The sequence below is a fragment of the Vulpes lagopus genome, chromosome 6, assembly GCF_018345385.1.
Source record: "Vulpes lagopus strain Blue_001 chromosome 6, ASM1834538v1, whole genome shotgun sequence".
In the NCBI taxonomy this organism is placed as follows: Eukaryota; Metazoa; Chordata; class Mammalia; order Carnivora; family Canidae; genus Vulpes; species Vulpes lagopus.
Genome location: NC_054829.1, coordinates 82,828,760 through 82,972,938, shown reverse-complemented (window position 1 = coordinate 82,972,938; position 144,179 = coordinate 82,828,760). Strand labels below are relative to the sequence as shown.

Here is a 144,179-nt window from a genome sequence, read left to right as displayed (position 1 = left end):
CAGTTTGCCTACTTTATAAAAGTAAAGTGTTAGGGGTACCTGGGTGGCTTAGTTGGTTGGGCATCTGCCTTTGGCTGGGGGCATGATCTTGGGGTCCTGGGATCAAGCCCTGCTCTGTTGGGTTCCCTGCCCAGTAGGGAGTCTGCTTCTCTCCTCCATCCGTTCCCCCACCAGCTCATGCTCACTCTCTCTTGTTCTCTCTCAAATAAAATCTTTAAAGTAAAATTTAAAAAAATAAAGCGTATACTTAAGTTTGCGCTTTGTTTATATATGTCTTAAATCTTGCTAAATTTAAGAAAGCCATTTTTAAGGCTGTCAACTTTATTGCTTAATTATGATAGTAAGACACAATAATTGTAATCATTAAGGTATACACCTGATATTTTTCTGTATTTTCTCTCAGGCTGTGGTTGGTTGGTACAAATTCCGACGTCATTCAGACCAGATCATGACATTTAGAGAGAGACTGCTTCACAAAAACTTACAGAAGCATCTTTCAAGCCAGGAACTTGTTTTTCTACTGCTAACACCAAGCATAATAACAGAAAGCTGCTCTACTCATCGGCTGGAGCATGCCCTATATAAACCTCAAAAGGGGTAAGTGTTGGCCAGTCACTGGCTATTTTCAGTTAATAAAAAAATATACCCAATGTTTTTTTTTTTTTAAAGATTTTATTTATTTATTCATAGAGATGCAGAGAGAGAGAGAGAGAGAGAGAGAGAGAGAGGCAAAGACACAGGCAGAGGGAGAAGCAGGCTCCATGCAGAGAGCCTGACGTGGGACTTGATCCAGGGTCTCCAGGATCACGCCCTGGGCTGCAGCAACCGCTGCGCCACCGGGGCTGCCCTACCCAATGTTTTCATTTACTTTTTGCCTCTTATCAAATATTTTCAAATATTATTGCATTACATTGTAACAATAGCCCTCTGAAGTTGGACTACCATATTTCTTTATAGATGGAAAAATGGTTAGATAAAGAAATTAGAAGCCCAGTATGGAATGGGTTTCTTTGTTTTAGGCACTGAGGATTTGTTATTATTTACCATAAGATGGAAAAAATAGGTGTACGTTAGATACTGGTTGCTAAAAGACATAGTATGGAACTAAGCCTTGGTATTTGAGCAGGTTTTCTCTAACCTCTGCAAGGAAGCGAGGTCGTTCTTAAATGAGTTAGCCACTCTCCCCGCCCCCCCAGGTTATATAAATAACATTCTCATGGAATATGAGGATTAAGTAAAAGAGTACCAACTAAAATTAATTTTATTATTCATGGAAGACAGAATAAATCTCAACAATACTGCCTATTTTTACATGTTAAAATAGCCATTAAAGTACTATTTTCACACAACTATCTTAAGGCTGTGCACATTTCACCACTTTTAAAAGGCATTTGCCTCAAGTCAGTAAATTTTATCTTGAGTAAGTAGTATAGCATGGTTTTTTGTTGTTGTTTTATGATCTTGTAGGGGATCTGTACATAATATATATAAGTATATATGCGTTTTTATATGTATTTATATGTATTATCTGTACATAATATATATAAGTATATATGCGTTTATAATAGGTGGATAGTAATATTTCACTTTATTCTAAGTTTATACTTCTAAATTTTATTTCTTCAGCCTTTTTCATAGGATACCTTTAGTGGTGGCCAATCTGGGCATGTCCGAACAACTGGGTTATAAGACTATATCAGGTTCCTGTGAGTCTACTGGTTTTAGCCGAGCAGTAAAAACACATAGGTGAGATTCTTCAACTGCTTCCCCTAACTTTACTCCTATTTGTTTTTTAACATTAATTTTTTATTACATAGAATAAAAATGAAAGGAAAACTAATGACTATCTTCCTCAAGTAAACCAGACTTTTTTCCTTTCTCCACATTTCCTTCCAACACTTGTACATTTATAATATACAAAAAAAGGGAAGGGGGGTTGTTGTGTAGCCTGTGTGTGTCAGCATGTGTGTTCTAAGAATAGTAGCTAGTCTCAAAATAATTTTCTAAGGCAGCAATTTAGATTATAAAGGCATGAAATTAGACTGAATATTAAGTAAGGACAGAATATGAGGCTTTATTCATAGGCTGTTAAGCTATAACTTTGTGTTTATTAAGGGAATAGTTAATATCAGAAATAACACTGGTAGTATAGAGTGCTTACTAGAGTGGAAATTGAGAATAAAGGACTAGATTTTTATTTATTTTTGTGTTCCATAAAGATTAACAGTTTTATAGAAATTGAATACCACATTTCATTGATTCTGAAGTGCAGTTTTACATTTATCTCAATTGGGATATTTTACAAACTATGCCTTCACCTTTTTTTTCTTTTTGGTATATAAAATAATGTTCCCACTTTGAATCAGTGATGACTTAAATTCATTTAAATATTTTAAAAATTGACTGGTCCCCATTGCCAAGAAAGAACCCCCCTCCCTTCTACTTCAGTATTTATTTTTAGTTAACCTCTTTTGAGTCCTGGCAATAGTACTTAAGAGGCTTCAAAGTCTGCTAATGTAAAGATATACGAACTAAGTTTTCTAATTGGCTTTGCTTCGAACAAGGAGGTTGACAAAATATGATCCCTACAAAACCAGTATAAAAAGAATCTTCTTTTGCTCAACTACAAATAAGTTTTTCATTGTTGCATTAAAATTAGTTCTATATATTTGCCTGACAAAATGGTAATTTTTACAGCTCTGAATTTTTTACAGAAGATGGATCTTTAAAGGAGGTACATAAAATAAATGAAATGTATGCTTCTTTACAAGAGGAATTAAAGGTAAGTTAACATTCAGACACTTAAAGACTACTTCTAGAGTTCATATCAAATTGATAACTGAAATCTTTTAGAGACAACTTGACATTTATTTGGATTTATATTTTTGTAACAGTTTAGGTTCAGTAACAAAGACCTCAATCTCAGTGGCCTACAAAAACAAAAGTTGTTTCACTAACAATATACCTTGGCTGTAGTTTTGCTCCTGGTATAAGTGCCATCTTCATTCTAGGTTCCAGACTGAGGGAGCAGCCCTCATATGGGATGTGGTCTTCTCATGACAATAGAAACAAACAAAAAAGCTGGTAGAAATTCACAACAGCTTTCAAAACTTCTGCTCAGAACTGGCATGTCATTTCCACTCACATTTCATTGGCCAGATTATATATCCCTATTTCATGGTAGTAGTCAAGGATATATAATCCTTTTACAGGATATAAAGGGAAGTAGTATTTGAGAACAAAACAATCTACCACAGTACTAAATTCTATCTCATTGTATCAGTTGAGAAGTAGACCTCAAGATGGGATTAGACATGTAAGAGATTTATTACGCCTGAGAAGGATAAAGAGGGAGGAGCAAGAGCAGGCAGGGAGATTTGTAATGCTGAGTCTGACACCTGAGAAAGGAGACAGTAAGGGAGGACAGGTGGTTAGAGAGAACTTTAGACTGCAGGGCCAGAGAGGTCTCAGCCAGTCTGATGGGAGTCTCAGCAAAGTTGTCCTACAGGGATGGATTTGTACCTAATACTCCTATTGGTTAAGAGCAGCCTAGGAGAAGTGTGGCTTCAGTAGTGGCCCCAAAAGTATGGTCACTGGGACTGTTACTCAACTACTCAGATTTCCATTTAGAGATAGTATATTCCATGGCCACCATACCCATGGATATAGTACATGAAGAGAAGTTAATACATTTTACACTACTAATATTGCACACTATTTTTTAATGTGAATAATACAGGAATCTTAGAGAAACATCCAGAATCCCATTGTTGTAACATAACTATTTTCACTTTGCCACATTTTCTAGTTTTTTCCAAATACATACATGCTTTTACATAGTTGACAGTGATGAGGACTTACAAACTTGTGTCATGATTTTTATTTTATGTCATTAAGCATTTTTCATTTTAAAAGCATTAAGCATTTTTGCTACATATTCTCCAGGATCACGCCCTGGGCCGAAGGCAGGCGCTAAACTGCTGAGCCCACCCAGGGATCCCCATATTCTGTAGTTATTTTTAATGGCAGTATATTTCATATAGCAATATATTAGAACTCCTATCTCAAAAGTACCAACTTGGGCTAAAATAGGGAATGTAAAGGTATGTTACAGAAACTGTAGGCAGAAAGCAGCTGAGCTTCAGGAAAGAATTGGAACCAGAAGCCTGAATGCCATCAGAACTTACTTTTTCCCTTTTTGTCTATACATCGGTTTCCTTCATAGTATAAACAGATCTGTTTGTTCATTCACTAGCCAGCCAGAGAACTGCATTTAGATCTATTCAGAAGGCATTAGGATTTGCCAGCTGGCTATGAGGTAGCTCTGCTTGGGTCAGTTAGGGTGAAAGCTGGTCAAGGAGTTACTGGTGAACTTTTATGGCATGGTAGACAAAACGGTGAGAAGTAGGCTGGGCAGATATCCTAAAATGTATCCATTTTAAAGCTAAGTGTGGAGTAAAAAACTAACATTTTAAAACTAGATGTAACAACCTATTACCCAGTGATTAGAAATTAGTTTCTTTTGATTTGGTATACTTAGAAACATTATCTTATATAAATTTATGTTATTTACTTTAAAATATATTCCCAAATGAAATCAAAGAGTATTTAATTAGTGTTTAAAATTGATGACATGTAAGGCCAGCCTGCTTTTCAAAAGTAGTTTCTTTTATACTAATTAAAAGTCTGTAATAGTTTTCTTTCATAACAAAACATACTTTTCTTTATTGTCAGTTTCTTAAATGTTTGCAGTAAATACGCATCTCTCAAAATACTGTTATTTTTTTTCTTTCAAAATAACAAGGTTTTTTTTTTTGGTTTTTATTTGTGTATTAAGCAGATAATTTGTACAATAAAGCTGTGTATAAATGGGAAGTTAATACATCTGGAAAGCATTTTATAAATAGAAAGCACCATATAAGTGCTTGTTGAGTTCTTTCAGAAAATAGCAAAACAAAATAAAATATTTATAAGGGGCCAGTAAGGGGCACCTGGGTGGCTCAGTTGGTTGAGAATCTGACTGTTGGTTTCAGCTCAGGTCATAATCTCATGGTTGTGGGATTGAGCCCCAAATCAGGCTCCATGCTCAGTGTGGAGTCTGCTTCAGATGATCTCTCCCTCCCACTCTGCCCTTACTTGTGTGCTCTCTTTAAAAAGGAAAAAAAAAAAAATCTAAAAAAAAATATATATATATATAAAGGCTAACAATACTTGAGACTGTGTACCACAAAGGATTTTCTATAATTTGTGAACCAAGTTGATTCCTACACAACTTGGAATTTTATCTATGCCCTTAATTTCATTTTGCAGAGTATATGCAAGAAAGTAGAATACAGTGAGCAAGCAGTAGAGAAACTACTAAAGGATGTAACCAGATTGAAACGGGAAATTAAAAAAAGAAAACAGGCACAAACCCAAGCAGCACGTAAGTAAAAAGTTTACACATCACTACCTTTTGTGCTTTAAAAGAAATTTTCACTGATGTGAATTATGGATGAGCTGGCTACAGTAACTGATGAACTTATCAACCTTAGGGTTAAAAATAGTAGTTTTATTAATACTTTTAAATCTTGTTAACAAAGAACTTGGTATTACTATAGCTTTACTATATTGTTGATATTAAAAAATACAACTTAAATTTTCTTTTAGAATATAGTGGCATGGAAATTAGAATTTGGGATTATGCATACCACTTTTCTCAATTTAGAGGATTTGATATAACTGTTCAGTTGAAGTCTTTGACATTACCAACAAATAATACAAAAGCTTTGTAGAACAAATATTATTTTGAATTGTTTTGTTTAGGAGAGAACATCGAAAAAGACCCTCAGGAGAACATTTTTCTTTGTCAAGCTTTACGGACCTTTTTTCCAGATCAAGAATTTCTTCATTCATGTGTTATCTCCTTGAAAAACAGGCATATCTCTAAAAGTAGCTGCACTGCCAACCACCAGCTCAATGTGATAGACAACCTGACCTTAATGGTAGAATACACTGACGTTCCTGAAGCTAGCCCAGCTAGCGGCACACCACAGATGCTTAAACGTAAAGCTTTAGATACCGATGATGGATGGCAATTGAAGAAGTCACGGCTATTAGAGATACAAAACAAACCATCTAAAACAGATCCTGATAGTAGTAATCAAGAAAAAGCATCCACAATGAGCAGCCCGGAAACAGATGAAGACATTGAAAAAATGAAGGGTTCTGGTGAATATCCACAGTCTCCTACATTTTGATCCTTTTAGACCAAAAGGAGATTTTTAATTAGCTGAAGGGTAAAGCCATTTATATTGTTTTTACCAAATCCAGGTATTTGCAGAAATACATACATTCTAGTGCATTTATTTCTTAAAGTACTTTATTTTAAAACCATAACCTTTTTTGCCCCCCCCCCCTTTTAAAGATTTTAAGTAATTCCTCCACCTGACATGGGGCTTAAACCCACAACCCCAAGAGCAAGTCACACATTCCACCAACTGAACCAGCCAGGTGCCCCCTGCCCCCTTTTATGAAACTCTTGAGGGAAAAGCTTAAGTGATATTCTTTTAAACTTCTATAGCATTCTTTTTTTTTTAAGATTTTTTTTTATTTTTTATTTTATTTTTTTTACTTATTTATGATAGCCACACAGAGAGAGAGATAGAGAGGCAGAGACATAGGCAGAAGGAGAAGCAGGCTTCCTGCAAGGAGCCCAATGTGAGACTCAATCCCAGATCCCAGGATCATGCCCTGAGCCAAAGACAGACGCTCAACCACTGGGCCACCCAGGCGTCCCACTTCTATAGCATTCTTTAGAATTGGAAAAGACTAGCCTTATTTTCATGATAGGAAAAGAAAAAAAAGATGTCTAAGGTAATATGAAGTGTATTTCATTTTTAAGTCATAATTCCTGCTCTTTAGGTTATAAATGGCTGGGGTTGCCAGATAAAATACTGGAAAACATGCAATATTAGGCATTAAAAACTTATTCATTGTTTAAGTGAATAACTGAATTTGAATTCAAATTTAATTGCATGTCATATATTTGTTTGATAAATCTGGCAGTTCTAATTATGGCAAAACTATAATGCAGCAGCACAAATACCTCTCCCTAGTCTAGAGTCCTCTAGACAAGTGAATCCAGAATTTGAATACAGAACAAGCCTGGTAATGCACTGTGTCTGAGATCAGCAGCTGGTCAAGTAGCTGAAAAGGCCAGTTCAAGTAGGGCTCAAAAATGGAACATATATGTATATATGTATACATATGTCTATCACAGATTTCACTATAACATAAGGCAGAATTGTACCTTCATTTGCCAACCTTTTGTTGTAGAACTAGGAACTTTTTTGGGAGTATATTGTTGTTCCTATGTAAATCATATTCCTTACTTAACCTTTACAATTCCCAGTTTTAGTTTCTTTAAAGTGAATTAATTTAAAGAAACCTGGAAGCAAAGCAACCTAAGTACAAAACACTACTTTTTTCATTTCACAGCACCCTCCTACTTCCAGCCTTCAGTTGTCCTAACCACACCTAACTTGACAACTGTTTTCTTAAAGCTATTTTTTTTACAAGCCTTTCAAAAGCATTTACTTCATTTTCATTGCAACAATAACTTTGATGCTTATACTTCATTAATACAATGACAAGTGACACAGGTCTGGGAACAAAATAGCTGACTCTTGGCAATGTAAAACTCAATAGGTTTGAAGAGTCATGGGCTTCAATAATTCAGTAAGTTGGTTAAGTGGAGGTTGGCTAACAGCTTTTATTGTGCTTTTGTATTTGTCTTTTCCATAATTGTGAGAATTTTCCATCAAGCCTATACATCATATGAAGCCTTCATGTTTTACTCAGTGGATGAAATACTGGACATAGACTTTGACCATTGCTTTTCTATCTGCTACTTCCTAAGTGACAACAAATTCATAGCTACTATCAAAACTGTCTTTTATCTGTGTTAACATGCATTAGTTACCATGGGGTGCTAATGAAGCCCACGTAACAGTAGGGATGGCCTGTACAAATAATGAGTTTCTGTTGGGATTGCTTAACTGGTTGCCTAAGCAGCACTGTAGTGTAACATCACCAGGCAGAGGGGTAATATGTTGGCAGTCTGAAGCCTAATTTAAAAATAACCACAAACATCACTAGAGCATATAGAACACCATATAGAATGCAGATTAGGACTAAATGCAATAAACAACTAAACTACTAGAGGTCACCAGAACACAGTACTGCTGGTTGACCTGTGAGCTGGATTGAAGCAAAGATTCTCACCCCCTCCTGTCTTTGGAATGTACATTTTGCTTACTGTTGACACACTGGGAGCTGTTCCAAGGACATAGACTTAAAAAAAAAGTAAGGTGTTGACACCATTTGGGTTGTGTGTGTGACTGAACCCAGTTAAGGTCTCCGTATAAACTTTTAAGAGTGGCAGGCAGGTGCAGAGATCTACTTGTCTTGTGGCTACCCAAGACAAACTTCCTAAGTAAGTTACCTTGCTTATTAAGCCTGCCTCCTACACACCTGGAGCTGTCTGCCTCTTCAGTCCTTCCCTGCCCTCCATGTACCAGTTTATAAACCAACAGATAAAACAGGCTAGACAAATGCAGAAGCAGTAAGTAACCAACATAAGCAAATGTCTTCTGAAGACCATAGCTTAAGATTTTTCGAAGACTGCTTACAAAGACTCTTCAGAGTTCACTTTGTTAAAACACTGTATAGAATGTTACTTGAGTCATACTTGTACACAACAATCCATCTTTGAAGAAAGATGCTAAACTTTAAATCAGAGAATCTTGCTGAGGTCAGTCAATACTGGCTAAACTTCCATAATTTAAGTTTCATGACCCACATTTCAGGGTATTAAATGAAAAGAAGGAAAGGGGTCCTTATCTCCCCCACCAATTATCATCTTTTGGCGATTAGTTTGTATCACTGGACTAAGATACAACGACGTAGTCCTAGACCATCTACCTATGGATCATTTTAAAAATGCTATGTTTTAGGACAGACTAGCCCAGGATTAAATGTTAGATCCTGTGACTGTGCTACTACCCATCCCCATGTAAAAGCTCTACAAAGGGAAGATCCAATGTCTTAGCCAGGCAAACTTCTGTTAGTTAGAAAATCTGAGCAATTTCAAATCCACACCCTGTCACGTGGAATTTGTACATTGATACAAGCATTCCACCTTCATGCACCCATATCCCTTAAATCCTATTTATAAGACAGAATCTGGGCCTGATGGAAAATTACAATACAAATCATTCCTTCCATATTTAAAATCCCAATGAGTTGTTTAAGCTAACTGGGACCATTGTACAGTACCAATCTTTAAAATTTGTATGTATGTATGTAAAATGTAATAAGTATTAACGTTTTAAGTAATTTGTTTTCTTTAAAACAGTGAAGAGGAAGCTTTACTCAAATACATTTTCCTTATGAGATTTCAGTTATTAATTAAAAACAATACTTGGGGATGCCTGGATGGCTCAGCGGTTGAGCATATGCCTTCCACCCAGGGCATGATCCTGGAGACTTGGGATCAAGTCCCACACCGGCTCCCTGAATGGAGCCTGCTTCTCCCTCTGCCTAGGTCTCTGCTTCTCTATCTCTGTCTCTCATGAATAAATAAAACTTAAACAAAAGCAATACTTTGATAAGATTTAGCCTATTTTCTACCCAAAGTTTATTAAATCTTATCATTTGGATCAGTATTAGAATCATACAACCATTTATTGTAAAATATGTTTATTGATAAAACTCATGTAATTTACTCCCGATACTTGATGTTACAAACTTTAGGGTCTTTGAGAAATGCAGGATCCTTGTATGTAACTGGCATAAACCCTGTAAAAAAGATAATGAAAGTGCTTCACAAAAGATAATGAGCAAAGTTTTAATTAGCTCAATTCAGTTTTTCAGGTGCTTACCCATTATTTGAGCTCTCTTAATTGCTTTTGTGATTTCTTTCTGTTTCTTCCCACAAAGGCCTATAAAAAAATGCTTTCATATTCATAAAAAATATCAACACTCAAAAAATGCATAACAACTAGGGACACCTAAATGGCTCAGTGATTGAGCATCTGCATTTGGCTCCGGGTGTAATCCTGGGATGCAGGATCTGGAATCCAGGATCCTGCATCAGGCTTCTTGCAGGAAGCCTGGTTCTCCCTCTGCCTATGTCTCTGCCTCTCTCTTCTCTGTGCCTCATGAATAAATTAAATAAATAAATACATAATCTTTTTTAAAAAAAATGCCTAACTACTTATCTTAAGGCAAGGTCGGAAAACCTGTAAATAGCCAGGCAATAAATATATTAGGCTTTGCGGGCCATACAGTCACTGTCATTTTTACTTTGATGTAGCTCACAAAGCAGCCATAGACACAATGTAAACTAAGCTACTTACAAAAACATGGCAGAGCAGACTTGGCCTGTAGGCAGTAGGCCCCTGGCTTGAATAAGTAATCCAGGAATTATTACAGTATACTGTAAAACATCAATGCAATTTTCTTAAGTCCTAATTTTTTTACATGTCCACCTACAGTTAACTCTGAGCATAAGACGACATGTAAAATAGTAAGCCTTTTGGCCTACAAAGAGGCCTTCTCAAAGTACCTGTAGTATTTGGTCTACTATTGATTTATAGCACAACTTGAAAATTTGACAAAATTTTTCTTAAATAACAGAGGTAGATATGTATAATCTTTTATAAGTTGCTATAATAGAAAACAAAATACCTGTTATGTGCCTTCCATAAATGCATCCAGTAAATGGAGAAATAAACTGGGACAAGAGCTGTTTTGAGTTTTTTTTGGAGGAGAAAAAAAATTTACATCAATACATTTGTTTAATCTTGGTTATGTAAATTAAAGAATTATATATTACTTTCAAGTTATGTAAAGGTTTATTAATTTCAGACAAACTTCATGAAATAAAAATACTAAACTGTGCTCATTCTATTAATAGATCATCTTTTTAAATGAAAAAAAAAATGAAAAAAAAAAAAAAAAAAAGAAAAAAAAAAAAAAAAAAAAGAAAAAAAAAAATGACTACTAAAGTTAACATCTCTTATCCAGTGTGTCAAGATAGATTGATGTGCACATTTTTTCAGTACTAAAGCTGTTTTCCTGACTTTTCCACAGATACTTTCCTAAAATACTATTGTTTCTAACAAGGCACTAAGCATTTCATCTGTCATGATAGGCTACTACATTGTGTCAGACTACATACAGTGAGGTCTTCAAGAGATACAGGTACATCAGGCCACTTGCCATAATTTATGTTTTACTAATTTAAACTCTAGTACTTTTCAGGAACTGGGCACTGTTCCTGGCACTACACATAATGCTCCTGATACAATGCACCTTTAAAGTTCTTGGCTTTGCTCCTAAGGCAGCTACTAACACTTTATGCTGTCAGTATACTAATTCCAGCACCATTCTCTCCCCAGATTTGCCACTTTTAATTTGCTGAGCCCTGGACAATAGATAAAATTACATTTGAAGCAGTTATATCAGTAGTGTTATCAGTACAGAGATCAAATTTACCAGAGGAGCTTTTTCCAAACTGTTCAACTCTACCAACTAAGAGTCACTGTATAGTAAGCTATTGGTGACTCTCAGGGCAGACAAGGGAAAGAAACACTGACCTGAAGTAACAGTAGATGAGGGAGAGCCAAAGGGCTCTCATTTGAATAAAGATGCCTTATACATAGAAAACCATATTTGAAATTATGAAGTTACTAAAACAGGTGCCTCTACACAAAGCCTGTTATAAAACTGACTTGATTCTCCTTAGTTATGACTAACAAAGCAAATCCTAAAATCAAATGTCATAGTGAAGTAAAACCATATCTCACCTGTACATTCTTATAATCCACACGTTTTCCACACAAGATACATTTTTTAAGAGGCTCCTTATAAGGATTTTCCATTGGAATGGGCTAAGATAAAGGAAAGAAAAAAAAAATCGGATAATACAGCTTAATGTGTTAAATTTTTAAAAATCTTAAAGATACCAATTTTAATCTATCCAAAGGATTAGTTGTACCTTTCTTAATATGAAAAGTAAATGCAACAGCTTGGGTTACAGAAGAAAAATTGGTGTTTCTGAAAAGGAATCACCATTTTAAAGATTTCAGTGTGTTCATATTTTGTACAAGTATTCTGGTTTGGCTAAAGAGGAATTAAATCATCAAGGAGGATTCTGGGATAAAATACAATCTTTGGAGAAAACAAAGGTTTATCAGAGAATAACTTTTATGGCCCCAGATTGCTTTATACATTTATGTCATCCTTTTTGGTTTTTCTGTCTTCACTACTGCCTCTAATTCTCTGTCACCTTTCTATAATCGGTATAGGCATGTCTCCAATCAAGAGATTCTTAATCAAGAAATGGCTTTAAAGCCCTTAGCCCCCTGTAGTTGTATGCAAAATTTCAACTGAATGAGACTGAGCATTTTTTCTGAGAGCCTGTATTTCGTCAGAACCTTAGGGGGAATTTATAATCTATAAAAGAGCTCTAGTAATTTCCTTCACTCTCCTGAATTGTGGTGTGCATTAGATGGCCAAGAAGGATGCTCAAGGAACTAGAGGAGTTATGTGTTTTCCAACTCCTCAAACTTTCTTAATCTAATTTATATGCAGGTCACACGTAATGACTATGTCCCTTCTTTACAGGGTGCTAATTGCTTTGCATGGTTTGACTAGTGTCAAATCATCTTTGCAGGTGGCAAGAAAACCTACACTGGCCAAGTCCAATGCTTGGACTTGAAACCCATAAAAATATACTTACAGGCTAAAAGAAATTGTATTTAATGTCCTAGTATAGAACTGTAATTTTGATCCTTCACTTACTCAAATACCCACTCCCCACTCCCAGTACTAAATGGGACAGAGAACTGAATCTACAATAGGGAAGAGAGCTAAGGCATAGGTATACATTGCAATCCCTCTGTTGGATATTCTGCAATTATTGCACCCACCAAAACTACCTTTTTTAATTTCCAAAGCACATATTGTTAAATTTAAGATCTAGGAAGAAAAATATGGTGTTAGACAAGTGATGCTTATTAGGAATCTAGGTTCTCTTCAAATCTCGTGACAATTCACCAGTGAATTATAATTTTTAATCTCAGATTATCCTCTTAATTGTTTTGTCCTCCAGGTGAACTCTATTCAAATAGTTAAAATATAAGAATTTGGTCATATTTGCAAATACCTTTAAAAAGGAAGGTAAGAGGGACACCTGGGTGGCTCAGTGGTTGAGCGTCTGCCTTCGATTCCAGGCAAGATCCTGAAGTTCTAGGATCAAGTCCCACATCGGGCTCCCCACATGCAGCCTGTGTCTCCTTTGTCTGCCTATGTCTCTGCCTCTCTCTCTCTCTCATGAATAAATAAAATCTTAAAAAAAAAAAAAAAAAAAAAAAAGGAAGGAAAATAGTCTTACCAGGTCCTCATTGCTGGCTACCTGTTCATATTGTGAACAACTTCTCCAAAGCACTGCAATTAAACAGCAACAAACCAGTTATTTTTGTTAGCTCAGCAACTTCAGAAAGATGTTTAAGATGAACGTGCTTTCCAAGGCTTTGGGGGAAAGGCACGTATTTCTCCACCCCTACCACCTCTCACCAGCTCTCTTCGTGAAATTTATTTTCCCTTCACTCCATGGACTTTAAGGCATATACTTACGGGGAAAGCAACAGAAAGGCACTGTTATACCAAAGGAAAAATGTAACAGACCCCCTAAAGAGCAGGTATTGACAAGATAAGATGCAGAAATGAGAGCCCATTGAGAGCCCACGTCACAGTGTCACCCTGATCGGGGACTTTAGACCACTCCCGTGCTACTGGGTGACTGGGGATGTCTCTTCCTTGCCAATTCTACCTGGAGCTCTCAGGCAAGTCTCTGCCTCTTTTTGAGAGTCACGCGGTCAGTCTTTTCTGGACATTCACGCCTCCTTCTGCTTTAAAATACTAGCCATGGGTCATTAAAGATTCCCCCCTATCGGGATCCCTGGGTGGCGCAGCGGTTTGGCGCCTGCCTTTGGCCCAGGGCGCGATCCTGGAGACCCGGGATCGAATCCCACATCGGGCTCCCGGTGCATGGAGCCTGCTTCTCCCTCTGCCTGTGTCTCTGCCTCTCTCTCTCTCTCTCTGTGACTATCATAAATAAAAAAAAAAAGATTCCCCCCTATCTTGGAGAAGCTCTTAATCGCCTAGGAACCGGCGTCGTTTAGCTGATAGGAACAAGTCCCCCAACCTAATCAGCGCTACGCCAGCAGCTGCAATGGCGCACAAGAGCGGTGGATATGGAGGCTGTACCCGCAGGAGTCCCAGGATCTGTGAGGCAGAGAGCAGCCTTTAGGAAGTGCGCCGACCTCTTCCTCCCCAGAGCACCGCACACCGCAGCCAGAGCCGCCATGGCTCCTCGCTCCTCCTCTTCCTTTCCTCTTTCCAAAGCGTCCTGACAAGTCCCCTCCGGTGTTCTTCCCCTGTTGGCCCGGGACTCGGTTCAAAGGTTCCGCCCGCCAACGAGAGAAGACGTGGGAAGGTTTTCTTTTCTTTTCTTTTTAAAGGTTTTATTTATTTATGCATGAGAGGCACAGAGAGAGAGGCAGAGACACAGGCAGAAGGAGAAGCAGGCTTCACGCAGGGAGCCCGACGTGGGGCTCGATCCCGAGTCTCCAGGATCACGCCCTGGGCTGAAGGTGGCGCTAAACTGCTGAGCCACCAGGGACCCCTCGGGAAGGTTTTCAATGCGCCTGCGCAGCACCGTTGCTCTCTAACCCTCCCCGCCACTAGGCAGAGACACTTCTGATTGGACAAGGAAAAGGCGGGGCCTACACTTGTGCCTCCACTTCCGGTCTGGGAGCCTGGCGATGGACTTGTGGTCGTAGCCTCAGGTGGATGGAGAGGCGAGTGCGCTTTCCCCTAGTTACTGCCCGCGCCCTGCCCCCCACGCTCTCTTCCACGCGGGCTCGGCGGCCGGGTCACGCGGGACGAGGTTCGGGCGGGGTCCTTGGCGCCTGCCATGGATGAAGGTGGTGCCCGCATCCGCCGGCGGGTGCGTGTTCGCAAAAGGAGCCGCCCTAGCCTAGGGAGCGTTTGTGCCGCCCCCACCGCCGCCGAGCTCGAGCCGGGCGACGAGGAGGAGGAAGGGGAGAAGGAGACCGTGGTTGGGAGCCGGCGGGAGAAAACCGTGGAGGTGGAGCCGGCGCAGGTACAGTCTCCTCGGCTCCCAAATTCCTTGAGTTCCTTGTCTAATGGCCCACTTTGGGGGAGATGACACAAACGCAGGTCTCCTACCGCGCGTGCCCACTGAAGGAACGCGGAGACCAGCTGTAGAAGCCAGGGAACGGGAGACCCCAAAATCTTGGCTGTTCCCTTCCTCCGTGCAGACAATGGATCAGCTGTCTACTAGCCTTCATTTGCTTCCCTCGACTTATTATCGCTGTTAATCCTCACTTGGGAGGTATTGCTTTGCTATCCTCATTTTCAAAAAATATTTATTTATTTATTTATTTATTTATTTATTTATTTATTTATTTATGATAGACATAGATAGACATAGAAAGAGAGAGAGGCAGAGACACAGGAGGAGGGAGAAGCAGGCTCCATGCCAGGAGCCTGACGTGGGACTCGATCCGGGGAGTCCAGGACTCCAGGACTGCGCCCTGGGCCAAAGGCAGGCGCTAAACCGCCGAGCCACCCAGGGATCCCCTGCTATCCTCATTTTTACAGAGATATGAAAAGTAGACCCCAAGATATAACACTTCATGCAGCAAATAAATGGCATGGTTGAGACGTACATCTAGATTTCCAAGTTACTGCTGCCCCTACTGTAAATGTGCCTACCATTTATTGCACACCCATTGTGTGCTGGGTACTTTTTAAGCAACATTATCTAGATTTGACAACAGAAGTCAGGCCCTAAGAAGTTAAACTACACTTCTGACTCCAAATCCTGTTTTCTCAATTCCAAATTCCTAGTAACAAAGTCTCCTTGGAGTGTCCAGTCATACAAGCATGGTTTTGTTACAAGCCAGTCACTGTAGATTGGAGTCTGGGCAGGGGAAAGGTGCTGCAGTTACCAGAAACTTCTCATGAGATGACATCCCAGTAGATGGCTAATGGTCTTGCTACCTTTTAAGGATTTAGGCCTCGTTTAAGAACTAGGATCCCAGTATCACCATACCCTAGGAGTGCAGCTTAGGCAAATCACTTAAACACTCTGAGCTTCCATTTCTTCATCTGTAAAGTGGAAACGATATTATCCATTTCATAGGATGATTTACATTTAGGTCTATGATCCATGTAATTATATACTTGGTGTAGCTCTATGTTGTAATTTTTATTCTTAATGAAGCTAGAATTGACTTTAAAGCTTTTCGTTTTCTTTCCAGAATAATGACAGTGAAGAGGACCTGTTTGGTGACTATGATAGCTTTGCTGGAAATTCTTTTTTAGCTCAAGTTGATGACCTGGAACAACAGTATATGCAAGTTCCTCAACTTAGGAAACATGCCTCAGACCTTACCATTGAAGATCTTTGTTCAGGAAGCATCAAACACAACAAACTCAGCATTACTACTGTAGGCAACTTTACTGAATCAAAAGTGGATGAGCACACAAAGAACCAAAGTAGGCACAAAGATGTCTTTATTGAACCCGAACCTGATCTTTTGTATGATGTACCCTCTTCACAAGTTTTATACTTTGAAAATTTGCAGAAGTCTTCAAATGATTTGGGCGATCAATCTACTAAAGAGAAGGATTGGAACTCATCCTCTCACAAGACTGGGAATGAGGAATTACCCCAGAATAGCACAGAACACCACCAGCAAATTGATGATCCCTGTTCTAAAGTCGGAACTAGTTCAGAGGAGAATAGGAGAAAAAGTCTTAAAGAACATCTAAAAAGTGCCATGACTGGAAATGCCAAGGCCCAAACACCAGTATTTTCTAGAACTAAACAGCTCAAAGAGACTCTCTTATCTGAAGAAATTAATGTTGCTAAGAAAGCAATTGAGTCATCATCAGATGACCTTGGTCCTTTTTATTCATTACCCAGCAAAGTGAGAGACCTTTATGTTCAGTTCAAGGGAATTGAAAAATTATATGGTAATGCTTTTTGCTGAAATGAAAAAAATTTACCATTATTACCATAATACTAGTGCAAATCAATAGAAGACATGCTTCTGTGGTCCTATATCTCATCTTAAAACAAGACAGAATATCAATCCTTTCAACCTTCCATCCCTATCCTCCTGCTACTGAACCTCTTTCCTTCCCTTCATGGTCACATTCTCAAAAATTTTTTTTTTTTTTTAAGATTGTATTTATTCATGAGAGACACAGAGAGAAGGCAAAGACATAAGCAGAGTCTGGAGAAGCAGGCTCCATGCAGACAGCCCAATGTTGGACTCCATCCCAGAAACCTCGGGTCACACCCTGAGCCAAAGGCAGACACTCAACCGCTGAGCCACCCAGGTGTCCCACACTTCTCAAATCAATTACCCTTGCTGCCTCCCTTTCCTCACCTTAAATAATTCCCAGCCCACTCCAGCTCCGGGTTCTGTGCTCTCACTCAAGATACAATGATGAGGGTATTTAAATCCATTGATATTTTTAGTTCTTACTTGCCTGACTTCTCAGTAACTTACGTGACACAATTGACCAAACCCTTGAAACACTTGTTTCTGGGCTTCTTGACATTCCACTCCTGGTTTTTTCTCTGATTGTCTAGCTGCTTCTCTGTTTTCTTGGCTGGTGTTTCTTTAGCTCTGTCTTCTGTACCAAAACTTGAAGTTCCTTTGACTACTCATGTCCTAAGTGAGTGTCAATATTAGTAATACCATTGATTAAACTAAACATCTTTAGAGAGAGCTGAAGAGTTACATGCAAGGAGATAGTATTAATAACAATATATGTTGTGATGTTTTTCAAAAATCTTAAGGCCTTGCGTATATTTCAGATATGTGTCATTTTAGACCAGGGACAGTTGCTGCCATCCTCAAAGATGAGCCTACCGACCAGTCACTTCATGAGTATTTCTCAAGCTCCTATGTTAGTGCCTTATGAACCATATGAAAACATGGTTCTCACCTCAGGGAGAAGACAATGAGGTGGAAAAGTAGAACTACAGGAAATAAAGTCTAATATAAGACTACAAGAGTCTAATAAATTCTAAATTGTGAGGTTTGCAGTTAAAGAGCTAAAGGTGTGTATTGCCCTTGAAGTAAGTGTTAACTTTCTTCCCTCTGCTTTTCTCCTTGCACTTTGTTCTTTGTTTAATCTGCATCTCCTTCAGTGAGTACCCTGAGGACAGGACTCTCTGACTCCTCTTTTCTTACAAAATTAGCACTGTGGCTGGTATGCTCTGGTAGGTTCTCAACTGCTGGGGTTCATCAGCCTAGTTATGAAGTCTGGTCCTGTCACTTAAACACAAGTTTTGCATTCTGAGCCTTAGCTCCCAATATATTAAAAAGGAATAATCATAACAATAATAGTTGTTTTGTAAGTTATGTTCTGTGTCAAGGATGTGCCAAATTAGACTGTGGTAATGCCTGTTAGTAACTATATTGGTAGCTTCTAAGTAAGAACTTCAGCAACAAATAAGTTTTTAAATCTCTTTTTACTTATAAATCTGGCTTGATGACATGACCGATTTAAAGCATAAATAGTGTGCCAGTTTTCATTGCACTAAAGCAATGGTTCTCAAAGTGTAGTTCCTGGACCCCAGCATAGCATCACCTGGAAACTTGTAATAGACATTCTCAGGCACCACCCCAGACCTACTGAATCCACCTCTAGGGGTGTGACCTGACAATTACCTTTAACAAGTCCTCCAGGGGATTCTAATATGCCAGATGTTTGAGAACCACTGAGCTTGAGAACCTCAACCTTATACTGTTATTTTTGCTTTTTTCTCATAGAATTGCATGCTTAATGTGTTTTATATAAATGTTGAGAACCAAGTTAATATCATCTTTTTTAATGTGTGAAGATAAGTGATATCACTATTTATTAATTTGGTCATTTTATACTTTAAAAATCTGAGTTGGATAAGATGCAGAAACAGTCAAGTTATATTTTTGCACAGATGTTTGCAGTTTCATATGTAATGGGTAATACCAGTCTGAAATATTTTTAATATGTATTAAATATTAAGCTTAAGTATTTTTAAAGGGGAAAAAAGTCATTTGCAAGTATTTGGGAATCCCCAGACTACAAGAAATTAAAGTCACTTGGCTGTCATTCAGATGTAACTATTTTTAACACCTTTGTAATATATTCTATAAGTCATTTTTTAAATTTAATTTTTTTGAAAAATGTAATACACCCAAGTCCAACTTTTTATGTATATATTCTTTTCTAGTATCTGTACCACAATTGGGTTTATATGATCCAATACACATTTATGATCTTTTACCTAACTGTATATTGAACATGTCTAAAAATCAGTCTACCGCCTATTTTCAAGCTGCAAAGAATATCATAAAATTGTGCAATAATTCATTTAACCTTTACCCCTTGATGGCTCTTTGTTATATATAAACACTGCTATGATGAACATCTTACACATAATCTTTCTGTCCTTGCTTTTATTTCTATAAGTGTAGAGAGCTAGAACTGACAATGTGCAGTTTTATTTTCAAAACTGTTAGTTTGCTTTCCAAAAAGATGATGGTATTTTATGCTCTCAGCAACCACACACAAGAATGTCTATTTGACCTCAGTTGAGTCAGCTCTGGATTGTCCATATGTGGGGCTTTTTTGTGTGTGTGTGTGTGTGGTAGTAGTAACTTGTGTTTTATTTGTGTATTTATTTTGCCAACCCAGTAAATAACAGTTGAACATTTTTGCAGGTATTTCTCCCTGCTGTGAAATGTCTCATTATATATTTTGCCCATTTTTCTAGTGATAGAATATTGATTCGTGTTTTAAAGACTTGATGATGCACATTATTAGATTAGCCTACAGAGTACTTGACTAATTTTCACACTATGTTTTGGATCTGATGTGATCCTTTTCATCAATTCCACCTTGCTAAATTGTGGAACTCCTAGATGTGCTAGTTAATAATCTTAGTCCTTTATATTATTTTTTAAAGATTTTAAGTAATGTCTACATCCAACATGTAGAGATCTTACAACCCTGAGATGAATAGTCACATGCTGTACTGCCAGGCACCCCAATCCTAGCCTATTGTGGTTTAAATATTCTTATAGTTCAAAATGGTCTTCAGACCAGAGTTCAGCTCCCCATGACAGCCAGTTGAATAGTCTTTCTTAGTGTGTATGAAACCTCATAGATTTTTGTTTTCCTCCTTTCCCTATTTCTATCTATGATATTGTTTGTGTAGATGAGGAAAGGAAGCTTAAATAATCTTGCAGAACAAAGAGGAAAGAGAAGAAAGCCTTAGAATCCACACAGATCCTCATACTATGCTGTAGTTCCTCTGATGTCTCAGATGATGTCCCAGGCCACTTGGAATCTTAGACCTAAGTGTGCACCTGACAAATAAGTGGCCTAGTTGCCCACTTCACTGCCCAGGCCTGAATTAGAATTAAACTCTCACTGGCTGTGTCCACTGTGCCCTGGGGATGTTTGACATTCAACATTAATGTATAATTACACTCACCATTATTAGAAGATTGATATACAGAGTGGGATTTGATTTTTCCTTAGAAAACTTTATTGAGACTGAATTGTAGAAGGGAAAAGTAAAGCTTTTTTTTTTTTTTAATTCCACAGAATGGCAACACACTTGCTTGACATTGAATTCTGTGCAAGAAAGAAAAAACTTAATATATTCCTTGCCAACGAGTGGTGGAAAAACTCTTGTGGCTGAGATTTTAATGCTACAAGAACTGCTTTGCCGGCGGAGAGATGTTCTGATGATCCTACCATATGTGGCAATTGTCCAAGAAAAGGTGTGATTCTTTTTTTTAACAAGCAGTATTTGCTAACATTTTCACATTCAAATATAAAAGCTAGCATAAATATAACAACTTTTTATTGACTGAGAAGAGATAGAGAATATTTTAGGATGTGCAAAAGCAGATGTAAGACCTACCCAAAATCTCTTCTAATACTAATTACCTGTTGCAAAAAGAATTCTATTTTTTTTCTAAACTGGTGGATTAAATTCCACTTTAATATTGTTATTTAATATATTGATAGTTAGCCTTCCTTTTCAAGCATAAAGTAACCAATTATTATCAAAATAAGTTATTTTGATATCTTATCAAAATAAGATAACTTATCAAAATAAGTTATTCTGGTTTTTTTTTACATCAGAGGAGATAGTTTTAATTTACTTATGTAGTTAATTTACATAACTACATAATTTAATTATGTAGTTTAAAAGTTCCATTCATTTTGCAAAGAGCCACACACATTAATTATGACCTTTCTTAGATATGTATGTCTTATCTATGACCTTGTTCTTATTCATCGGTATTATATTCTATTTTAGATTTTTAGAAAATCAACATTGAGCACTTGATAATTGAGTTATTTATCGGACTTTTTTTGTTTGTTTATTTTAACTAATATTCTAGATTTCAGCTTTGTCAAGTTTTGGTATAGAACTGGGTTTCTTTGTTGAAGAATATGCTGGAAGCAAAGGAAAATTTCCTCCAATTAAAAGAAGGGAAAAAAAGTCTCTATATATTGCCACTATTGAAAAAGGAAATAGTCTGGTGAACTCCTTGATTGAAACTGGAAGGATTAGTAGTCTGGGTCTGGTTGTTGTAGATGAGGTTGGTAACTACTTTTATAATTTGTCAACATTTTTTATTATACTAACATTTATTATGTGTATCTGCTTCGTACCTCTGTGAAAATAAGTAGTTTATTTTATTAATACTGAATAATACATTTCATACTTGGTAATCTTTTTTTTTTAATTTTTTTTTCATACTTGGTAATCTTAAATTCAGTTTTGTGTCAAGTATTTTTTGAAGAGTGAATATATGTGTATATATGTTGAATTTCATATTGGTACTTATGAATTCTAGATATGTTAGGATGTTGTGCCCAAACCTCATTAACCAAAATACCAGTGATATAACGCATATGTATTCTAGCTGCTGTATCCAAAATGCGTAAGAGTTATAAAGCAAAGATTACTTCATTTCATATAAACACATGCAGGTTCTATATAGGTATTACATGCAAATTTACTTTTCTCCCTCCCTCCTTTTTTTAAATCTCAAAGTTGCACATGATTGGTGAAGGGAGCCGTGGTGCTATACTGGAAATGACCCTAGCAAAAGTCCTGTACACTAGCAGTAAGTATTTTTTTCTATTATGGTCACTAACTGATTTATACTCAGGAGGCCTATGAAAGACTTAATTCTATCGCTATCTGGACTATGTAACCTAGAGTAAGACACTTAAGCTTCCTGCTTCGGTTTTTTATATCTAAAGTAAAGATAAATTTTTGTTGGAAGAATAGGTATATGAACAGAGTTGTGAACATGAAGGAGATTAACATTTGAGGACATCCCGTATTATCCTCAATTTACCAGCTATAAGTGTGTAGGCATATGACTCAGCCTTTCTATTTCTTCATCTGTAAAATGGGGATAATGATGGTACCACCCTGAGGGGATTGTTGTGAGGATTATATGAGTTACTGTAAAGCATTCAGCAATTGCCTAGCACATAGCACTCAATAAGCATTTCTTGCCACTGGTATCATCATCATCATACCAATAAAGCAGTAAATGTAAGTGGTCACTTTAAGGAGCTATTTGCAACATCAGATGGTCTTTCAAGGTATATGAAATATTTGCTCTAAATGTCTTCTTCCCTATCTATAGATATGCTCTTATAGTAACTTTTTGAGTTATATATTGCAATAGCTTATATATGGGAAAATTATGAACTATAAAGTTTAAATATTAAGAATTATTTTTAAGGGGTACCTGAGTGGCTCAGTCAGTTAAGCATCTGCCTTTAACTCAGGTCATGATCTCAGTGTCCTGGGATCGAGACCCATGTCCAGCTCCCTTCTCAGTGGGGAGCTCTTCTACCTCTCCTCTTCATACTCTCTCCCTATCTCTGTCTCACTCAAAATAAATAAATAAAATCTTTAAAAAATAATTTAAAAAAAAATTTTGATAGCAGTGGTATTTAGGCACATTGTAGCACTTTATAATCATTCATTGAAAACATTGAGTATCTGCTTTGTGCCAGACACTATTTTAAGTGCTAAGGATATAGCAGTGAATATCACAAAGCCCCTGCCTTCATGAAACCTGTATTTTAGTGAAAGTGAGTAGACAATAAACAAATAAACAAGAAAATATATGGTGTGTCAGATGGTGACAAATTCTATGGAAAAATTATAGCCAAGGAGGAGAATCATCACCTATTTGTCAAATCCAGTGTACACTGACTGTCCTTGTCTTATTTTTCTTCAGCATTTGGTTGTTTATCATTCTTTTTTCCTTTGAATGCTGAAGTACTCTCTCTTGCTTTCTCTGCTGTCTCTATGGGGGGATCATGTGTTACCACTGAGAGATAGTATAGCATAATGGTTGAGGACATACTCTGGAGCTGGATTAAAATTCAAACTTACTTTTAACCACATATGTGACCTTGAGCAAGTTATATTAACTGTGCCTCTGTTCCCTTAGGCATCAAAAATAGATAATAGTAGAAAGGGCAAAATACGTGAAGGTAATTAAGAGGTACAAACTTACAACTATAAAATAAGTCATGAGTTGAAAGGTATAGGTTGAAAGGGAATATAGTCAGTAATATTGTAATAATGTTGTATGATGACAGATGGTAGCTATACTTATTGTGGTGAATAGTGTGTAATGTATATAATTGTGAAATCACTGTGTTATATACCTGGAACTAATATAACACTGTATGTCAACTTTACTTAAATAATAAACAAAACTTTATAAAATGGATAATAGTAATAGAACCTGCCTGATCGAACTGCTTTCCTATGGAAAGCCCAGAAGGACATGCCCAGAAGGACATGCAGCTTCATGACTTTCATTCCACCTTTGTGGAAAAAAAAAGTTGACAACCTGATCACAAAATCCCATAAGGGGATGATTTTGGCAAGAGTTCAGGACCTATTCAGCCCTGCATCCTACTCTGTACATCTGCCTATAGCTATACCTGTGGGACATATATTACAACTCTTCATAACAGTGGTCTAGATATCAACAAGCATATTTATACTCATTATTGTTGCTTAGAAGTCTTGGTAAAGAGCTGACCTTTTTGCCAAGGGTGAAATTTTGTAAAATTCCAAATAGTGACTGTCAAGATACCTAAAAGTTTTCAGCTTTTGATTGCCAGAATAATACTCTGCTTATATCTTCATATTTTTCGTACCTCCTCCCCACTCCCTCCTTTCCCAGATCACTCAAAAAGAATCCAGAACACAAAAAGATTGCTAAAATTACTATTGTGTTAAACTTAATAACATTTTCCTCAATCTTTTTTTGTTTGTTTGTTTGTTTTTTAGAAACAACTCAAATTATTGGCATGAGTGCAACACTGAACAATGTTGAAGACCTACAAAAGTTCCTTCAAGCCGAATATTATACCAGTCAGTTTAGACCAGTATGTACCTAAGGTTTGCATGTATGGATATTTTTATATATCATCTTACTTAGAAAGAAAAGTAGCAAACATACTATTTAAAAAAAAAAAAAGTCTATAGAGTAGTGAAGGGGCATAACTCCACCCCCATGGCTATATGCTAATAAGAGTTTATGTACAGAGAATGTAAACTGTTAGGGATCTTGGCTTGAGTCGCTACTGTATCTGTAGCACCTGGGACAATGCTTGGCCTGTGGACCTTCAGTGAATTTTTATTGAATGAAATTTTCCAGACGCATTCTATTTTTCCACTCTTCTTATTCTGTAGGGGTGAATTTTTTCATTTGGCCAAAATTTAGTCACGTTTTGAGTTATTGGCCATATAAACATTTATCTTAAAAGTTAAAATATTTTCAAATATTTATGCTTTGGTAGTTACAGTGTTCTTTTAATAAGTTAAGACTTCATGTGGATTTAAATTTAAGCCCATAATAATGGTATTCCCAAAAAGACTTAAGTAAATAAATAGAATTTATAGTTATTTGAAAGTCACTTATAATGAACATATACTCTGTCTGCAGTGCTAGTGTGCATGAATTTTTGAGAGATATTTGCTGACTTTAATAGTCAAATTAGACACTATTCTTTCAAAAGTGCAATGAACTATTTATAAACATATTTGGCTACAAATGCTTAAATTAAAAATAATATGGTGGTATTTAGAATTAAAACTGGTGTTTGATAAGACAGAAAATTTTAGATCTTGAGGAATAACACAGGACAATGAACATTGACTTATTTATACTTGTAACAAATACAAGTGTCTGGTTTTCTTTTAGCTAGTGGCTGTTTAAAAGTATTTCTTCAAGGATTTAATCCCTATTTTGATTGAAAGAGGAAAAAGAGACTTAAAGAAATGGTAAAAAAAAAAAAAAACAACTTTTAAATTGAGGCATGTTTTACATACCGTATAAAAGCTCAATTTTGTCCATTTTTACAACATTTTACAAAATTTAAAACTCTGGAAAGAGGAGGTTACATATGGTATTAACTATAAATGTCCTTCTAATTCAAGGTTGAATTAAAAGAATATTTGAAAATAAACGATGCAATATATGAGGTTGACAGCAAAGCTGAGAACGGAATGACTTTTTCACGTCTCCTTAATTGTCAGGTAACATTGATAACCCTGGAATATGAGCTTTCCAGACTTGATGCCCTGGGGCACCACAAAAGATTCACAGGGTACTATGAGATAGTTTAGATATTTAAGAGAAACAGCTGGTGCTTGACCTCTTTTGGATGTCATACAAACTACTGGTTCTAAGTAGTTTCCAGTTTGGACATCAGATACACTGTATTCCTTTCTATGATAACATACCTTAGTGAAGTTTTTTGTTTGTTTGCAGTTACGGTAAACAAATACCATGTGAAAATCCATGTGGGACAGAAAAAGGGTAGTCATGTCCAATCTGATTCGAAGATTTGAAAGACTTCAGTGCCCAGTTGTGAGCACATCCTGTTAGTGGGCTATTGTGGTTAAGAATGAAATAATATTTTCTTCATTCAACTGATGTGTGTTATTTATTCAAATGGCTATTAAATTGTGAGGAAATTCATACTTAAGTTGTCTGTACCTAAATACCTAATAAACAAAGCTGTTAGGTATTTCTTTTGGCCCTGGAGCTCCATGAACCAAGAAAATCTGGAGACCTCTTCTTTAAACGTTTATTCATTCATCAACAAGTACAAAACAAGAAGAAATTTTTGTGGGCTATGTAGTTCAGATACTAGGTCTGAAAACGTTAATGTCTGCTATGTTACTGTTCTGTGACTTATATAAAGGATATTAAAAAGGGGAGAAAGGGATTTTACAATAGTTTTAGAATTCTATAAAAATATATTATTCTAAATCTGTATCTTAGTTTTCAGTAAAGTTGAAAGAAGTGAGAGTTTTAAATGATTTTATATTTTTCTTTATGTTGGGTTCCTTGTATCTGCTTGATGAATACATTTTCTATTTGTGAAAATATATCCTGTAGTATGATTGAATCTATGTTTATGAAAACTGCTAGTAATAGTAAAAGATATATCTTGTTTATGTGGTCCTTTGACCGTTACTAGGACCAATCTGTGTTTCTCTCTGTGGACTTTTTTGTTTTGCTCTGGTGGAGATGAACGTGCAGGAGAGGCTATTAATAACATTTACTCTTTTCACTTCTTTAATTTAAAACCAAATATACCCTAAAACCCTAATAACCTAAAAGTGGGACTTAACATTTTGGTGTTTCATCTGCGTTTTATCTTTTCTTTTAAATGATTAGATTTGTTAAATGAGAAATTCAGAATTGCAGATAGTTTCCTTACCTTTCAAAGCACTCTGGTAAGGGGATCCCTGGATGGCTCAGCAATTTGGTGCCTGCCTTTGGCCCGGGTGTGGTCCTGGAGTCCCGGGATCGAGTCCCACGTCGGGCTCCCTGCATGGAGCCTGTCTCTGCCTCTCTCTCTCTCTCTCTCTCTCTCCATCTCTCATGAATAAATAAATAAAATATTTTAAAAAAAAGCACTCTTGTAAGATGATAGGTTTTCATGGTTGCTAACTGCGTCTTTCCTGCATCTTGTTGTACAGTATTCTAATACCCTGAAAAAGATGGATCCGGATCACTTGGTAGCATTGGCAACAGAAGTTATTCCCAATTATTCCTGCTTAGTTTTCTGTCCCACTAAGAAGAACTGTGAAAATGTAGCAGAAATGATATGCAGATTTTTAAGCAAGTACGTTAATCTTTTAAAAATACTGTTTTATTTTATCATGATTTATATGCTGTGTATTCTGTTTATTCAACAAGCACTAATTATTTCTGGTAGAACATCATATTAAGTTGCTACTCTAGATTCTAAAGGCCTAACCTTGAAGAAAGTTTAACTATAAAATTCATAAATGTGAGATAGTCAAAGAAAAATTCTAAGGCTTATAAGACAATGCTTTATTATGGCTTAGATCAATGATTATCAATCTTAACTGCAAATGAATCCTCTCAAGGACTTTTAAAAATCCTAGTCCCCACATTACATCCCAGACAGATCAGAATCTCTGAGGATGGGACCCAGGCATCATTATTTTGTAAAACTCTCCAAGCAGGTTCAACATGCAGCCAACATCATCCATTGGCTACAATAGCCAAAGGACCAGTCACTGATCACTGTGAATATGAATCGTATCTTTAGTTTAGCCTTCTTTTTAATATAATACTGCTGCCTTTGTTTTCTTAGTAAACCACGCGTAAGCTGTATGGACAGTTGAATTAAAATTCTAAACTAATTAAGAAATTTATTAGTTTGTAACTTGATAGTATTTTAATATTGGCTCTGTTATACTCCTAGAGATAAGTATAAAGTGACCTTAAGTATGAACAGTTCAGTTTTTTTCTGTACCTTTGTCTCACGTGTAGTTTTATTGAATTTTTCAGACTTCTTTTTGGCCCCTTAGCCAATTCTGTATCACCATAGACCATTGTTACCCTGGATTCTAATCTAGTGGAAGGGGAGGTAGCTCCCCTTCCAGTCCTACTCTCATGGATTGGTCTAAGAGAGTTAAAATTATTGACCAGCACAAAGATCTAGATGTTTGGGATAGAGTCAGGGAGTTTCCCATTGCATTAACTAATAATCTGCCTTTGCAATGATGATACTGATTTTAAAAATCTAAGGAAATTAAATTATCGAGGTAGTCTCAGTAAATCGTTTGTTTAGTAGAATAAGGGAATTTTAGCACTGGCTAAGTGATGTAGAAATTTAGAAACTAACATTTGACTGGGAGACATGCAATTTATTAGCTGTACCTCTGACTTATTTTGCTTTTTGATGATAATAGTTTATTTTGATCATAAATGTTGATGTTTAACATTGAAGCACTTGAAAATTTGGTTTTCCAGAATGCTTAGTTAATGAATTGTAATGGATACTTGCCTTTTTTTTTTTTTTTTTAAGATTTATTTATCAGAGAGAGAGAGCAAGTGAGCAGTCAGGAGGAGCAGAGGGAAAGAATCTCAAGCAGACTCCCTGCTGAGTGCAGAGCTGCAACTATGGCTTTCTCATGACCCTGAGATCATATCTGAGCCTAAGTCACAAGTCAGATGCTTAACAAAATGAGCTACCCAGGAGCCCTAATACTTGATACTTTTTCTTAAAGTTATAGGATTCGACACTTTTTGAAGGAGAATTTCCTCTAAAATATATTTTGCATATTACTGCTTTCATAAGCTGAATATTCTAAGTATAGTTTAGTATCCCTTTTTTGTGACTATTGATTAGAAAATGGTGAATAGTGTTTTGAGCATTCTATTTGATATTCTGTAATTTACATGTAGATGAAGTAAAATCTAGAGCTAAATGGCTTCTGATCTGAGCAATATCTTTAAAACATGATTTCTTTAGAGTCCTGGGTTATTCACTGTATCTTAATTATTTGCTTCCTTATTATATATGGCATGAGAAGCTGGTATGGTAAAACCACCTGGGCAGTAGAATATGGCTCTATGTCTACTTAAGTGCAAAGACTGAAACTTTTGTTTTTAACTTTTTTTTTTTTTAAGATTTTATTTGTTTTATTTGAGAGAGAGAGAGAGAGAGCAATCAGGGAGAGGGGCAGAGGGACAAGCAGACTCCCTATTCAGCAGGGAGCCCCAGGTGGGACTCAGTCCCAGGACCCTGAGATCATGACCTGAGCCAAAGTAGGATGCTCAACCTACTGAGCCACCCAGGTGCCCCTGAAACAGATTTTCCCAAGTGATTATCTCAATCTCAAGAAAAATTATCATCTTTTTTATAGCTGTCACTACCTTTGACTTCTAAGTCAAGAACGACTTTTAAACACTATTTGCCAACAACCATCAAAGATCTAGTCCTATCACTTTCCCTGAAAATCTCCCCCAAAATGATACCAACACAGTGCTTTCTTAGTCTAGAATTCAGGCTGGGATCCAACTTACTTCTCCCTCCTTATTTCTTCTACTCTTCATTCACCTTGCAACTCATGTGAACTACTCATTGTTTAAGCTTTGAACTTCTCATTTTGTACCTTTGATCATGCTTTATCCTTTGCCAGGAAATGTCGCTTCTCTGCCTCTTGTCACCTCTCTGACACTCATTCTTCAAGACCCAGCTCAGATCTCAATTTCTGCCATGTAACCATATCTTACCTGATCAGTTCTAAGTAGTGTCTCCCTTCTCTAAAATTATATGTGATTATCCATATTTTCACCCCATGTAAGACATAATTTCTTAAGAATTGAGTTCATCCTACACATCCTTCCCAAGGCCCCACATGTTGACTAGAAAGTGGTAACAGAGTCTGCTGTTCCCTCCTCAGCTGTCACTTCTAATTCTTGTGCCCATAACATCTGACCACTCTCTTGCCAATTCTTTATTGTTCTTTTATCTTCTTGTACCATTTCTCAGCTTCTTATGAAGTTATTGGCCTCCTACAGTTAACAGCAGACTAATAGAGCCAGAGCTTTCTGTCCTTTCCACGCAGCACACTGAAACAACACAGGCTGTGGGTATAATGTGTACATCATAGACTATATTTTTTTGCTACTGGTATTCAGAAGTCAGTTCCTAATCAGTTTTACTTACTCTTTAAGTCCTTTCTCTCTTTTCAAAAAGGAATTTAAAATAATAGGTGCTTTTAGATGCAGAGATATTGTGGGGTATCATTAAAACTTCTAAAATGCTAATATTTAGGGACGCCTGGGTGGCTCAGTGGTTGAGTGTCTGCCTTTGGATCAGGGTGCGATCCCAGGTCTGGGGATCAAGTCCCGCATCGGGTTCCCTGCGGAGAGCCTGCTTTTCCCTCTGCCTATGTCTCTGCCTCTCTCTCTCTGTCTCTCATGAATAAATAAATAAAATCTTTAAAATGCTAGTGTTCAGATAGTGTTTTACATAAATACATATGATTTGATAGTATGTTTCCATTTTCAGAAAAGAAAATTTATGACTTAAATTTTTTTAAATCATCAATAAAAATGTATGTTCTAATGAAAAAAAATAATTGTACCATCTACCATCTATAGCAGGTGTCTAAACCTAGCATCCTTGGATTCATAGGCAGTATAAGAATGAACTTCAAGAAGTCCATGTCCATGAACTTATAAGCAAAGTGTTATGTATGTTATGTTTTTTTTTCCTTAGCTTTAATCAGATTTTCACAGGGCTCTGTGATCCACAAAAAGGTGGAGAGACCTAATAGTTGATGGAATCAGAATAAAAATTCTAAGAACATTTTTATACACTTCTGTTAATGAAAGTAATATGTTTTTCAATAAAGAATGTTCACGTGCATCAATTAAAACAGGCACTTTGTCGCTGTAAGATTGAGGGTTCATATTTCTAACAGATCTTTTTTCCTAGACAATATCTGAAACACAGGGAGAAAGAAAAACATGAGGTGATTAAGAACTTGAAGAATATCAGCAGTGGCAACTTGTGTCCCATTTTAAAGCGCACCATCCCTTTTGGTGTTGCTTACCACCACAGTGGTTTAACGAGTGATGAAAGGAAACTCTTGGAGGAGGCCTATTCCACAGGAGTTCTGTGCCTTTTTACCTGCACATCCACTCTAGCAGCAGGTGTTAATCTGCCAGCTCGAAGGTAAGATATAAGTAGCTATTAGCTAGGCTCAGAACTTTTTAAAATTCTTAGCTTGCCAAGAGTTTTGTTGTTCTATTTTTTCTCAGTAGTGGTTGAGAATTTACCAGATATTTTTTCATCATTTGCTGAGTTGATTGGTTTATTTCCTTTATCTTACTTATTTATTCATTTGAGAGTAGGGAGAGGGGCAGAGGGAGAAGGAGAATTTCAAACATACTCCATGCTCACCACAGAGCTCAGTGCGGGACTTGATCTCATGACCCTGAGATCACAACCCGAGCTGAAATCAAGAGTTGGCTGCCTGACCAGCTGTGCCACCCAGGTGCTCTTGGTTTGTTTCCTTTAATATATTAATGAAAAATAACTTTAGTAGATTTCCTGATATTAGAATTCCTTCTTTGGTGCTCTCCCTATCTGGTTTTGACAGTAGGGTTTATTTTTCTAATTGTAAACAGTTGGCAAGCTTTCTACCATTTTTTATGATCTGAAAGAGTTTATTTAACATAGAGATTTCCTTGAAACCTTAGAGAAGTCATCCATAAAGACTTCTGAGTCTAGTATCTTTTTTCAGAGTAGATCTTTGATTATCTTTTCAGTTATTACCAAAGCTATGGACCTGTATAGCTATGGGCCTTTGATTTCTGCTTTTTATAATTTTTATTTTAAAAATTTACTTTAAAATTTGTGGGTTTTTTTTCCAAATGTGTGGGTGATTTTTAGAAATCATCCATGTTAAAAAACATATGTATCTTCTGCTGGATGTGCAGTTTTATACATCTCCAGGAGATCACATTTTTTAATTATGTTGTTAGCTCCCTCAGTTTTCTTACTGTTTGTGGTTCTGTGATCTGTCCATTTCAGAGAGTTGTGTTAGTCTCCCATTATTACTATGGAGTTGTCTTTTCTAGAGGTTTTTGCTTTGTATTTCAAAACTGTTAAGGTATATAAAGGTTCATTTCAAATATCTTATTGCTGAATCATATCTTTTATCAATATAATAGATCCTTTTTTTTTTTCACTGAGTCATTTCGCTTTGAACACTAGGATTACATTTTCTTTGCCAAGTATATCTTTTTCCATTCTTTTATTTTTGATCTCTGTCACAGATTAAATTTTCCATTTTTCAGACAATTGGAGGATAAAAAAGGAAGTTATATATCTTATTTTTCTTATCCCAGATGTTACTCTTAAAATTGTAACAGTTGTAATCAAACATGCTTTTCTGCCATTTTAGAATTAATCGATGACTGTATCCCCTCCTGAACATAAAAACAGTCTTAACATTTGGGTATTCTCCTATATTGCTACTGTATGTTGCAACTACCTAGAATTTTATTGCCAGGTTTTTAATTTTCTTTCATCTTATAGTACGTAATTATTTAAAACATCCTGTCAATTATGCTTTTTTGTTTACCACTGCCTCTTGTATCCCATGGCTTCCTTCCATGATTTATTTTTTATTTTGCCATCCTTGAATAATTATACTTACTATTTTTATTTTTTTTTTAAGATTTTATTTATTTATTTGAGAGAGAGAGGGAGAGGGAGAGAGCATGAACAGGAGGAGTGGCAAAGGAGAGAGAGAGAGGGACAAGCAGGCTCTATGCTCAGAAGTCAGACACTTAACTGACTGAGCCACCCAGGTGACACCCAATTGGAACTTTTTAAAGTTCTTTCTGTTCCCTATTTCTGTCAGACATTTATTCTGTATATTCTTTGCTTTTCTTTTATGCAAAGTTTTCTCCAAGTGTTTAATCCAAGTTATAATCTTGGCTGTCCTTGAGATTTGTAAAGGAGTAGGTTGATTAGCAGATAAATGACATAGGTTTCCTCTCACTTTTAAACAGGAAATCTGGCTATAGACTACTATATACATGAACAGGGAAATGGCCTTATTTGTAGGTCAAAAACAGATGAAACCTGCAATTTTATGTAATTGACAGTAATATAAATAAATTAGTAAGTTGGTGATGCATGGTCAGATTTTTCGTTTATGGGGTATCAGAATCAGTCTTTGGAGACTGTTGCTCTAGTAACAATTAAGCTCCGTAGCTAGGCCAACGCATTTAAACCATGGCCCTGGTAATTATTAGTTCTCTGGGTTGAGGTAAGCCTCTTAGTTTGCCCGTGCTTCAGTTAGCCTCTTTGTAAAATAAATAAATAAGTAAATAAAATAAGGTAAAATAATAAAGAACATTATTACCAAGAATTTTGTGGAATTACTGATAATGTACATAAAGAATCTAGGACGTTGTTGGTTCCTGTTAAATAGTAGTTACTTATTATTTTGAGTTAACTGTCATTAAATTTAATATCACATATAATGAAATTAAGTTTTTAAAATAGATATTATCATAAATGGATTATTACTTTTAATTAATATTATCAATTCCATAGAGTTATTCTAAGAGCTCCCTATGTTGCTAAGGAATTTTTAAAGAGGAATCAATATAAACAGATGATTGGCAGAGCTGGCCGTGCTGGAATAGATTCTATTGGGGAGAGTATCCTTATACTGCAAGAAAAAGACAAGCAACAGGTAATAATCTGATTGTTGTTGGCTTTTTGTTTTGTCTTTTTTTGTTCTTTGGTCTAGCCCTTTTATGATATCATCTTTTAAAAATTAATTACTAATACTGTTTTCTTTTTAAAGATTTTATTCTTTATGAGATACACAGATAGAGGGGGGCAGAGACATAGGCAGAGGGAGAAGCAGGCTCCATGCAGGGAGCCCAACGTGGGACTTGATCCCAGGATTGCAGGATCACGCCCTGAGCCAAAGGCAGATGCTTAAAAAAAAAAAAACAAAAACAAAAAAACAAAGGCAGATGCTTAACTGCTGAGCCACCCAGGCATCCCACTAATATTTCTTTAAATAATGATTCTTTCTCCTCTGTGATTAAGATTAGAAAGAGTACAACAAAAAGTATATTTATCTTTCTCCCATTTTCATGAGAAAACCTGCTAAATTCTTATTTGTTTGTCTTTATGTCCTTAACACCACCTGCTTCTATAAGATCTATACAAAATATAAAATTTTATATGGAACACTTTATTTTTTTATAATAACACAAAACATTGCTTTAACTTTTATAGGTATTGGAGTTAATAAGTAGACCGTTGGAAAACTGTTATAGCCATCTTGTTCAAGAATTCACCAAGGGAATCCAAACTTTGTTTCTCTCTTTGATTGGTTTGAAGGTATTTTTCATTATTTCTAAATCTTATTACCATTACCCAAGAAAATAGAGATTTGAAAGTTAAGAGAACTGTAAGTATGAAAACAAATGTTAGCTTCTAATCTAATGTGGAAAAGAGCAGTCTGACATGAGAACTCTGAACCTAGATTCATACATACCTTTTTAAATGCTTTGAGTTATGTGAAATATGAAAAATCAACAAATCATAACTAGGCATCACTACAAGTGAGAGACTTTTTGGATACTCTAGAGGATATAAGAAACTATAAGGACATAGGTCCTGATAGGGGATAATCCATCATCCCTGCCCTTGTTAAGAATAAGGTTCACCTGTAGCCCTATGATCATTCTAAGATATTATAAACATTTGTGAAATCAGTATAGCCTTTATCAGGCAGAAAATTAAAAAAAAAAAAAAGGACAGTAGGAAAACTTCATTTTCTTAGAATTTAGCTCTCTTTTTTTTTTTTTTTTTTTTTTTTTTTGAATTTAGCTCTCTTTTAGGATTACTCTTGAATTAAACTTCTTTGTTACTTTTTTTTTAAGATTTATTTACTTATTTTAGAGAGAGAGTTTGCGTGAAGTTGGGGAGGGGCAGAGGGAGAGAGAATCTCAAGCAGACTCCACTGAGCAGGGAGGCCAAGGAAGAGCTCTACATAGGGCTTGATCCCATGATTTTGAGATCATGACCTGAGCAGAAATCAATAATCAGACACTTAACCAATGAGCCACTCAGGTGTTTCAATGGTTATTCTTAAATTAAGTAAATTTTAATAGTGTGTCCAAGGTCATCTGGCCATAAAGTGGCAAAGGCAGGGTTTGAATTTGTTGTTCCACTACAAAACCAACCTATCATGCAGTCTGGGATGCCTGCATGGCTCAGCAGTTGAGCATCTGCCTTCAGCTCAGGGCATGATCCTCGGTCCAGGGATCGAGTCCCACATTGGGCTCCCTGCAAGGAGCCTGTTTCTCCCTCTGCCTGTGTCTCTGCATCTCTCTCTGTGTCTCTCATGAATAAATAAATAAAATCTTTAAAAAAAAAAAAAAACCTATCATGCAGTCTACCTTCATTAACCTGAATAGTTTAGGTGAAAATACAAAAAGTAATTAACAAATAAAAAATACCATAAGTTTTAATTACCTTGTAGATAAATAATATAATATTCCCTGGCAGTTCAGAATAGTGAAAGGCTATAAGGAAGAAAAGGAATCAGTGCTGGGTAGTAAAGGAGATAGACATCTTAGATAAGCAGAGAGAAGGAATAAGCCATTCAAGGTACTTAATATAGAATTAATAAGAGAAAGTTTAAGATGGTGTGAGATGAGTCAACAGACTAGATTCTATAGATCTAGACGAGAGCTGCAGATCCTGAAGAGTTGAAAGTTGGGTAGAAAAAATTAAGCCAGACTGTGTGCTGTAAATTGGGAAAAATGGGAGAGTATACTTAAATGGTAGACTACAGAGTTGTGACACTGTCATTCATCAGAGGAAATTCTAAAGTGTACTTCAGAATTCAGTTCAGAAGCAATTGTAGTAATCCATATATAATGTAATAAAGACCTGTAGTAGGAGGGTTGCCAAGGAGTTAGTAAAGGAGGAAGAGATCATGAAGATCATCAAATTATATATTAAATTATATATATTAAGATATATATTAGATAAGTTATATATTATATAACAGACTCGGAGAATTGATGAGTAATCCAAGATCATTCAGTGAATTATGGTTTTGATGGGACTATAATTTAAGTTCTGCCTTGCTGGATTGTACTCTTTACAGTGTACCATCATATGTGTGGAATATTCCTCAAGTGCACTTGAAATATTTCACCAACATAGATCATATTCTGAGACCATAAACAAGTCTCAATACATTTAAAAGGATTGAAATAATCAAATATAGTAAACTGTCTAATGGAAATAATTATAGTATACCAACAATAACAGAGGGGTATCAGGGAATTACCTAAATATTTGGAAATTAAATAGCATACTCTGACCAGTGGTCAAAGTAGAAATCACAGGGATATTAGAAAATATTTTGAATGGAATGAAAATGAAAATAGATATATCAGAATTAGTGGCATGAAGCCAAAGAAGTGCTTAAAAGGACATTTATGGCTTTAAGTGCTTATTAGAATAAAAGAAAGATCCAAATTCAGTAGTCTAAGTTTTACTTTAGGAATGAGGGGAGGGGCAAAGTAGAAAGAAGGAAATAAAAAAAAACAAAAACCCAGAAATGAAATAAAAAGTAGACAAGGGAAAAAAATAATGAAACTACAAGCTAGTTCATTGAAAAGATTAGTAAGATTATTGACTGATTTGATCAGAGGGAAAAGAGAGAATACATAAATTACCAATATCAGGAATGAAAGGAGGGTCATCACTAAAGAGCCTAGAGATATTAAAGGGATAGTAAAGAATAATCCTTGAGTAACTGTATCCTTGAATACTGAAAATTGAATCCAACCACTTAGATGAAATGGGAAAAATTCTTGGAAGACAACTTCCAAAACTGACTGAAAAAGAAGTAGAAAGTCTAGTCCTATATCTATTAAAGAAATTGAATTTATAACTTAAAACTTCCCACAATGAAGAGTCCAGGCCCAACTGACTTCATGGTAAACTCTACCAAACATTTAAGGAGGGAAAACACATTCTTCCAGAAAGTAGAGGAAGAGGGAACACTGCTCATCTCATCTTACAGACCAGCAGACAAAGACATTACAAGAGGAGAAAAGTAAAGGCCAATATCTGTGGTAAAAATAGTTATAAAAATCCTTATCAAAGTATTAGTAATCCAGCAAAACAGGGTTTATTCCAGTAATTCAAATTCAAAAGTCAATGTTACTATTCATTTGACATTCAAAATTCAATGTTACTATCCATTTGACAGAATTCAGCACCCACTTATGATAAAAACTCAGCAAACTAGGAGTAGAAGAAATTATATTCAACCTGCTAAAGGGTGTTTATTTAAAAAAAAAAAAACTACAGGTAACATCACACTTAATGGTGAAGACTACATGTTTTTCCATCTAAGATCAGGAAAAGAAAAGAGGTCTGTTCTTACCTACTTTTCAGCATACATCAGAAATCCTAGCCAGTACAAGACAGGAAGAAAAACGAGGGCATGTAGATTAAAAGGAAGAAGTAAAACTGTCTTATTTGCTGATATTAGGTTCAAGAAAAATCCAAAGGAAAAAAACGTACAAGAAAACTAGAGTGTAATCAGCATGTCTAGGATACAGGGTCAATGTACAAAACTCAATTGTATCTACAAATAATACACTCACTACAAATAATTAGAAAAACAACTCCTTTCACAAGAGCATCAAAAAACATGCAGTATTTAGGGATAAGTTTAATATATGTCAGATCTATACACTGAAAATTGTAAAACTGCTAAGAGAAATTAAAGGAGACCTAAATAAATGGAGAGAGATACCATGGTCAAGAATTTTTTTTTTTTTTTAAGATTTTATTTATTTATTCATGAGAGACACGGGGAGAGGCAGGGACACAGGCAGAAGGAGAAACAGGCTCCATGCAGGGAGCCCAATGTGGGACTCGATCCAGGAACTCCAGGATCATGCTCTGAGCCGAAGGCAGACGTTCAACCATTGAGCCACCCACGCATCCGGAAAGGAGAAGATTTCTGTATTATGCAGTCACTCACATTTTAGGATGGCAATTCATTTTTTCCAGTTTTCCCCAGAAATGACTGGAAGAATTTAAGAATGAAGACAGAGAATGTTTTCATGCAATGATAAAGTTATACTGTAGCTTCTCTTATTCCTGAAGTGAAATGCAATCCTTAATATCTGCATTAGTATGTAGGTCATATTTAATTCTTCATAAGTATTCCTTTTTGTTGTTGTTGTTTTTTGTTTGTTTGTTTTTTCATAAGTATTCCTGAATTAATTTGTTTATCATGTTAAGACATTCCAAAACAAAACTGCAGTCATATGTGAAATAGAGATGAAATGATTTGGAGAAACTCCCATATAACCAGGTAAAAGATCATTGTTCTCAACCCCCTTTGAATCATTGAACAACCCCTTTCAGAAAAACCATATTGGTCTTAAAGGTTGCTAATATATATATTTTTTTAATTAGCACTAGCTAATGTAAAAATCTCTCTCTCTCTCTCTCTCTCTCTCTCACACACACACACACACCTCTAACAATAACAGACCAAGGGCTGATTCCCATCCTTTCATTAATAATCAACAGAATCATTCCTCTGGGTCTATAGCCAGAGAATATATTTTAACTGTTACAATATAAATTACAGTGGTTGTTTTGGTTTCCTTTATTTTTTTTAATTAATTTTTATTGGTGTTCAATTTACCAACATACAGAAAAACACCCAGTGCTCATCCCGTCAAGTGTCCGCCTCAGTGCCCGTCACCCATTCCCCTCTAACACCCGCCCTCCTCCCCTTCCACCACCCCTAGTTCGTTTCCCCGAGTTAGGAGTCTTTATGTTCTGTCTCCCTTCCTGATATTTCCCAACATTTCTTTTCCCTTCCTTTATATTCCCTTTCACTATTATTTATATTCCCCAAATGAATGAGAACATACACTGTTTGTCCTTCTCCGATTGACTTATTTCACTCAGCATTATACCCTCCAGTTCCATCTACGTTGAAGCAAATGGTGGGTATTTGTCGTTTCTAATTGCTGAGTAATATTCCATTGTATACACAGACCACATCTTCTTTATCCGTTCATCTTTCGATGGACACCGAGGCTCCTTCCACAGTTTGGCTATTGTGGCCATTGCTGCTAGAAACATCGGGGTGCAGGTGTCCCGACGTTTCATTGCATCTGAATCTTTGGGGTAAATCCCCAACAGTGCAATTGCTGGGTCGTAGGGCAGGTCTATTTTTAACTCTTTGAGGAACCTCCACACAGTTTTCCAGAGTGGCTGCACCAGTTCACATTCCCACCAACAGTGTAAGACAGTTCCCTTTTCTCCGCATCCTCTCCAACATTTGTTGTTTCCTGCCTTGTTAATTTTCCCCATTCTCACTGGTGTGAGGTGGTATCTCATTGTGGTTTTGATTTGTATTTCCCTGATGGCAAGTGATGCAGAGCATTTTCTCATGTGCATGTTGGCCATGTCCATGTCTTCCTCTGTGAGATTTCTCTTCATGTCTTTTGCCCATTTAATGATTGGATTGTTTGTTTCTTTGGTGTTGAGTTTAATAAGTTCTTTATATATTTTGGAAACTAGCCCTTTATCTGATATGTCATTTGCAAATATCTTCTCCCATTCTGTAGGTTGTCTTTTAGTTTTGTTGACTGTATCCTTTGCTGTGCAAAAGCTTCTTATCTTGATGAAGTCCCAATAGTTCATTTTTACTTTTGTTTCTTTTGCCTTTGTGGATGTATCTTGCAAGAAGTTACTGTGGCCAAGTTCAAAAAGGGTGTTGCCTGTGTTCTCTTCTATGATTTTGATGGAATCTTGTCTCACATTTAGATCTCTCATCCATTTTGAGTTTATCTTTGTGTATGGTGAAAGAGAGTGGTCCAGTTTCATTCTTCTGCATGTGGATGTCCAATTTTCCCAACACCATTTATTGAAGAGACTGTCTTTCTTCCAATGGATAGTCTTTCCTCCTTTATCGAATATTAGATGACCATACATTTCAGGGTCCACTTCTGGGTTCTCTATTGTGTTCCATTGATCTATGTGTCTGTTTTTGTGCCAGTACCACACTGTCTTGATGACCACAGCTTTGTAGTACAACCTGAAATCTGGCATTGTGATGCCCCCAGCTATGGTTTTCTTTTTTAAAATTCCCCTGGCTATTCGGGGTCTTTTCTGATTCCACACAAATCTTAAAATAATTTGTTCTAACTCTCTGAAGAAAGTCCATGGTATTTTGATAGGGATTGCATTAAATGTGTAAATTGCCCTGGGTAACATTGACATTTTTACAATATTAATTCTGCCAGTCCATGAGCATGGAATATTTTTCCATCTCTTTGTGTCTTCCTCAATTTCTTTCAGAAGTGTTCTATAGTTTTTAGGGTATAGATCCTTTACCTCTTTGGTTAGGTTTATTCCTAGGTATCTTATGCTTTTGGGTGCAATTGTAAATGGGATTGACTCCTTAATTTCTCTTTCTTCAGTCTCATTGTTAGTGTATAGAAATGCCATTGATTTCTGGGCATTGATTTTGTATCCTGCCATGCTACCAAATTGCTGTATGAGTTCTAGCAATCTTGGGGTGGAGGCTTTTGGATTTTCTATGTAGAGTATCATGTCATCGGTGAAGAGGGAGAGTTTGACTTCTTCTTTGCCAATTTGAATGCCTTTAATGTCTTTTTGTTGTCTGATTGCTGAGGCGAGGACTTCCAGAACTATGTTGAACAGCAGTGGTGAGAGTGGACATCCCTGTCTTGTTCCTGATCTTAGGGGAAAGGCTCCCAGTGCTTCCCCATTGAGAATGATATTTGCTGTGGGCTTTTCGTAAATGGCTTTTAAGATGTCAAGGAAAGTTCCCTCTATCCCAACACTCTGAAGGGTTTTGATCAGGAATGGATGCTGTATTTTGTCAAATGCTTTCTCTGCATCTAATGAGAGTATCATATGGTTCTTGGTTTTTCTCTTGCTGATATGATGAATCACATTGATTGTTTTACGAGTGTTGAACCAGCCTTGTGTCCCGGGGATAAATCCTACTTGGTCATGGTGAATAATTTTCTTAATGTGTTGTTGGATCCTATTGGCTAGTATCTTGTTGAGAATTTTTGCATCCATGTTCATCAGGGATATTGGTCTGTAATTCTCCTTTTTGGTGGGGTCTTTGTCTGGTTTCGGAATTAAGGTGATGCTGGCCTCATAGAACGAATTTGGAAGTACTCCATCTCTTTCTATCTTTCCAAACAGCTTTAGTAGAATAGGTATGATTTCTTCTTTAAACGTTTGATAGAATTCCCCTGGGAAGCCATCTGGCCCTGGACTCTTGTGTCTTGGGAGGTTTTTGATGACTGCTTCAATTTCCTCCCTGGTTATTGGCCTGTTCAGGTTTTCTATTTCTTCCTGCTCCAGTTTTGGTAGTTTGTGGCTTTCCAGGAATGCGTCCATTTCTTCTAGATTTCCTAATTTATTGGCGTACAGCTGTTCATAATATGTTTTTAAAATCGTTTGTATTTCCTTGGTGTTGGTAGTGATCTCTCCTTTCTCATTCATGATTTTATTAATTTGAGTCTTCTCTCTCTTCTTTTTAATAAGGTTGGCTAATGGTTTATCTATCTTATTAATTCTTTCAAAGAACCAACTCCTGGTTCTGTTGATCTGTTCCACAGTTCTTTTGGTCTCGATTTCATTTAGTTTTGCTCAAATTTTAATTAACTGTCTTCTTCTGCTGGGCGTGGGGTCCATTTGTTGCTTTTTCTCTAGTTCCTTTATGTGTAAGGTGAGCTTTTGAATTTGAGTTCTTTCCAGTTTTTTAATGGATGCTTGTATTGCGATGTATTTCCCCCTCAGGACTGCTTTTGCTGCATCCCAAAGATTTTGAACGGTTGTATCTTCATTCTCATTAGTTTCCATGAATCTTTTTAATTCTTCCTTAATTTCCCGGTTGACCTTTTCATCTTTTAGCAGGATGGTCCTTAACCTCCACGTGTTTGTGGTCCTTCCAAACTTCTTGTTGTGATTAAGTTCTAATTTCAAGGCATTATGGTCTGAGAATATGCAGGGGACTATCCCGATCTTTTGGTATCGGTTCAGACCCGATTTGTGACCCAGTATGTGGTCTATTCTGGAGAAAGTTCCATGTGCGCTTGAGAAGAATGTGTATTCAGTTGAGTTTGGATGTAAAGTTCTGTAGATATCTGTGAAATCCATCTGGTCCAGTGTATCATTTAAAGCTCTCGTTTCTTTGGAGATGTTGTGCTTAGAAGACCTATCTAGTATAGAAAGAGCTAGATTGAAGTCACCAAGTATAAGTGTATTATTATCAAAGTATTTCTTCAGTTTGGTTATTAATTGGTTTAAATATTTGGCAGCTCCCACATTCGGGGCATATATATTGAGGATTGTTAAGTCCTCTTGTTGGATAGATCCTTTGAGTATGAGATAGTGTCCCTCTTCATCTCTCACTATAGTCTTTGGGGTAAATTTTAATTTATCTGATATAAGGATGGCTACCCCTGCTTTCTTTTGAGGACCATTTGAATGGTAAATGGTTCTCCAACCTTTTATTTTCAGGTTGTAGGTGTCCTTCTGTCTAAAATGAGTCTCTTGTAGACAGCAAATAGATGGGTCCTGCTTTTTTATCCCATGGTCAAGAATTAAAACAGTCAGGACACCTGGGTAGCTCAGCGGTTAAGCATCTGCTTTTGGCAGATGATCTCGGAGTCTTGGCATCAAGTCCCACATTGGGCTCCTTTCGGGGAGCCTGATTCTCCCTCTGCCTATGTCTCTGCCTCTCTCTGTGTGTCTCTCATGAATAAATAAATAAAATCTTTAAAAAAAAAAAAAGAATTAGAACAGTTTTGATCTGTTGATACTTCCTAAATTGGTATATAAATTTAGTGCAATTCCAGTCAATAGACTTGTTTAGTGGAAATTGAAGGCTAATAGAATTTATTTTGGAAATACAAAGTAGAATAGCCAAAATCAATTTTGTGAAAAAATAACAAAGAGTGTTCACACTACTTCGAGACTTACTATAAAGCTTCAGTAATCAAGGCAGTGTGATATTGGTGCAAGGTTCATATAGACCAATAGATCAGTAAGTCCAGAATTAGGCCCACACATACATGATCAATTTTTTAAAAAAAATAATTTCTGTACTCAACATGGGGCTCGAACTCAGTACTCCAAGATCAAGAGTTGCATGCTCCACTGACTGAGCCAGCCAGGCACCCCTATAAATGATCAAAATGATCAATTTTTAACAAAAAGTGTCAAGATATTTAAATGGACAAAGGATAGTTTTGTTTGTTTGTTTTCAATAAATGGTGCTGGAACAACTAGGTATCTATATAGAACAAAACCAAAAATTAATCTGTACTCTTACCTCACTCTAATTTTGTCCAGAATAATTAAACATGGACCATAGACCTAAACTTAAAAGCTAAAAATATAATTTCTAGGACATATAGGAGAAAATTTTTTGTTACCTTGGGTTAAGATTTCTTATGCGGGAAACGAAAAACATAAACCATGAAGGGAAAAATTCAATTAAATAGACTTCATCATAATTTTTACGATTATCTTCAAAAGACATTGCTAAAAAAGTGAGAAGTCCCAGAGGAAATATTCATAATGCATACATCTGACAAGTATGTATATGAGTTAGGACTCAGCAAAAGTAGTGGAATTGGGCGGGAGTTGGAACTTCCCTTAAGATGGAAGTGCTCAGGTAACAGGGAGACTAGGAAAACTGACTTGGCCACAGGGATATGGTTTTCTGGACCTGGCAATACAAGATCTATGGGGCACAAACAGTCACGTTTAAATTCTATTTATTTTTTTTTTAATTTTTATTTATTTATGATAGTCACAGAGAGAGAGAGAGGCAGAGACATAGGCGGAGGGAGAAGCAGGCTCCGTGCACCCGGAGCCTGATATGGGATTCGATCCTGGGTCTCCAGGATCACGCCCTGGGCCAAAGGCAGGCGCCAAACCGCTGCGCCACCCAGGGATCCCTTAAATTCTGTTTTAACAGTTGAAGTGCCCCAGCAAGAAATCAGGCAGCAGTTGGTTCAGGAGATTAGCAGGTAGGCAGCTGTTGTTCCAAGCTTGCCCACAGGAGGCAGAACTCAAGAAACTGGACCCAGTCAGGAGGAGGCCAGGCCAGCAGGGTTACTCTTACACCATGAAGTGGGGGTTCACAACAGGGCTCTAGTTGTGGAAGAATGCTGGAATTCTAGACATGGTGGAGAGCAGGAAAACCTTTAGAGCTGGAAATGAAGCAGAAGTCCTCTAGACAGAAACAGTCAGGTGGAAGAGAAGTGAGAAGCAAGAAGGGTGAGGTCTGTGAGTTGGGCAGTGAGGTCAGGGCAGGAGGGTACAGATGAGCACCCCTGGAGAGACTAGGCCGGTGGTTTGGTGGAGAGAAGGAAACTCTAGGAATTGATGAGAGAACATAACAGTGGTTGGGCCATAGGATTCAGGGAGCCTCCAGTTATCATCTATTTATCACAGCCACACCTTAGACACCCTGTTAGACACTTTATGTATTTAATCTCTGATCCTTGCATACCTTTGAATTAAATAATGTGGCTCCCCTTTTGTAAAAAGAATCTGAGGCAAAACGAGGCAGATAATATAGGCTGCTTGCAGCCTGCTTGCTCCCTGCACCCACACTGGGGCCCGTGCTCCTGCAGTCTTCTGCCTGGGCAGTGTGATCGTCCCCTAACTGGGCTGACTGCCTTGCATCCATTCTTCCACGCTTTCCCACATCCTCTCCAAATAACTCTTCACAGACTGATCTTGTCAAAATGTAAACTCAGAATGTATTACCCCTCTCTCCTTAAAATTTGTCAGTGGTGGTTTCCATTGCCTTTAAGATTAAGCCCAAATTCCTTATCATGGTCTGCAGTGGTAGATTTGGCCTCTACCTGTCTCCATCCTCATCTCTCACCAGCCTCCTTGCACTCTGCACTCCAGGTATACAGGCCTTTTAGGTTCTCAAGCGCGTGATGTTCCTTCCCACCCCAGTGCTAAGTGTGAGACTCGTGCATCTTCCCCACTCCATCTCCTGTCTCACCCTTACCCACATAACCATCGCTTCCTCAGGGAAGCCTCCCTGTTCCTCTGAGTCCAGTCAGTTTATTGTATCTTTATAGAACCACATTGCTTTAGTAGAACCTATCAGTTTGTAATTATATTCTGGTTAGTGCAGTGATTTGGCTGATTTTACCCCACAGGAATATAAAACCTGTACAAGCAGAATCCATATTTATTGTTATTTGTCCCTGAATCCAAGTGCCTACCTAACACAATGCCTGGCATGTGGTTGGTGCTCTGCAAATACTTGAATGAATGAATGAATGAATGAATGAATGAATGGATTATTGACTTTGGAGTTGGGCATGGGTGAACCTGAAGGTTGGGGCAACAGCGAAGAATCCAGCTTTGAGAAGCTGTGGAGGCCAGAGGCAGAGGCTGGACCAGTGGGTCTAAATCACTGTATCTGCAAGTTTTTCACAAAGGGATAGAAAGATAACATGATGGTAGCTAGAAGGATCAAGTAAAGGATTTTTTTTTTAATATCCTTAATGTTAACTATAATCAACCAAGTAGAAAACAATTCAGCAGCTAAGTTCATCGGTAATCTACAAACTGAGTATCAGTCTTGAATGCCTTAAAACTGCCATTTTAGCCTCATTATATTAAGAAGGAGTTTTGGGTGCCTGAGTGGCTCAGTCAGTTAAGATCCTACTCTTGATTTTGGCTCAGGTTATGATCTCAGAGTTGGGAGATCAAGCCCCACATTAGGCTCTATGCTGAGCATGGAACCTGCTTAAGGGTGTGTGTATCTCTCTCTGCCTCTCCTTCACCCACTTGTGCACACTCTCTAAAAAAAAAAATAATAATAATAATAATAATAAAAAGCATCAAACATTTTTTAAATTGAGTTTATTAAAAAGAAAATAATAGTAAATGTCTCTGCCTCATCATATTTCTTTAACTCTTATATTGGTTTAGTATCAAATAATTACTTAAGTTTTCCAGTTGAAAAAATGTCATCAGAACTGTAAGAATGAGTGATACATTTATTGATTGACTATATTTTAGTAGAACATAATGATTTCATTGAAATTGGCTAATATAAAATTATCCTAATTCAGCATTAACTTTATATCTGAATACCAAATGGAGGATTGAATATTACCTAATGATTGCCACTATAAGTTTTAAATAGTGACTAAGGGGGGAGAGAGAAAGGCAGCAAAAGAACAGGAATGAGAGAGACAAAAAGAGAAGACTGCTATATATTTTTAGGTATATATTGGGAAATATTGCCTGATCCTGTTTCAGTGGAGACTTTCAGTAGTGTTTTGCACGTGTGTGGTGGTTTTTTTTTAATACAATTTTTATTGCTAAAGAATACTTTCACAGGTGGATGGAAAGGGGTAAAGGGAGGATTTCTGAAGGAAGCTGAGTGAGAATTAGTGATAATTGGTTGGAGAATAAACAAAGCACAGCTTTGGAGACATTGTGAAAAATTATTTAAAAATGTGAGGAGTTTTGGGTGAAAAATATGTAGATGTTTTCATTAAAAGTATGAATATGATAACTTTTTAAAATTGTTTCTTGTTAATTTTAAAATGCCGCTTATAAAATTATCTTTATATGTGCAAGTATGTTAGTTTTATGCTAATTTATTTCAGTAGCTTTGCAGTATGGACATTAACATGCATTCAAAACGATGTCTTAAATTAAGGAAAATGTTCCAATGATGTCTTGAATTGTTTCAGATTGCAACAAATCTTGATGACATATATCACTTTATGTGTGGTACATTTTTTGGTGTTCAGCAAAAGATTTTATTACAAGAAAAAAGTCTGTGGGACATAACTATCGAATCACTTAGATACCTGACAGAAAAAGGACTTCTACAAAAAGACACTATTGATAAGCCCAAAGAAGAGATCCAGTATAGTTTTCATATTACAAAACTGGGACGAGCTTCTTTTAAGGGTAAGAGTTTACCTAAGTTTCTGAGGAAATGTGCCGGGAAAAAAAGAAGTTAAATCATTCTCTTCCTTTAAATTGGAACTAATTTCATATTAATAACATTAATCTTACAAGCTATTATACTACTTTCGCTTTTAAAAGTTGAAAAGTATAGGCACCTGGCTGCCTCAGTCAGTAGAGCATGTGACTCTTTGTCTCAGGGTTCTGAGTTCAGGCCACATGTTGGGTGTAGAACTTACTTTTTAGAAAGGGTTTTTTAGTAAATAAATAAAAAGTTGAAAAAGTATTGGGTTTTTTGTTTTTGTTTTTTTAGAGAGGAAGTAGGAAGGAGCAGAGGGGGAGGGGAAGAGAGAGTTTTAAACAGGCTCCACACCCACCATGAGCCTGACTCATGGCTCCATGTCACAACCCTGAGATCATGACCTGAGCCAAAATCAAGAGTTGAACTGGCTGAGCTACTTAGACACCCTGAAAGATGTTTTGAATTACAAGTAATTTAGGATACTCCAGAAGTATTTAGAGGGAAAAAGATTATCATCCCCCTTCACACACCCCTCTACTAACAATCGTACAAATCTTAATATCCTAACAAGAATAGCAATTTGGTATATGTCTTTTCAGACATGTTCTGTACATTTCATTTCAATGCATAACATATACTTAATATACAAGTTTAAGATTTTTTTAAGCTTTTGTTTTTAAGTGAACAATCATTGGTTTTGTTCCAGAACTTGCTTTTTTCCTTAAAAATTGTTTCTTGACAGGGAATAGTTTTTTCTTAATGGCTACATCATAATTTACTTAATGAAAAATAATACATGTCTGTCATTTAAAAAATTCCTTAGAACTCAGAATTATGTAATGGAAAATCCCATTCTCCTGTCCCATTTCCACCCTCCAGGGGCAACCACTGTTAACAATTTGATGTGTATTGTTCCACATATGATTATGCATACAGATAAACATGTATATGTATATTATATATGTATGTTTGTATGTATATGTGTATAGATTTTATATATATACATGTATATACATTTTTATGTTATTTTGTAGTTTATTTTTAAGATAAAGTCATAGTTGTAAGTATTTTTTGGCAGCTTACTTTTCTCACTTAAAATATTAAGGAGTACTTTAACATGTCAGTCCCTTTAAATTTACCTCATTTTTCTTTTACTACTATAATCATCCATAGTCTAGATACTGTAATTTAATTAACCATTCCCCTATTGGTGGACATTTGCACTGTTTTTTTTTTTAATTTTTCTCAACTATAGACAAAACTGCAATGGGCATCTCTGTTTATATCTATTTTTGGGTATGTGTGGAAATGTTTCTCTGGGTTAGATTTCCAAAAACAGCAATTGGGTCAGAAGGAGTAATCTTATTAAATGTTGATGTATCAAACATTTGGAGGTCCGTCAAAATGACCTCCAAAATAGTTGTGATAAATTACATAAGAAGGGATTTTGGTGGAAGGATGAGTGAAATAAGTGAAGGGAATTAAGAGTACGCTCATCATGATGAGCACTGAGTAATGTTTAGAATTGCTGAATCACTACACTGAACACTGGAAACTATAAAACTGTGTGTTAACTATGCTGGAGTTAAGAGATTTTGAAGACTTTTTGCTATGCTTAGGTAACTTCTCAACAAGACATTTTCAAAAATCACCTTTCTCCCCCTTTGGTAATTATGAAAGATGAAATTTTGATCTTCCTTTTAGGGACTATAGATTTGGCTTATTGTGACATTCTGTACAGAGATCTGAAGAAAGGTCTTGAAGGACTTGTTCTCGAAAGCCTTCTTCACCTGATTTATTTAACAACTCCCTATGACATGGCTTCTCACTGTGACCCTGACTGGATGATATACTTCAGGCAGGTGAGAATAGAAGGCTCTTCAGTATGGTCTGTCTTATTTATTAATGATGATACAATTTTTATTAAGTGATTATTCACTTTTTTTCTCTACTAAAATATGTTTGTAATTGGGCCTTTCATGTGTCAGTTTTTAGAAGAGTAATATGGAAATAGCATTTTCAGTCACTTAATAGTAGTTTTAGTACTATTAAGACACTTAGTATTTAAGTGTCACTTAAATAGTACTTTTCTGTTAAATATAAACAAGTTCATTATCGAAAAAATAACAAAAAGTGCAGAAAAGAAAAGAGGACCATCCCTGATCTCATTCCCCGAAGATAGTTACTGTTATGTTTTAGGGGCCACTCCATTTTATGATGCCTACAATGTGAAGAAAACCATGAAAGCTGGGGGTTTGTTTGGGTTTTTTTTGATATTTTAATTACATGAAAGTTCTATCGGAGCCAAGCAAAATAACTAAACTCAGTGACGTTAACTACCTGAGAAGCAATATCAGTTTTATCACTAACAGGAAGGTGGAGCTGGATCCTACTTGTTACAAAACCAGGTGGTAGAGTACAGTCTGTTAGGATTTTACTATGAACAGAGCAGATGCATGAACACATAGTAGGCAGAAGCAGTATGCTGCTCTTAATTTGCAGGAAATTAATTTTCTTTTTAATGTCATATTTTAAATTGTAACTAAGTTTTTTTAAGTGGTCCTATATAATGCAGTTACTGTCAAAAGCTTTCCCTTCCCTTCCTCCCCACAGACCTCTCAATATTAAACATAACCACATGGACCATGGAAACCATAGTCCATAGTCACAGTGCTTGTGACCATGCCTTTAAGTATTCTACCAAAATATGTTATGTTTTAATAATACATTTTTTGAGCTTTACAATATGTATAAGTAAAATTTGTGTTTTTTCATATCCTTCAAAACCATGATAATGTGATATCACAGGAAATACTAAATTTGGTTCAAATGGCAGATTTTTAAAAGTTACAATTTGAAAGGTGCCTAGGTGGCTCAGTCAGCTAAGCATCCTACTCTTGATTTTGACTCAGGTCATGATCTGAGGGTCGTGGGATTGAGCCCAGAGTCGAGCTCCACACTCGGTAGGGAGTCTGCTTGAAATTCGTTCTCCCTCTCCTGCCCCCCTACCTCACCACATGCTTTCTCTCTCTCAAATAAATAAATCTTTTTTTAAAAAAGTTACAATTTGATTTTTCTCTGTTTACTCTTTTTAAATGTAGTTTAGCCAGCTTAGTCCAGCAGAACAAAATGTAGCTGCTCTTCTTGGAGTCTCTGAAAACTTTATTGGGAAGAAAGCATCAGGTCAACCTATAAAGAAGGTACCATAGTCTTTTTTTCTCTCCCTAAATAACCAAGTTAATTTAGCAGAATTAATGCTGTTGTATCATTGGCTTTTGTTGATTTGGTCTTTTTGTTTCATATTTTTTTCCTTTAAATTAATATAATTCCCATTTTACTATTTAAAACATTTGAGGAGCAGAAATTTGGGCATTTTTTAAAAGCAGTATTTATTTTTGAATGGTGTGATGGCCTTTTTTGTGTGTATACCTTTGCATTTCTGAAACACTCTGTCATGCACATATAAGCTTCTTATCATAGGAAAAGGTAAACCCTATTATCTATTTTTCTTAGGCTACTTATGGCTTATAAAAATTGTAAAATATTTATTAAATGTTTTTATGATAGTATATAATCCTGAAATAAGTTCAGTTAAGGGAAAAAAATGAATTTTCTAGAAACTTATTTTTTAAAATAATGTTTACACCCAACATGGGGCTTGAACTCATGATCCAAGATCAAGAGTCACATGCCCCTCTCACTGAGCCAGCCAGGCCCCCCTGACCTAGAAACTTTTTATTAGGCATTCTACTTGGTATTAGGGATTCTAAGATAGGTTTGGTTTGAGGTTTTTGTTGTTGTTGGGTTTTGTTGTCCTTAAAGAATTCCCAGTCTAGTTAGTACTTCAAGTACATAGAGCTCTGTAAAAGGTTGAAGTTGATAAATTAATGCCTTTTTGTATGATATTCTTCTATTTTAGTGTTTTGAAATTTAGTCAACAAATATGAAGCAAGTGTCTAATACACTAACTTTAAGAGGAATGGAAATAATTTTTGGCAAACATGCCTTCAAATTCCTTAAGTTAATATTTTCCACCTTATAATACACTTTTTATATTTATAATTTTGTTGGTAATCCAGTTTTTATTGAAACCCAATTATCTTACCTGCCATTTCCTCCATATCTTTAAATTTACGTAAATATTACTAATTTCATTTTGAAAAGTGAAAAGTCTACACACATTTGAATTGAATGATGCCCTGTCCTATCTACTGAATCATAAAATTATAAATGTCGGTGTAGTACTTTAATGTTTATCTTATCACAGTATTTTGATTGAGTCCTTTACCTCAGAAATGCATACATTTTGTTTAGATGTTCAAAATGTTAAATAAAAATATTTCTTAAACCTTTTATATACAACTTTAAAATATAAATTAAAACAAAATCATATTAATTTGGAACTCATTACCAAATAATAAACATCTGCAAAATCTTACTAGACTAATGCATCTTTTTAAATTTGAATCAATTGATTTTTGTTACATTTTAATGTAATATACTCAATAAATGTTCAGCTGATTTAAATTCTAGAGAGCATATTTACTTAAAATCAGATTTATTTATACATTGAAAAAGACATCCCCACCTTTAAGTATTTCTTGTAAAAGATCTTGAAATTGGCATAAAGCATCTTATCTTGCCATGTAATATAATTAAATCATTTTTCTTATCTTAGAAAATATATTCTAAGCAAAATCTACATTGACTCAAATTATAGTTAATAATGAAGGTACACTAAAATTGGGAAATTAAAAAGCAGTCTCTCCCTATTAGCAATTCAACTATCATGATTTTTCAGCTTAATACTTTTTAAAAAGTATCAACACATAGAATCTGTAATTCATACAGTCTTTGATATGCCACTATAAGTTCTCATCCCATTCTTTTACCATCATAAGGGATATAATTTTGTATTTTATACCCCTTTTTCTATTTTCAGTTTATCCTTTCTTTCCTCTGATTTCAAGCATGAGTTACTCAGTTTCTAAGTTAGCTTGATATTGGCTATGAAATACTTTATACAAAAACTGACCACTAGATACTGCAAGCAAAAGCAGGTACACAGAAATTGTCAACTACAGGTAGCATTTTTCTCTTTCAGTGTTTTAACTTTGGAGACATTAATTATTTATCATGACCATGTGGAAATCATAGAATCTAATATTTACTTAGTTTACAATATGGACAAGCTTATTAACATACCTATCTAAATAAATGCATTTGTCTCATTACATTCACAAATATATGCAACCTATAATTACCACAGTAAATGTAAAGGGCTTCCCAGCTCCTTCCTTTATTCTTTTCCTAGGGCTACCCTAACAAATTAGCACAAAATGAGTGTCTTAAAACAACAGAAATTTATTCTCTCAAAGTTCAGGAGGCCAAAAGTCTGAGATCAAGATGGCTTCTTCTGGAGGCTCTGAGGAGGAAAATATGTTGCCTTTCTCCTAGCTTTTGGTGGTTGCTGGCAACCTTTGGTGTTCCTTAGCTTGTAAATGTATCCCTCCAGAGTCTCCATTGGATGTTGCCATCTTCGCATTGCCTTGTCTGTGTCACTCTGTGTCCTTTCCTCTTATAAAGACACCTGTCACTTAATAAAGAGCCCTAATGGATCCACTGTACATCCAGGATGATTTCATCTCAAGATCTTTAGCTAATTACATCTGCAAAGATTCTAATTCCAAGTAAGGTCACTTTCACAGGTACCACAAAAAGGTATGGGGTGGCAGACACAATTCAACCCACTACAGCTCCCCTGTAGAAGTGAGTTTAAGTTGAAAATAATAAATAAATAAATTGGAAATAATTTGGCTTATTTTCTTTTTTTTTTTATATTTGGAAAAATGATCATCTGAAAGTACATATGCTAAATCTTAGTTTTATTTCTGTGGAAGCATTCTAGTCTGGCTTTCCTGGCGTATAACTTCATTCACATTACCTTTTGTCCAAATTCAACATAAGCTACATTCTTAGCAGGTCCAGTACATAAATTTGTTTGTGTCTTTCTAGAAGGTGGACAAGGACATTGTCAACAGACTGTACCTGTCTTTTGTTCTTTATACCCTGCTCAAAGAGGCCAACATTTGGAGTGTGTCTGAAAAATTTAATATGCCTCGAGGCTATATACAAAGTCTTCTCACTGGAGCTGCCTCATTCTCCTCTTGTGTGCTACATTTCTGTGAGGTAATTCCATTAACTAGATGACACATGCCTTGTGCATCTTTTTGTTTTAATTGCTGCTAAACTCATTAACTGGTTAGTCATTATTTCTTCATTGTTCTACTAATACAAAGCGCTCAAAACTTATTTAAAATACATTTGTTGGGCAGCCCGGGTGGCTCAGCGGTTTAGCACCATCTTTGGCCCAGGGCGTGATCCTGGAGACCTGGGATCAAGTCCCACATCAGGCTCCCTGCATGGAGCCTGCTTCTCCCTCTGCCTGTGTCTCTGCCTCTCTCTCTCTCTCTCTCTCTGTATCTCTCATGAATAAATAAATAAAATCTTTAAAAAAATAAAATAAAAATAAATAAATAAAATACATCTTTTTTTTTCTGCTTATAAGAATCCTATATACTAACTTATGATAAAGATACAAAAATGACTGGATCACTCAAAATATATAGCAAACAAGTTGAAAGCTCTTAGTTCCCCTACTCTTAGAACCATCACTAATAGTTACAAGTATTTAGAATCAACTCTTAAAACAACAGTTCTCCATTGATATAGACTGTGTAGGAGTATCTCGCATGGTGATAACCATGGGAAGTGTATAATATAGTAAATGTCCATTTACCCACTCAGCTTTAACAGTTATTGATCCACGGCTTCCAATATTTTTATTGTCTTAAATACTGCTTTCAGTATTTTAAAGTATTGCTACATCTTGTATTGGAATCCTTCCACATGTGATATTTTGTCTTCAGGGTAAATTCCCAGAGGTGGGAATTGTTTTCAGTCATCTGGGAAAGAAAAACTATGCATTCACTTGCTGGTGTTTTGATTAAAAATGAATAGAACTCTTGTCAATTTTCAGTCTTCTTCTTCATCCCAAAACTACGTCATCAAATTCCTCAGTCTCTGCCATGTTTCCTTATGCTAATTTTGTGTGGAATTATTGTTCATCTCTGGCTTAATCAAATTTCAGAACTTGTATCAGGGAACATCCTCTCTGAACCCCCTACCACGCCAATCAGACTTTGAAATAACTTACCAGATTTCAATTCCATATATTTCTTTATATTCTGCAGGAACTTGAGGAGTTTTGGGTGTATAGAGCCCTTTTGGTAGAACTTACCAAGAAGTTGACTTACTGTGTAAAGGCAGAGCTAATCCCTCTCATGGAAGTGACTGGAGTTTTAGAGGTTAGTAGTTTCCCAGTTTCCCAACTGAGATGATTTCAACTAACAGAAAAATCAGATTTTGCTAATTAAATAGTAAAAGACTTCTTCATAAAATAAGTCATACCACAGGTAAGTAACAACAGCCTTATTCCTCATTTGTCATGAGAGGGTGTTTTGTTGTTGTTTTTTAATAAAGTGTTATGGCCTCCCAGAAATCCCTTGTAAATCTGGAAGCTGTCCTGATGGGGAAAAAAATCACATTTGTGAAAAAAAAAAATAACAGTAGGGATAAAAATGAGACTCCCCAAGTGTATATGAAAAACAGTAGGGATAAAAATGAGACTCCCCATTTGTCTTTAGCATCTCTTTCTTCTTCCACTCCAATGAAGAATTTTACCTTCTGTCAGTTTAGATTCCCTGCTTGTTTCAAGGAAGTAGTGATTCGGTGGGAACAAGGCTTATTTCCATTTCCTAAGGGAGTGAGAAGAGAGTATCCTTACCTGGTTTCTCAGCTTTCTGGGTTTTGTTTAAAGAGTTTATTTATTTATTCATGAGAGACACAGAGAGAGAGGCAGAGACACAGAGAGAAAAGCAGGCTCCCTGCAAGGAGTCCAATGTGCGACTTGATCCCAGGACCGTGGGATCACACTCTGAGCTGAAGGCAGATGCTCAACCTCTGAGCCACCCACGCATCCCACAGCTTACTGTTTTTAGCCAGCTGTTGATTTCAGCTTATTCTGTCATTCAGTCCTTCAATCAGAAGCATTTTTCTGCCCGGGAACACACACGCCCGTGTTCCCCAAGTGCCCTAAGTAGATGGTGAAAACATTTTAAGGATATTGGACTAGAACATTGTGATTGGGTGTCTAAAATAATGCCCCTCCCCGAATGCCTTAATGGATTCCTCATTCCTGGTTGCAACACACATCAGTTAACGCTGCTCAGAGAGCTATCTTGCACTCAGATTGGAACCACTCAAATTTATCTTTTAAATTTTCTCAGGGTTGGGGATCCCTGGGTGGCTCAGCGGTTTAGCGCCTGCCTTTGGCCCACAGCGCAATCCTGGAGTCCCGGGATCGAGTCCCATGTCAGGCTCCTGGCATGGAGCCTGCTTCTCCCTCCTGTGTTTCTGCCTCTCTCTCTCTCTATGTCTGTCATTAATTAATTAATTAATTAATTAATTAAAAATTTATCAGGGTTCAGATGTGTTACCTCTTATAATAACTTTGAAATGATTACTTCGAAATCGAATAATTGATTTCTTATTACCTAGTCTATTTCTGTCTCTTGCTTGTGAAACTTTTCCCTTCAATAACACTTGATTATTTTTTCCTAATCTCAAATTCTGGCCCTAATGATTTTTGTAATACTTTTCAGGGTCGAGCAAAACAGTTATACAATGCAGGTTATAAAAGTCTGACGCACTTAGCTAACGCAAATCCTGAAGTTCTAATAAGAACAATTGATCATTTATCAAGAAGCCAGGCCAAGCAAATGGTTTCATCAGCAAAGGTGAGCAAACAAACCATTTTTTACCCTTCAGGATATTTTGTAATATTATCTCCTTAAACTCCAGTCATAGAAGCAAAAACATTTAACTGTAGATACAGAAGTGTATACTCACAATACGTGAATAGAAATAGTGCATCTGTTACAATACAAGGCTTGCCAAAAAAAGAAAAAGCACCTCTTAGAAATTAGACCATCTCAAGAGTCCCCTGAAGTACAGGGAATGTGAGAACTTGCAGAATCCTGCCTCCTCACCCTTTTCACAGAAGTCCCTTCCTCAGCATCCCTGACATTTGGTCTTCCCACCTTTACTGACAAGGAGTTTACAACCTCAAAAATTAGGTAGTTCTATTTTTGAACACTTGTAGTGTAAAGCACCCCAATCTAATGAGGCAACTGTTGCCTTCCTACAGTGTCCACCATTACATTATAACTACTGCCCTCTAGAACTATTCTATTTTCTTTGTTCCTCTGGTAGTTTTTCACATATTTGAAAACAGCTCTCTTCACCTCCAAGAGTTTCTCTTTTCTGTTTTTTTTATTCACATTAAAGGATCTAGTTTTAGGCAATTTCTTTCCCAAATGACTGAAAACAATTCCCACCTCTGGGAATTTATCCTGAAGACAAAATATCACATGTGGAAGGATTCCAATAGAAGATGGAGCATTACTTTAAAATACTGAAAGCAATATTTAAGACAATAAAAATATTGGAAGCCATGGATCAATAACTATTAAAGCTGAGTGGGTAAATGGGCATTTATTATATATACTATTCTAGTTATCCTTTTCTAGATGCAGGCCAATTTGTCTTTTTGACCTGTCCCTATCATTATTGGATTTTCTTACTTTTGGGATATATCTGTCAGGGTCTAATTATTAGGAACAGAAACCACACAGTAATTTGAAGAGGAAAGTTTAATATAAAGAGTTAGTAACTAGTAACCAAGGTGATTAGATGGCTTCTAAGGGCTAAACAGAACTTCATCAACCATGGGAAGGAATAATGAGAAGTGTCCACTCTCACCCCATGCCACCCACTGTGGATGGGAGTCATACTTCTTGGAGAGGGTGTGGCTGTGGCTCACTGGACAGCAGATAAGTTCATTGTGTCGCAGCCAAGGCTGGCAGGCAGGAAGCTACCCACTAGGATGCCAGCAAAACTGCCAGGAAGCTCCCTGGAGTGTGCTTGCCTGGAAACTAGCTTGAATACCCATGGAACATGTTGGAAAACTATCTGCAGGGATGCTGTTGAAACTCACTGGAATGAGTGCCACCAGATATTCAGCATCCTGGACTAGCACTGCAGGAGCCATAAGAAAAAGACACCTCTTAAGCCAGGAAAGAGAAGCCCCTTCCTCCCACAGTCCCTCCAGTGCCCTCTATTGGCAAAGCTTAACATTGTAGCAGCTGGCAAAGAAGCAATGTTGACAAGATCTAGCCCTAGTATCTATCTCCAACAGGACAATGAAGAATGATTTGGAGCTGAGAAACAATAAAATTAACAACTAGTACTCTTGCACGGATGTTCCACGTTCAGCCTGCCTTGGTCATAGAATCAACCATTTTTCCAAAAAGCCCTAGTTCTTTTTGGTGAGGATTGCTATTTTAGAAACTTAAGTTTTAGGGGCAAATATGCTCATTACCGGAGAGAAATAACATTGTTTCTAGGTTCTCTTAGCAGAGAGAACCCATATAAGCCTGTATATTTATTTTTTTATACTTACATGTAAATTATTAAAAGCAATGAACTCATACTGAGAACTCCAATTCTATTTTTTCCAGGTACATTCTGCTGCATAACAAAGTTTTACCTCAAAATTTAGTGGCTTACAGCAGCTATTTTATGTTTTTGTGGATTAGGAATTCTGGAAAGGTTTAGTTTGCATGATTCTTACTTGGAGTCTCCTTCTATTACAGTCAGGTTTTGACTGGGCTTGACTGAATTGGGTATCCAAGATGGTTCACTCACATGACTGGCGGTCGCGAATGGGGGCTGTTATCTGCCACTTTCAGCTGGAACAACTACATATGGCCTTTCTATGGGGCTTGGGTTTCTTATGGCAGCACAGTTTCAAGTGGGAATGTCCATAGAATGAACACTTTGAGAGATCAAGGCAGAAAAGGCAGGAAATCTTCTGAGGTTGAGTAGTGTCACTTCTGCTGTATACTATTGGTTACTAGAAGGCTGTTAAGATCAGCCCAGATCTAAAGGAAGAAGAATTAGACCCGCCTCTACATGAGGGGAGTCCCAAATAATTTGCGGTCATTTGTAGTGTCTGCCCTCTGGCCACAGGTTATTTACATTCCTCCCACATGCAAAATATACTCATCCCTAAAAGATTTATCCCTTTATGGCATCAGACTCAGGCTCAAGGTCCATTCAATATTTCTTCTAAATCAAGTCTAGGTGCAGGTGATGCTCCTTGAGCACAATTTCACCGGTCACTCTGAAGATCTATGAACTAAAGAGGTACACATACAATGGTGAGCAGAGATAGGATAACTACATTATACTCCCACTCAAAAAGGGGGAAAATGTGTGGTATGTAGAAGCATTTCTGATATCCAGTCATGCATACGTGGCCAGTTCCTTGATTAGGACTTAATTCTCCCTGGGAATGATTCTTCCTGGCTTTGAATTTTCTCATCTAGATCATTCTTTCTTTTCCATAAGTAGAGGCCCATGTTTGCAGCTGAATAGCTATATCCGTCTTTTCTCTGTCCTTAGAAGTTCAGGGCTTCAAAGGTAACTCTGTCCCATTTTATTTAATCTGGTATAATTTCTTTAAAATAGTGTGTGTTTCTTATTTACCTATAGCTTAGTCCTTTTTCTTTTTCTTTTTTTTTTTTTTAAGTAAGTTCTGTACTCAACATTGGGCTCGAACTCATAATCCCAAGATCAAGAGTTGCAAGCTCTACTGACTGAGCCAGCCAGCTGCTCCTAGCTTGGGTTTCTTATAGCATGGTACTGGGATATGGGAGGGAGCATTCAAGAGATCTTGGAATGGTCTCATCCTAAGAAACCAATGCAGAAGCTGCAATTTCTTTTGACAGGCCATTGGAAATCATGCAGCATCATATCCACTATGTTCTGTTAGTTACAAGTGAAACACAGGTTCAAGAGAAGAATTAGGTCTCATCTGTTAATGTAAACATCAAAGAATTTCTAGTCACCTTTAATCCACATTGATCCCACACTAAAGGACTCATTGTAGTCTTACTCTTCTCATGTTTTTAGTTCCTTTCTCTAACAGTGAGAAACCCAGCTCCTGTTTTCATCAATGTATTTGTTTTGCTCAATACTAGAACGTACTGCGAATAATTTCAGAATTATTAAAGCATACCATTGCAGGGCAGCCTGGGTGGCTCAGCGGTTTGGCGCTGCCTTCCAACCAGGGTGTGACCCTGGAGACCCGGGATCGAGTCCCACGTCGGGCTCCCTGCATGGAGCCTGCTTCTCCCTCTGCCCCTCTCTCTCTCTTTAAATAAATAAATAAAATATTTAAAAAAAAAACATACCATTGCGAAAAAACTAACTAAAGTTCAGTATTATTTATAGCTTGTTGTCTTTCGTCTGAGAATATATAATTGAAATAATGTGTTCAAATGTTACTTTTTAAAAAAATCTGCTTCACCATGCTTATGTTACTCATTTGAAGAGCAGTTAGATTCTGTTTGTATTCTATTTGAGTTCCCCCCATCCTTAATATTTTTTTTTAGTATGTAAAACATGAACCTATTTTCTTAAGTTGAAATAATTTTACTAAGATATCTTCGTTTTCTTTTATTTCTGGAAGTTTCCTTGGATTGTAGTTTTTTAATTAATTAATTTATTTGAGAGAAAGGTAGCATATACGTGCATGCGCACCTGCGAGTTGGGGGTGGGGGGCAGAGGGAGAGAATCTCTAGCACAGCCCTTGCTGAGCATGGAACCCATCAGGGCTCGATCTCACAACCCATGAGATCATGATCTGAGCTGAAGCCAAGAGTCAGACACTCAACTGACCAAGCCACCCAGGCACCCCATATTGTAGTTCTAAGTATTAGTTCAATATGATCCACTGTTTGATTTTTTCTTCTTAACAACTCCAATTATATGTATATTGAATTTTCTTTGCCCATCTTTCATTTTTTATCTCTCTGGCCATTTTTACTTTTTTTTTTTTTTAAGATTGGTTTATTTGTTTGAAGGCAGGGGAGGGAAGGGCAGGTGGGCAGAGGGAGAGGGAGAGAGAACTCTAAGCAAACTCTGTGCTCAGCACAGAGCCCAATGCAGGGCTCAGTCTCACCATCCTGAGATCACAACCTGAGCCGGACACTTAACTGACTCTGCCATCCAGCTGCCCCTTTACTTCTTTACCTCATTTTTATCATCTTGTAATCTTGCCCCCTACAACCATCCCCACTACCATCACCCTAATTAAGGTTTATTATAATCTGTTCTTCTTTGGGCACTTTTTTAGTTTTTATTTCTAATGTGATTTTGCCTATTTCTTCTTTCTTCCTTGAGTTTACTCAGCTTTTATGTCACTTCTTCCTGTTCTCGGTCCATTTCTGTTCTTAGTTTGGGGCTTATTCAGGATATGTTTTTCCCCCATATCTCCAAATGTTTATTTGGGAATATTTAAATCAATTTAGAATGTTGCATTACAGTTTTCTGCTTCATAGTTTGCTTTCAGAAGAGGACATTTTTATGAGTTGAAGAGCTTTGATTCTCATTTTCAGTTTCCTTTTATGTAGTAATTTAGTATAATAAGAACTGCTTATGCCCCTGCATTTCTCAGACAGAGATGGCCATCTGGAGTGGTTAATGAGAATTCTAGTTCAAGAGTCTTCTGTCAGTGTAGCAAAGGTTAGTTTAATGAACAACTTATGGTGGGAGAAGAGTGCAAGGAAGAGTGTGTTCTTTGATTTTTTGAATTTCCTTATGTCCTACAGGACCCTAAATTTTACCCTTTATTTCTTTTTCCCTTCCCTGCTCAGCCTAAGGGGCTCCCCTCTCTTTTTTACTTATCTTCTCCCCCATAGGCATTGCCTTTCCAAGACTGCCTTTCTAGAGTTTCATGTACTTTAAGTCCCTTCTTATAGATAGTGCTTCAATCTACCAATAGTCTTTTCTCAGTATTTTTATACTTGGGATAGCCTTTCTCTCTCTGAAGGTGACAGTATTTACTCTAAGACCTTCTGTTTCCCTATTCTCCTTCCCTTGTATTTTTTTCCTCAATCTCACCTTGATCTCTGCAATCCCTTGGAGTGGGAGCTTGAGAAATGGTTCTACTGGAAATTGGCAGGTAGTCTTAGCTATAATATGAAGGTGATAATGTTCTCTGTATTCTAGTAATGCTGGCACATGGGTTTTGTGCAGTTTACTTGCTGTTCTCATTGATCTGAGTAGTTTTTAGAGGATGTATTGGGAGATGAGTCTTACATGGTCACCATTACCTCAGCTACTGGAAAGCTTACTGATAGCATTTTAATCCATCCTATATATAATGCTGTGTAATGCTATGCTTTATGTCAAACGGGTAGAGTGGGCTTTTCACTTTCATTTTATGTCCTGTGAATTTTGCCTCGATATGAGTTTGCTGAACTTTTTTGTTATAAAACTTTTAAAACAGAAGGAACGCAAATACTGCACCCCAGTATACACAACAACCAGCTGCAGCAAATACCAAAATTGTATTTTTGGTTTTTTGCTTTTTGTTTTTAAAGATTTTTTTAGTGATCCCTGCACCCACTGTGGGGATAGAACTCACAACCCCAAGACCAAGAGTCTTACACTGAGCCAGTCAGGTGCTCCTATTTCTGGTTTTTAAAAGAAAGAGGGAAAATCATTATTCAGCAAATATTCTTTGACATCTACTATGTGCCATGTTCATAAATACTTTCTTGGCTCATTATGTTTCTTTTGAAATTAGCTATGTTAATTTTAGGAGCTTGAATAAAACTTTTCTTTGAAACACTGATAGGTTTTTAAAACATAGCATACTAAACTTTGAAGAATAATAAAAAGTATATATAAAGGATAACATTTTAAGAGCTAATTAAATTTTTGCAAAATTGCCTTAAATTTTATAGATTAAAAGTTAATTTTTAAGTGGTTGAGTCTTCAATAAAACAAATCTTTGAGAGTATTAAAGTTCCTTTATTTTTGGTATACCAAATGCAATGATCAGCTAAAATGACTTTAGCTAAATGCTTCAGTTTCATTTACTATAATCGCTTGTGCTTAAGTGGCTATTTTTCAATCTCATTATTAGTTTTAATGTCTAGATTACTGATGTGCAGGGATTCAAGTATCTAATAGACAGTGGTAAAAATGTTAGCAATTCTCTGGCAATGTATATTTTGGCCTCATGTCTTGATGTTTTTATTGTAGATGCTGTTACATGAGAAAGCAGAGGCTTTACAAGAAGAAGTGGAAGAGTTATTGAGATTGCCTTCTGATTTTCCCAGTATTGCAGCCTCTTCTGAAAAGGCATGAAGCTGTCTGACAAGCATTTTCAAATATGAATGATTTATTGTACATATTTTTATTAAGTATTCTCTATCATTTATAAATGAAAAAATACATTTTAATTATATATTAAGAACTGTGGATGATGTTTGAATATACCTCTCACCCTTCCCACTAATAATCCATCTTGTTCAATACTTGCACATTATCTCTCTGCTCAAAAATCTAGTGTCCACCACAAAATGAAATCCAACGGCCTCAACATATCTGCAGCTTACCTTTATAGCCAGACCTTTTATTATTCTCTTATACATTTTTTCATCAAACTAGACTATTTGAAATCCCAGAATTTTCCCTGGGATTTCCAAACCCTTCAGTTCCTAATTGTTTTATGCTACCCCTAGTATATGAAAAATTAGTTTAAAATGTGATGTATGGGGGCACTTGTGTGGCCTAGTTAGTTGATCATCCAACTCTTGATTTTGGCTCAAGTCATGATCCTCAGGGTGGTGAGATCAAACCCCGTGCCCCCTGGCCCTCCCCCAACTCGTTTGCACACACATACTCTCTCACTCAAGTAAATATTTTTTTTTTTTTTTTTAATGTACTGTTTGGGGGCACCTGCATGGCTCAGTGGTTGAGTATATGCCTTTGGCTCAGTTCATGATCAGGATCAAGTCCCTCATCATGTTCCCTGCAGGGAGCCTGCTCCTCCCTCTGCCTCTCTCTGTGTCTCATGAACAAATAAATAAAATCTTTAAAAAAAAAAATACACTATATGCTTCAAATGTCAACTACAAATTCTCAAATACTGTCTCCTCTATGAAATTGTCCAAGTCCATCCTCATCCCACCCCATACATGGGTTCTTCCCCTCCTCAAAGTATCCTGAGCCCTTCATTATGCTCATGGTTTTTTTCATACCACTCATTTGCAATCTCCTGGAGGGTCTAGACCTTTTTTATCATCTTTGTATGCCACATGGCACTCAGCCCGTCCTTCATGGAAAGTAGGAACCTGGGCAAAGAATGAACACTACCCAAATTAACAATTCAAAGATTCTCTTTAAACACAACTTAAATATTACCTCTCTCCCATCCCTTTTTAGATTTATAGTTCAAATGTACATGGGTGGTTATCTATAGGAAAAAAGGTAATAACTAGCAATGTTTTTGAGCGCTGGCCTGGCTTAAAGTTTTACTCGCCTATCTGAGACATCCACTGGAAACATTGCAAGAAGATCCACAGTCTGAGTTCTTTGTGCCTTAACATTTTAGACTATTAGAACCATCATTCACCTAGTAATTTCTATAAGCCAAGTACAGTTATAAGTCCTTCATATGACTGATTTAATCCTTACGACAACACTGTAAGGCCCATATTATTATTATTATTCCCATTTTACAGAGGAGTAAGCTAAGACACAGATAAATTAAAATAACTTTTCCGAAGTCAGGTACAAGTTAGTTGCACAGCAGAGATTCAGACCCAGGCTCTCCCATCTAAAGTCTATTCACCTAACATTCATACAATATTGTCTTAGTAGAATCTGCCCGTTGTATCCCTTCCTACGTGTCCCTTTCCTGGCCTTGATTTTATCCCTAGCATTACATCTCTTCATTTACACTCCACCCTTCATATGAACCAAAGTATGGCATCCAGTGTCTTAGTAAAATCTTGGCTTCACTACACATGTCCCACTTGTTGCAGCTAAAGAGGTTCTAAAAGAGCAGCTGGCTAGCTTGCTGGCCACTTGGGATGCGCTCCTAGTGGTTCAGAGTCCAGTCTTCATTTTTTCTTGAATCCAGAAATCTCCATTTCATTAATCTGTCCAAGTAAGCAAGCCTGAAGGTAAGCCCCGATTCTTGCTAAACCAATTTACAAGAAACTGAGTAGTAACCTCGAATTAATTTATTCTTATTTATTTTTAATTGAAGTATAGTTGAGCAACTTAATTTAGGATTAGAGATGGCAAGATTGCAGGGGAGGTGGAGGTGGCGTGGGACCTTTACAGAAACCAAAATAGCTAGATCTGCAGTCCAGGATGATCTTCCCCTGCCCCAGTCAATGGTTCTCTAGGTTAATTCAACTAAAAAGGCTGTATGAAGCGTAATGATGGGGACTTAGTCCTAAAAGATTTTAAAATGTAGAGAAATTTAAACACTAGAGAAGAAGGGAAAAGTAGATCAGTGGGAACAGAGTGAAAATAAAAATAGACACAAATACACTTAAGACTTTAGTATATAAGAAAACGTTTTTCCAATTCAAGTAACAGCAACCCACACAGATCTAGTTTACACAAAAAGGAATATTTAGTGATCACACTGTCAAGCCACAGCAGTGATAGAACTGGCCTCAGGACAACTAGAACCAGAGCCTCAGCACGATGGGAACTTGCCACCCCTTCTTGATCAGACAACTCTAGACTTCCTTACACATTCACGATCAAAGCAGATAAAGCTCTCTGCTGCCAACCCCAGGTTGAAAAGTTCCCTGGGACGGATTCTAATGGTCTGATTGGTCTTTTGCCCACCCCTGTGGCCAGGGTGTAGTGTTTTGGTTTTGTTTTCATTTTTTCAGAAGTCAGGGAGAAGGGGATGGTAGGCAAAGAAACCAATAGCTACTACAGGCTATAGTCCTGACTACTTGAGTCCCAGTGGAAAAGAGCAGTAATTTAGTGACTGGAGTTGGAACAAATGGCTACATTATGATTTAGAAAAACTGTAAGCTGAATTTCTACCCATCTCCTTAAACCTGATTCAATTTTAGGGAAATGAAAAGATTAGGGAGATGAATGTGAAGTCTTTGATGATGTCACCTGACTGTACTGAAGCACCAGGAATGTACCTACAGTTCCTTACATCAGGCTTGAAAACATTAAAATTTCAGCAATTCCAATGTGTTGTCCACTTTTCCTTTTAGTTTTTATGTTTTGGGGGAGGGGTCAGGAGAGGGGGAAGCTATGAACCGCTCACCCATTTCTAGGATACTTAACTTCCCCAAGATCTTTCTAATGTCTTGGCTTCTTTTGATTTGCCCTATGAGCTTCAACAAACCACCACCAAAAAAAGGCTTTTCTATTAGGTACATCAAAGTTTAAATCTTTTCAAACCCAGCTGCCCTCTCAATAAATATCTAAACTGATATTTTTTCAGGAAGGACTAAGACAAGGTCCTCCTTCGCTTTATGCTTCCATTTGTAAGGATCACAAAAGAATCACTGAAGCTTTTGAACTACATCCCATTATGGCAAAGGTAACACACCAACAGTATGTAAGCATTGTTATACTTGGTTTTCTTTGACAATTTCCAGTAACTTATAATTACATTGATCAGTGTATATTTTCTTTCGTTACTCTTAATGGTAATAAGGATGACAAGAAACTATCATTTATTGAGGGCCTTATCATGTGCCCACACTACTAAACATTGTGTATGTGTTATCTAGGCAATTCCTCTAGGCCATGTTATTTTTTCCTCTAAATATTATAAACAAAGAAAATGTGGCTTGACCTGGATCACCCCATTAAATGACAGAGCCTCATTCCTGGAACATATTAATAATTCTTTTTTATTGTTATTGTTGGGTGTATTTACATTAGGAGCTACCCTACAAGTGTTTGGAAAAGAGTTAGTTGATCAAGATGGCAGACTGAGCATATGTATATTAGCCCTTCCTCCTGCCTAAAATCCTGTAAAATAATTAAAAATAAAAATTTGATGTGCTAAATTAGCACACATCATTTCCTCCATTTTGCATTTTAAAAAGAGTCTTTGATCCCTTTCTTCAGTAAATTGTTACTCAAGTGATAAGTGGCCATTTGGAGTACTTCAAGATGTGACCAATTGTCTTTCAGGAAAATGTAAGTATGTAATGTGTAAAAACTTTGCTATTTAGAATTATAATTGACACTCTGGAAGAAATTAATGGCTTTGCTCTAGCTGAACAAAACATGTGACACAATTAAACCTCCCCCAAGATGAGATGCTACACAGAAACTGCAGGAGAAGCTTCAGTTTAAGGGCTACACTAAAACAAATGAAATTGGCAGCCCAAGTTAATACACTGGTAGTATCTGGTGTTTAAAATTTGGTACATCCTATCTTGTGTAGCTTTGTTTCCTCTGAATATATTTTTATAATTTTTTAAAGGATTTTATTGTTTTGAGAGAGAGAGTATGCACACATAGAGGGCAGGGGCAGAGGGAGAGGAGCTGAGCAGGGAGCCCAACTTGGGACTCGATCCCAGGACCCTGGGATCATGACCTAAGCCGAAAGTAGATGCTTAACCAACTGAGCCACCCAGGTGCCCTTGTTTCTTCTGAGTATTTCAAAGAATTAACCTGTTTTTGTTGTTTTAAGAATTTTGACTCAAAGCAGCCCGGGTGGCTCAGTGGTTTAGCGCTGCCTCCAGCCCAGGGCATGATCCTGCAGACCCAGGATCGAGTCCCACATCGGGCTCCCTGCATGGAGCCTGCTTCTCCCTCTGCCTATGTCTCTGCCTCTCTCTCTTCTCTCTGTGTTTCTCATGAAAGTAAATAAATTTAAAAATCTTTAAGAATTTGGGATCCCTGGGTGGTGCAGCGGTTTGGCACCTGCCTTTGGCCCTGGAGACCCGGGATCGAGTCCCACATCAGGCTCCTGGTGCATGGAGCCTGCTTCTCCCTCTGCCTGTGTCTCTGCCTCTCTCTCTCTCTCTCTCTCTGTGTGTGTGTGTGTGTGTGTGACTATCGTAGATTAAAAAAAAAATCTTTAAGAATTTTGACTCAAATACTGTATGTTTTCATTTATATGTGGAATCTAAATAAGCCAAAATCATAGAAACAGAGTAGATTGCTGGTTTGCCAGAGGCTGGGATGAGGGAATAGGAGGGTTGGGGAGATTTTGGTCAAAGGGCACAAACTTCCAGTTATAAGATTTAAGTTCTGGGGATCTATGAACAGTGTGGTGCCTGTAGTTAACAGTACAGTATTATATACTTGAAAGTTGATAAGAGAGCACATCTTAAATGCAGTCACCACACACAAAAAATAATTATGTGAGAGGTTGGAGATATTAACTAATTTTATTGTGGTAATCATTTTGCAATATATGTATGTATCAAGTCTTCACATTGTACACCTTACATTTACGTATGTTATATACCAATAATGCCTCAATAGACCTGGGGAAAAAAGTTTAACCCAAATGCGTATAATATCTGGTGTGGTAGACAGAATTAACACCCCACTACCCTACCCCAAAGAGCCCTACTTCCTAATCCTTGGAAAGTATAAATATGTCATGTCACATGACAAGGGGGAATTAGGGTTGTAGATGGAATCAAGGTTGACCTGGGGATGGGAATGTTATCCTGAATTATCTATGTGCCCCACTATAATCACAAAGGTCCTTATAAAGGAAAGAGGGAGTCAGGTGTGTCAGAGGCAGTCAGATGATATGATGTAAGAAACTCTTGCTGGCTTTGAGGGTAGAAGGGGGCCTCAAGCCAAGGAATACAGACAGCCTCTAGAAGCTGGAAAAATCAAAGGAACAGATTTTCTCTTAGAGCCTCAGGAAAGAACTCAAGTCTGCTGACACCTGTTAGCCTACTGAGACCTTGAGACTTCTGACTTCAGAACTGTAAAAATAATAGAATTATATTGTTTTAAGCCAGAGATTTGTTGGTAATTTGTCACAGCAGCAATAGGATACTAATAAATCTGAAAGTAGCATGGAACACAGTTGGAAAACCACCATTCTGGAGGACCCCTTGTGGATCACAGCACGCGAACAATCTAAGTTAAATGTGTTATGCCTGTCGAAGGGATGATTTTATATTCCTGAAAATTGTAGAAGTTTTCAAATGCCTGCCATTTTCATTATTTTTTGAAAGATTTATTTATTTATTTAAGAGAGAGAGAGAGAGTACAGTAGGGACGGGCAGAGGGAGAGGAAGAGAGAATCTCAAGCAGACTCTGTCCTGAGCATAGAGCCCAATGGGGGGCTCAATCCCACGTCCTTGAGATCATGACCTGAGCCAAAATCAAGAGTCTGATACTCAACCAACTGCACCATCCAGGTGCCCCACCTACCATTTTTATTAATCACACTTTCTCCAGTGCAAAGGTTTTTTTTACTTATGCTGTTAACAACAGCTTAAGTAAAATATAAAAGTCCTACCCCTGGTTGATTAAAACAAAACAATAAAAAACATCCAATTGCTATGGACATTGGAAGTTTGAGTCCCTAACTCTGAGGAGTTTTATAAGCCAACTAGTCTATGACATTTTGCCATATATTTTTTGCTCTCTCAAATAGGCATAGAGGGTGTAGGAGTAATAAAGAGATCTGTGTAAAACTATGAAAATGTATGCCAACAGCAAGGTAAGTATAAAGAACTAGGTGTTATAACTTACACTATACAACTTTTTTTTTCTTGTGGTAAAATATAATATTGTCTGATCACACACAAAATTGGAAAAAATCCACAGGCAATAGACTGGCTCTTCATTCTGTATAAAATGCCGTAACACCACTTCAGTTTGCATATATTTATAAGCACTTTGAGCATTATAATAACAGCCTATTGCCCATCCTAGAAATGATGAAGAAATTTAACCTCATTTTGTTAAAATTTGTCAAAGCTGTTTGAAAGCTCAATGAATATGTGTAAATGCATTTTACTGAATGGTTTCAATACACTGAGCCTGATGCTTTGACACTGATGGAAAACATAAGGTGATTTGATTATTTCTTACATAGTTACATAAACCATGAGCCACTGATGTAACAGAATGAAACAAGGTACAAAAGACAAGTGCTTATAGACACTAGTGGGAGGTGGAGTTTTTGAGAAAGACCTGGTGGAAGATGTAGGCCATGAACAAGATGCTAAAAGGGCAGGAGAATTGTGAATGTCTGAGACAGAAAAGGAGAAGGGTATCTGGGGGAGGACAGTCTTTTAGCTGAGGTAAAGACAAAGTGAAGGCTATATGCCATACCATCTGGATATTTGAGTTCTTAAAAAGTAATGAGAAGCCAAACCAAACAAACAAGCAGCAGAAAATGGTTTGTGTTGAGCCATCCCTACTTTCTAATCTGATGTCCCCTGTGATCAATGAGAGGCACTCATGAAACACCTGACAGAGGTGTGTGCATGTGGTCACAATATGGACAGAGCCATATGGAGATCAAATTCATAAACTTAGTCTTGTTAGCACTGTGGTCTGGCTAAACTAACCTTTGCTCCCTAGGGCAGATACAAGAAGATATGGATTTGGCCTTTGTCAAAAATAAGCCAGACACTAGGATAGACTTTTCTCAGTAAAACCACTGTAATGGGGAAGAAGTTCTAGTGTGAACAGAGTTCAACTTCTGTCCATGCAGAGGTGACGGGTGTTTTAAAGCTAAGATGAAGGAGTAGGGAAGGAAATAAGTGCGAAACCCAGCAGACTGGCTTTATTCATCACTCCTTATCTGGAGGAGAAGCAAACATCTAGTATCTTTGTGACTGGAGATAGTGGTGCAAGTTAGAGCAAGCTGCCCATTGCCTCGGTGGGAGAGCAGGAGTTGTTGTCCTGCATGTTTGCATTTCCACAGGTAGCTCTGGGTTCTTGGGAAGGTGGTGTTGGGTGGTAGAGGGTCTGCATCTCAAAGCTGGGGAAATATTCTTTAACCTCCATGTATTTGTGGTCCTTCCAAATTTTTTTCTTGTGGTTGACTTCTATTATGGCCTGAAAATATGCATGGTATGATCTCAATCTTTTGGTATCAGTTGAGACCTGATTTGTGATCCAGTATGTGATCTATTCTGGAGAATGTTCCATCTGCATTCAAGAGAAATGTGTATTCTGTTGCTTTAGGGTGAAATGCTCTGAATATATCTGTGAAGTTCATCTGTCCTAGGGTGTCATTCAAAAGCCATTGTTTCCTTGTTAATCTTCTGTTTAGATGATCTGTCCATTGCTGTGAGTGGAGTATAAATGCATTTTAGTCCCCTATTATTATTGTATTATTATCAATGAGTTTCCTTAATTTTGTTATTAATTGGTTTATATATTTGGCTGCTCCCAAGTTGGGGGCATACTTATAATTATTAGATATCCTTGTTGGATAGATCCTTTTATTATGATGTAGTGTCCTTCTTCATCTCTTATTAGTCTTTGTTTTTTTTTTTTAATATTTTATTGTTTAATTATTTGAGAAGAGAGAGTGAGAAAGAGCACAAGCAGGGGGAGCAGCAGAGGGAGAGGGAGAAGCAGGCTCCCCACTGAGCAAGGAGCCTGATATGCCACTAGATCCCAGGATCCCGAGATCATGATCTGCCAAAGGCAGATACCTAACTGATTGAACCACCCAGGTGTCCTTACAGTCTTTAATTTAAAATCTAGTTGGTCTGATATAAGGATGGCTATCCCAGCTTTTTTTCATGTCTGTTAGCATGATAAATGATGCTCTATCCCCTCATTTTCCATCTAGAGATGTCTTTGGATCTAAAATGAGTCTCTTGTAAGCAGCATATTGATGGTCTTGTTTTTTTTTTTTTAAATCTATTCTGATACCCTGTGTCTTTTCATTGAAGCATTTAGTCCATTTACATTCAGAGTAATTATTGAAAGATATGAATTTAGTACCATTGTATAACCTGTAAAGTCACTGTTCCTGTATTGTCTCTGTTCCTTTCTGGTCTGTGTTACTTTTGGGCTCTCTCTCTCTCTCTGTTCAAAGGAGCCTCTTTAATATTTCTTGTAGGGCTGCTTTATTGTTCACAAATTCCTTTAGTTTTTATTTGCCCTGGAAACTCTTTATTTCTCCTTCTATGCTGAATCAGAGCCTTGCTGGATAAAATATTCTTAGCTGTATGTTTTTGCCATTTAGCATGTTGAATATATCATGCCAGTCCTTTTCTGGCCTCCCAGGTCTCTGTGGAAAGTCTGCTGCCAGTCTTACATGTCTACCCTTATAGGTTAAGGACCTCTTGTCCCAAACTGCTCTCAGAATTTTCTCTTTATCTTTGCAATTTGCAAGCTTCACTATTTTATGTCAAGGCTTGACCTATTTTTATTGATTTTGAGAGGGTATTATACTAACCAAAACAAGTCAGTCAGAGAAAGACAAAAACCATATGATTTCACTCATCTGTGGAATTTAAGAAACAAAACAGATGAACATAGGGGAAGGGAAGAGAAAAAAATAAGATGAAAATATAGAGGAAAGCAAACCACAAGAGAATCTTAACTCTAAGAAACAAATTGAGGGTTGCTAGAGGGGAGATAAATGGAGGGATGGGGTAACTGGGTGATGGACATTAAGGAGGGCACTTGAAGTAATGCCCTCTGGATGTTATGTGCAACTGGTGAATCACTAAATTCTACCCCTAAACTAATAATTCAGTATATGTAAGCTAGAACTAATTTTTAAAAAATGTTGAGGATATTACCTATTTTGAGTGGGGGTATTCCTGAAGCCTCATTTTTACCAGGTTTGAACTGGAACAAACAGTAATTCTCTGAGCAATTTTTTCAAGTAGATACTTTAAAGGACTCTGGGATTACCCTAGGGGTACAGCCTTGAGCATTTAGAAATTATGTTAGTGTTTGTTCAGGTCTTTTAGTAGGGGCTTCCTGGAGCTGGAGAATAGATGAAATCATCTGTGCTGAGAGTATGCAGGTTTCATAGGTCAAAGTTGAGGCCTTGTCAAAGAGAGAGCCCTGAGAAGCCTGTCTGAAGTGTGGTCAGGAAAAAAAAAATAAAACCCTAAAAAGCAAAGAAACAAAACACACACACACACACACACAAAAGTGTAGTCAAGGAGAGGACTTCCGTCACTCTTTAGTTATGTTAAAAATGCACCACTTACTCACTTAAAAAATGCCATCATCAATATTGATATTTGGTTTCCTTCTATCTATATTACACAACCTTAGTTCTTGGTTCTTTTTCTCAGCATGATCACAGGGGAGTAGGAAGAGAGTTTTGCATAAATAATCCCAGCTCTTCACATAGCTTTTAAATCAACTTTCAAGACCCCTGTAGCAAGAAGAAGCTGAAATGACCTTGAACAGCTTCCTCTATCCCTCGCTTGGGCCTGAGCAGGTGCAGTTCAGAATGACCTCAAAGGGGCTTGAACTTTTATAGGCAACAGGCTGCACTTTAGCTGTTCCAGCCAGTGCAGACATACTAAATCAAAATTAAATGTTAATGATGGTGGTGTCTGTGCCACTCTACTGGGGAAACTAAAATGCCAAGAAACGAGGCTCTAACAGCTGTCAGTAATTGGGTCACTGCCTTCCCTTGTGCCCTGGCTTCCTAGATTTATGCCAAGTCCCACTATCATTAATGGTCCTGCTGCCAAAAAGACTCGCTTTTGCCAGGATGTTGGGCTGGAGGAACATATGTTCTTGCAGGAGAAGCTGAAAGTCCTTGAGAGAAGCACAGAGGAGGGCATGAGTCCACATCCACACAGAGAAAGGGTAAGAACATTGTGATACCTCCCTAAATGGTAGAAGAACAAGAGGAACAAGCTCTGCAGTTGCTGCATCTGTCCTGTTACTGAGGGTAATGCATACTTTGTTATCTTTTTCTGCCAAATGAGCAGTTTCCAGAAAGTGCTGCCAAAACTTCTTTCTTGTCAAGAAACTCCTTTCTTATCAATTTGACAGAGAGAAAGTCTTTCCCATTATTTATTCCAATGCGTGATTTGGGATGTTTCTGATTCGTAATAGCTGGTGATTTCATTCATAAATAATGGTTGATTGGATTTCTATGTCTGATACAAGCCACTAAGCAGGCTAAGACCAAAAAAATCCCATTCCAGACTTCTGCTCTTACATTGTGAACTTCAGTGATCTCTGGAGAAAGAGAAGGTGAATCCCAGCCTTGGAACAGGTGCCCTGGCTGGTCCCTGCTAGAATTGTAGTGCAATTGTTCCACAGGTACATTGACTTCATTCCATATCTCTGGGAATGCTTGTCACATCTATGTTGTGAATTAAGAAGCTTCCAAGTGTTATTTGGGTGTTTTATTTAGATAGTTTAGTTTGGTGTTGCTTATAAACCAAGATATCGGTAGTTTTCATGTATGTGGCTGTTGAGGGCATGGTGGAAGTCTCTCAAATACAAAGCTCTGCTGGCTATTTAGGTAGTACCAGTAAGCCACTTAAGTAGACCCAGCAGTGAATCACTGGGCTTGCTGTTTGACCGGTGGGCATTGTTTCCTTCACAATGCAGGACTTGGGAAGAGGCTAATGGTAAAGCTGTATACCACAGGAGACCACAGAAAAAGAGGCCCGTCATTTGCCTGTTTGCTCTTAAAAACATTCCCTGCTTCTTTCTTCTCTGAATTTGAGAGCCTGCAATCTGGACACTTCCATTTCCCAGGCTCTCTTGCCCAACTGACCCTCCAAGGTTAAATCTAGGGAGACTGAAGGGAAGGAAAAAGTTTTTCTCAACCCACCAAGGTCCCTGGCTGGGTCTGAAAATTAAACCAACAGGAACAGATTAATAAGAGAAAAGCACACAAATTTATTTATTTTTTTTAAAGACTTATTTATTTACTTATTTATGATAGACATAGAGAAAGAGAATGAGAGGCAGAGGCACAGGAGGAGGGAGAAGCAGACTCCATGCCGGGAGCCCGACATGGGACTCGATCCCGGGACTCCAGGATCGTGCCCTGGGCCAAAGGCAGGCGCTAAACCCCTGAGCCACCCAGGGATCCCCCCACAAATTTATTTAATATAGGTTTTATGTAATGCCAAAGAAACAGTTAAACCTGAGTATTTTTATGGTTTAATGAAGAGTGGGCAGTTGTATAGAAATGTAACAAGTAAAAGAGTATGGGATAAGTATAGTAGAGAAAACTTAGTAAGGCTTGTTTGTTCAGATACTTCCCCATGTCCCTTTATCTTAAGAGATAAGGGTGTTCCTTTCCTGGGATAAAGGGAGAGTACTTCTCACATGGGGGTTTTAATACCTATTTTGGAAGAAGGGCACAGTGACCTTCCCGCTTCTGTTTTCTCAAACTCCTTCAGCTTAGAATATTCAGTATGCTACGTGACATATTTGCAGGTGGTGTATCCTGAAACTGCCTTCCTCTGGAACCCCAGAGTTGGTATAAAGATTATCTTAACTTGAAGATATTTGATTCAACAGATATATTAAGAAGCCCCCTCAGAACTTCTCTTACCTGACTAAAAGGAGAAAATTCTGGGGTGCCTGGGTGGCTCAGTTGATTGGGTGTCTTCCTCTGGTTCAGGTTATGATCTCAAGGTCCTGGGATCGAGCCCTGTGTCAGGGCTCCCTGCTCAGTGGGGAGTCTGCTTCTCCCTCTGCCTCTGCCCCTCTCCCTGCTTATACTTTCTGTCTCATAAATAAATAAATAAATAAATAAATAAATAAATAAATAAATAAATAAAATCCTTTTTAAAATAAAAGGAGAAACTTCTGAGAAATTTAATTTACATAAATTCCCTCTAGGGGTGGGTCTGTTCCCAGGAGAGAGCAAGAGTAAGCCCACCATATTTCCCCTCTCTAGGGGAATGTCATGGCAGAAAGACCACCTGCACCCGTATAAATAGACATCACCACACATTTTCTTATCTCTTATTTGTTCTCCTAAAAACCATTTGTCTTTCTTAAAGAAACCTATTTGTTCCAGTAGAAGCCTTTTCTTCAGCCTCCCCTCCGTTACTAACTTAGGTATATAAACTCCCAAATTCTAACCTCCCCTTTGAGTTACTCATCAGAACATTCTGGCGTGTAAACTAATTGCACACACTAACTCTGCCTTTTCTTTTGTTAATCTTCTTTTTGTCAATTAAATTCTCAGGGCCCCCGTTATTCAACCTGAGAGGATAGAGGAAAAGTTTTTCTTCCCCAATTTCTCCAATAAGAGGCACCGGTAGGAGATTGGACAGCATCTCTGGCCATGGTTCCCCCAAAGTTCCAGCTTCTGTCAGGTAGCCCCTCCTCAGTCTCAGCTCCTCTGGCAGTGTGGGTAGTTCTGTCAGGGAGCAAGACCTCATACCCCATTCATGGTCCTTCTAGCCAAACTAAGAATCAAATTGACATGAAACAGATTAGCAGGAAAAACAAATCAAATGTAATAGTATATACACAGAGAATCTACATAGACGTGGAAACTCCAAAGACAGGCAACATGAAGTGTACATGTCATTCTGAACCAAGCAGAAAGGGACACGAGTCTGAGTCTTCCCTTAAAGGGAAGAAATGCAATCTTCAGGAAGAATGAAAAAAGTAAATGTTTAGTAAACAAATGTTTGCTGGGCCACTCAGAAACAATGGGACATAGAGGATTTTGATCCAACAGGCCTTGCTAGGTTCCTCACTGTCTACCATGATTAGTTCAGAGAATATGTAGTTGTCTATGGTGAAAGCTCTATACCTGAAGCAGGTCCTCTATCTAAATTCTTTTTAGGCAGTTATTTGGGGATTGGGGTGGTAAAAAGCTTTTCCTGAATTGGCTGGGTCTTGATTGCTTTTAACTGAAAATAATCTTTATGTTAAAGTAGTCCATCTTGGGGTGGCCTGCCCTTGACCCCTACAGTTCGCCCAGATGATAGTAGCTCTGGCTTCCAGCCTCTTGATACCATCTTCTCCCTAATGGCAGCTTTCTGCTATTGCTAATATATGGCTTGTTCCTCCCTTCTTCCTCCTCCATCCTTTCTTTTTTTTTTTTTTTTAAAGATATATTTATTCATGCAAGGCACAAAGAGAGAGAGGCAGAGACACAGGCAGAGGGAGAAGCAGGCTCCCTATGGGGAGCCCGATGCAGGACTCAACCCTGGGACTCCAGGATCACCACCTGAGCCGAAGGCAGATGCTCAACTGCTGAACCACCCAGGCGTCCCTCCTCCGTCCTTTCTTTGACTTTTCAACTCTTTCAACACTTTATAAGCAGTTGCCTACATCACATTCCCTCAACTGAATTATCTAGGATAGACTCTGTTTTCCAAACTGCATTCTCTCTGATAAACAGATAGTCACAGCTCGGTCTTCCTCAGCAACATCAGGGACCTTCCACTGCCTTCCATCCTTAAACTCTTTACAGGAACAGGGAATCCACTGATATGTTGAAGACAGCAGGAACTTGGGAACCATTGTCTGGCAAAGAAAGGGATAATTGAGGTGTTAGGCCATGGCATGTGTCCCTAGCTATGAGTAGGGAAGAATACAGAAAAAGGAGAGATGGACCCCAAACAGTTAAGGGTCAACAAATGAGCCCAGTTCCCAGAATCTGAACACTGCTAAAAATCTCCCTCTAATCTTACTGCAAAAATCAGGACATCAATTTAAGACACACGTACATCACTAATTGTGGTCCCCATTGAAGCTGTCTCATGTAACCCGTACTTTTGAGGGCCTGATGTATGCTGCAGAGGATACAAAGATGAATCTGATAGGATCTGGCCCTTAAGAAACATGTAACTTAGTAGCAGAGAAGACATTCTCATAAATAAACCATAACACAAGTGATGAGAGAGGAGCTTCAGGACAAAAGTAGATTAGTGCTGAGGGAGATTAGAAGAGGATGTTAAGGGGCACCTGGGTGGCTCAGTCAACTAAGCACCCTCCTGTGGCTCAGGTCATGATCCTGGGGTTCTGGGATGGATCCCTGGGGTCAAGTCCCATGTCAAGCCCCTTGTTCAGCAGGGAGCCTACTCCTCTGTCTCTCTCTGCTCCTCCTCACCATCCCCCTACTCTTCCTCTCTGTCACTTTCTCTCAAATAAATAAAGTCTTTAAAAAACCCAATGTGTTAATAACCATTTATGAAAATTAATAAACTCATACCGATACAATATTAATGAAGCAAAACTTTATTAAATTTCACCAAATGTTCCAATAATGTATTTCCAATAATTTTTTTTCCTGTTCCAGGAACTGAGATTTATATTGCATTTAGTTATCATGCCTGCTTAGTTAACTTTGGTTCCTAACAGTTTATCGGTCGTTTCTTGTTTTCATGACCTGGACCTGAAGAAGACCAGTCAGTTATTTTGTAAAATGCCCCCACATGTTAGTTTGTCTCATATTTTCTCATGATTACACTGAGGTAGTCCATTTTTGGAAGAAATATCATGTGGTACAATATCCTTCTCGTATCCTATCAGGGAGAACAACGTACCGTCCTTCATTATTGTTGGAGATGTTTCCTTTGACCACCTTAGTTCAAGTGGTGTCTGCAGATCTTGATATTGTGGTTAGTACAGTTCCATGTCCATCCTCTACTCTCTAGAAGTGAGTCACTAAGTCTACTTAGTTCATAATTAAGGGGAGACAAATTTAGCTCCACTTGCTTGATAGCAAAGTATCAAAGTATTTGTGGAAATATGTTAAAACCACCACAGAAATTAAAAAAAAAATATTTTGAGGCAAAATTTTCGCAACTAAAAAAAGAGAGAGAGAGGATTAATATCATGACTCTCATCCCCCTCCTCCACCCCATCCATTTGGGAAGAAAGGAGTGCATGGAGAGTGTGTGAGTGCTGTGTGAGTGTGCTGAGTGTGCCAGTTGCACACTAACTTCCCAGCCCCAGCTTCCATGACTCACAGTAAGAAACGATTCAAAAGCAGTGGTTTCAGACTTGGCTAGAGCCAGGGCTCAAAGCGTGTCCTCAGGATACTGTCCTCTGTTACCCTAATTCTCTTCCCCCCAGATTGCCTCCATTCTCAGTCAGGCTCCCCCATGATGGTGGCCAGATGGCAGCTGGCAGGATCATATCCTCTCAGCCAGGCAAAACCATCCAAAAAAGGATTCCTCCTTCCTCTTTTTCAGGATAGCTCTGAGAGGGACGGGGAGCAGCAGGTTCCCCACTGAGCAGGGAGCCCGATGCGATGCGGGACTCTGGGATCATGACCTGAGCTGAGGGCAGCCACTTAACTGACTGAACCACCCACGTGTCCCTTGTTTTGCTTTGAGAGAGAAAGAGAGCTTTTGTTCGCAGGCCTATAAGCACCAACCAGGGTGGGGGGATGAGAGGACAGGGGCAGAGGCGGGGAGAAAAAGAGAACCTTAAGCACACTCTCCTCTGAGCACTGAGCCCACAGTGGGCTCGATCTCACGACCCCAGATCATGACCTGAGCCGAAATCAAGAGTCAGATGCTTAACAGACTGAGCCACCCAGGAGCCCCAATCATTTGTTGAAGCCAGTACTTTTCAACGGAGGGTGATTCCCACCCTCACTCCACTGGGGGCATCTGATTATAACTGAGACATTATTAGTTGCTGTAGTGTTACAGGGTTACTGGGTTCGTGTCTCATGGAGTCAAAAATGAATCTCACGGACACAAAAGGGTGAAATGAAGTGAAAGTTTACAAGGTGCAGGTGAGAACAGAAATAAAAGAAAAAAGCTCTCTTGAGTGAGATGGGTCCCAAGTGGGTTGCCATTGAGGGCTTTGAGTGGCAGTCTTTTATTGAGAACTGACCAAGGAACTTAAATCTTCTTGATGCCTCTCTCACTGAAAGCACCATGTTTACTTTTTGTTTGAAGTTTGGTAACTTTCAGTGGTCCAACTGTCACTGTCATAGAGATATCCCATTGCTGTCGTTTAGGACAAACAAGGTAGTCTCCTCAGTCCCGTTATGTTCCTTTACCTCTGGCTTTGTCCTCAGCATTTCCCAACATCTGGGATTTCTGTGAGTCTGGTCACGTAGGCCCCTGCCTGAGCCTTGTCAGGAGAGTAGGGCAGAAGCAGGGGCTCCTGTCTCTCCCAGCCTATTCCTTAGCACTTTCCTCACTCAACAGGTTGGGGAGGGGGTTATCCTACTGGCATCTAGTGGATAAAGAGGCCAGGAATGCTGCTAAACATCCTACAATGCACAGGACTGTCCCAACCACATAGAATCATCTGGCCACAAAATGTTAGTAGTGCCATGGTTAAAAAACCCTAGTCTAGGCAATCAGAAAAAGAGTATGCTTCTGCTGTTTTGCAGAAAGGAAAAACTGCATACCTGACATTTGCTGAATTACACCCCTCACCCCCACTGCCCCCCCCCCCATTATCTGACACACAGTAAGTGAATTGAGAAGTCACCCCACAGTATGTGTAAGGGCAGGTAAGGGGCTTAATTCTTCCTTTTGGAAACAAGGAAACAAACCTCCCTTTCCCTTTTCTTTCAGAATTTCTTTCTCTGTTTTTTCAAATGTATATAAATCTTTGTAATGGCTAAATAAGCCTCTTGCCAGTCTCACGACTCAGGAATGTTTTCCGGAGGACAGAGGACCTGGAGCCATCTCTGTGAAATGTAATCATCAAGGAAGATCATGCCCTACCTCCCAGTTTGCTAGGAGAAGACAGGCCTAACTTCAACTATCATCTGACTTCAAATTGCAAAACCTACCGAATGTCACGGGTGCGATCACTCACTCAGCTGTAAGAGAGCAAGATTTCCTTCTGTCTTTGCCATCTTTAGCAGATGGCCTGAGATGTGCATCACATTCTGGCCTAATGCTTATTCAATAAAAAAATGTTTTTTCTTTCTCTTTGTAGAGACGTTTTCTGCGTCATGAAGACATTTCATCTTTAATTATATTTCCCCAACAAATGCCAGTTTATTAGAATAGTTAAAAAGCAAAATCTGTCAGAGATGTGAACACGCATTTCTTATCTTTTCCTAATAAGGCTGTTTGACACCAGTTTATTCTTATTTTCTTTTTATCTCGATTCAGTTCAAGGTTAAGTTTTCTGTTAAGTGTTCTTATAATCTGTCCTTAACCAAATTATAATAAACATTAGTATTGTTTTCAAATAAGTAGTATGTGATCTTAAAATCACCTTTGTTTCAAAAGGACATTTCACTATTTCACATTCCTTTCCAAGAAATCATTCTATCCTTTCCTTTGTTAATTTCTTCTTTCCTTTATTAATAGGAGTTGTGCTTGATAAAAGCAGCACCCAGAGCTAAGCTCTAGTAAAAAGTTGTGACCAGCTGGGGTATTTTTGGCAAATAAAATAAAATGAGTTCTGGTTTCATGTTTGGGTGGCAAATGTTCAACCTCTGCATTAAAAAAAAACAAAATTCAATTGAGTAAATTTTAAAGATCTTATTGGCTTTACTCAACGATTCACAAATCAGATCACATCTAGCAGATGGAAAGGAGCTCCAAAGAGCTGTACAAAATGAAAGACTTTCATAGGCAGAAGGGGGCAGGACAAGGAAGTTACTAGCAGAGTGGATTTTTTGTGGCTAAATCACCTTCCTTTTGGGGACAGCAAGGGTCTGTCAATCACCAGTCTGGAATCACTTGACTAGCACTAGAGAGGCAGATTTCCTCTCTAGTGCTAGTCAAGTGATTCCAGACTGGTTCCAGACTCCATTCCAGGGTGAAGACAGGGTTTGAGACATGACCTAAGCATAAAAAGGGGTCCCCAGATGTTGGGTAAGGTCATCAAAAAGAGGTGACCTCCAACAGACCCCTGTGCTAGACTGGGGCACTTGGGAACACCCCGTCCTTGGAATGTGGGTTCCCCTTGCTTTTCCCGCTCCTAGAGGCTGCTCCAAGGACATAGTGTTGAGATGGTGACATGATGTCAAAAACACCGGTACAGTTAGGTTTGACTGAGCCCAGTTAGGGCCTCTTTATAAACTCCTAAGATTTGGAGGACAAGTGCGAGGGTCCATTCATCTTGCTGCCTCCCAAGATGAACTTCACATCTAAGTTCCCTTTGCTATTCTTAAAATTGCCACCTGCCAACCTGGAGTGGCCTGCCTCTTCCTTTGGTCTCTCCCTGCCCTGTGAGTACTGGGGCAGGTTTCAGATTACACTGGGAAAGCTCCCCAGAGGGTGGTGAGCCAGGATGAGAAAGATGAGACAGTGCTTTTGTGAAACCAGAGAAGTCATTTTAGGCGCCCAGCTACTTGCCCAGGTCTGTGCCTCCCTGGCCCAAGCACGTGCTGGTGGAATTCCCCGGGAAGTGCTGAATTACAAAGAAATGCAAAAATCTCAGTGGTTAAGGATGTCCAGGGAACAAAACGAATGCAAAAACTCACAGTCTCTACCAGGCCTGGAAATAGTCATATCAGATCAGAGACAATAAGTCAGCGCTGTTTCAAGAGTAAGCAGGGCCCAGCCCCTTCCCATTGTCCCACTTTCTTCTGCCTGTTATGTTAAAATCTCCACCCAAGGAGGAGCGCAAACCTCCCTGACATAACATACAATGCACGCATAGTCATGTTTCCGTAAAATGCACGCACAACTTCATGCCTACCTCAACATAAGATGACAAAACTCCCTTTTCTGAAGATTTAGCTTAACTCCAAATAAAAAAAACCCACTCACGCCTGCTCCAGGAGTTATGGCTTTGGAAGTTACTCCTTGTGATCTTCTTACATGCTGCAAATAAAATTCCCTTTGTGTGACAACTTCATTCGGTATAGTCTCCGCCTGTAACTCACCAAGGAGCAAACTCACGTGAGTTCAGTTACAATTGTGGTTACATTTAGTTAGGTATTAAGTCTTGGTTTAGCGATGTGGGTTTGCACAAGTGACTCCATTTGGGGCCTGTTGTCTCTTTCTCTCTCTCTTTCTCTCTCTTTTTTTTCAACACTTACCTCGACTACAAAATCGGAGAAGAAAAGACTCTATCTTCTAGGTGACCAGCGAGCAAGGAATGTTGAATATGCAGTTAATGTTTAAAAGGCCATGTCAAATCTGAATTGAAGGTAAAAAAAGAAACAAAACAACAACAATAAAAAAAAAAAAAAACCACCAGCAAACGAGAGTGGTCTAGGAGAAATTGCCTACCTTGTATTTCTAATTGCTTACTTTTGTTTTTAAAATATTTATTGAGAAAGAGCCTTTTTATTATAAAACTAATATTCAAAAAAACCCATAATATTCGCTGCTGAAAATTTACAAAATAAGGATCCCCCCCCCCCCAAAAAAAAAGACATTTTAAAATGTCTTCATCCAGAAATAATTCATGCTGACACTTTGGTATATATTCTTTCCTTCTTGCCTTGGGAGCTTACACATTTTAATGATGTAAATTACACGTGCTCCCTGTTCGTTCTGTGTAAGGGAGAAAAGGGTCACTGTGGACATCTATGGTTCAGACGTGGTTCAGCAGTTGCTAGAAGCTGTTGAGAGCAATAATGATCAAACTGTTTTATGGCAGAATCATCTATCCTTATTAAGATAATGTTCCAGGATGTTTGTATTTGTACATAGTGGAGCCACACAGCCAAAAATGAAAAAAAAAAAAAAAAAAAAAGAATTCTTTTCCAAACCCTTCGTAGCAAAGGAAAGATTTTTTCCTCTACTCGCTTAGGTTTAGTGCCCAGGGCCTGTGAATTAAACTGACAAAGGACAGATTAACAGAAGAGAACGGTTTATCAGTATGCACACAAGAGCCAGTAAAAGAAGTAGCTGGCTAGTTAAATGGTTAAAGACTTGTATGTCTAACAGCTTCTATGGGAAGAAGAAATAGGCTCCTTAAAAACAAATGGATTTTTAGGAGAACAAATGGGAGATCAAAAAAATTGTGAGAGGGATCCCTGGGTGGCGCAGCGGTTTGGCGCCTGCCTTTGGCCCAGGGCGCGATCCTGGAGACCCCGGATCGAATCCCACATCAGGCTCCCGGTGCATGGAGCCTGCTTCTTCCTCCGCCTGTGTCTCTGCCTCTCTCTCTCTCTCTCTCTCTCTCTCTGTGACTATCATAAAAAAAAAAAAAAATTGTGAGAATGTTTGTTTATACACGTGCAGGTGGCCTTTCTGTCTTCTTCATGGCCTTGGAACACCCCTGGAGAGTGGATATATAGAAGACTTATTCCTGGTCCCGCTCCTGGGAGTAGAAACCACGCCTAGGAGAATTTATGGCAGCCTCATTTCTTAGGAGTTAGCCAGATCAGGGAAGCTCTGAGAAGGCTTTTCTCTACATCTGTTGAATCTCAACCATCTTCACCTTAAAATAATCTTCATACCAACTCTGGGGGTTCCAAGTGAGTCCCCAAACCTTCAAAGACAGAAAAGCAATGAAAGGGTTAGAAGCAAACACTTCCTAAACCGTGGCACTGGTCTGGGTCTTTTATTCCCACAATTCCACAGGTTAGTTTCAATTAATTCTATTTTACGAATAGCAAACTAGAGGCTCGGAGGAGCTAAGTAGTGGGCCCAAAAATCTGAGCCAAATTGTATTTGAGAGTCTAGAACCATCCTACTTTTGTTCAACAAGTTTTTGGCAAGTGAGTCCTATGTGGCAAGTTTGATACCAGGCACTGAGGATGCCAAATAACTAATTGCTCCTGCCCTCAGGGCATTGCAGGTTAAGGAAAGCAAAGCAAAGTGGTGGTTATTGTGTAAAATGTAACAAGTGTTGTGATAGAGACGGGTCCTCTGCACACAGGTAGAAACAGGTGCTATAGAAACACAGCGGAGAAACACCACTATCAGCCAGCTGACACCCCTCCGGCTGAATCTGGCCTTCACAGGTCTCTTATTTGACCTATATAACCGTTATGGTTGGACTTGTGCCCTCCAAAAAGATTTGTTGAAATCCTAACTCCAAGACATCAGAAGGTAATCTTATTTGGAAATAGGTCATCATAGAAATAGTAAGACAAGGTCTTCATGGAATGGGGTGGGCCCTATGTCCCATATGGTTAATATCCTTCTGAGAAGATGACGTGAAGACACAGGAAAGAATGCCAGGATGGAGGCAGAGATTGGAGCAATGTGTCTACAAGCCTTCTCTCAATTTCGTCTTAGGAATGATCCTGCCCTAAGAGAGCCTCTATTCTGTCCAGCTCTTCCATGTTATGAGTGTTACGGGGCAGGCTTCCCTTTGGGGTTGGGTCTTTGGTTACGTTCCCCAGAAGCAGAGCCTAAGATGTGAATTCACGTTCAAGTGCTTTATGGGGCAAATGCCTCAGGAGCAGCGGAAGGGGGAAGCAGGACAGAATAGGGGAATAAAGTGAAGCAAGCATGTGGTCTCCATGGAAGCCTAGCTCAGTCTAATAACCCGGAGATGCCCTGGAGCACATACTATGATACGGAGTCGGTCTCCTTTGAGGCTGCTTGGACTCTTCCTCATCAGTCAGTCATCGGACAACTCAGGGATGGGCAAGAGGGTAGCAGAGCTTCCGGGGCAGGCCCAGTCTGCACCTACTGGCTGAGGGCAATTCTCTAGCTAGGGCAGCAACAGTGGGTGTTATGAGGCCCCCCACTCCACCCTGCCTCACAGTAACAGTAGGAGAGTGTGTCCACCTGCTGGCAAAAGGGATCTGGGCCCCTCACACCAACCACCTCTACCGCAGGGAGCCTGCTACGGCGCAGTGCTCTTCTACCTGAGCACTTCAGTGAGAAAATGATGAAGTTCTGGTTGTCGGATCCGGTCTCAAAGGTTATCAACGTAGCCAGAGCTTCTCTTTTGTCCTCATGACTTTTCATAATGCAAACTAAGTAGTAATACATTTTCGTAAAAACATTTAAAAATTATATTTATAAGGGCCTCTGGGTGGCCCAGGGGTTGAGTTCCTGCCTTCGGTTCAGGTCGTAATCCTGGAGTCTGGGGATCGAGTCCCGCATCTGGCTCCTGGCATGGAGCCTGCTTCTCCCCTGTGTCTCTCTGTGTCTCTCTCTGTGTCTCTCATGAATAAATGAGTAAGTCTTTGAAAAAATAAAAATTAAAAAATAAAAAAGTTACATTGATATTTTCTATTAAGATATATTTGAGGGCAGCCGCGGTGGCTCAGCGGTTTAGCGCCGGCCTTTGGCCGGGGGTGTGATCCTGGAGTCCCCGAATGGAGTCCCACGTTGGACTCCCTGCATGGAGCCTGCTTCTCCCTCTGCCTCTTTCTCTGTGTGTCTCTCATGAATGAATAATGAATGAATGAATGAATGAATGAATGAATAAATAAATAAATAAATATCTTTAAAAAATAAAATATAAAATATATTTGAAAATAAATTTCCAAGAAATTAACAAAAAAATAGAATAACATCTATTCTAGATGTTATTTTATGTAAAGTCTATTCTAGAAAATAAACTATTTTCTAGAATAATATTTTCCAAATAATATCTTTTTCACTGTTCTAAAGTGAACACTTTGTCATAAGATAGAGAGGACAGTGTGCAAAGCACCATGTAAGGTCTTTTCCCATTCTATTCCCCATTGTGATTGATTTCCAAAGTCAATTTCAAATCATATGCTCAGCCTTAATTTAGGATGTTAGAGCTGAGTGAACCTGTCAGGCACTGAACTCATTTATACTCAACCTTGCAAAAAACAAAAATCAAACTGCTCACTGATATTATGCACTTCCTTTCGTCCTTTTTCTTTTTTTTTTCGTCCTTTTTCTAAAAAGATACTGTTACTTTTTATTTATTTATTTATTTATTTATTTATTTATTTATTTATTTATTCAAGAGAGAATGTATGAGAGCACAGGTAGGGGGAGGGCAGAGGGGGAAGCAGACTTGCTGATGAACACCCTGCTCCCAGCCTGATGTGGGGCTTGATCCCAGGATCCAGGGATTTCAACTTGAATGGAAGGCAGATACCCAACTGACTGAGCCACCCAGGCATCCCTAAAGATATTATTTTTAAGTAAACTCTACGCCCAGTATGGGGCTCAAACCCACAACCTGAAGGTTAAGGTCACATGCTCTACCAACTGAGCCAGCCAGGCAACCCACATACTTTCTATTTCTGTACATTAGGAAATAGCTTTACATTACTTGTGTTGCTGGATTTTTTTTTTTTTTTAGCTTTTAATTGTGCACTTACATGTTTTAGAAAAGCTATTCATTTTTTTCCTAGTGATCAATAAAAAAGTACTAAAAATAAGAAAATATCATCATCCTTATGGGACGATTTTAGAAATTATTATGTTCTAAACTTTTCAGGGAACATTGCCATTTAGAGGATTAGTGGCAATTAGTGAAAACCATAATATGGTATACTTAATGAAACTGTCACTAATGTTCTATTTAGTTATATCTATTTTTGTGAATGAAACAAATGCTTTAAAATATTTGTCAACTTGATGACACAGGTAAGTCTGGTGAGCAGATTGGAGCAGAACACGGTGGAGCTGAGTACTAGTGATTTCTCGGTAGCCCCATCCAATGGCCTGCTCTCAGGCTTCATTTTGTTTGATCTCTTTGAAATGCCTAATTCTGCACTCCTTCCCCTGCTCTCATTATTCTCAAGTGCTGTTAAAACGCTGATTCTCTTCTCTGTGCAATAAGCCATATTCTCTGTTTGAGCCTGCTTCTCCTCGGCGCTGGCGTACACAAGACTGCGCTCCCTCTCCTCTTCACTGTAATCACAGGAGTAAAATGCATGCTGCTGGTCTCCGTTCCAAATGCCCACCCCTAAATTACCTTTCTCCAGAGGTTTGCATGAAACTCTCATACCCATCTACAGGTTCACAGCCAGGCCTCTAGAAAAGCTGGACCACAAATCAGAAAACCCAAACCCCAGATTTACTCCCTGTGTGAGCTTGAGTGTATCACCTTGCCTCTCTGAACCTCAGTTTCCAAATCTGTAAAATGGGGATTTTAAAAAAGATTCATTCATTCATTCATTCATGAGAGACACACACAGAGAGGCAGACATACCAGCAGGGAGAAGCAGGCTTCTTGCAGGGAGCCCGATGTGGGACTCGATCCTGGGTCTCCAGGATCACACCCTGGGCTGAAGGCAGCGCTAAACTGCTGAGCCACCCAGGCGTCCTGAAAATGGGGACCTCTGTCCTGCCTTGTAAGATCATACATGAGAAAACACTGTGTAAAAGAATAACTCTTCTTTATCAACATCTTACAAAAATGCTGATATTATTGAGGATATTTACACTTACTATTTTATTTGATTCTAACAAGAACTCTTTAAAGATATATTCTTATTTCACAAAATGAGAAAAATTGGGGCTTAGAATGCTTAAGTATATTGTCCAAGGCCACAAAGTTGGTCCCAAGGACAAGACTAAAACCTGTGCTTGGCTCCAAAGCCCACCCCCAAGTAACAGTGACAGAGACTGGTACTGACAATTTTAATAGAAGGATAGTGCAGGTTTATAATATTGGCCTGGGGCCTGAGGGCCACAACAGGAAAACTAGCCAGAATGAAAGAAGCTCCAGGGAATAAAAAAGGAAGGACACAAAGTCATCTTTTAGCCATGACAGGTGGAAGGGGCACAGTGACACCAGACACTGCTGCCATCTCCATAGCAGTTGCCAAAAATAGCTATTTGTTCCAGATTCAGAGTCCCAGGTGAGCATTAGATGGAGGGAGCCTGGCACATACCACCCACCCCAAGAAGAAGGAAGATGCTGTGACACGTCAGAGGCAGGGACTCTTCCATTTCTGCACACACCTCTACAGATGTGTGCACACACACATACACACACAATCCCTTTCCATTCCTTCCTCCTCAGAGGATGAAGCATTTTCTCTCTGGTCCAAGGCTAATCATTTCTGAGCCAGATAATGTCCCATTCTCTCCAGCTCTCTGAATTCAGCCTCTCCACCTCCTCTTGTTTCCAATCCCTATACAGAGGAATTCACATTCCCCGACCATCCTCAAGAGTCACATGCACGTAATGGAGCAGGTGGCTTCCACCAGAGATTGATGGTCACCAACTTTAAATGGGGCTCAGCCCTGCCTGTGAATCACACTACATTCTCTGACCAAATAATCCCTTCTTTCATTTACCAGAATGGCTATTTCAAACCTCCACACCCATCAGATCTCTGAACGATGTAAGGATACACTGCCCTCTAGGATGGAGAGAAAAATCTATTTTATCTGTCTCTGATGCAAAGGGCAAAAAATTTCACAGGCTTCAACTACTAAGTGGAACAAAATGGAGTCTGGAGCCCAGGGAACAGCAGAGGAGACCAGGGCAAGGAGGGAGCTAGATTTGCAAGTGACCATCCTAAGCTGTTTCCTCATAGGCTTAAGGATGACCCAGCTGAAAACATGCGCTTTCCCACTCTTTCTGGTACTGGTCTGAATCTATATATATGTCTTGGGTGTAAAGCAACAGAATTATATACAAATATTTACAATATTATAAAAAAGACACCATCACATATCAAATGGAAAAAGGAAGGCATATTCAAAAGCCGATGTCAGAAAGCAACCTAGGTGGCTCAGTTGGTTAAGTGCATGACTCAGGTCATGATCTCAGGAACCTGGGATCAAGCCCTCCACTGAACTCCGCCTGAGCTCAGCAGAGGCTACTTCTTCCTCTCCCTCTGCTCCTCCCTCTGCTCATGCTTTCACTCTCCCTTTCTCTCTAATTATCCCTCAAATAAATAAGTAACTTTTTAAAAAAGGTGATGTAGGAATAAATAATTAAAAATTTAGAGAAATAAAAACTACTTAGGTTTTTGCTTGAATAATACCAAAATAAGTTTAAGAGAGTTGTTGTTTTTTTTAAGATTTTATTTATTTGAGAGAGAGAGAGTGAGAGAGCACGAACAGGCGGCAGGGAGAGGGAAAAGCAGACTCCCCAAAGAGCAGGGAGCCTGACACAGGGCCTGATCTCAGGATCCTGGGATCATGATCTGAGCTGAAGCCAGATGCTCAACCAACTGAGTCACCCAAGTGTCCTGCTTGCGAGACTTTAATTATATAAATAAATAGAACAAAAAATTAAGGGGTACCTGGATGGGTCAGTTGGTTACAGCATCCAACTCTTGACCCCAGTTCAGTTTGTGATCTCAGGATCATGGGATCCAACTCCTCATGGGATCTAACTCCCTGCATCAGCTCCAAGATCAGCAAGGGGTCTGTCTGTCTGTCCCTCTACCTTTGCTCCTCACCCCACTCATGCTCTCTCTCAAATAAATAAATAAATAAATAAATAAATAAAATCTTTTTAAAAAAAAAGAAGAAAAAATTTAAAGACTACAATTGAAGAATTGAACCAAAAGATGAGCATTGTTTGACTACATAAAATGTTTTAACTCCTGTATCTAAAACTAAAGTTAGATTTGGAAAAAATTTATTTGGTATGAAAAATGCCAAGACAATAGCTTTATTGGCAAAGGATGCTGTTATGTGCTGAATTGTATCCTCCTAAATTCATATGTTGAAGCCCTAATCCCCAGGACCTCAGAATATGACTATATTAGGAGATAGGGAATTTCAAGAGGTTATTGAGTTAAAATGGGGTCATTCGGGCTGGCCCTAATCCAGTTCTAGAAGAGGAGATTAGAACTGAGAAACACAGTGGGAAGGCCACCTGAAGACACAACCGTCTACAAGCCACAAAGAGAGGCCTCAATAGAAACCAACAGTGTCAACACCCTGATTTCAGACTTCCAGCCTCCAGAATAGTCAGAAAACAGGTATCCGTTTTTAAGCCCCCCCCAATCTGTGGTAATTTTTACGTCTTCCCTAGCAAACTCATGCAGACATGTAGAGATCTTTCATAGAAGAGAATAGAGTTAATACACAAAAGAGACACCTGGGTGGCTTAGCGGTTGACCTAGTCTACTTTCGGCTCAGGGGGTGATGCCCGTCCAGGGATCAAGGCCTGCATTGCGCTCCCCGTGAGGAGCCTGCTTCTCTATTTCTTTACCTCTTTCTCTGTGTCTCTCATGAGTAAATAAATAAAGTCTTTAAAAAATGAATACACAAAAGTACTCAATGTCAGAGGGAAATCCTCACGAAAGAGATGCCTTTTGAGTTTGGTTCTAAGAAATGAAGGGGAATTGTTGACAGCCAATGGGCTTGTGATCATTTTTCAAAGTTAGTTTGCTTTGTTTTTAAAGAGAAACACTTTGTATTTTGCCAAAAATGAATAAATTTGAATCACTAAATTTTAGTAATTTTGCATGGATGAAATAAACACAGGCAAGAAACTAAATGAAGCCTTGTTCAAACAAGAGGTGCGTCGGATACAATCCGGAATCTGTCCCTATCACTTTGATAGGGTTTTGTAGTGAGCTAATCTTTGGGTAGCGGACGACAGATTCAGTGCATTGAACCTATTTGTGCTGAATCACTGTTGCTGTGGCATCTTTGTCGGGGGAGCCCTGGGTCTCAAGCCGGCTGGTGGGGATGGACGTGGTGACAGCCCTTTTGCTGCCTTCCGCATTGCCTCGAAGGCTGCAGGGGTGGGAAAAAAACAGAAGTGTCGCTTTGCTTCCCAGCGTTCCTTGCAGCTGGGGTCTAAGTACGAAATCAAGTCCACCAATAGGATGCATGCGCAGCCCTACCGCTTCTTGCTCCTGGTGTGACCTGAGTAGGTCTCCTCTCTAACTCAGGGTCCTTGTCTGCATAATGGGGGCAGTAGTAACAGCATTTACCTCGTAGGATTGTTGTGAGGACTAAGTGAATTAAGTCACATAAATTGCTTGGACTGGTACATAGTACTGGGAAGTGTTAGCTTTACTCACATTTAATAATCATTGTTGCTATTTTGAAGGTGGAAGCCAGGTAGAGGCCATCGTCCTACTGCGCGGCTGTCTTCCTCTGGCAGGTACTGTCCTGGAGTTCTGATGTCCCTCAGTAGCTTCATGGATGTCCAGAGACAGCTGGTCCTGGACCAAGGCTAGAGTCTTTGTTTGTTTGTTTTTTAAAGACTTTATTTATTTATTCATGAAAGACACAGAGAGAGGCAGAGACACAGGCAGAGGGAGAAGCAGGCTCCATGCAGGGAGCCCGATGTGGGAATCGATCCCGGGACTGCGGGATCACACCCTGAGCCGAAGGCAGATGCCCAACTGCTGAGGCACCCAGCTGACCCAAGGCTATGGTCTTTGAAAACTATGAGTCCCACTTCAGCCTCTGATTCCCTGCTGAGCCAATTCTACAATATGTTCTTGAGCTTCATCCCAGAGGTCCAGTCTAGGGCCCTTCTTTGTAGCCCCAACAATTCTGTAGGTGCTTACTTACCTTTTTGAAAATCCCTTTCTGCAAAATATACATGGAATGGCATCCGTTTCTGACAACTGAATCATGCGCGATCTACCACGTGAGCCCTTCTCAGTTTGCCTTTGCCCCAGTTACAGTTGTGAAAATAAACAAGGAAACTGGCTTAGGAAAAGTCTTCACGGATCTGTGTTAGTACTGGCAAAGTCCAGCTTTTAAAGCAAGTTTTTAATTCAGTGCTTTTCTGCTAGATCAGATTCCAAGGAAGATGGCTTGTTTAAACCAGCTAAACAAAGATGGGGTGACCACACTCCATCTTCCCATAGAGCCCCAACAGCAGAGAAAGGAGAGGAAGGGAATTTACATGTATTGGCAATCCCTCTTCATGTGTTTGGCACTCCTCTAGAGGCAAGAACCAATCTCATTCATCCTGTATTGCCAATATTGGTATAATCTATTATACGCTTATTAAATGTCTGCTAAAAGATCTGAACTGAGCTGTGGAATAGAGTATATTACAGAATTCACAAATCTCCACTGGAAAGGAAAAGTTTCTGAGGAAATCAAGGGGAAATGATGATGTGCTTATTTTTATGCAATTTTCACTCTGGTATTTTATTTTATTTTATTTTATTTTATTTTATTTTATTTTATTTTATTATTATTTATGATAGTCACAGAGAGAGAGAGAGAGGCAGAGACACAGGCAGAGGGAGAAGCAGGCTCCACACACCGGGAGCCCGATGTGGGACTCGATCCCGGGTCTCCAGGATCGCGCCCTGGGCTAAAGGCAGGAGCTAAACTGCTGCGCCACCCAGGGATCCCTCACTCTGGTATTTTAAAGTGAACTTACTGTACAGTTTTTAAATTTTCAGACAGGAAGGGAAATCCTAACAACGGTAGAACCTAATAAGAACTCTCTGGACTGTGATCTTTCTTTCATTAAGATTGTATTACTCTTTTTTTTTTTTTTTAAGATTTTATTTCTTTGTGACCCAACAAGTGGGAGAGGGCACGAGCTGGGGGGAAGGGCAGAGGGAAGTGGAGAGATAGGCTCCCCGCTGAGCAGGGAGCTGATGTTTGATTCTAGGACCCTGAGATCATGACCTGAGCAGAAGGCAGACTGGGCCACCCAGGCGCCCAAGATTTCCTTACCCTTAAACAGGCTCTTAACTATAGAGAACAAATGATGGTTATCAGAGAGGAGGTGGATGGAGGGATGGGTGAAATAGGTCCCGGGGATTAAGGAGTGCGCTTGTCATGATGAGCACTGACTATGTATAGAATTGTTGAATCACTACATTGTACACCTGACACTAACTCTGTTAACTATAGTGGAATTAAAATAAAAACAAAACAAAACAGAAAAAGATTGTATTATTCTTCTCCTGAGTAAGTTAATTTTTTAAAAAAAAGATTCAGATTCTGTACCTACTATTTAGTAAGTGGCCTTTATTTCATAATCAAAGTTCTTTGGGTTACATGTAAGAAAAACCCTTGCAAAGTAACCTAGGACGAACGGGAGGGTTTATTATTAAATGCACGGTCACTTCACAGATTCCAAGGACAGGATGTGCTGTCCTGTCCTTGGCTCACAAGGGATTGGAACCAGGAACCACAAAGCCATGAAAAATGAGCTGCCCCATCTCTCTCCATGGCTGCCTTGACCTTATCTAGCTTTACTTTATTCTGCACATCTGGTTCTCTCTCTCTCTGTAGATGGGCTCTTTGGCTCTACAGGTGGGGTGAAGTCTGGCTGCCCCACATCAATAGTTTCTGAACCCTGTTCCCGGAGCCTCCCACTTGCATGCCAGTGGGCAGTCTTCCGGATCTCTCAATTTTCCAAAAGGGATGACCAAGTTGAGATTGCGTTTCTGTCCTTGGTCAGTCAACTATGGCAGGAAACAGTGGCCATAACGTAGCACAAATTTTCTGCGCAGAATCAACTCTGTGGACAGGTGGGAGGAGCAGGTCTCAGAGGTGTGAAGAGTAGTGTGTGCATGACAATATCCCAGGGAACAAAAACTTGGTAATTTTAATGTGAAATTAACGTAATTTTAACCTCCTGTATATCAGAATATCATGACCTTCACATTTAAAAAATACTTTTTGGGGGGCATCTAGGTGGCACAGTTGGTGAGGCATCTGCCTTTGGCTCAGGTCATGATCGTAGGGTCCTGGGGTCAAGCGCCCCCACATAGGGCTCCCTGCATTGTAGGAAGCCTGCTTCTCCCTCTGCCTGCTGTTCCCCCTGCCTGTGCTCTCCCTCTCTGTCAAATAAATAAATAAATAAAATCTTTAAATAAATACCTTTTGCATATGAATATGTGTATTATACATCTGTATTATACCTCATATAGCAACTTAAAATAACCCACATTAGTTCAATGTCTTTAATATACCCCTTAACCAAGCGATATACTATGGCTACTCTAAGAATAATTCTCAAAGTAACTAGAAAGTTAGTTAATGAGATAAATAAAAATAGAATTCTAGATGTTGCTGGGTGGCTAAATCATGCTCAGGATGTGAATTAGGCAATTTGAAAGGGGGCATGTTTTTTTTTCAGGCCACCAGGGCAGCATTTAAGGAATTATTATTCTGTTAAATGAAGGTATAGGACCCTAGTGACTGAAAAATTTGAGGCTGCTTTCAAAAGCTTTAATTTGCACCATGGGGGTAAAAAGAAGAATCTGGGTGGAATAAATAGGCAGATAAATAATGCAAAAGCAAGGAGGAAGCCATATTTGAGAGACCAAATACTGATGAAAAGATTTAAAGTGTATTTTGTAGGAAGGTGACCATAGCAAATGACACAGGGCTTTGACATTGGGGTGTCAGTATCTAGGACATATGGCATATGACTTCAGAGACACATGTTTGAGCATGGGACCAAGGTCCAAACAGGGCAAATATGAGGCTCGGGTAAGGAGCAGGCTCCCCTTGGCACTTGGCTCCTGGGATCCCTGCTTTACACAGCCTGTCCTCATCACTTCATTTCTTTCATTGTCACAATATACATCATCAATACCATGATTTTAATGTCCTTATGGATGGCGTTTTGGCACACACACACACACACACACACAGAGTTATTTTCATTTTAAAAATTAGTATTCAAATTATTCAAAATCTATTTCTTAAGCTTAAGCTTCCACAGTTTTTTTTTTTAAAGATTTTATTTATTTATTCGTGAGACACAGAGAGAGAGAGAGAAAGAGGCAGAGATACAGGCAGTGGCAGAAGCAGGTTCCATGGAACCATGCAGGGAGCCTGATGTGGGACTCGATCCTGGGACTCCAGGATCACACCCTGGGCTAAAGGCAGGCACTAAACCACTGAGCCACCCAGGGATCCCAAAACCACAGTTTTAAAAAAATGTTTAACTCTCTTGATAAATCCAGACAATTTAAGCACTCACCTTAAAGAGGGATTATTAAAGTGAGTAGATTCCCTCAAGTATTTACAGCTATATTTATACATTGAACGTATTTGATTTTTCTTTCAAGTACTGCTTAGACAAACAAACCTTTCTATGCTCTTAGGTAAGTTAAAATCTAAAAGATTAAACTTATAACACTTGAACTTAAAATCATGGGCTGAATCAGTTGCTCAATTATACATTTAGTTGGGAATCACAAAGCTGAAATATTAATCTAACAGACCCAAATCTCTTAAACCCTTAAATACCAAATAGGTACAGTTTCTTTCACCTTCAAATATTCATGAATAGGTGTGATTTTCCTAAACATTCCTATACTTAACGCTTTCTGATGTTGGAAGATGCTTACTCGCCAAGGAAAAGGTTACATTGTCCCACACTTTGGGTAATTACCTTCTCACATCCTTGAAATGTTACAGAACAACCAGAAGATTCAGCCTGGACAATGAGCCTGGATTACAGACCTAAGGGTCTCCTTTTCTCACAACCCAGACCTAGGGGGAGTTCCCTTTTATAATTACTATAATTTTCTACACTACAACTTAAGGAGGAGGTGGTCAATAACAGGAATGACCTTCAGTTTTGAGACTGGCACAGTGTCTAGGACCTACGATACTTTTAGGTGCCTACAAATATACTTCCATTTTAATTTAATTTATTTATTTATTCATTAACATTTAAAAAATTTCTAGTAGGCTCCACGTACAATGTGGGGCTTGAACTCACAATCCCGACATCAAGAGCTGCATGCTCTACTGACTGAGCCAGCCAGGCACCTCTGAATTTCTTTTAAAATCAGAAGAAAAATATTAATGTAATAATAGTGAATATATAATTCCAAACCAAGCTTGGATTATATTCATCTTTACACCAATGCAGCAGTAGAATACAATTTCTAATATTTTTTCTAGGCAAAAGTGCCCCAGAGCCTCTGAAAGTCATAATGTAACCCTGACCATGGTCCACATCTGTGGATGTGAGTTTTATCAGATTCTTAAGCACTTTTTTTTAAAGATCGTTATCATTATTCATGAGAGACACAGAGAATGAGAGGCAGAAAGATAAAAAGAGAGAGAAATAGGCTCCGGGCAGGGAGCCTGATGTGGGACTGGGTCCTGGGACCTAGGATCACGCCCTGAGCCAAAGGCAGATGTTCAACTGCTGAGCCACCCAGGCGTCCCAAGGTCCTGATTCTTAATTTACAGAACTCTGACACCCCACCTAGACAGGGCCATCATGCAAATACATTTGGCATTTCTTTGGCTCTTCAGATATCTAAATATCTGAATCCACAGCACTATGTATTCTTTTTCTATTTTTACTATCTGGCATACAACCCTTACATATGGTAAAATGCTATACAATTAACTAAATTTTGGACAGTCATTTCATAAAGGAAGCTATTCAAATGGCAAATAAGCATATAAAAAACACCATTAGTCATCAGAGAAATGAACATTAAAACCACAATGAGACAGGATTATATGCCCTGTCCTGTCCGGGTACATACAGCTACCATTTTTAAAACTGACAATGCTTACTTAATGTTGGTGGGGATGTAGAATTACTAGAACTCTCATACATTGTCCATGGGAATGTGAAATGGTACAATCACTCGGGAATAACTTTTGGTGATTTCATAACGACCCTATGACCCAATAATTTCACTCCTAGCTATTCACCCTAGAGAAATTAAAATACATGTCCACAAAAAGACAGAGGTGAGGGTATTCTTAGCAGCTTTATTCATTATTTTAAAGATTTTATTTATTTATTTATTAATGGCACACACACACACACACACACACAGAGGCAGAGACACAGGCAGAGGGAGAAGCAGGCTCCATGCAAGGAGCCGGACGCGGGACTCGATTCCAGGGCTCCAGGATCACCCCCCTGGGCTGAAGGCGGCGCTGAACCACTGAGCCACCCAGGCTGTCCTAGCTGCTTTATTCATATTAACCCGAAACTGGCAACAAGCCCAAATGCCCATCCATAGGAAAATGATATAATCATACAATAGAAACTGCTTAGGGGGAAAAAAGAAAAAATGAACTTTGATATGTGCGACAGCCTCACTAATTTCCAAGTTTCTCTCTTCCTCTCCCTCTGCCTCCTCCCCCGTATTCTGTTTCTCTCTGCCTCTCTCTCTTTCTCTCTCATAAATAAATAAGTAAATCTTTTTTAAAAAAGATCATGGGCAAAGAATTTAAACAGACATTTCTCCAGAGAAAATATAAAATGGCCAATAAGAACATGAAGAAAAAAAAAAAAAGAACATGAAGAGATGCTCAGCATCATTTGTCATTAGGGAAATGCAAATCAGAACCACAGGAAAATATCACTCCACACCTACAAGACTATATTCAACAAGTGTCCAAAAGATGTGGAATCTGGTGGGAATGTAATATTCAACATTGGAGTTATCATATGATTCATCAATTTTACTCCACTCCCAAGAATTGAAAACATATATCCCCACAAAAATTTGCATATGTGTTCACAAAAACATTATATATAATAACTAAAAAATGGAACAACACAAATGTCTGTCAACTGTTAAAGAGACAAATACATGCGATATGTCCATACAGTAGAATATTATTCGGCCATGAAAAGGAGTAAAGTACTGACTCATTCTACAACATGGAAGAACCTTGAAGACACTGTGTTAAGTAAAAGAAGCCAGACACAAAAGGTGATATTGTATGATTCCAGTGTATGAAATGTCTAAAATGGTCAAATCCATGGAGACAGAAAGTAGATGGCAATTTAGAGTTGACTGCTGACTGGGGTAATGAAAATGTTCTGGAACTAATGTTGATGGTTGCACAATCTTGTGAAGATACCAAAAACTATTAAATCATGCACTTTAAAAAGGGGAGTTTTGGGCAGGACCACAGCACACCTGCTGCCCTGCCCGGCCCCCAGTGGCCCTGCTGGGTGTCCCAGGTCCAGGCTCCCAGGACCCAGGATGGCCCAACCTCTGGGGGCGCTGCTTCCGTCCCCTGACCTGTTTTGCCAGCGCACCAGGTGGTTTTGGCCTCAGCAGGGCCAATAAACGTGCTCCCAGGTCAAAATAAATAAATAAATAAATAAATAAATAAATAAATAAATAAATGGGGGAGTTTATAATATGAGAATTATACCTCAATAAAAAATAAGATGGATTGATAGAGGGATGGTTGGATGGACATAACATAGCAAAATGTTAATTGCAGCATTTAGATGGTGGTTATATGGGTGTTCACTGTATAATTCTTCCAACTTTTTTGTGTCTGCAAATGTTATAATACAATGATGGAAAAATCATGAGTAGTTAACAACTTTTAAGATTATTCTATCAACATGTAATAAAGACCTTTTTTAGAAAAATAAAAAGCAGGGGCACCTGGGTGACTCAGTTGGCTAAACATCTGCCTTTGGCTCAGGTCATGATTCAGGGTTCTGGGATCCAGCCCTGTGTCAGGCTTCCTGCTCAGTGACAAGCCTGCTTCTCCCTCTCCCTCTGCAGCTCCCTCTCTGCTGGTGCTCTCTCCTTGCTCTCTCTCAAATAAATTAATAAATAAAATCTTTAAAAAAAATAAAGATGAGTACAAGGTTGGGAAACTGCACTATGATGAAATGTTACCTCTCAGGCACCTCATACAATCTCCTTTATGGATTTGGTTTTCAGCTTTTGGAAAGCTTTTTTTTTCTTTCCTTGCTTTTCAACCCCACTCCCCAAGCTCCTTAATGAGCCTAGCTGGCTACTTGTTCAAAAGACAAGACTAGAAAGAAGAAAAGAACAATGAGAGGTTGGTAAAAGGATGCAACTTTTCAACTATAAGATGAATACAGTCTGAGGATCTTATGTGAAACATGGTGACTATAGTCAATAATGCTGTATTGTATAATTGAAATTTGCATAGAGATTAGTCTTTAAATGTTCACACACACAAAGATAAATATGTGAGGTAATGGATGTGTTAGTTAACTAGATGGGGGAGTTTTGTCACATTGTACACTTTAAATATCTTACAATTTTATTTATCACTATACTTCAATCATACTGAAATTTAAAAAAAAATTCAAGGACACAGAGCAATATCTATGAAACAATGTTTCTTAAAATGTGGTCCATAATCCATGAAAAGCCCAGGCACCTTTGTAAGGTCAAAACTCTTTCCATAATAATACATAATAATTTCCATTTTCATTCTCGCGTAAGAGTATACGGTAGTTTTCTAGAAGCTACTTACATAATGTCATAATGGACTGATTACAGAAGTTGGTATAAGAATCCAGCTTTTTTCTATTAAGTTAGATATGAAAGAGATTTACAGAAATGTAAAACTATGCCACCTTTCACACTAATTTTCTTCTTTTAGAAAATATAGCTAAGGTGCCTGAGTGGCTCAGTAAGTTGGGCTTCCCAATCTTGATTTTGGTTTGGGTCATGATCTCAGGGTCGTGAGATCAAGCCCCACGTCAGGCTCTACCCTGGATGTGGAGCCTGCTCAGTATCCTACCTCCTTCTCCCCTACCTGCTTACTCTCTTTTCTCTAAAAATAAAAAAAAAAGAGAGGAAAATATAGCTATTTCTCATTAAAATGGTATTTTATATTAATATGAAATGAGTGCATTATAGTTATTTTTAAATGAATTAATAAATTTTTTAATTTATCAGGTTTTTAAAAGATTTTATTTATTTGAGAGAGAGTGTGCAGGAGCAGGGGGAGGGGCAGAGGGACAAGCAGACTCTTTATTGAGCACAGAGCCCACAGCAGAATTTGATCCCAGGACCCTGAGATCATAACCTGAGCTGAAGGCAGACACTTAACTGAGCCACCCAGGTGCCCTAATTTATCAGTTTTAATTTAGTACACTAAATATCACAGATATAATGCACAAAAAATTCTTTGGGAGTCTCAGTAATTTTTAACTTCATTAAGGTGTCCTGAGACCAAAAACTTTAAGAGAGACTGCCAAACTTTTATTGTGCCATATGTCTAAATGGTGGATAACTCTGCAGCCATTGATATGGTACATGAAAACATATTTACTAAATGAAAAGATATCCTCTTTATTATTAAGTGAGTATGATCCCCTATTTAATTAAAATTGTGTGTGTATGGGAGGGTGTGTGTATCCATAGGAAAAATGTATGGAAAGATACATACCAATTAATGCTAATTATTTCTAGGTTGTAAGATTATGGAGATATTTATTTTCTTCTGTGTTCCTTTTTTATATGTACTAGCTAGAAAAATTTTTATTGTATTAAAAAAACACATAAAATTCACCATTTCAACTGTCTTTAAGTGTACAGTCCAGTAGTGCTAAGTATATTCACATTATGCTAACCAGATCTCCAGAACTTTTTCATCTTGTAGGTCTGAACCTCACCCATTAAACTACTCCCATTCTCCACTTCTTCCAGCCCCTGACAACTGCCATTCTACTTCTCGTCTCTATAAATCTGACTAATGTAGGAACCTCATATAAGTGGGGGGTTCACTTTTCTTGCAAGGTTCCTCTATACTGTAGCATGTGACAGGATTTCCTTCCTTTTTAAGACTCAGTAATATTCCATTGCTAGGACATACTTCCTTGCTCATGTTATATTCATCCATCCAATGTAAATTTGATTTGCTTCTAGATATACTACTTTTGAACAAAGAACACAGATTCAGTTTATAAACAGAAATAAGACAAAGCCATTTCCATTTTGGGAAAAGACAACACATGCTTCCTCATGACACACAGGTAACAGAGATGCCACAAGCATTCCAGACCTATTGCCCTGCTGCAATAATTGTTTACTCACGGGCGATCTTACTTCGCCCCTACCCATACCCACCTTCCTCCTCTTGCTGAGTTTATTTTGAAGCAAATCCCAAAAACTGTATCAGTGAGTTCACAAACACTTCAGTCTGTAGCACTAAAAGATAAGGAATCTTGAAAAATAGCCACAATCCCACCTTAAGAAAATTAACAATAACTGGTTTGATACCATTTACTATCTAGTCCATGTTTCCCCAATTTCTTCATAATTTTTAAAATAAAGTTTATTTGTCCAAGTTGGAATTATAATAAGATTATTTCTAGCATTTTTGAATAGGCTCTTTAATATGAGTTTTTCCTTCAGAAGTAAATGCATATTTGGGCTGCTTACATCTGAAGAATATCAGATCAAGGATAAAGATTTGTCTCTAGGGATCCCTGGGTGGCGCAGCAGTTTAGCACCTGCCTTTGGCCCAGGGCGCGATCCTGGAGACCCGGGATCAAATCCCACGTTGGGCTCCCGGTGCATGGAGCCTGCTTCTCCCTCTGCCTGTGTCTCTGCCTCTCTCTGTGTGTGTGTGTGACTATCATAAAAAAAAAACAAAAAAGATTTGTCTCTATCAGCACACCTAATCATTTCCCTACCTGCTCACAAATGAAGGGACTTAATGAGAACCACGTTTCTCACCCACAGTATTTTCCATTTTATATTCATCTTATGAACTAATGATAAAGGCTAATGCAATATTTAAATAATCGCACAATCATGCCTGAACCAACTATTCAATAAAAGTTATAGAAGCAATTGCCTACCTTAACTCATTGACCACTCAACATGCACTTCGGCTGCAGTCTGGGTGCTAAGAGTAGCCATTATAAGGCCTCAATCACTCCCACTAAATCTCTTCCACTGCAAGGACTACTTCCTACATACCCCACCTTCCATATTAACTCCTTATCTAGAGCCAACAAAGCAGGAAGTACTTTCATCCCACTTCATAGCTCTTCTTTCTTTTTTTTTAAGTTTTAATTTTAATCCCAATACAGCTAACATACAGTATTATATTAGTTTCAGGTGTACGATATAGTGATTCAACAATCCTACACATTACTCAGTGCTCATCAAGATTCATGTATTCTTAATCCCCATATCTATTTCACCCATCCCCCTACCACCTCCCCTTTGGTCCCATGTGTTTATTCTCATGTTATTTATATATATATATATATATATATACATATATATATATATATATACACACACATATATATATAACACATCTTCTTTATCCATTTGTCTGTCAAAGAACACTTAGGCTGCTTCCATTATTTGGTTATTTGAAATAATGCAGCAGTAAATATAGGAGTGCACGCATCCTTCTGAATTAATGTTTTTGTATTCTTTAGGTAAATACCCAGTACATAGCACTTATTTCTTAAGAGAGCCCAAAACTACCTGATTCCTGGTCAAAAGTCAAGAACAGAGTAGAGTCTTGCCTACATATATATTTTATAATATGTGTAATAATGTAATACATAATGTGTATATGTAACACATAATATTAAGATAGGACTCCTCCTCCCTATTCTCCTCACCACAACCACTTCCTTATTTCCAGTGCATTTCCTGGAACTCTTTCTCTATGTTTATATTATTGGAGCCTGAGGGTAACCATAAATAATATCTCACTTAATTCACCTTATTATGCCTTTATGTCATAAGTATAATTATTAGGGTCTCCAAGGCTTTCATCATCCCAGAGAAGGTGACCAAAAATTAGGCAGTCAGTTCTCCTCTGGGGACTTTGGATAATCCTTCCGGCTACACCATAATAACCCACCTGGTTATTGTATGTGTGTGTGACCACTGGAACTTTTGAGTCATTCTAGGGACATTTCCTGCTTTCTCTGATATCCTCTGGCTTACTTACTGGCTCCAAGTAGCCACTTTCCTACAGACACAGAGAAATACGTATTTACAGGGCATATATAAAAATCAACTTTTTAAAAAAAAAGATTTTATTTATTTATTCATGAGAGACACACAGAGAGAGAGGCAGAGACACAGGCAGAGGGAGAAGCAGGCCCCATGCAGGGAGCCCGACGTGGGACTCAATCCTGGGTCTCCAGGATCAGGCCCTGGGCGGAAGACAGCGCTAAACTGGTGCGCCACCGGGGCTGCCCTTAAAAATCAACTTTTAAAAAATATTTTGTTTATTTATCTGAGAGAGAAAGAGAGAGCAGGACCAGGGAGCAGGGACAGAGGGAGAAGGAGAAGCAGACTCCCCGATGAGCGGGGAGACTGACTCGGGGCCTGCTTCTTTAGATCACTGCTTAACCGACTGAGCCAGGCAGGCACCCCATAAATTTTTTTTTCTTAAGATTTATTGATTTGAGAGAGAGAGAGAGAGAGAATGTGAGTGGGTGGAGGGGCAGAGGGAGAGGGAGAAAAGCAGACCCCACACTGAGCCTGGACTCCAAAGTGGGGCTCAATGCCTCCACCCTGAGATCATAACCTGAGCCAAAATCAAGAGTCAGTGGCTTTAACTGACTGAGCCACCCAGGTGTCCCTAGACATAAACTTAATAGCAGAGAATGTAGGTTTATTGCTGCTTAGCTGAATGCTTGGTACATGGTAAGCATCCAATAAATATTTAAATGAGTAGACGAACAAATATGTGAGAGCACCTTGAAGAACAGCATGCACTCAATACATGTTAACATCCCTATTTCCAAATTCTAGCACATATTTGCTTTTAGTTTCTCCTTGTTTTAGAGTATAGCTTGAGAACCAAAAAATATAAACTAAAATTTAAATTTAGTAAGTCTAACCCAATATCTTTAAACAATATAGTTTATGTGAACTATTTACACAGCCTAGAAGGAACAAAAAATGCTTAAGAAATTACCACCCCCAAGGGAGTTCTACATCAAGAAAATCTTTATTTTCTATACAGTTGAGTATAAAGATTATTCTTTTCTTTTTTTAATTTAAATTCAATTAGCCAACATATAGTAGTACATCATTAGTTTCAGGTGTAGAGTTCAATAATTTATCAGTTGCATGTACCACCAGTGCTCATCACATCACATACCCTCCTTAATACCCGTCACTCAGTTACCCCAACCTTCCACCCACCTCCCCTCTAGCAAGAGTCTCTCGTGGTTTGTCTCCCTCTCTGATTTCTTCCCATTCAGTTTTCCCTCCCTTCCCCTATGAAGATTATTATTTCTGAAGATGCAATGAAATCAGCCTGTTGTCTTACAGGTGTTTCTAGTAGCTCACCGGGTAAACCTTGTGTAAGTCCCTAAAAACCCAATGCCATTGGAGAAAATCAGTCCAGAGGCCGTATAGAAACCACGTTATATAGTCGGAGGGCGGCGGACTGGCCGGCGGGCCGCTGGCTGCGGTGCAGGGGCCACCGCGGCCCGAGCCGCCCCGTCCTCGCCCTCCTGCCCTGGCTGCGGCCCCGCGGGTCCCGGCGCCCACTCCCCGGGACATGGGGAGGCTGGCGCACGACCTCCTGCCTCCCCCCCCGCCCCCGAGGTCTGCAGCCTCCTGAACCCAGCAGCCACCTACGCCAACAACCAGGTAAGCCTGCGGGACGTGCAAGTCTACGGCTTCGACTAGGACTAGACGCGGGCCCAGCACGCAGACGCGCTGCGCCCCAGATCCTCAGGGCTGCCCGTGCCCGCTGCGGGCGCACTGCCAGTACCCAGAGGGGGTCCGCAAGGATGACTACGACCCCAGCTCTGCCGAGGCCTCCACTACCACATTCACAAGAGCCTCCTGCTGAAGACTCATGCCTTCCCCTGCGTGCAGCTGGGGACGCCTCCAGGGGCCTCCAGCCTGCGCCCGATGAGGAGGTGGGCGGTTTATAGGGGGCACCCGGCACACCCCTCGGTACCAGTGAGCGGCTTCTACGGCAAGGGTCCCTCCATCAGGCAGTTCGTGGACACCTCGCTGCGGCTGCGGGGATGGCGCTGCTGTCCTGCGTGGTAGGCGCTTTCGGGGGCACGGCCTGCAGTTCGACCAAGCGCATCCCTACAGGGACCAGCCGGATGCCGTTCGAGACGGGCACGTGAGGGGCCTCGAGTACCAGTGGGCTGGACGGGATACGGAGGGGCGAGACCTTCGCTGGCCTGAGCCGCCTGGTGGCACGCGGGAAACGCCCTTCCAGCGTCGGGGACCAGGGGCCGAGGCACATGGCGGGTCCCGACTGGCGTCAGCTCCTCGACGCGGGCACCGTCCAGGCTGGCACACCCAGCTCCCTCACCCACCGGCGCAAGCCTTTCCGAAAGCTCCCTGCACTGGGGCCGCAGCCCCCGCCCGAGAAGGGAAAACCTGCGGGCAGGGAAGCCTGCAGCACCGCCTGCGCCTGACGCGACGGCGGGGACCCCGCGTGCCCTGCCCCCGAGACCCCCTGTACAGGGACCTGGCGGACTCCTGCTGCGGCACGGCTGGCCACTGGCCACCGGGTGCCCCCCCCCCCCCCCAGCTGCAGCGCGAGGGCCGCATCACCAACACGGCGGTGCGTGCGCTCCCCGGGCTGCGGGAGCGCTCGCAGACCTGCCGGGAGGCCGAGTCGGGCAGGCGCCGGCGCCTGGGTGAAGGAGCGGCAGGAGCCGAGGCCATCCCAGCGCCTGTGCAACGCTCCGTTTGGGGGCATCTCCCGCACCTTCCACACCCCGCTGACTTCTCCCGGCGCCCTGTGCGCTTCTCTGACCTCCACACGGCCTCCCTGCGCCGTCCGCTCAACTACGCGGTACGCTTCACCTTTACCTGTCCCACGCCGCCCGGCCCTGCAGCGTGAGGCGCCGCTCCGGATGGACCAGCTCTGCGCGGGCTGCATGAACACGCCCTTCCTTGGCGACATGGCCCACATCCGCTGAGGGCACCTTTATTGTCCACAGCAGGTCCCAACCCCTCCTGTCCCACCCACACTGGGCTCCAGTCCAGGGCGGGCAATAAAAGTGGTCTCCTAGAAAGAAAGAAAAGAAAAGAAAAGAAAAGAAAAGAAAGAAAGAAAGAAAGAAAGAAAGAAAGAAAGAAAGAAAGAAAGAAAGAAAGAAAGAAAGAAAGAAAGAAAAAGAAAGAAAGAAAGAAAGAAAGAAAGAGGAAGGAAGGAAGAAAGAGAAAGAAAGAAAGAAAAAAGAAAGAGAAAGAAAGAAACCACTTCATAATTATTAAAGGATCCATATGAACTGTCCTAGTTCATTCTAAGATTTTTATTTCTTTTTTAAAAAGATTTTATTTATTTGATGGGGGAGGGGCAGGAGAGAATCATTTTTTAAAAATTTATTTATTCAATTCGTTAATATATAATGTATTATTGGTTTCGGAAGTAGACTTCAGTGATTCATCAGTCTCATGTAACGCCCAGTGCTCATTACATCACATGCCCTCCTTAATGTCCATCATTACAGGCCAGTTACCCTGTCCCCTCACTCTCCTCCCTTCAGCAGCCCTCAATTTGTTTTCTATGATTAAGAGTCTCATGGTTTGCCTCCTCTGATTTCATCTTGTTTCATTTTTCCTCTCTTTCCCTATAATCCTGTTTTGTTTCTTAAATTCCACATATGAGTGAAATCATATAATTCTTTCTCTGTTTGACTTATTTCTCTTAGCATAATATCTTCTAGTTCCATCCACATCATTGCAAATGGCATGATTTCATTTTTTGATGGCTGAGTAGTATTCCGTTGTATATATGCATGTACATACCGCATCTTTATCCATTCATTTATCAATGAACATCTGGGCTCTTTCCATAGTTTGGCTATTGTGGACATTACTGCAATAAACATTGGGGGGCAGGTGCCCCTTCAGATCACTACATTTGTATTTATGTTAGAGAGAGAGAGACAGAGAGGAAGAGCACAAGCTGGAGGGGTAAAGCAAGAGAGAGAGAGAGAGAGAGAGAGAATCTCAAGAAGACTCTGTGCTGAGTGTGGAGCCCGACATGGACTTGATCTCATGATTGTGAAATCATGAACTGAGCCAAAAACCAAGAGTCAGATACTTAACTGACTGTGCCTCCCAGGTGCTCCCTGAGAGAATCTTAAGCAGACTTCATGCCCAGTGTGGAGCCTGATACAGGGCTTGATCCACCACCCTGAGAACATGACCTGAGCCAAAATCAAGTCTGACATTTGACCGACTGAGCCACCCAAGCCCCCCTGAAGATGTTTATTTCTAATTCATTTTCGTCACATAATTTGTGAGTTACCAAATCTGTGTGACATATATTTTATAAGATTATTGTGAAGATTAAATGAAGTACCACTACTAATAAAAACATATCTGTTGAACATCTACTTCATATTGCATATGGAGATGTGTTACATATATTAAGTAAATTCTCAATAAAAGCATTATGAAATATGCATTATTATTCTCACTTTACAGACAGGAAGTGGGGGCTCTGGGAGGTGGAAAAAGTGGCCAAGTTTCCACAACCTTTCGAGATATGGGACTAGGATGCATGTAAAAGGGCTCTAGCTAGGATGTACATAAGCTGGAACTTGCTATAAAAAAATATAAGGTGTCTAATTACAAAGTGTCTCTGAAAGGATAATTTCTATTAATATCACTGCATATCCCTCCCTCCTTGGTGTCCATATTGTCCTCTTCTCTGGCATAATGGATCAAACCAACTTAGACCCAGAAGCCAGCAACTCAACTGCTCTCAACCACAGATCATCACATGTGCAAGTTGCTTTTCTTCACTTCCTCATTTATGCTTTCTCAGTTTCCATATTAGTAACTTGTATGTGGACTGCATCGACCCACTTCTCAGGATGTCACGAAGACTCACTGTTTAGGAAGCTTGCAATGATCCACTTTTCAAATCACCCAAATATTCCAAAGAAGTTGTTGTGAGTTTTGCCCTTCGGGGTGGTATGTAGGACCAATGTCATGGCAAAGGCAGAGAAAGAGCCTAGGCACCTGCTTTTCTGCCTCCGTGTCTACCACCCCATGATATCCTGGCAACGTGGTATTTATGTATGAATTTTTTTTCTGAGATATAGTTGCAGGATATAAACTTGATTCAGGTTGCAAAATAGTAACTGATACACACACACAATCTCCAAACTGTCACCTTCTTTAAGTAGCTGGTTAACTTTTAAGTTGCCTAAGAATAGACAGATCTATGCAAATTAGAGATGCATTTCAAAATAATCCATTTTTATTTACCTATTTTTTAAAGTAAGCTTTACACCCAATGTGGGGTTTGAACTCATTACCTTGAGACCAAAAGTTGCATGCTCTACCAACTGAGCCAGCCAGGTGCCCCCAATCCATTTTTTATTTATTGCTTTATAGGTGGTGCAATCTCAATAGAAAATTCTTTTTTAAATATTTTATTTATTTATTCATGGGAGACACAGAGACAGAGAGAGAGAGAGAGAGACAGAAAGTGTGTGTGTGTGAGAGAGAGAGAGAGAGAGACACACACAGGCAGAGGGAGAAGCAGGCTCCATGCAGGGAGCCCGATGTGGGACTCGATCCTGGGGCTCCAGGATCACACCCTGGGCCGAAGGCAGGTACCCAACCGCTGAACCACCCAGGGGCCCCCTCAGTAGAAAATTCTAAGGGTTCTGGTGTCATTTGTTCACTGAACAAATATTTATTGGATGGTCAGTAGGTGCCAAGCACGATGCCATGAGCTTTAGTGAGTGCACTAGACAAGATGAAGCCCACCTCTGCTTTCATGGGGTTTAAATCTAGCAGACGAGGTCAACATGGGAGCAACGGTCGCAATACCAGTGAATGTGCTAAGTTCTAGCCAGTCCAGGATGCAGTGAGAGTGTGTCATGGGGATTTTCAGCTGCCTGGCGTTTCAGGCACAGCTTCTTTGAGGAAGTTCTATTTCAGCTGAGACAGGCTGCCATCTGCCCAGGGTTGTGTAACTGTCTTCACATCCCAACTGAAACACTTGGACCTATTCATGTCTTAGAGCCCGGGTCCTCATGTGTAAACCGAGCACAATACACACTTGGCAGAGACGTGCCAATGAGAGACAATGCAAGGAAAGCATCTCTTGGGGCATCAGGCTTAGAGTAAGCCCTGAGTGCATCCTGCTAGTCACAATTATATGCCCATGGAAGGCATCAAGGGAAAACTGAAGGAGTTTGCCCAACGGCTAAAGGTAAATTTACAGAGGGGAAATTTGGCAAAAGCTCCAAGTTCAAGAGACGGTCCCGCCCCGAGCTCAGGCTTGAGTTTCAGGCGCTGGACATCTGACACTTCAAGGCTCTACCGAGCGCGAGCGCCGTTTTCAGGGTAGGCCGGTAGGGCTTTGTGAAGGCCCGGCTCCCTCCAGCCGTCCGCAGCCAACGCCCGGTCCGCCTCCTCGGGTGAAGGTGAGACGCCCAGGAAGCGGCTCTCTGGTCAGCGGACACGCGGTCAGTCAAGGGACAAGCAAGTGTGTATGAGCCAGGTGAGGCGGGGTGGGCCGCAACGAATGCCCAGCTGGAGGCTTCGGTCGAGCGTCAGGACCTGGCGCCACCTGGACGAGCCCAGGCGGGAAAGGTGCCCCGGGTCGGGATGCCCAGCGCCCTCCGCGGGCGCTCGGCTCCGGGCCAGGTCCGCACCCTCGAGTGCGTGCGGGTGATTTCGCAAGTGGGTGTGACCGGTCCCGCGGGGGAGCGTGCAAGGAAGTGGGAGCGAGCGGGGGAGGAGCGGAGGGAGGGCGGCAGGGCCGCAGTGGGAGGGGTGAGGCGCGCGGAGAAAAGCGCGGCGGGCGGGCGGGCGGGGAGGCGGCGCGAGCTCCGGGCTCCGCGGCGAGGCGGCTCCGGGCGGGCCGGCCAGGTGGCCCGCGATGCTGCTGCGCTGCACGGCCGGGCTGCCGCCGCCGCCGCCGCTGCTGCTGCTGCTCCTGGGGCCGCTCGGGCCCTTCTCCCCGGGCGCCCTGGCGGGCCCCGCGCAGGCCGAGGACGCCGTGGAGCTGGACTTCGCCACCGAGCGGCCGGTGCACCGGGTGAGCCCCGCGTTCCTGTCCTTCACCATCGACGCCAGCCTGGCCACGGACCCGCGGTTCCTCACCATCCTGGGGTAAGCGTCCGCGCCCGGGGCCGCCTCTCCCTCTGGCCCTGCCTCTCCCTCCCTGCTTCGCCGCCTCCCTCGCTCTCCGCTCCCCGCTCTCCGCTCTCCGGGGCAGCTGCCCCCCACACCGCTCGTTCCCGCCTCCGTTCATTCAGCAAGTGTTGCCTGAGCGCCAACTAAGGGCCAATATCACGGGGAAATTCGGAAAAGAAACTTCCCACCTGCCCCAGAAACCCGCCTGGAGGAGGGCACCCAGGCAAGTGCACCTGGAGGCTGTGAGCCCTTGAGTCTGCAGCACAGTGTAGGACAGGTAAGACTGTGGACCAGGCTTCCCTCTCTTAAACTGTTAGGACGGTTTAAAAAAAAAAAATTAAAAAGTCAGATGGAAAAGGTCTCAAAGGAAAATAAGTGTGTGTGTATGAACTATGATTTTATGTATTTTAGAATAAACTTGTATTTTTTAAAGATTTTATTTATTTATTCCCAGAGACAGACACAGGCAGAGGGAGAAGCAGGCTCTCTGCAGGGAGCGCAATGCAGGACTCGACCCCAGGACCCCGGGATCACGACCTGAGCCAAAGGCAGATGCTCAACCGCTGAGCCACCCAGGTGTCCCTAGAATAAACTTTTAAGGAGTAGTTTTAGGCACAAGGTAGAGATTTCCAGGATTATACTATTTTTTAATCTAAATATTAAATAGGTGAGAGATAGGAAACTATTGCAGTGACTTACAGAGTCTTAATAAAATCCAGAGTCTGGATTATTTTTTTCCAGAAGATATTTTACCGCTGCAAAATCAGCCGTAATTTTTTTTTCTCGCCTGAGAGAGACAAACTGGTGCTTGTTCGCTGGCTTTTGCCCCATGAATGCAGGCTGATCCCAGGACAGGGAACTTCAGGGACAGTCCCAGGTCATCTAGGCCTCTCATCTAGGTCATGAGAGTCTCCAGGGAGGGCCACGCCTCAACCAGTCCAAACAGCTGGGAATCTTCTCATTCCCAAACACCTAGATGCTGTCCTGCCTGTGCCCATGCTTTCAGCTGCCATTGCTAATTTTGATCATTTATTCTGTAAAGAAAAGCAGGTTAATAGCCTAATGGTGAAGAGACTGGCAGTCAGACCACACTGGCTTCATTCCCAACTTCTACCGAAGATGGGTGGCTTGGTTGGTACAGGTTGCTTGGCAACTCCAAGCCTCGATTCCTGTACCTGTAGAATAGAACTTCTAAAGCCTTTTTGTAGGACCATTATGAGGATTTCATGGTAGTAAATAAGTAGGTAGCACAGTGTTTGACACAAAGTGTTTAAAATTTAAACTCATTGCTTCTTCCTGGAAAATAAGGAGTATTTGCCAACCATTCACCAGTACTCTGAGTGTTTCTTTTGATCATAGTTAACCTCCAACTTTCCCTGTGGCGGGAGAGGGAGAATTTCCTGGTGGAGAGGAATCCCCACTTTTTTGCCCTTTCCTCTTGGGGATAGAAAGCTGATACCACATAGCAGGTGGGTGGGAGACAGAAAGATTATTCTGGAGAAACGCTGAACTATGGGCTCCATATCTGAGGACCCCAGGCCTTGCTTCAGAGGTGGGGTGGGAGGCTGAGAGGGGAAGAGAAGATGTGAGGTGCCTTGTTGAACACAGAAGCACTAACTGAACCACTTAGTAAAATGTGAGAACTCAGGTCCTCTTCTGCCACTGCAGCTACTGTGCCTCCCACCCTTCCCCAAGAAAGGGCATCTGGGGATATTTCCTGGAGAAACAGATCCAAAAGAAGAAAACCTACAGTGGGGCGCCTTGTTGGCTCAGTGGTTGAGCGTCTGCCTTTGGCTTAGGGTGTGATCCCAGAGTCCTGGGATCGAGTCCACAGCAGGCTCCCCTCAGGGAGCCTGCTTCTCCTTCTGCCTATGTCTCTGCCTCTCTCTGTGTCTCTCATGAATAAATAAATAAAAATTTTTTTTAAAAAAATAAATAAGTAATAAGGAAAAAAGTTTCAGCAAGAAACTTTAAAAAAAAAAAAAAAAAAAACAACCCTACAGCACAACTTTTGGGATCCAGGCCTGATGCCCTGCAGTCAAGCTAACCAATTGACTAGCATGGTCCTCATCTCCTTGCCCCCAACACACACAGAACTTCTGGTCTGCAATTCGGCAAGGGTGATACCTTTGTCTCTTCATTTCCCATAACACTCTTTCTGCCTGGCTGGTCCCCACCTCTTGGTTAACGGCTGGAGGATGATAATGAAAACCAAGAGTGTAGTATGCAATAGATAAAATTATTTCTTTGATTTACAAAACTCAGTGTTCATATGGGCTTTTCTCCAGGGCTGACTCCCACCCACTCCAGTCCACTCCCTGGGCAGAGGCTGTCTTTAAGGCCTGCTCAGCAGGGGCATCTGCAACCACTTCATACTATTCCCAGCTGCCACTTACAAGACTGAAGCTCCAATAGGAGCTCCCTCTCACTGTCTGCTGACCTAGCTTCTGAATTAGGGTCTGAGAGTCCATCTCTCCAGGATGGTTAGCACTGTGCCCCAAGTGACCTGGCCATCTCAGATGGCAACACTAAGCTTAATACCTGTGAGGTGGGTGTTATTCTTGTACAGTTCCTCAAAAGTGAAGATGCTCAGGCCAAGGTGGCAAGAGCTGAGCAGATAAAAGCTGAAGGAGAGGGAGAAAAAGAAGAGGGTAATAGAAATAGCTGGTAGTAAGTGAGCCTTTGGCTTGTCAGGCCCTGTTTGTAGCATCTTCCAGGTATTGATCCATTTGGTCCTCACTACAAGACTATGAGGACAGGACTATTATTACCTCCATTTTTTAAAAAAGGTTTTATTTATTTATTCATGAGAGACACACAAAGAGAGGCAGAAACACAGGCAGAGAAAAAAGCAGGGAACCTGATGCAGGACGCGATCCCAGGACCTGAGCCAAAGGCAGATGCCTAACCACTGTGCCACCCAGGTGCCCTGTATCTCCATTTTTAAGAAATAAAGGGATTGAAGTTTAGGGAGACTCAAGAAATGACCCCTAGTCAATCAGCTGTTCATGAAGGAGCAGAGTCTGAGCCCAGATACTAATTGCAGGGACAAGAGTGCACAAAAATAAAGTCTGCAGCATATGTGTGTATATATGTGTATTGTGTATGTGTACATGTATATGTATATATTTATATTTTAATTATTTAAATTTAATTCAGTTAACATATAGTGCATTATTAGTTTCGAGGGTAGAATTCAGTGATTCATCAGTTGCATATAACATCCAGTGCTCAGTATATCACGAGCCCTCCTGAATGCCCATTACCTAGTTACCCCGTCCCCCACCTGCTGCCTCTCCAGCAACCCTCAGTTAGTTTCCTAGAGGTCAGCATCTCTAACAGTTTGCCTCCATCTCTATTTTCATCTTGTTTTAGTTTTCCTTCCCTTCCTCTATGTTCATCTGTTTTGTTTCTTAAAAGCAGTTTATATTTTTTAAAGGCAGTAGAGTAGGGTATAGAGGAAAAAGATTGTCCAGAAACAAATCGAGAAGATTGATGTAATGAAAAGAAGCACTGACCTGAGAGTAGGAGAATCAGGGTCCAGTCTTCTGAGGCGCTTCAATAGAGGCCCAAGTGAATTGAATCCGATGGCATGGTTCTGGTTTCCCATGATGGCAAACAGATGTGGTTTTTCTTTTTTCATATTTGCAATTAGAGAACATAGAGTACACAGAACTTAAAATGCCAGTGATAGAACACTCTAGAATTGGAAAGGAGCATCTTTTCAGTTTGCCTTCTTTCCAAAGGTAACTAATCAACAACCCAATCAAAAACTTTCTAAGCCTGACTATGTGCAGAGCTCTAAAAAGGCACTTGTCCTCACAGATGGGAGTGTCACGACCACTGCTCAGTAGAAATACAATGTGAGCTTCATAAGCAAACTACATATGCAACTTACAATTTTCTAATAGCCATGTTTAAAAAAAGGTAAAACCACCCGAGTGGCTTAGTCAGTTAAGCTCTCTTTATTTTTTTAATTGAAGTTCGATTTGCCAACATATACTATAACACCCAGTGCCCATACCATCAAGTGCCCTCCTCAGTGCCCGTCACCCAGTAACCCCAACTCCCCGCCCACACTGCCCCTTACACAACCTTTGTCTTTTCATTTCATGTCGCAACCTTTGTTCATTTCCCAGGTTCCTCAAAGAGTTAAAAATAGAGCTACCCAATACCCAGCAATTGCACTACTGGGTATTTACCCCAAAGCTCTCTTCATTTTGGCTCAGGCAGGGACTTGAGATGGGGCCCCATGTTGGGCTCCCCACTGGGCGTGGAGCCTGCTTAATTAAGATTTTTATCTCTCTGTCTCCCTCTGCCCCCTATCCTCTGCTCATACTCACTCTCTATATCAAAAAAAAAGTTTAAAAAGTGAAGTTAATTTTTAAAATATATTTTATTTAACACAAAATATCAAAGTATTAGCATGTCAACATGTAATCAATATAAAAATATTAATGAGATATTTTACATTCTTTTTCAAACTACATCTTCAAAATCTGGTGTATATTTCATACCCATAATATATCTCAATTCACACTAGCCACATTTCAAGTCCCAGCCACATGTGGCTAATGGTTACCTTCTGGGCAGTGAAGTCCACACTTCAAACAAGAAACACATACACGCACACATGCGCACACACAGACACACAGTTCTGTAATACAAGGTAAAAAAAAAATGGAGCATCGGGTCAGTGCTAGAGACCCCAACTACTCCAGAGCAGACATAGCAGTGCTGAATAGCAACAGCAGTAATCGTGCAGGCGTGCTTGCTTTTTATAAGGGTTTGCTTTTTTTTTTTTCAACAACGTTCATTCCTTTTTGCCAACTCATTAGATAGTTTTAATAATGACTTTTGATAATCTGATCTCTGCATCTTCATGGACAAAATTGCTTTTCATATTCAGAAAATTACTTATGATCAACGTCAAGTGCACATTTTGAAAGCCAATATTGCAAATAACCACAGGCCCTCTATGTGCCTGTTGCTGAGACTTAACCCTAGCCAGAGAAACAGAACGGAAAACAGTTACAAGCCATAGACTCGCATTTTCTGACGCCTGGAGAAGCACTGTCTCTCCAATGACCTGCTCCTCTGTTCCTTTCCCTCCCAGACCTTTCATTGTGCTCCCTGGAGCCCTTTGCATGGCAACCCTGCTTTGTCTTCCTCACAGAATATTCCTGCCCTAGCTAAAACTTGGCTCTTCTTTAAAGATCCTAGTGCCGAAGCGACGTGGCTGCCTCCCTGAGGTAGCCCTTTGGAGTAGAAGCTGCGCATTATGCAATCTGCAGCACCTTTCCGATCCACCAGCACAACTTCTACGTGATCACCCACCAGTATGAATGTAGTTCACACCCCTGCCGGCTTGTGACTTTGAGCAATAGCTTCCTTTTGTTCAGGTTCCTTGTCTGTAAAAAGAGGATAATAACCTATCTCGTTGAGTTGTTTTGGGATTGAGTGAAATAACTTATACAAAGTGTCTAAACTACTGAATTTGCATGAACCCAACGCATGCTGGAGATGACTGTCATGACTCCAGTGTGCGGTTCACTGTCTCTGTGGGGTCTTTGCTCTCACTCACTTCTCCTTACTGATTAAAAATCAGCGTTGACCTCACACTTTTTTTCTCTACTCTCATGTTCCACCATCATCCTAGATAACTTCAGGTCCTCCTGAATCAAGTGTCTCTCAACGACTTCATATCCACACATTATAATCCTCTTTTCTCAATGTTCTATTGGAGCTGGCTTGCATCACCTTATGAAAGATGTGCATCCCTTCCCAATTCCACATTCACTGGCATGACACTGCCACCTTGAAATCAGCCTGGTGAGTGTTTACACCATGGAAATTGGCAAATGCTAAAAAGCAGGGCACTTATTTTTAGGGAGCCAGTTTACCTGCACACCCTGCTTCACCCCATTTCAGCCACCTAATGGCATGGCCACACCTTGACTCTTTTCATCACTAAGAATCTTTTAACATCGAAATCCTAAATGAAAATTTCCTGGGGATGCCCGGGTGGCTCAGCAGTTGAGCGTCTGCCTTTGGCTCAGGTTGTGATCCTGGAGTTCTGGGATCAAGTCCCGCATGGGGCTTCTGAATGGAGCCTGCTTCTCCCTCTGCCTGTGTCTCTGCCTCTCTCTCTCTCTGTCCCTCGTGAATAAATAAATAAATTTTAAAAAGAAAAAGAAAAAACAAAGAAGATCTCCTGTTCTTGGACTACATACCTTACCCTGTTAACCTTTCACTCTGTGGGTCCGCCACAACCATTTGTTTTGTTTTTTAAGATTTTATTTATTTATTCACAGACAGAGGCAGAGACACAAGCAGAGGGAGAAGCAGGCTCCCTGCAGGAAGCCTAATACAGGACTCAATCCCAGGACCTCGGATCACAACCTGAGCCAAAGGCTGACACTTGACCATTGAGCCACCCAAGTGTCCCCCACCACAACCATTTAAGTTCCTCCACCAAACAGCCTTGTCCTGTCTCTGTTTCTTACATGGCTCACTTGGGCTTCTTTTCTTGGTTTCCCACATGAATAGTTCTTGGGATGACATCCCCATACTCTGGCCCTGTTGTTCTTATTGCTAAACCCAAATCCAACTCAGTTTAGTTTCCTTCTTTGGGATCTATAAAGTGGACATAAAGTCTGGGAACAAAAAATATTACCTAATTATGAATTATAGTGCATATTAATAAGCCTGTTTTATGCATTTGCTTCTGCTTCCTGTCTTGCTGGCCACACTGAATAGCTGGGCTATGCGCTTTTAGGGTGGAGGGGAATGGCTCAGCTACATGGGGTTGCACTAGAAATTCTTGGTCTCCAGACTTACTTGGTGCTACCCCTCACTTCTCCATTCCCTGCCCCTCTCATTCTCCACTTCCTTCAAACCCGATCCCATCTCCACTTCCACACTCTTAGTATATGACTACATTTCTATTTCCCAAAGAAAAAGTCATTGGATAAGAACTTCCTTTTCTTCTTGCCATCAAGCCTGTGCACATACCACAGCCAGATGTAGCTTTCTTTCCTTCTCTCTCCTCAGGCCACTGCTTCTTCCTCTCTGTCCCCTCTTGCTCCCTAGTCATCTCTTCTCTCCCTTGTCTTTAACCTCTCCCCATGACTGGGTCCTTCTTCACAGTGTGGAAACATCCTCAAGCCTATCCTGTCTCAAACCCCACTCTGCACATGTGCCAGGGGATCTGCCCTTGCTCTCTTCTCCCCTTGGTGGCCTTCCTTACTGCCCACTCCGTCCTTGTTCCACCCTCACGAAGTCCCTATCACTGTGTCATAAAAGCAATCTCTCCAACATCATCAGTGACCTTTTTTTAAATAAAAATATTTTATTTATTTGAGACAGAGAGAAAGAGAGAGAGCGTGTGCATGAATGAGGGGAAGGATAGAGGGAGAAGCAGACTCCCCACTGAGCAGGGAGCCAGATTCAGGACTTGATCCCAGGACTCGGGGGTCATGACCTGAGCTGAAGGCAGATGCTTTTTTTTTTTTTTTAAAGATTTTATTTATTTATTCATGAGAGACACAGAGAGAAGGCAGAGACATAGGCAGAGGGAGAAGCAGGCTCCTCGCAGGGAGCCCAGTGTAGAACTCGATCCCCAGACCCTGGGATCACACCCTGAGCCAAAGGCAGACACTCAACTGCTGAGCCACCCAGGCGTTCCACAAAGGCCGATGCTTAATCAGTTAAGCCACCCAGGCACCTCTACACCCGTGACCTTTTATTGCAAAATCCAATGAACACCTTTCCATCCATGTCTTATTTGGTGTCTCTCATGGGTTGAATTTCTGTGTATTCCCCGACCATTCATACACTTGAAGTCTTAACCCAGCACGTGAAGTCATACCTCAGCACGTAACCTTGTTTAGAAATAGTGCCATTCCAGATATAATTAGCTAAGAACTAGTTGTAGTGGAATGGAGGGGGCCCTAACCCATTCTGACTGATGTGCTTACAAAAAGAGGAAATCTGGGGACAGATACGCCTCCAGAGAGGGATAGAGAGAGAAGGCTGTGTGGAGACTGGAGTCCCACGGCAGCAGGGAACCACCAGAAGCTGGAGGAGAGCCCCAAACGGATCCTTCCCCCCGTAGCTTCAGAGGGAGCATGACCATGCCCACACCTGGATTTCAGATTTCTGGCCTCCACCTCCAAACCTCCATAAAAGAGTAAATTTCTGTGTGTAAGGCACCAGTCTGTGGTACTTTGATTCTGCAGCCCTAGCAAAGGACTGGAATCTCTTGGAAACAGTTGGCAAGGTTGACAACGGAAACGCTTTCTCATCCTTTCAGGTCTATGTCGCTTCTGTTTCTGGGGGTTCCCTCACCTCTTTACACTTCTTCACCTCTTTCTCTAGCTTTCTTAAATGTTTGATGTTCCTCAGACCTCCGACTTAGGCCGGAGGTGCTTTCACGTCACATTATCTTCTGAATGGTCTTACCAGTGGCTTGAATTCATGCCCCATGTTCTAGGAAATGTTTAACAATTGACTCTTGGAGAGGACAGGAAACTGATTTATGGGTTTTTGGGTTTTGTTGTTGTTGTTGTTGTTGTTGTTTTTATTTCTGTGGTATAAATACTCCCACTGTGGCTGATTTCAAACTGCCAACAGTTTAATAACTTGTTCTCAAAATATGACAACTGGCTCTCACAGCTGATAGGAGCTGGTACAAGCTGGCTCCAGCACACCTCTGCTTTCATGTCAGAGATAAGCAGCTTATTTTTACACCGAAAGTAAAATAATACCTGCAGACTTTTCTTTCCCCTAACAAATTGCTCTGGAAGTAGAATGTCTGCAGCTGCTTTTATGTGTTTTTTTTTTTTTTTTTTTAATTTCCATGTCACTGTGGTGGTGGTATATCCCCCCTTCTTCCTGTATATGATAGGAATAGCATACCTCTGATCAATTTTGTTTTATGACATGTTTTGCAGCTGTTTAAAATCTGGTTTTTGTCGGAGGGCATTAATATTGTATTATCAAAACAAGAAAATATTCCCTTACAAAAGAGACAAACAAAAAGGTCTTTAATACCAAGACTTTTGAAACATGTGATTTTCTTTACTTGGCAGGAGCCATAGCATTGGGTTTTATTTATTTAAAAGATTTTATTTATTCATGAGAGACAGGGAAGGAGGAGGGGAGGGAGGCAGACAGGGGGAGAAGCAGGCTCCCCACTGAGCAGGGAGCCCGATGTGGGGCTTCATCCCAGGGCCTTGAGATCATGACCTGAGCTGAAAAAGCAGACATTTAACCACCCAGGCGCCCCCATCACTTTCTTTTTATGTTAACATGACCACAGTCTTTGTCCCTCTATTCAGTTATTTACACTGCAGCCTGAGATTCTTTTTTAAAACAGAAGTCTGGTGAGACCATTCCACTGCTTTAAAGCCTTCCAGAGCTCTATATTGCTCTCATGTAAAGTTGGATTCCAGCCCACAGTCCCTCCATGGTGGCCCTATTTGCCTCTGTGGTCCGTCCTCCCCTTGCAATTCCCTGCCCCCAGTCTGTAGGCTCTAACCACACCTGTTGGCTCTTCAGTGGTGCCATAATGTCTTCTACCTCTGGTCTTTGCAGACATTTCCCTCCACCTAGAACAATTCCTTCAATCCCACCTCACTATCTTTTATCTGGATAAGATTTATTCCTTTTGAATGTCTAACAATGAAGCTAGTGCCCCCAAAAGCCTCTAACCACACCCTACCGCCCAGCCCAAAGTCTGGGTTAGGATCCCCTTTGTATATTCTCATAGCACTGTTTTGGAATTGCCTATTGACTTGTTTAAATAGATATGTATGCAATTGGGGCACCTGGGTGGCACAGTTGGTTGAGCGCCCTACTCTTAATTTTGTCTCAGATCCTGATCTCAGGGTTGTGGGATGGAGTCCTTCATCGGGCTCTCTGTTCATTGTGGGATTCTTTCTCTCTCCCTCTCCCTCTCCCTCACTCCACCCTACGCCCCGAACCCACTTACTCACATACTCATGCACACGCACACACACACACACTCTCTAAAATAAATAAATAAATAAATAGATAAATAAATCTTTAACCAAAATAAATAAGTAAATCTTTAAACCAAAAACAAGTATTTATGCAGGACTGTAAATTATATGAGAACAGGAGCTTTGTCTGTCTTTTTTGCTATTGTATCCCCAGCCACTAGTACAATACCTGGCAGAACGGGTCTGCCAGGAATATTTATTGATTAATGGATGGCTACGTCTCCCTTCACTAAATTTTGGTTTTCTCACTTACCCTTAAAAACTAGAAACATATACACAAAACCACCTTGTGTAGCTTAAAATGTCATATGCTTTTTATGGAACGCTTATAAAATACAAAAAAAGAGTCTACCATCCATCACTATACATATTTAACCTTCTATATATATTATTTTCATTGTTGAAATCACACTATGTCTGCAGTTTTTTAAATTATGGTAAAATTTACAAAAAATAAAACTTACCATTGAACCTTTTTAAATGTGTAGCTCAGTGGCATTAAGTACACCCACACTGCTGTACAACCATCGCCATCACCCATCTTCAAACTTTCTTATCTTCCCAACCTGAAACTCTGTGCCCATCAAACAAAGTGCTCTCTTCCTTTCCCTACAGCTTATTTTTGTTTGGGTTTGTAGCAAAGTGGAAATGGCTTTCATCTGAATCCTGACTTAGTCAAGGTTATTAGCATTTATCTTCTGGTAGTTGTTAAGGATTTCATGGCAGAAGCCATCCTTCCTGGAGTACTTTGGTGCCATTGTGTGTTTCAGCCAGCCCTGAACCCAGCCTGATACTATTTTTGAAGCCTCACTCTGGGCTGCATTTCCTCATGCTAGGACCTGTAACATACTTAGGGGACCATGAAAATATTCCAACTTCTTGTAAGATCCAAAGTAAATTAACCTTTAGGTCAAAGAAGATGTTTTAATAGATAATATTAAATTATTATTAAATTAATTAACATTAAATAATACTAATATTTAATTATTTAAATTAATTAATTTTATTTATTAATATTAATTAATGTTGATATTGAATTAATTAATATTAATGTTTATTTATTTAAAAAGAGAAAGAGAGAGAGCAGGAGGGTGAGGGAGAGAGAACCTGAAGCAGACTCCCTGCTAAGCACAGAGCCTGACTTGGGGCTCGATCCCATGACCGCAAGATCGTGACCTGAGCTGAAACCAAAGAGTTAGACACTTAGCTGACTGAGCTACCCAGCCTCCTCTAACATGTTTGTCTTTTTAGAAATATCATCATGAAATATAATTTTAAATATGTTTTTTTATGGAAGAAGAGGATCATGAAGGCAAAAATGCCAAGGTAGTACAATAAGAAGCTCTCAAGTTACAAACAAACAAACAAAAATGGCAAGGAGGAATTGCTGAAGTTTTTAATGCAGAAGACTTATCTTTGGTCTATTTCCATCTTTTAAGTCCTCTTTCCTAGGCATAAATAAAGACATCTTTCCAACATCTTACACGGTGGTATACAGAGAATTTTTTAAGATTATATTTATTCATGAGAGAGGCAGAGACATAGGCAGAGGGAGAAGCAGACTCCCTGAGGAGAGGGCCTGGTGTGGGACTCAATCCCAGGAGCCCAGGATCATGCCCTGAGCCAAAGGCAGATGACAGCTCAACCACTGAGCCACCCAGGTGTCCTGAGTCATATATATAGTTAAGCACTATCTTAAAATTTTAGATACTTTAGGTCAGGTCTCTAATTCCTAGGATGTTAGAAGGTATTGCTAATTTGTCCTCCTGGAATGATTTTCCAATTTGAAAGAACCCACATGTAAGCTAAGTAATTGGACCATTCCAAGGAACTGCACAGCATTGGTTTTATATGTTTTAAGAGAATTTGGAGAGTAGTGTGGCCAGAGTCACATGTGTGAGACTTCAGAAATGTATAGTTTCCTACTACCGTGTCCTCTGTTATCTTAGTTTTGTTCACTTAAATATCCATGACATCTTCATCCTTCTGAGGGAAGGGTTTATAAATCATTCTAATTCCATTCTAGAGCATTTGGTGCCATTCTGAGCACATACTAGTCACCTATCAGGAGCATGTTTGACTTGATGAGATATGCATTTAGAATTGCTCAGACTAGAGTTGTTAATAATAGGAATTAGAATCTTATCTAATTCTAATCCATTTGACTTAAATTTAGAAGGATGGTGTTCTTTGAAAGCCAGAGTTAGGGAGCAGAGAAAGACTTCTAACTCACTTATGAACTTCTCTGAGAACATAAACCTTTTTTCAAGTTTTCAAAAAAGATTTATTATTTATTTTAGAGACAACGTGAGTATGACTGGGGGGAGAGGCAGAGGGAGAGAATCCCAAGCAGCAGACTCCCCGCTGAGCGTGGAGCCTGATGTGGGGCTGACCCAAGACCCCAAGATCATGACTGGAGTGGAAATCAAGAGTCCAATGCTTAAATGAATGAGCACCCAGGTGCTCTAAGAATATAAGTTTTGAAGACAATCTATTTTTCAAAGAAACACAGTCATCTTTCCTAGAGTTTCCACTCTCTTAACCTCTTTTCCTTCATCAACCATAAAAGGTTATGAGTGTTTTGAAAGCACTGAACACTATCCTACCTATCAAGTTAAAATATAAGTTCTTGCCAGAGTCAGAGCTCCAAGTTGCCTGTAGGTGCCTAGGAGTGTGATCTTCAATTAAAAAGAAGCAGATTGAGATTTCTCCATTATAGCAAAAAGACTTCTCCCTCCAAGGCCTTACAGCTACATATTAAGAAATAGGCCCAGTGAAAGAGAAGAGAGTAAGCATGTTTGACTGGATTGTCTTGGGAAAAAAATAATTTTAATTTCTCACTTGTCTTCTAACAGTTCACCAAAGCTTCGTACCCTGGCCAGAGGTTTGTCTCCTGCATACCTGCGATTTGGTGGCACCAAGACGGACTTTATAATTTTTGATCCCCAAAAAGAACCAACCTTTGAAGAGAGAAGTTACTGGCAGTCTCAAGTCAAGCAGGGTGAAGCCTTTTAAAGATTCATGATATGTTTTAATTCCCTTGAGTTAGTCTTGAGCATTCTCAGAAGTGTCATTGCTGACATCTAACAATTAATGAGAAATCAAGAGCTCTCAGCTGACCAATGCAGGCACTGGTATAAAAGGAGGAAGCAGTGGGCAGCTTTCCTCCTCCTCTTGTTTTCATGAATGTGAGACCTTGCAAAAAAAATTGTGCTGGGCATAACTGAGAGTTAATTGTCCTGTAAATAGAACAATGATTGTAGCTGAAGGACACAGCTGCTTAGTGGGGAGTGTGTGGGCAGAAATGTGTCAAACTAAAAAGGGTATTTCCAAATGAAGATACAAGCAGTAGATTGAAATCCATTTATTCTGAAAATAGCATGTGGATGAAAGGTACAGAGGGTGTAGACATATGCTCTGTATCTCAGAATGGATTTTAAGACTTGATTTATTGGGCAGTGATTGTCAAACTTTATTGACTATTCAGTAGCCACCTGGGTGAGTTTGAATGTTTGGATTCTGCATTCCAACCTTAGATTATGAGTTTAGCAAGCTCCTCAGGTGATTCTGATATTTCGAGGTCTGTTGGCTCCCCCTGAGAAACCTGTCTTAGAGGGAACCACAAGGATTTGTCCTGTGTCTTTCAGAAGTACTATACAGACCTCAAATAGCAGTTAAATAATTATTTTAACAATTATTAAAAATATGGTATATATAGTTGAATTATAATAATGTATGTATAATGTATATATTAGTGAATAATTAATTATTTCATATATTATGAAATATTTTCCTTCTATTTTCTTCAGTTAGAAAGTGTCTAGAACACTTAATCAGTAATTGGGCCAAAATTGATAAAAGAGTAATTAGAAAAACATTGAAAAAAAGCAGGAGAATTCTCTTAAAATAATATATTGGAATAATATATGTTCAGACTTATCCATTCCCTCAGTCACATGTGTTTGAAAGATCTCTTAAGTTCAGACAGGAAATTCTCCTTTGCTCATCGATTTTCCTCATCCTGTGTGTGTATGTGGTAAGGGGCGGGGGGTGTCAAAGCCTCTGAAGCATCCTTTGTGAGCACAGGGATGGATGGGACATGAGCTGCCAGAAAGCCAGAATGAGCAGCTTTCCAGAAAGGAAGTTGTTGGCGGGTCAGCCAGCCCTGGCGGCCAGCCCTCAGCAGCTCTGCTGCCTTGTGATAAAGAAGCACAGTCTGCCTGACAGCATAGTGGTTGGTTTTTCCAAGTGCACATGTTGTGGTCTCAGAAGCTTTGAGGATACCATACTTGAAGGGGGAAAAAAAGTCAATATTTCCTGTCCTACCATTATGGCAAGAGAAAATCATCACAAAGCAGATAGAGGCCAGTGAAACAAATTTTATGTATTTTGAAAATGAATCTTAAGAGAATTGAACTATGTCTTCTTCAGTGGGGTTCTCTAGCAATTTTAAGTTTCTGAGGAGCCTTCTGAATTGTTAAATAACTTGCAGTTATGCCCAGTGTATCTGGTATCCAGGGTATGCCCACTGTTTCTTAGGAAACCTGTCCGTTGGTTGTCTTTTTGTGTGGTGATTGGTTAGCCAGCAAATTTGACGTGTGTAACAGAATGTATCTTCCTCCGGTCTTGTACCTAAAAACCAGAAATGTAATTATCCTGCTTTAGTCACATAGATAGGTAATGAAATAAATGTGTGGGATTTGAACCTTATCACTGTGAAAATAGATTCTCTAAACTATTTCTTCCACTTGCAGATATTTGCAAATCTGGATCCATCCCTTCTGATGTAGAGAAGAGGTTACAGTTGGAATGGCCATTCCAGGAAAAACTGCTGCTCCAAGAACAGTATCAGAAAAAGTTCAAGAACAGCACTTACTCAAGTAAGAGATGAAAGGCACTCTGCAGGTGTCCCAGCCCCCAAAATACATGGAGAGCTTGAACTTGGGCTTGAATCATGTACGCCCTACAGCATTTGTGTAAAGCTGCATAATACTCAAATGGTATCAAGAGTTAATGGGAAATCGTGAACCCCATTTCTTTACTTCACCTGACTTTGCCTACTAGCCATGAAGTGAAATCTAGAAATCATTCATTCATGAGCTAGTGATGACCTTTACTGCTCTGGAGAACTAGGAAGTCAAGGAAGACACAGATACATTTCCAGTGTGAAAGTAAAGTACAAGAGTATGAAGAGTAAATAGTGGGGGCACCTGAACAGCTCAGTCAGTAGAGCTTGCACCTCATGATCTCGGGTTGAAAATTCAAGCTCCACACTGGGTGGACAGATTCCTCAAAAATACAAATAAATCTTTAGGAAAAAAAAGTGTAAGTTGTGAAAACCATCCACACTTCGTCATCTATTCCATCTCTCCTCCCAGAAGCAACCACTATTATGAGTTGTACCATTAGGCAGTGGTAGCCTGAGTCATAAAAGAGAGTGTTGGCCATCAAGCAGCTCTCTGTTTTTCTTTCCTCTCAGGCTTTGCAAACGTAGAACTAGCTAGACTAACCAGGAATTTATTTCCATTCACTGATACAGTTATCCAGTCTTCAATATGGGAGGATATTGCCGTGCAGAGTTTTAAAATGACTGAAACAGGCAATCTTTATTTAACGATGAAAAATATTTTTATCTGAAAATTGGTTTTTTTTAAAGATTTTATTTATTTATTCATAGACACAGAGAGAAGGGCAGAGACACAGACAGAGGGAGAAGCAGGCTCCACACAGGGAGCCCGATATGGGACTTGATCCCTGGTCTCCAGGATCACACCCCAGGCTGCAGACGGCACCAAACCACTGTGCCACCGGGGCTGCCCATGAAAGTTGATATTTTATACCCAGCTAAGGGATGATGTTGCCCCAGATCTCAGTTAAGGAAATAACCTACTCTACAACGTTCTTCTTTGGATTTTTGGAAAATAAATGATCTTGTAGTTAATTTAGGTCACTCAGTATTTCCAAGAATACATTATTGGAAGTAGATTATTTATCTTTGTAAGATTTTACTGTATGTTATCTGGAGTTCAATGTATCCCATGGATTTTTATCTTTATATTTTTTTATTTATAAGGTATAGAAAAGATATGACACATAAGAAATCAGAAAACAGTTTAATCCTCTAAATTATTTATTGCATTTTAAAGGGGATGGGGGAACTACTCTGACACTTTAATAACATGATCTATGGTGGAATGGAATTTGGCATAACACAGGGCTGTCTCAGATCCCATGAAAGGAGTGACAGGAGTACAAGAGACCCATAGTAGTAAGATCTCACCTATAATAAATCATTATGATCTAGGTCTGTGAAGAGAAGACTCCATGTTATTAGGTAATCTATTGACTTCTACTTTATTTTGTATCATGTTAAACATTCTGTCAGTTTATACCAGTTTCCTACCTCACACGATCCTTCTGGAATCAAGATGGTAGGTTTCCACTATCTTTCTCTGCCTCTGGGACTAGGACCTTCCTAGTTGCTACACCAGAAGGAAGTTCCTTCACTAACTATGTAACTAGGTCTAATTATAACTGCAGCCACCTGATTGGCTAAAATATTGAACAAATATGGATAGTTTATTTGTATTTGGAAATGTTTGACTCCTAGTTTGAAATGTTTTGTTTGAATGTACATGTCTTAGAAACATATAGATAGGAATGGACGTTGTTCAGTCTGGCATCAACTCATTATAGTGGTAAGTGTCTCAGAAGCCTATAAGTGTTTCTACACATTGCTTTGCACTGCTGACTGAGGTTGGCAATGCCTGAGTAACTTGGGCTGACATTGTCAGTGGAAGAGATTGCAAAAGTCTACTGTGGCAAGGACAGGTTAATTGCTTAGTCAGTGGCCTACACCCTTAAAACAGATGTCCTAGAAGATACAGTTAAGTTTTCTAATTACAGGACCCATTGGATGGTGGGTTTCACTTAAGTAGAAGATGACAAAAACATTTGTCATTAGACTACAAACTCTATAAGCCTGTTTAGGCAGGAAAAGGAAGCAATGTTACGGATATAATTCTGGGTGTGACTGCAGAAAGAACTTCCTTATTAAAATAACTTGACTTAATGGGCTAATTCTTTGCTCTCCTTCTCCACCTCTCTTCATCATCACCTGACTCCTCCACCTCCATCACCCATTCCCACACTGGAACTGGACACACGTATGTAAAACAGACATGGCATAACACCAGGGCAAGAGTCAATGTCAGTTTTCAGTGTGTCATTTAGATGATCTTTGTCCCACGGATCTTTCCACTCTCTTGTAAAATAAGAGGTGAGAGATGGGGTAATGATTGGGAATTGGAAAATTAGCTATGAGTTTTTCTATTGTTCTTATTTTGAGGAGAAAGTAGGCTGAGTGGGTTTTTTTTTTTTTAAAGAGTGGATTCTAATCCAGTATTACACAGCTCTTATTCTAGGAGATATTATGATTACATTGTAGGGAGCATATAATACAACTGTATTATACAACTGTATAATACAACTGTATAATACAACTGTAAGCTATATAAATTCCAAGTGCATTTGGAAAAATGAAATAGACAAAGAGTAAAGCATGAGTTGAATAATTACTCTGAAATGCAAACTTTTTTGAAAATGCCATAGAAAGACTAGGTAGTAACAATAAAGTAAAGGTTTACTATATGATTTACAAAGGGTTTTCACATCTGTCATTTCAACCTCGGTTTTGTGAATAGGCACATGATAGTGCTAATTCCAGGGCTGTGCATCTGTAGCTGAGGCTCATGCATGGTAAAGGAGTCACCTCAATCATAGAGTCTATAAGTGGGAGAGTGGGTTCTGGAGCTCAGGTCTTAGGATTCCTGATCCAGGAAACTTTCCACAGCATGATTTTGCAATATATATATATGTCTAATGGCGAGCTGTGATTAAGACAGTCGAGTCACCCTTTTACAACAGGCTCTAGTAATGACACTGCCACCAAATAGCTATGCAGTATTGGGCAAAGCACTTCATTTCCTTGGGTGTCAGTTTCCTCATGGAAAAATGAGGGTGTAGGTTTGGGGAGAACTCAACAATCCCAAGGCTCTGTGCCATCTCAAACTGTGGCTCAGGTTCTGATTGAATGCTGGGCCACAGACCTGGAGGGCTTTTCAACTTCCGTTGTCTGAAACTCCTTGATGATAGGCAGCAGTTCTGTGGAAGTGGGTGACACAGCAAACATTCAAAACACCTCAAACAACTTGCATGAGAGGTTTCTGCCACTCAGTTTTGTTTTGTTGTTGTTGTTGTTTTTTTTAATGATTTTACTTGTTTATTTTGGTAGCAAGTGAGAGAGAGAACAGGAGCAGGAGGGAGGGGCAGAGGGAGAAGCAGACTCCCTGTTGAGCAGATTGCCTGATGTGGGACTCTAACCCAGGAGCCCAGGACCACGACCTGATCTGAAGGCAGATGCTCAACCAATGAGCCACCTAGATGCCCCTGCACCTCAGCTTCATCAGCAATATTAAATTTAAGGTTTCTCTGCTATGCTGATCCAAGTAATTCATTTAGATTTTTTTAAACTAGGAGAGTTCGAGTGGATTTCTATTCAACAAATAACTCTAAATATGCATGAAGATTACAGACTTACTATGCGTATGATACCTGACTTCAAGATGATATTCAAGCTGACGTTGTTGCCACTCTCAAGAAGGGATTTTAAACAAGTTAATGGTTAGAAACGCTGAGTTCAAAAGTTTCCAAACCTTTATGGCACTTAAGTGACTCAGTAATTTGTTTCATATCTTACCTAGCCCCAAGGAAATACCTAAGATTTTCAATTATGAAGTTGTTAGGTCCAAAAACCTAATAGTAATAGTTCTTGTCATGTCCAACAGAGTTGATGTTTCCCTTGCAAATCTAAAGGATTCTGTAGTGCTCCTGTGAGTAGGGCTGCTTGGGTAAGTTTGAATTTCAGATAAACTAAATTTTTTTACTGTATTTCTCAAATGTTGCATAGACATACAGTAAAAATTATTCATCTGAATAATTTATCTGAAGTCCAAATTTAATTGGTCATCTATATTTTCATTTACTAAATCTGACAACCATGTGGTGAATTTCTTGAAACTTGCCAGGATGTCTTGGCACATAGTTTGGAAACCACAGATCTATAATCATAGGTCAATTTTTTTTTTAAATTTTTTTATGATAGTCACGCAGAGAGAGAGAGAGGCAGAGACACAGGCAGAGAGAGAAGCAGGCTCCATGCACCGGGAGCCCGATGTGGGATTCGATCCCGGGTCTCCAGGATCGCGCCCTGGGCCAAAGGCAGGCGCTAAACCACTGCGCCACCCAGAGATCCCCATAGGTCAATTTTTTAATGTCAAATTGTACTTATTTAAAATCAATAAATCATATACATGAATTTTCCAAAAACTTGTTTTAAATATAGTTAAATCTATCAAAATATTTTGTGACTGAGTTTGTGAGTAGAGATGTTTTAATTATGAAGAGTGTGGCTTATGTTGACTAATGATAGTGTGGCTTGAGCATGAGTTCACTTGAGGTCATTTGAATAAAACCTGAGTGCCAGACCAAAGCTTCTGGTACTTCACATGGTTCAGCATGGAAAGTTGATTTAACCGCTGAAGGCAATGAAGTCCTATCTATTTTTAATTTTTTTAATTTGCCTGTCCAGTTTTTTGTCTCTTAATTATAGTCACTCATTAGGACTGTAATTCCTTCAATTTAACAACCAAAATAGTAATTCACTGGAGAACAAATCTGGAGGCCTTCATTATTGTGGTGCTGACCCAGCCATTACATTGCAACATTTTTCTTTTAGGAAGCTCTGTGGATATGCTGTACACTTTTGCAAATTGCTCAGGATTGGACTTGATCTTTGGTCTAAATGCCTTACTACGAACAGCAGATTTGCAGTGGAATAGTTCTAACGCTCAGTTGCTCCTGGACTATTGCTCTTCCAAGAATTATAACATCTCTTGGGAACTAGGCAATGGTAAGTACCCCCAGGAACATTTCATTCATAAAGGGATTCCCCTTTGGCATTAGTTGTTCCTATTTATGACATTCTTTTTAATATTAGCAGATATACTTTTGGCTGGGCACACTTGTACCAGTGGTCAACAATGCAACTTTTGGAATTGCTTCTGGCAATAAACTTCTTTATAGATCCTAGAACCTACTGTTAATCCTAGTTTATGTTACACTTGAGCTGAAGGCAACTGGTTGGACCCAGAAACTTCCACAGCTCCTGGGTTCACTTGACAGTTTCAGGGTCACTTAAACCTAGGGTGGTTGGCAGGCTGGACTCAGCAAAACTATAAAGCAGGCACTTTTGCTTTTGCCCTTCTATTTTCTTTGTTTCTCAACTTGTCACTTAATCTCAGCGACTCTATCCCAATCATCATGATTTGCTCAAGCTAGAAGTTCCTAGCATAGAATCCTACCCAGATCAAGCTCCTGATGATTTCCTTCTTCACTTTTTTGCAAAGAACTTGTAAATTCCAACTACAGCCACATTTATTCCAACATATTTATAATGCTTTTTCCACACGTGAGCCAATGGAACTGAAAGTGAAATGGGAAATGGGATGTTGTTATATGGTAGGCACGCACTACATTCCTGAACCACTGTTCTGAGCATTTAATAAGTATTCTTTTCTCTTCATAAACCTCCCTGGGGTGGATACAATTATGACCTTCATTTTACAGATGACAAAAGAGGCACAAAAAGGTTAAATAGCTGTGTGATGCTGGGCTGCTAAGCGGAGGATTTGGGATCTGAGCCCAGGTAGTTTGGCTCCAGAGCAAGGTCCCTGCTTTCTCAAGAGTTCCATTCTAGAGGAAGGGAGCCAGACCAACACGAAAGCAAGCAAAGAAATAAGCTAAATGTCTAGAGTGGTATGTACCTCCATGATATCTAGAGGTGGATTTGGGATGAGGTTGCTAAGGGTAACTGGCAAGTCGAAGCACAAAACACAATATAAACGTAGGGGTAACCATATCTTAGCTAGACACTGAACAACTTTGAACAATGGCAACCACATGAATAATGAGTCATCTGAGCCCATCCTTCCCCAACTCTATACATCTCTCCCTCCCTCCTTTTCTATTGTACTCATCCCCAACTCCTTCTGTTCTTTAGAGTAAGATAAAAGGGACATGCCATCATGTCTCCCCTCTTCCTTGGGCCCCGTTTTGCAAGAAAAAGGTCTGCTTTCCAGAGAGAAGGAGAAGGGAGCAAGGAAGTGCCCATACAGGGTGTTCTGGGCAGTGGATTGAACACTTCTTTGCTTCCCTCCTGAGTCTTCAGCATGGCTACATCCAGGTTCACCTGCACAGATAATTTGTGAATAAACGGTGTCAATAAGGCTTTTAATGGCATTGTAGAAATCAGTTTTTAAATGTCTTCACCTCTCGGGATCCCTGGGTGGCGCAGCGGTTTGGCGCCTGCCTTTGGCCCAGGGCGCGATCCTGGAGACCCGGGATCGAATCCCACGTCAGGCTCCCGGTGCATGGAGCCTGCTTCTCCCTCTGCCTGTGTCTCTGCCTCTCTCTCTCCTTCTCTCTGTGTGTGTGACTATCATAAATAAATAAAATTAAAAAAAAAAATAAATGTCTTCACCTCTCACCCAAAGTTTTCATCCTTTTTAAGTAAATCAGTGTACTAAGTACTGGATGAAGACTATTCCCCAACTATCCACTAGTTTAATATTCCCATCATTAACTTCAGATTGTTTTAATATCCCCTCACCCTTTTGTTATATCCTTTAAATTTGTGTTTAACTGAAATATCTTCTTCATAAAGAGGATAAAGAGGGGTTTTACTTTTCTTGCCTTTGGAGTCTGAGTTTTTGTGACTGGGAAATGTTTTCTTGCTCTTAGATGCTGCTGTTAAATTTGCTTTTGAATACAAGATTTCTAGGTACGCGATTACCCTGAGTATTGCTCTCTTTCAGAACCTAACAGTTTCCGGAAGAAGGCTGGTATTTTCATCGATGGATTGCAGTTAGGAAAAGATTTTGTCAAGTTGCATAAACTTCTAGGCAAAACCTCTTTCAAAACCGCCAATCTCTATGGTCCTGATATTGGCCAGCCTCGAGGAAAGACAGTCCCCATGCTAAGGAGGTAGGAGCTAGAGGAAGCAGAACCACTTTTCTTAAACATAGTATTTATCTCCAGTGGAGAATTCTCAATAGTCCGCCTGTAATTAAGCCACTTGTTACCTAATGTTTTACCAAAAGAGGAAACATTGCCTGGCTCAGAATACTAAGGATCTGAGGGCCAAGGGAACCTACGATATAATCTGTATCAGTATTGGGAAGTTTGTGTTTGCCTGATGCAAAGGCAGCAACCAGCTCATTTCCAGGAAGTAAAATTCCTGTGCATATATTGTGCATATATACTGGGCATATGAGGATTAAGTAAAGATCATAATGGATTTTTTTTCCAGTTTCCTGAAGGCTGGAGGAAAAGTGATTGATTCTGTTACATGGCACCAGTAAGTATGTCACCTGATCTTAGTACTGAGAAACTAATGCTAGCTTTACTTACTGCTTAGTTTTCAAAAAATTATTTCCATTTAATTACTAATTGACATAGTTCAAATAAGAAACAAATAGTATCTCAAGCAGCTTGTACTAGACTTTAAATATTAAGAAAAGAAAATTTTAAACTTTATTTTAAATATATGGTATTATATGGTATTTTAAATATATGGTAGTTTCTATAAGATCAAAACACACTATCATTTAAATCGTGGAGCAGATAAGTAGCTAAAATCAATATGCTTGCTAAAGAACAGGTAACCTATAAGAACCTGCACTTGTGACTATCCCCTTCCATCTTGGTCTTTTCTTGCTAGAAGTTCTGACTTTTTTTTTTTTTTTTAATAACAGAGGGGTATGAAGAGGTAGAAAGGAGAACAAGTTAGCCAATTAACTTAAAAGCAAGAAGTATGGTTTGTTAGTTTTTCTGAATATTTTCCAAATAATTTAGCTACTACTTGAATGGACGAATTGCTACCAAAGAAGATTTCCTAAACCCTGATGTGTTGGACACTTTTACTTCAACTGTGCAAAAGATTTTCCAGGTAATAGTCTTCTTTTTTTTTTTTTTAAGGAGAGTAGTCCCCTTTATCTCTAAGGGATATAGTCCAAGACCCTCAGTGGATGTCTGGATCTATAGATAATATCAAACCCTATATATACTTTTCCTATACATACATTCTTATGATAAAGTTTAATTTATAAATTAGGCATAGTAAGAGATTAACAACAATAATTATAAAATAGAACAATTATTACAGTATAACTATATAAAAGTTATGTGAATGTGGTTTCCCTCTCTCAAAATATCTTACCATACTGCACTCACTCTTCTTGTGATGATGTGAGATGATAAAATACCTACATGATGAGATGAAGTTAGGTGAATGACATATGTATTGGTGGCTTTAGGCTACTAGCAATCTTCTAATGATAGGTCAGAAGGAGGACCATATGCTTCTAGATTGCAGTTGACCACAGGCAACTGAAACTGCAGAAAGCAAAACCATAGATAAGGAGAGACTTCTGTAAAGCCAGAATTTTTATTTTGTGGTCTAGCTAATTCTAGATTCCATGTGTATATACATTTACATGTTTTTCTTTAAATAACAGATACTTATTCACCTTCCATCCCCCTTAGCATCCTGTGTTTCCCATGTATGCCCAATTAAAAATTAAAAATACTTCCAATAGTTTTTGGTAGAATTAACTCTCCAAGGCCAGCCTCAAATAAGAATGGGATTATTTAAATTCCTTCCACACTAAGTATTCTAATAAAAGTAAATTGCCCAAGACCTAAATGACTACGAACACATTTTGTAACTATATTGGACAAATCAGTCTGGGAATACAAGGTTTTGAATGTCATTTATTTTTATCACTGTAGCTGGTCAGCTTGTTTGCAAATATAATAGGGAATCTCCTGTTCCATAGGTTGTTGAGGAGACCAGCCCCCACAAGAAGGTTTGGTTAGGAGAAACAAGCTCAGCATACGGGGGTGGAGCACCCTTGCTGTCCAACACCTTTGCAGCTGGCTTTATGTGAGTGAAACAGCACCGCCTTGGGGATTAGGCTGCAACATTCTCCTGGCCTTTTATTACAGGATGTTGAAACAGCTCATCACCCAGAAAGCTGATCAAAGACCATTTCTATGGCTGAGAGCCAAAATTCATGCCAGATTTTGCAAGGAAATCTTTTACTAAAGTTTGTTGGACATCTTTAATGGGTGTCCCAAATTAATTATTGTATGAATGAATTGCATTAGAAGTGCTGTTCCTTAATTATGGACCATAAATATGCCAAGGCTTTCTTACTCTGAAAGAGATCATAAAAGAGTATATTCTAGAGGCTTAAGTCTGAGAAGAAACCTTATGTATATGTGGTTCTATTCATAGATTCCCAAGGAGTTTAGAGTCTGAAGTGTGAGGAGCTACCAATAAGTTTCAAGACTTACTAAATCACCTTCATTATCCAACCACCACAAACTTGATTGCTTTAAACAACTGGTTTACTTACATTCCAGAACTCTATTAACACTCTTAATCTATAATTCTATAACCTTACACTGAGACTTACTCTCTTTCCTCTCCTACCCTCCTAATTCTTGTAAACCCAGAATTAAAAAAAACAAATTAGGGATCCCTGGGTGGCGCAGCGGTTTGGCGCCTGCCTTTGGCCCAGGGCGCGATCCTGGAGTCCCGGGATCGAGTCCCACGTCGGGCTCCCAGCATGGAGCCTGCTTCTCCTTCTGCCTGTATCTCTGCCTCTCTCTCTCTCTCTATGATGAATAAATAAATAAATCTTTAAAAAAATAAATAAAACAAATTATTTTTGCTCATGGGGGCATGAGAAGAGATAAGAATAAAGATGTTTGTTTCGCCATCAGCTAAAGATGGAAGGGATGGAGGAAGATAGCCACAAAAGTCTAGGTGTGATTCTACTTATTTCATATTTTACTACTGATGACTACAAACTGCCTTTTCTTCTTCAACCTTTTCTTCCTCACATGGGCCTGGGTTTTGGGGAGGTAGGGAGGGTATCCAGCAAGATGAATGATTGCCTGTGCGGTGAGAATTTGTTTACTCTGCTTTGTAGAAGTTTTCTTACCTCGAAAGGAACTCCTATGGCATATTAATAGTATTCTATGATTTATTATCATGCTCACACGTGTGAACATGTGAAGGGAAGGATAGTCTCCATTTCATGTGAATGGCTTATTTATAATTAATACCACTTGTCTGGTCTCCTGTCAGTTCCTCCCACATAGATGAATCAATCAGAATAGTTGTATAATTAGAATTGATTTTATTTTTTTCCAAACCTGAAGAGAGCTGGGCCTTGCTCTTTTGTAGGTGGCTGGATAAATTGGGCCTGTCGGCCAGAATGGGCATAGAAGTGGTGATGAGGCAAGTGCTCTTTGGAGCTGGAAACTACCACTTAGTAGATGAAAACTTCGAACCTTTACCTGTAAGTGATCATTATTTTCCCATTGCTATTTATTGACTGATTGATTGATTGATGAGAGAACACAAGTGCAGAGGCGAGGGGAGGAATGGAGGGAGAGGGACAGACTCTACACCAAGTACAAGCCCCATATGGGGCTCGATCTCATGACTCTGAGATCATGACTTGAGTGAAAATCAAAAGTCAGATGCTTAACCAATTGAGCAACCCAGGCACCACATGGGATTTTTTTTAAAGGAAAATTTCAAATTTAATGACTCCAATTTCATAAGATAACAAACTCAGAACTTTGTGGGGTGCCGTGGTGCCTTGGTCAGGTAAGAGTCTAACTCTTGATTTTGGCTCAGGTCATGATCTCGGGGTCCAGAGATCAAGCCTGGTCAGGCTCCCACTCAGTGAAGAGTCTGCTTGAGATTCTCTCTCTCCCTCTGCCCCTCCCCTTGCTTGCACACTATTAATTAATTAATTAAAAAAGAAATGTTTTTTGCAAAGTAAATCAAAGTTAAAATTACTAACAGTATCCAAAACTTCAAAACTTTTCTGTCAGGAAATTATAATTTATTTTTTCAAAAATCTCACTCTAAAAATTGGCTATTTTGTTTATAATCTTCAAGATCTTTATGAATAAAGTTCATTTTCACCCTACCTGCAACTGTATCTGGTGCCAAATCAGGAATGTAGGCTTTTGATCCAAAAAGCCACTTGGAAGAGATATGTTTTGTAGCAATTCTTCATAGGAGATGTTATGTGCTTCCAACAAGAAGCACATAATGTCTGATTCTCTCTCTCTCTCTATATATATATATATATTTTTTTACCTTAAAGCTAGTAAGGATTGTTGCCTAATCCATTACTTTACCCAGGAAGGGGGGTCATAAGGTTCTAAAAGAAATTATTTTAGGGGCTCCTGGCTGACTTAGTTGGTGGAGCAGGGGACGGACACTATCTCATGGTTGTGAGTTTGAGCCTCATGTTGGCTATAGAGATTACTTAAAATTTTTTAAAATCTTTTTAAAAAAGAAATTATTTTAATCTCTTAAGTAGGTAGGAATTGTATTGTAAAGACTTGTCTTTGAGTGTGAGTGTGTACTTGTACATATCTAAATGTTCTACTTTGAGCTTTGCTTTGAATTCTTGGGTGATAGATGATAAAGAATATTTAAACTCTCTCAGCAATGAATTACGTTCTTGAGATATATCTCCTAGTGGTCATGACCCTCTGAATTGTACCAACATAGTCCTCCAATGATAAAAAGCAGCAAATAAAAATTTGCCCTCGGATTCATGGTGGGACCATGGATCAAAAGATGTATTTCATTTAAATACTTCTAGGATAACAGTCACAGTCATTGTAGGATTAATTATTTGCTCACACTGTTTTTGTTAAGTAAAGAAATAAATAAGATCTATTTTGATTCCTTCTCTCCCCAACCACTGCATTAGGATTATTGGCTATCTCTTCTGTTCAAGAAACTCGTGGGCACCAATGTGTTCATGGCAAGTGTGAAAGGTCCAGACAGAAGTAAACTTCGAGTATACCTTCATTGCACCAATGTCAATCAGTAAGTGTGTAACACATCCTTTACCAGTCAACAAGTTTTAATCAGTAAAATGTCCTTCCTGAAAGGGTTATACTGAAATAATAATTCTAGCCAAAATAAAGCCACCCATGATTTCTGGTGAGTGGAAACTCTTTAAATAGTGAGGACCCACTAGGGAGTAGGAGAATGAATCGTTCACATGGAAATTCTGAAAAGTACCAATAGATTCAATTTTCTTGTTTGTTTTAGTTTTCTCATAAGGCAAGAAAAGCTCCTGTTTGCATGGTTTATGATTTGAATTCATAGGAACACACAAAATTTGCTTTTTATTATTTAACTTTCCTATGTTTGAATAGGGTTGGGCTGACCAGCTTCCTGGCAACTCCACCTGGCAAAGCATCAAAGATCCCAAAATGCTCTAACCCAGAAAATGGTAGCATGTGGAGCAATAGTTTCAATCATATTTTCAAATAGGACCATATCAGTCATCAACTGTAATCATGAAAGGAAGGATAAAAGGAGGGCCCATCATCATAGACACCAATACTTAGTAACCATGATTATGTTTATAATTGCTTTTAATTGCTTAAGTTAAATATTTTTATTGAGTTAATCCATTTGCTTTTAGCCCAAGGTATAAAGAAGGAGATTTAACTCTGTATGCCTTAAACCTCCATAATGTCACCAAACGCTTGCAGTTGCCGTATCATCTATTTGACAAACAAGTGGACAAGTATCTCATACAACCTCTAGGACCTGATGAGTTACTTTCCAAGTGAGTGATTTTCCTTTTTCACTTCAAACTTTCACCAAATTGATTGATGTTTATCAGAATAGAGAGTGTTGATAGGAAGAAAAAAAAAGTCAACTACTTCAAGTTCTAACAATTCTTAATGTTCGGGAAATTTATATATGAATATTTATCAATACAGGTATAACTCACCCAGAGTCCTAAGCAGAAGGATATGAACACAAATTAGCCATTCTCTTACAGAGTAGTTTGCATTTCAGAACAATTTGATATGTCAATGCCCTCAAAGCATTTAAATTATTTGCTCTACAAAACTTGTAATTCTTGGTAACACAGTCATTAAAGCAAAACATACCTATGTATAATTGCTACTAAGAGCATTGGGGTTGGCGTACATATTACACCATGTGAGTTGAGTGTGATTCTCTTACAGTGTTAAAGCAGTGTTTTTATTTGGATAGAGTAAGAAAAAAATGTCTAGGAGCGTAGCTGTTAGGTGGATTATTTGAAGTTAGTTGTCACACATTTTAGTTTTAAAAGCCAGTCATTGGTTATGTCTTATAAAATACCGTATTCAACAGAACACCCAAAAATGACCATGAGCCTTGTAGAGGCAGGCATGCAAACTGTAAGATTCTGTGTTGGGAAGGAGCTCTTTTCATCATGACTATTCTCACATTGGAGCAAAAAAATAAGAATCTCCAAAATTCTCACCATCTTCTCCCATCTTTGCAAATGCTGTATGAGAGATGTTTTCCACAATAATCAGCATCAGAACCTGAAAAAGGACAGTAAGCATGCTTTCCCCAAAGACCTGCATTCCATAGACAAACATCATTAACATTGGATGCCAGTCCTTGTTTTTTTCCCTATGCTTTATTTTACAACTGTAATCATACAACCTCTAATGGGAAAGAGGGGGTACCCAGGAATGTCTTTCCATACAAAGCCTTTGTAGACGTTTTTATGGGCTGCATGTTTTGTAAAATTACCAAGGTTTACTTAACCCATTTTCTTGCCATTTTAATCATTTTCTGCCCTAATGTAAATAATGCATATTTCGTTAACAGATACTTTTTCTATTTGGGCTCTGACTTTCTGAAATGGATATTTTCATGTCTGATGCTGATATTTGTGTCTGATGCTGACAAGGAAAAAGCTTTTCTGAAATAATTGAATAATAGTTGTAGAGTTGGAAAAGCATAGAGATATTTTAATCCAACCTTCAATGGGGAGTTCAGGCCATTCAGCTCTGCTTGATTCCTCCTCTGCTGGATCCGCCAGCCTCTCCAGGCAGGCAGCCATCCTCTCTGGTGAGGGGAAGGCGAGCCTCTCTCTTGCCTTTCATCTGCTGTTTTTGGTTCTGTCCTCAAGAGCAGAGGTCGGAAACTACACCTCATGCCTGTGTACAAGTGGGTTTAGGGGGCTTTTTTCCCCTCTTTTCTCCTACTGGGGGAGGTTGGCATGCACTCTGTGTTAATTTTTATGTTTACAAAGTTGTCAACATTTAAAAATTGATAACTACAAAAATATCTGGATTTCTAGCTTTTCTTTAAAAATATATATTCTAGGGGCACCCAAGTGGCTCAGTGGTTGAGCATCTGCCTTTGGCTCAGGTTGTGATCCCGGGGTCCCAGGATGGAGTCTTTCATCAGGCTCCCCACAGGGGATTTTATAAATAAATAAAATCTTAAAAAATAAATAAATAAAATCTTAAAAAAAAAAAAAAGATATTCCAGTGGCGCCTGGATGGCTCAGTTAGTTAAGTATCCAACTCTTAGTTTCGGCTCAGGTTGTAACCTCAGATGAGGTTAGGAATCCTGGCTCAGCAGGGAGTCTGCTTGGGATTCTCTTCTCCCATCTCCCTCTTTCTTTCCCTCCTCCCTCTCTCTCTAAATAAGTAAATAAATATATATTTTTTAAAATTTAAAGACAGGTATTCTGGAACTCTGGGCTTGTTTTCCCAAGTAGATGGAGTTGAATTGGGGTTGTTTACTTTAGACAGGTTCTTCTCAGTCCCTCCATGACCCTGTTATCTCTGAGACCCTGCCCTACTGCACTTACACATATAAATTCCTTGGCTTTGTGGGCACTTGAGTTCACTATCCTTAATGTGTAATGATGCCAAATATCTAATTTTCTCCAGTGTAACTCCAATAGCTGCAGGACAATTAGATTGATCTCTCCAGGTTTAATGTGCCCAATTTCTTTAATGATCCTTTTCTTTGCTGTATTTATCAGACCCTGTTGCTTTCTGATCATACATTTCATGCTTAATAATGGAGAACTGGTGAAATTATGGATCATGTTTTATTACCCTAAGTTCTCTTTGATGAGTATCCATTACTTACACTTTTCTCTTTAAAATGCTGCAAAAAATAAAATAAAATGTTGCAGAAGTATTCCAGATAAGTTTGATGAGTGTAATTGTGTAATTGCCATTTTTAATGTTAAATTTGTGAAATTTTAATGTTTAATTTGTGAAATTTTTAATGTTAAATTTGTGAACAGTTACAAACTTGTTCATTCTAATGACCTCAGAGGCTTAAACAATGATCATCTTTCAAAAAAACATTCTTTAGTTGAACAACTTGTATAGTGTCTACAGATGGTCCTGTGTGGTAGGCATTTAGTAAATATTTGAGAGAATATTTTTAACATAAAAGCAGTATTTTATACTTATCTCAGATAAATTTTGCCCAGCATCCCTAATTCAGATTCCTCTTGCTTGCTAATTCCTTTCAGCTCTATTTCATCTGAAACTTGACAAGCATGTCTTCTATTTCTTGTCATCATGTTACTGACTTCAAAATATGAAACAGGATACTACCCTCTAATAAAACCTACCCTCACTTACCCAGCCCAGTGCAAAAATAATCAACATGCTTTCAGCTTTCCTCAATGTATTGATAGCATCCTTTAGCTATTTTTACAGCTAATTAAACAATGTAGCCAGATGGTCTTGGGTATTATCTTGCCCATGTTTCATCATCTGAACCCATGGCACTATTAATTTACAATGATGAGATTTACCTTTAAGCCCTGTGGCCTCTCCTAAAGCGTTTCTGAAATTTGTTCAGGTACTCTTGAAAATGTTTTTCAATTTCTTGCAGAACAGCTCTTACTACTAGCATTTAGAAGTATTTTCAAGGCCTATTAATGTTTGTGGTTTCCTGATGGTGGTCATGGCCTTTCCTCCCCCATCCCATCTAAAAATGGATGTGATATAGGCACTAAAACAAAACTCATGCTCATGTGGACCAAGTGTAAATGCAGGGCAGGCTTGGTAGCCTCTAGCATCATCATGGTTATCTTATTAAATCTGTTGGTACATAACCAGAGCTGGGCATCTAACCAAGTTTAAATGGAAATCAATTTTTCTGCTGACTGATACTTAGTGAGGATAAAGTTTGAGAGATGTTTAAAAAGGAACATTAAAATAATTCTAAACTGGAAACAACCAAATGTCTAACACTAGACAATTACTAAGCTAATATGCTCACACAGTGGAATACTGTACAGCTATTAAAATGATGTAGTAGATGTGTGTGAGCAAATGTTAAGATGTGTTAAAGGAAAAAGAATCAAGTTTTGAGAGATTATATACTGTATGATTCTTTTTGTTTAAATGAAAATATGCATGTATATACATAAAAGAGATGAAAAGATGGAGGAATATACATCAAAATATTAAAAATGGTTATGATGAATTAGAAGGTTACTTTTGTTATATTTATTCATCAGAATAATGATAATAGATAATACTTTTTCAGTGTTACTATATTCAAGAAACTCCTGTAAGTGTTCTATATATATTACATGTATTACATATAGGACATACATATAACTCTGACATTAACTAATTTCAACAACAAATTTTTTTCCTGTTGGAAAAACGTCAGAATGTAAAAAGTGCTTGAGAAAAAGATTATAGAAATATAAGATGTTTAGAATTATGGAATTAACTTATCAGTGGAACTAAAAGCCGGCTAAAGGTTTTCATTATAAGCTCTTATTTATATTGGATTTATTGCTGTGAGCCTACATTAATTTGACTTAAATAATAATAAATACACATAAAAATAATACTTGTCCTTAAAATATTTTTCACATTTTTGACTCAGTTTTAAATTTGAATTCCAACAGTAGAACACAAAGAAAACATACATTTTTGGGGAATCTGTGGTTCAGTGAAACAGAATTATTTTTGTTTCACTCCAGCAATATATATTCTACCAAAATATCTTAACAACATAAGATATGCAAATGAATGCATATCACCTGGGGGAAGGGGACTTAGAGGATTTATGGGCATAGTTATAAGGAAGTTTCACTGCCATTTTTAATGTTAAATTTGTGAAATTTACATCCCATTCTATATATCTATTTGCCTTGTATAAAAAAACATTTTCAATTATTTACCAGCAAATCAAATTGCCACAAATCTAGAAGTTAGTCACGTTTGTCCTTTTGATACCTCCGTCATAGTGTCTAGTATAGATTATGTGTGTTCCATTTTCTGTAAAAGGCCAGATAGTAAGTATTTCAGGCTTTGCGGGCCATATGGTCTCTGTCACAATGACTCAGCTCTCCCAGTATAGCTTAGAGATCATCTGGGTCAAACATTTACCCAATATAGACAGAAATACAAGTTATATAATACAAGCTGTCACAAGTTTTTTTGATCTTAAAACAATGTCACGACTTTTGTAGAGCACACACAACTAGGGCTAACTTAGATGTATCTTTCCCCTTTACAGATCTGTTCAACTCAATGGTCAAACTCTGAAGATGGTGGATGATCACACCCTCCCGGCTTTAACAGAAAAATCTCTCCGCCCAGGGAGTTCACTGGGCTTGCCAGCTTTCTCATATGGATTTTTTGTGATAAGAAATGCCAAAGTTCCTGCTTGCATCTGAAAAGGAAAAGCCTACACTAGCCCCGAGATTGAAATTTTCAAATGTATTGATAAGAGGAAAACAAAATCCAAGCTATAAGAAGGCAAGCAGATACATTACAAATCAACTAGCGAGGGCTTTAGGGCCACTGGGATACTCTCAGTGCTAGATTTAATGAAGTCTTTTGTTCTAAGTAGACCACTGCTAATAATTCCTTGCGCCAAACACTACACTTAGTGCTTTGCATGTTCTATTTTTATTTAAGGTTATTAAAAAGGTATATGGGTGCTCTCAATACAGCCAGGAGGCAAGTAAGTGAAGGCTATATGATTAACTTTAAGAAAGTGCTTAGTTATTTTTATTTTAAAAAACAGTTATTAAAAGATAGCAGGAATCTATTCTATATGCTCTTTCTATGGAATCTACGGCCACAATCTTCAAATTGCCTATACATGAGAGACAGTCTCTTCGCACCTAAACAGGCAGCTAGGTTCAACTGCTGCTTCTCTTCTCTCTGTTCTTTGTCAACAATGCTGTGTGAGAGGACAGATGGTTAGAAGTGACAGTACAAGAAAAAAAGAACAATTCAGAGGGACTGGATTATGTAAACTTGAAATGAAATTTTAAAGTGACTATAAAAGAAATTGACTCCCCAAAAGGAGAAATACATTATAACCACCTGTTAATATTTACTTTTCATCTACCTTTAATTCTTGTTTTAGTTGGGAAACTTTTGGCTGCAAGTAGCAGAAAACCCTGATTCAAATGGCTTAAACCATCAGGACATTTATAACCCTACATAATAAGAAGTTCAAGTAGGGCAGGCTCAGGATGTCACCAAGGAACCAGCACCTTTCCATCTCTCTGCTCTGTCACATTTAGCATTGGCTTCATTCTCAAGCTCATGCATGATGGCTGGAGTTATTCCATGGACCCATTCAGACCCGGCAGCAGTCAGAGAAAGATGAGCAACTTTTTTTCCTCTCCTTCATAGTCTTGAAGAATCCTTTCTCAGAGGGTCTCTCAGTAGACCTAGTAGACCTTTCCTCATGTTTCCTCATGTCTTATTGGTTAGGAATGGGTCACATGGTCATTCTCCCCATCACTATCAACATCAATGAAATCCCTATAATTGTCTCCTAGTAATCTTTTGGAATGGACAGGGTGTTCGGAAGTCTGTGACACTGACAACCATAGTTCTGTGCTTTTATCACTGACGGAAGGTATTATTTTCTCCTGTATCTTAATTTTTAGAAATATAATTCTCTTTATATTTATGCCTGCTATGAATATTGTCTCAATTAAATTTAAGTACATATATAAGGAACTAAAGACAGAACCTAGAGTTTGGATGCTTCGATACCCCTAAATTTTATATATAAGTAGTTTTTATATTTTCACATTGGAAATAAAGTAATTTTTATAACCTCAATATTGCATGATTACTCCTTTAATAAAACTTAAGCCTGGGGGGGGGGGGACCTTAAGCCTGCAGATCCCTACATTTGCAAGCCTTACTTTCCTTCAGCACTGTTAACACCTGCTACCTTTATCTGTCCTTGCTGCCTCCTGCACACAAGAGCTGACCTTGAAGCAAAGAGATAATCAGGTACAAACACAATTTCCTCCCTCATCAGGTAGACTCAATCATGATCAAAGTCCTGTCCCATCTATTTTTCTTTTCCCTGTCCCCTCTATCACTTAATAAATGTAAAGCCTGATTTATCACTGGTATTATTATAACCATCTCTTAATTGTTCTCTGACCTTGCTTAAAATTTTTAAATGGCTCCCCATTTCTTATAGTCACAGTAAGGTGCTCCACCTGCCTCTTTCTTCAGCCTTAACTCTTACTCTTGCCAAGAATTCTCTTCTCTGCCTGCACACTGGCTGGGGGTCTGAACCTACAGTTCCCTCAACCTT

General features: G+C 39.2%; 4 protein-coding genes and 1 pseudogene across 20 annotated transcripts in view; 4 read left to right on the top strand and 1 right to left on the bottom strand.

Annotated features, from left to right (window-relative positions):
- Positions 1-6,955, top strand: part of ABRAXAS1 (abraxas 1, BRCA1 A complex subunit) — a 19,126-nt gene extending 12,171 nt beyond the window's left edge. For all 6 annotated transcript variants that reach the window (XM_041758481.1, XM_041758486.1, XM_041758485.1 and 3 more), the window contains 5 exons: positions 404-597; positions 1,627-1,746; positions 2,698-2,782; positions 5,311-5,425; positions 5,806-6,955. In XM_041758481.1, coding sequence (XP_041614415.1) covers positions 404-597; positions 1,627-1,746; positions 2,698-2,782; positions 5,311-5,425; positions 5,806-6,239 — 948 coding nt within the window. In that variant the 3' untranslated portion in view covers positions 6,240-6,955. The remainder of the gene's footprint in view (positions 1-403; positions 598-1,626; positions 1,747-2,697; positions 2,783-5,310; positions 5,426-5,805) is intronic.
- A 2,769-nt stretch (positions 6,956-9,724) lies between these two features.
- Positions 9,725-14,546, bottom strand: MRPS18C (mitochondrial ribosomal protein S18C). Of its 2 annotated transcripts, XM_041758487.1 has the most exons (6): positions 14,317-14,469; positions 13,442-13,494; positions 11,853-11,936; positions 10,732-10,789; positions 9,924-9,983; positions 9,725-9,840 (listed from the first exon to the last, which is right to left on the bottom strand). In XM_041758487.1, the coding sequence occupies exons 1-6, from the start codon at positions 14,414-14,416 to the stop codon at positions 9,764-9,766; spliced, it is 432 nt and encodes a 143-aa protein (XP_041614421.1). In that variant the 5' UTR covers positions 14,417-14,469; the 3' UTR covers positions 9,725-9,763. The 2 variants fall into 2 exon arrangements, with proteins under 2 accessions (XP_041614421.1, XP_041614422.1); XM_041758488.1 differs by lacking the exons at positions 9,725-9,840; positions 10,732-10,789 and having other exon boundaries at positions 9,927-9,983; positions 14,317-14,546.
- Positions 14,547-14,660: 114 nt separating this feature from the next.
- On the top strand, positions 14,661-63,019 carry HELQ (helicase, POLQ like). Of its 11 annotated transcripts, none has more exons than XM_041758475.1 (18): positions 14,661-15,214; positions 16,398-16,635; positions 20,752-20,930; positions 21,561-21,761; positions 22,220-22,292; positions 24,500-24,597; positions 25,652-25,750; positions 27,206-27,351; positions 30,988-31,227; positions 33,625-33,766; positions 34,324-34,428; positions 46,878-47,100; positions 48,824-48,981; positions 50,221-50,319; positions 53,135-53,308; positions 54,373-54,486; positions 55,843-55,977; positions 62,357-63,019. In XM_041758475.1, exons 1-18 carry the CDS (start codon positions 15,026-15,028, stop codon positions 62,459-62,461), a joined length of 2,718 nt encoding a protein of 905 aa, XP_041614409.1. In that variant the 5' UTR covers positions 14,661-15,025; the 3' UTR covers positions 62,462-63,019. The 11 variants fall into 11 exon arrangements, with proteins under 11 accessions (XP_041614409.1, XP_041614402.1, XP_041614407.1 ...); XM_041758468.1 differs by having other exon boundaries at positions 16,398-17,115; XM_041758473.1 differs by lacking the exon at positions 27,206-27,351 and having other exon boundaries at positions 16,398-17,115; positions 30,974-31,227.
- Positions 63,020-87,558: 24,539 nt separating this feature from the next.
- LOC121492666 lies at positions 87,559-105,367 on the top strand (annotated as a pseudogene).
- A 3,845-nt stretch (positions 105,368-109,212) lies between these two features.
- On the top strand, positions 109,213-143,689 carry HPSE (heparanase). The gene is made up of 12 exons (XM_041760284.1): positions 109,213-109,532; positions 122,437-122,582; positions 124,336-124,461; positions 129,378-129,551; positions 131,515-131,683; positions 132,009-132,056; positions 132,554-132,647; positions 133,537-133,643; positions 134,955-135,069; positions 136,510-136,628; positions 137,236-137,382; positions 142,119-143,689. Exons 1-12 carry the CDS (start codon positions 109,300-109,302, stop codon positions 142,276-142,278), a joined length of 1,638 nt encoding a protein of 545 aa, XP_041616218.1. The 5' UTR covers positions 109,213-109,299; the 3' UTR covers positions 142,279-143,689.
- Positions 143,690-144,179: the final 490 nt, after the last annotated feature.

Excerpts from the sequence above, each read along its gene's own strand:
- MRPS18C (XM_041758487.1), bottom strand. The coding sequence starts at position 14,416 with ATGGCGGCTCTGGCTGCGGTGTGCGGTGCTCTGGGGAGGAAGAGGTCG. Across the intron at positions 10,790-11,852 it reads TGGATTATAAGAATGTACAG|CTCTTGTCCCAGTTTATTTC; the intron begins GTGAGATATGGT and ends AACTCAAAACAG. Across the intron at positions 9,984-10,731 it reads TTATGGAAGGCACATAACAG|GCCTTTGTGGGAAGAAACAG; the intron begins GTATTTTGTTTT and ends ATTTTTTTATAG.
- HELQ (XM_041758468.1), top strand. The coding sequence starts at position 15,026 with ATGGATGAAGGTGGTGCCCGCATCCGCCGGCGGGTGCGTGTTCGCAAA. Across the intron at positions 21,762-22,219 it reads GTCTGGTTGTTGTAGATGAG|TTGCACATGATTGGTGAAGG; the intron begins GTTGGTAACTAC and ends TAAATCTCAAAG. Across the intron at positions 47,101-48,823 it reads GGGACGAGCTTCTTTTAAGG|GGACTATAGATTTGGCTTAT; the intron begins GTAAGAGTTTAC and ends TCTTCCTTTTAG.
- HPSE (XM_041760284.1), top strand. The coding sequence starts at position 109,300 with ATGCTGCTGCGCTGCACGGCCGGGCTGCCGCCGCCGCCGCCGCTGCTG. Across the intron at positions 133,644-134,954 it reads ACCTTTGCAGCTGGCTTTAT|GTGGCTGGATAAATTGGGCC; the intron begins GTGAGTGAAACA and ends GCTCTTTTGTAG. Across the intron at positions 137,383-142,118 it reads CCTGATGAGTTACTTTCCAA|ATCTGTTCAACTCAATGGTC; the intron begins GTGAGTGATTTT and ends TCCCCTTTACAG.